Source organism: Amphiura filiformis, chromosome 14 (genome assembly GCF_039555335.1).
Source record: "Amphiura filiformis chromosome 14, Afil_fr2py, whole genome shotgun sequence".
Taxonomy (NCBI): Eukaryota; Metazoa; Echinodermata; class Ophiuroidea; order Amphilepidida; family Amphiuridae; genus Amphiura; species Amphiura filiformis.
The window spans coordinates 6,202,995-6,347,173 of NC_092641.1; the positions used below are offsets into that span (position 1 = coordinate 6,202,995).

At 36.9% G+C, this 144,179-nt stretch overlaps 5 protein-coding genes and 1 long non-coding RNA gene across 6 annotated transcripts; 3 read left to right on the top strand and 3 right to left on the bottom strand.

The window, feature by feature from the left end:
- Positions 1–16,082: 16,082 nt before the first annotated feature.
- Positions 16,083–30,189, bottom strand: LOC140168905 (carbohydrate sulfotransferase 1-like). Its single transcript, XM_072192230.1, has 2 exons — positions 29,816–30,189; positions 16,083–17,370 (listed from the first exon to the last, which is right to left on the bottom strand). The coding sequence occupies exon 2, from the start codon at positions 17,315–17,317 to the stop codon at positions 16,181–16,183; it is 1,137 nt and encodes a 378-aa protein (XP_072048331.1). The 5' UTR covers positions 17,318–17,370; positions 29,816–30,189; the 3' UTR covers positions 16,083–16,180.
- A 16,779-nt stretch (positions 30,190–46,968) lies between these two features.
- Positions 46,969–56,904, bottom strand: LOC140169633 (uncharacterized). Its single transcript, XR_011861373.1, has 3 exons — positions 56,650–56,904; positions 48,630–48,727; positions 46,969–47,539 (listed from the first exon to the last, which is right to left on the bottom strand). It is a non-coding gene; the product is annotated as an uncharacterized lncRNA (long non-coding RNA).
- Positions 56,905–59,661: 2,757 nt separating this feature from the next.
- On the top strand, positions 59,662–60,731 carry LOC140169144 (uncharacterized). The gene is made up of 2 exons (XM_072192402.1): positions 59,662–60,683; positions 60,719–60,731. Exons 1-2 carry the CDS (start codon positions 59,662–59,664, stop codon positions 60,729–60,731), a joined length of 1,035 nt encoding a protein of 344 aa, XP_072048503.1.
- A 19-nt stretch (positions 60,732–60,750) lies between these two features.
- LOC140169145 (uncharacterized) lies at positions 60,751–62,018 on the top strand. Its single transcript, XM_072192403.1, has 2 exons — positions 60,751–60,900; positions 61,206–62,018. The coding sequence occupies exons 1-2, from the start codon at positions 60,751–60,753 to the stop codon at positions 62,016–62,018; spliced, it is 963 nt and encodes a 320-aa protein (XP_072048504.1).
- Positions 62,019–66,559: 4,541 nt separating this feature from the next.
- Positions 66,560–70,603, top strand: LOC140169147 (uncharacterized). Its single transcript, XM_072192404.1, has one exon. It carries the CDS (start codon positions 66,560–66,562, stop codon positions 70,601–70,603), a length of 4,044 nt encoding a protein of 1,347 aa, XP_072048505.1.
- A 48,869-nt stretch (positions 70,604–119,472) lies between these two features.
- Positions 119,473–139,397, bottom strand: LOC140169635 (ectonucleoside triphosphate diphosphohydrolase 8-like). The gene is made up of 9 exons (XM_072192914.1): positions 139,075–139,397; positions 136,824–136,941; positions 133,074–133,224; positions 130,074–130,245; positions 129,300–129,554; positions 125,217–125,534; positions 122,193–122,303; positions 121,580–121,708; positions 119,473–119,642 (listed from the first exon to the last, which is right to left on the bottom strand). The coding sequence occupies exons 1-9, from the start codon at positions 139,159–139,161 to the stop codon at positions 119,475–119,477; spliced, it is 1,509 nt and encodes a 502-aa protein (XP_072049015.1). The 5' UTR covers positions 139,162–139,397; the 3' UTR covers positions 119,473–119,474.
- Positions 139,398–144,179: the final 4,782 nt, after the last annotated feature.

Sequence of the window (144,179 nt, forward strand, 5' to 3'; positions counted from 1 at the left end):
GGTCATCAGCTTCTATTGTTATGCATAGTCGTGCTAAAAGTCGATTGATACATGTTGAAATCAGCACAATTCAGATATACACCTTTTTGCTATATATGTAATTCATTTTCTCGGTCAAATATAAAGCAATATTTTTTCATTCAGAAATATCAGTTAAAACATAGTCCTTGGATATACATTTTAAAAAGAATCCTAGTGTTAAAATTAGGCATTAAAGCCATAATGTACGATCTTATAATATAAAATTGGTTAATTTTTTTCAAACCGGATTTTTTTGTATATTTGTAATCGGCCAAATTTGTTGTCTTTGTAGGTCAACAGAGCAAAGTTCGACATGTTATCATAATTAAAAAATTATGATAATATGTCCTCCCGTAGAACTGCATGTTAAATGGCCAAAATAACCAGTTGGTTTTCTTTAATTTAGAATAATAATTATGATGTAAGCTGCCTTTTTAAGCTGTTTTGTTTTTAAGTTAACAAGCCACGTTATTTTATACATATTTTGCTTCCTGTTCCGGAATTCCATCTGAAAATTGCAACGTGCCTGCGTACAATGACGTCCTAAACACTCGCTGTATAATGTGCTGTGACTCAGCAGCCATAGGGGTACGCGAGGACAAACTAAATTTGGACCCTTTCACTTAAAACTGCCGCCACATTTGTATTTTAAATTCTTTTTCATTCATTTATCTTCGATTACTCTTTATGGTCGTTAAGAATTTGCAACAACAAGTTGAAACAGACTTTTCAATCTGAAACTTTGCAATTGGGTAAAGTTGTTTTAGACCACCCTGTATTTTATCATAATTTCAGTTCCTCTCATTAAGCTCGCTTTGAGATGTTAGTAATTTTCACCATCTTATTTATTTCCTGTTTCACTTCCCCTTTCTATCACAAACTGTTACTGCGATTTTCATTTCAAGTGATCAGAATTATAGGGTTTTAAATTATATCATAATTCAGTTCCTCCTTCTATAATAGGTTAGTTTTGTAACCTTAACTGCATTTCCTCTTTCCATTATTAAATGTATCTATATGGAATCCATATAAAATTTAGTTATTCTCAGTATAGTGTGAATTATTTTGATTTCTCATTTGTAAGGAATATTGTATTAATATTGGAGATTAGTGAAATCATGTTTCGTTTGTTGCATTTTTTGAAGAGTGTCAACACCTTCAGAGTTTCATCCAACAAACAAGGTTACCATTTGAAGGTTTCATTGGGTCTCGTTTGTTTGTACCGCTCCCTCTGTCGTTGCTATGGGCGGGACAAAAAATATTCATGGTAAGATATAGCTATAGCTAAAATACAGTTTATTTGCCAATGAAAATAATTTGTTGTACTTCATGAACTGCAGTTTATTTATAGGTTGAAATGCGTATCACTTGTTGGGAGTGAAATTGTACAAAATAATGCACGTGTACTGAGATGTTGATGCATCTAATGCACGAGCCCCGAAGGGGGAGTTTTGACCCTGATATACATAGTCCGTGTTACAGACTGGGAGAGTGATAACTATCCGCGAGTTACCTACATGCGTAGGAGAATAGCATGGTAAAAATCGAGGTGGTTTCGCCCTCGCGCGCATTCGGCGCTACTCGGGCTTCGCCTCGGCTCCCTCGCAAGCGTCTTTGACAAAGACTTTATAGATGTGCATATTGCGTCACTGTTCTATGCTATTTATGGCATGAAGGCATTTTGAAGTTGTATCGTGTCAGACCCTTAGACAATGGCTATAATCAGTATAATGCATGTGTACTGGTTTCATGGGCCGAACTTTATCCCTTCATGACATTTGACCCCACATCTGCGAGCCCCCATAAACAATAACTAATGTCAATACAGGTAGTGGCGTCACTATTCTGTGTTATTTATGGAGTATTTTTAAGGAATTTCGCAACACCTCTGTTTTCGACAAAAATTCACAGGGCTAGTTGATTGTCGTGAAATTGTCATGTAATTTTCAAAATAAAACTGTGAACAATTACACCTGAAACACCTGAAACATGTGGCCCAAAATGAGAGTCTGACTTGATACGCGATCGTGAAGATTGACGTTGCAAACTCATCGAAAATCAATGGTCCTGAATATTACTAATGCATTGTGGTGTTTGAAACACAAAAGGGTACAAGGAACTGCATCACATATAAACTTACGTTCACTGCAATCTGACCCGAACCAGCCCGCACAGCATCGGTACGCTACTCTGTTGTAAAAGATTAAAAATAGTGAAAGAATTACCAAGGGGGTGACACTAAATTCACGGTTGTTCTATTAGCAACGCAAAACCTATGAAAAATTCCGCTGGTTTACTAGCTAGAAAGTGAGGCCAGTTATCGATCCGTTATGAATAATTCATGTTCGACCCTTGGATCATGTTAATTGCTATTGGCAAATAACAACGTTGTTAGTTTTGCGAACTTTGCCTGTTCAATGAGAGTATAGCGCGCCCTCAATACATCTGGGCGCAAACCAGGCGAAAACGATCCAGTTTAATGAAATGGCGGACGGATATTCCCATCAGGCACCAGTGATATGTTTGTTTCAAAGAAAGTCTACTAATTTGATATGAAATGACATTTTGCAATAGCAAAGTCAAAATTAGGACTTGAGGTCAATAACATGAAGGAAATACGTGACAGAGGCAAGGTGTGAAACACAAGTAGTATTTGAAGTTAAAATAACCTTTGATACCCGACCTGACCTTCCATAGCTTTCCATCATGGCGCCTTATTCGTCTTTATGTATTTCTATATGCTCTCAAGTAAAATAAAATACCAATATGTACTAAGCAGACAGAATGTTACTTGGCTCCCAGCATGAATTATTGATTTTATACGGAGGTAAAGAAATACACAGTTGCCTGCAAGCCGTGCACCATACTCCAAATACTTCGGTAAATCTGAATAATGGTCACATGTAGACATATCATGTGTTCGGGAAATCACGTGGCAACATTTTAAGATTTCAGACTTGTTTACTAGTTAAATTGTCATTTGTACTGTTGATTATTTATCTTTGTTAATTAATATATCTTTTAAATGCTGATAAATCGTGGTTGGCTGCCCATATTATATGTTAAATTCAATGTTTTATGAATATAATTCTACCACGCAGAGGGGTCGCACAGCATAATTTCACACTACACGATTTAGCTAGATTTGGAGCTCTGCACTTCAAATTCACGTCAATTTCAAAGTTTATACACTTAATATATTTAATATAATACTTATTTTTTTGTTATAACAAACTGGAACACGAAATGTACTAGCTTATTACCTATACAGAAAGGGGATTTATACACATTCACTCAGCAATTTGACATGCCTGGCGCATCAAGACATTCTCTGTCTGGATAACATGACTGTCGCCCTCAATACGTCTGGGCGCAAATTTAAATAACAATACGCTATTTACATATGAATGCGGCTTCATGCTAATGTCTAGTGCCGCTTCCAGGCCTATTCCGTGGAATTACCATTTATAACAATACATTCTGCCCGCACGCCATGTATCGTGTTATGCACATCGTGTACGCGTTCGGCTAATATTTCCATCGTAATAATAAACCGTCTTATTAAGACGGTGTATTCAAAATCTCGTATAAAAACCAGAATTTTGGATAATATTAAGGGCGTCCTCCTCAACAAATGTTATATGCGGCGGTACACTACGAATGAGCCGTAAAGTCGGCAAATTGTATTCTGAATTACAGAGTAAAATGTGTCGTATTCATAGGTACCTCAATTTGGTGCGACAAGTATCTCACCAATCAATAGTCCTATTGCTGAAGAGGATAATAAGATTCTACCTATTTCTATAGAATCCTTAAATAGTTCTAGTCTTTGTTTGCTTTGTCTAAATCCTGGTGGGTAACAAAGCATTGTATTTTGTCTAGGTACGTATAACCAGCAATTAACAATAAGAGGGATGATTTGAAATGACCGCTAATTATGATTGTTTGATATTTAGGCCTATTACCAGAAATGTTGAAAAAAGGACACACGTAGAACCGAAAAAAAAAGTACAATTTTGTTGAAGGAACAGGGTTCAAGAAACCATAACTCCGCTTCTGGATATCATTTGAAGTCAAATGATATTCCATGTTAAAGCTTATGATATATATTTTCTAAACACGAAATAAAACAAAATTGACTGGGCCGACTTTACGGCTCTTCGTGGTGTCCAGTCACATATTATGGTTTTAAGACGGTTACATATTTGGTTTTAAGACGGTTTATTTAAAATCTCGGATTTTGACCAAAGTACAGCGCCTAAAGTCTTGAATTTTGCAGGATATATTAGTTTACCACTGGCGTAACTACGGGGGGTGCGGGGTTGCAGGTGCCCCGGGCGCCACCTTTAATGGGGCGCCAAATTGATCAATTCAGCATCGATTTTGTACCCCTCCAAGCGATTATTGTCAACATTTTCAGCACAAAATCAATTGAAAGATCATTTTATGGCCGATATTCAACTTCTAGTAACTAAAATTAATTAGTGGTAGACCTTATTTGTTCAATATATTATGATTATTGTCAACATTTTCAGCACAAAATCAATTGAAAGATCATTTTATGACCGATATTCAACTTCTAGTAACTAAAATTAATTAGTGGTAGACCTTATTTGTTCAATATTATGCGCGAACCGCGCGCAATTGTTTCAAGAATGTGGGGGGGCATTATGTATTCTTAGCCCTGGGCGCCACAACCCCTACCTACGCCACTGCCCGCGAGTAAGATATTCTCGAGTGGGGGGAGGGGGTAGTGGCACCCATTTTGTGTCCTCCTCAGCTATTGTTACAATATGGCTTCAAATAGAGTCTTAATAAACAGATGCAAATATATATTTACCTGTATCTTGTGCACGTTGACCAACCCCAAAATGCGCAGTTTTTATAATACCTTTGAGAGTAAGAGCAAGACCCCGCTCTAGAAAAGAAGAAGATTGTTATAATAGTGTACCGATAATAACAACACAATATTGCGTCGCTGTATAATGCCAAAACCTCGTATCCCACTTTTCGTTGAATTTGAGATTTAGATGATTTTGTAGCTAGCTAGCCAGACTTTTTAATGGCAACACCGATTTCTAAGCCAGCATGCTAGCCCTACCAACGTGGATCCATAGTATTGATTTATCTTTTATATTTATGATTATGATGTACGATATGAAATTGCAAACACTGGCATAGGTTTAGGCCTGTTTGCTTACCCAGCAAACACAAAACGTTTTCGACATCATTCGCAAAAGGTTATAAAAGGTTGTCAGAAAACGTTTAAATGTCGGGTTATATAAAGGGTATATTAAGAGAATAAAACGTTTTCATAACCTTAAAAACGTGTTTTTTTTGATAATCTACTGCTCAGCAAATTAAAATGTTTTACAGAAAACGTTTAAATGTCGGGTTATATAAAGGGTATAAAACATTCTAAAAACATTCTTGAAAACTTGATACAAAATATTCTAAACATATTGATATTTTGGTGTTGAAGGAATATTTTTCGAAAAAAGTTTGCCCAAAATATGTTCAATAACGTTTTAAGGATACGATACATGATTTAAGGACAAGTGACTCATTTCGGAATGATATCATGAATTTTGAAGAAAAAAAAGTTTCCACAGGCTTCGTTGGGATTCGAACCAGCGATTCGAAACTTCCTTCGATTACTCGTCTAGCGCTTTACCGTTCGGCCACGGTGGCAGTTTACTAAAAAAAGACGCGCTTTGTAAAGATAGATTAGCCGTTTTATGCATAAAGAGCACGAACGTTTGGGAAAGGTTTCAAACAAATAATAAAGACACTGATGTGATGATGAAATTGCGTAAGTCGGGAAATATCTGCGTCGCAATGTTTTGTTTTGGTTTAAGGAATTTGACCTTAAAATTTACGACTTCATGACATTATCATTCGAAATCAACAAAAGATATTTCAACAGTATATAGTATCGTTCTTTCTCTAGAATGTTTTGTACATGTATGTGAAATAGCTTCAACAATGGTTCGCTGCATAATGGTAAAAACAGCCTTGACATAAAAAAGGGCGAGAGGTACCATATTTACGGATTCAGGCTAAATTTAAAATTGATATAAAACGTTTGTTTTTTGATCGATTGCAAAAATTAATTTTTGTCATATAAATAAATTGTGTCTGGCGTGAATTACACTACAATTTTTATTCTTAGGGCTCTTTGACTTCTTCAAATGATTTTTTAATGATATAGTGAATCCTCTGGCCCTCTATAATTACGCACAAAAGATCGAGTCCCCTTAAAAACGTTTTCATGATCTTTATATAACCCGACATTTAAATGTTATTAAAAGGTTTTGAAAAAAAAAAAAAAATTTAAGAACATTTCTGTGTTTGCTGGGTTCAAATATTTAAAAAAAATGTTATTAAAGTATTGACACAATATTTGGCCAAAATGTTTGCAAAAATAGTTTACAATAACATTTTTCGAAAACATTTAAAAATATTGTTGTAGTGTGTGTTCATACAAACGTTTTAAAACGTTATCATGACCTTTATATAACCCGACATTTTAATGTTAATAAAACGTTTTTACCTAAACCAAAAGCCAAAATATAACTTATTTAAAACGTTTTTAAAACGTTTTTTGTGTTTGCTGGGTAGGAAGTCTGACCATTAGCCATGCTTCGAGAAACCGACCCTGTATGTCTATCTGCAACACAGTAATAATACAAAGGATAGGATTTTATATGTAGTTACTACACTACATTGTCACTTCACATTTCAGCTAATAGCGAAAGGAATGTTACTATATTGTTTTGTGAAAAAAACGTGTATCTCCAAAACTCAAAATCATGAAACTCCATTTTTGTGTCTTTATTTGTGTTTGGAGTTATTATAGTCATGACTGTGGCAAAGTGCATGCATACTACACATCGTTTCTTGACAAAGGAAGGCAGTCAATAGAGCTCAAATTTCAAGACAGTAATGTTTTTCCCCTCCTGAACATTTCACTTGTTTGAGATTTTGTCTTTACCTTTACAGCGACGAATTGGTATGATTGTAAAAGCCCAAACATAATTTGTGGCGTGTCATGTCAAAAGGAGACACTTTTGGGCAGGTTATCAATTTTGAGGTTTTTACATATCTTAAATACAGAGATATTTTGCTCCACAACGCCGTTTTCCCCTATGAAATCGGACATTCCCAAGTGAAGATATTGAGTTCGGAAGTAATGGTGTTATAAAATTGGAAATTGAGATATCGGCCTTTAAAATTATTATTGACAATGTTGAGAGTAGGAATTAACTTGAAAAATGTCTCAAAAAATACAAGATGTCAGTTATATTTCGGTCTGAAACTATCAGACCATATTTTTAAAATTAATAACATCACAAATTCGCAACAAACCTAAATTATGAAAAAATCACCCATCGGCAGATTTTTGGCTATATCTCCATTTACGATCCTGCCCAAAAGTGTCTCCTTTTGACATGACACGTCACATTTATTCATCATTGAATTGGTTCTACTTACCTTACACTTTCCGGATTCTGCAGAACAATCACGAAAATAAACATAGATTTCACGTTCATCACAATCACTCTCATAATGTAATCCCGGAGAAAGGAATTGTTAAAAACAAACGCACAAACTATTTACAATAAAATAACGTTCGTAAAGAGGGGTTAGTTATTGGAAGTCGTACACAACAACAAAAAGGTAACTATACAAAAAGACAATGGTTTTGAAAAATAATGTTCTACCACATAAAACGATAGTGATTCTTGTATAAAATACTCCGCAGATTCTAACTATTTAGGTTAAATCAGAGATTTACTATGTCTGACTTCCTCATTTACATCTACGTACACGCAATCCGAGTCTACGCCCCCTCTACGTGAACTTACATACGATGGTTATTGAAGGCAATTGTTTTTCAAATTTATACTGTGCACTTCACTGTTGTACGAGGGTCATTCAAAAAGTTCTACCTCTAACGTCTGTTATCTTACGTGCCAGGATAATGAAATTATTACGCAAGTACACAAGTGAAGGAGATCATTACTGATGCTTAATCGTGCCCCCCAGTACATGTATAATATAAGTAAAGTAGGTAATGGGGATACGCATCCTGTACAAAAACAAATAAACACGATGGGGAACGATTGCACGCTACAAGAGGAAACTGAATATATTTAATAAGAAAGAATGAACAGTTTACCAACCCAAAGTGTTACAATTAAACATGACAACAAATAATATGTTTTAAGGTTGGTCTGAACCCTGGAATTATGGAAACTTTCGGGCCTCATAACTGCTAAATTGTTGGTCTAAAGTATATAAAAGTATACATATTTAGAATAGCAAAGACTTGATAAGTTCATCTGTGAGGTCAAATTTGGGCCAAAATGCTCATTTTTGGTCTAAAAATCCCCCAAAGCGGGTTTTTTTTAATTAATTTTTTTCATTTTTTTGAATTTCGAACAACTTCGAGAAATTTGCACAAAAAATGGTCAAAAAATGCTGAATTTTCAAAAAAATTAAAAAGCCCGATTTTTCGCCCAAATTGCAAATAAGCGGATTCGAACCGACAACGTCGGGTTTGCCATTTCATATAACAATCCCAGAATTCAAAGGTCAAAGTTCGTGAACGGATTAAGGCCTACAGTTAAACGGTGAATGTAAATAACACTAATTTATAAGGAAATACAATTTGGTGCCTTTTTTAATGATGAAATATTAACTGCTGTTAGGGCCTACTCATCGTGTTACAGGGTGTATTTTGGGTAAAAATTAAAGAAATACAAAAATATGCCCAAAAAGAAAATCGTGTTTCAGGCAACCACCGTACTTTGAAAAACCACGGTCTATGCTTTAAAAATAATGTTTTAGTTATCGAAAGAGTGCCTTAATAAAAAATTACAAAAATATGGCCAAATTGCGTTTTAGGGAACCACTGTATTGAAATAACCCAAGGAACAAAACTGAGTTTATATTTGAGTTGAGTGTTTGTTTTAATACAGGGTGTCCCAGAATGATATATACCGGGAAAGTTGAATTTTGTTAGGCATAAACATGATGAAAAACTTTGCTATTGGTCGTATTGTTTTGAATTCTAGATTTTACATATATTTATCTTTTTGGGAATTTTTAATTTTTAAAAATTGGACGTAGACTTCACAGAATATTGTATAGAAATGTTGAATCCCAAGTTATGACAAAACAACCTATTTTAACCGTTCAGAACAAAGTTATTAGGAAAAAGTTATGCAGGTATTTTTGTTGCGTCTTGTTCTTACTTCCACTACATTAAGGTTGGAATTCCGCTAGGTGGTTTAACTTAAACCGGTGCTAACTTAAACCGGTGCTAACTTAAACCTAGGTCTAACTAGTCCAGGCTTAAGCCTAAACCTAGGTTTAAGTTATTTTACGATTCCGAAAGCTCGGACTAGTTAGACCTGGGTTTAAACCTAGGTTTAACTTAGTGACACTGTTTTCGTAGCCGTATAGTACTAACTGTGGTGTATACAATTATGCATATTACACGGAACTTTGTGCATGGGTATGATGTTCCAATTTATTTGAGGCATTTGCGTAGGAAATTGTGAATAAACAGCGGGTAGTAGGGCCTACATGTAGAGTTGTTATCTTTTTCATGTTTCTGAGTTTATTGATGAAAATGATTTTTCCAGTTGCAAATGCCACGAAGTGCAGTGGTCCGCTTCCGTAACAGGCAGGCTTCCGTGGTTGGCATGCAGACAAATGCACTTAAACCTTGACTTAAACCTACCCTCTGCCAGGTTTAAGTTAAACCCGGCTTTTGCAACTTTAGTACTCGGCTTTAGACCCAGGTTTAACTTAAACCAGCTACGGGAAACGCAACTTTGGTTTAAACCTAGGTTTAGCTAAATCTAGGTTTAAACCAGCTTTCGGAATCCCAGCCATAGTTCCTATCTCTCAATTAGTTATGATGGTGATGGGTGATGGGTTTTCTGAATAGTGGGTTTTCTGAGTAACAAGGCTTCTGAGTGACGGCTGTCCCCCGTATGACGGGTAAGACCTCCCTTTTAGCCACCCCCTTTTTTCATTTGCTCTATCATCCCGACCCAGTTGCCTTTATTTTTTTCATTTACAACTTTCATATTTATCACTGAAGATGTTGCCACAGTTTATAGCGAATCGCCCAATTTGAAACAGTACGGTACGACAATATTGGAGGCCTAACAGCTGTTAGATCTCATATAATTGCAATGCTCCTGAATGACATGATAATGAGAATACAAAATAAGAATACAAAATGATTTATTTATTTTTATTTTATTTTACAAATACGGCTAAAATACATCAAAAAGCAAAGTAAAATTAGACAAAACATACAAAAGGAAACAAAAGTAAAATAGACCCAATGGGCTAGTCTGGAAGAGTCAGAAGCATCAAGACACTGTCACCAACACACCAAGAGGTGCGACTCCTCCAACCCACTGGGCCAGTTAAAAGATATGCTATATGCTATTGCACTATTTAAACACAATATTTTCTTCGTTTTACCTCAAGTTTTGTTTGGCTCGAAATTAAAAGGTGACAATGCGATCAGTACATGTAGCTATCATTGAAAACTAACATTTAAATAGGAATCTATTTTTAATACAAATCACACATTATTGCTTTGATGTTTTTCTTGCAGGAACATAAAAGGGTCACTCCATATGAAATCAAGGAGGCGCCCCACCTGACCCCCTCAGATTTGCTTTATATTTTAGTCATATGTTATATCTGTAAAAAATATTAAAAACCTGCAAATTTGAGGTATGTAGCTCTTACGGATTTTCTGTGGCAGCCATTTAAAGTTGGAGTAGGGGGGTCTAAATTTGGACCCAAAAGTTGCCCTTTAAATAAATTTCATCTTTGGGAGTCTGTGCCTTCTTTATAAAATGAGAGAGAAGTCTGAAACTTTGTATACACACTAACTGCATGCCCAATTTGTCAAAAAATCAAAAATCAAAAATTTCTGTAATTGCGCGTTGTGTCACAGGGTCATTAAATATGCAAGAAAAAATGTAATGTTTTGTAAACTGGCAAGTTTAGCCCCCATAAATTCATTTTTTGTCAGATTAATTATTTTTTGTTATAACTGATGCTATAGGATAAATACAATGCATATCCAAAAAATTGAGGTCACAACTCATTTACATTTCGAACAGCGCCCTTAAGATGAAATTTATTGCAAATTCAACATTTTCAGGGGGCCCAAAGTCGATGTGGTCCACCTTCAAAATGTATAAAACATCTTTTTTATATAACTAATAGTATTAAATTACAACTTTGCTAAGTCCCAGTAATTGTATAGGTTGACTTCATATAAAACGACAAGCCCAAAGTTGACCATTTTCTTATGATTGCATGTATTGCAAATGTGCCGAATTTGGAAGGCTTAAAAGTCAAATTAGCCCCAATATTGAAAATAAAATGGAAATAAAAGTAAATAGGGCCAATAACTACGCATCAAGTCATTTATTTTCAATATTGTGGCCATTTTGACTTTTAAACCTTCCGAATTCGGCACATTTGCAGTACATGCAATCATAAGAAAATGGTCAATTTTGGGCTTATCGTTTTATATGAAGTCAACCTATAAAATTACTGGGATTGAGCAAAGTTGTAATTTAAAACTAGTAGTCTTAAAAAAGTGATGTTTTATAAATTTTGAAGGTTGACCACATCGACTTTGGGCCCCCTGAAAATGGTGAATTTGCATTAATTTTCATCTTCGCGAGGGCGCTGTTGGAAATGTAAATAAATGGTCACCTCAATGTTTTGGATATGCATTGTATTTGTCCTATATATCGCATCAGTGACAACAAAAAACAATTAATCCGACAAAAAATGTGAATTTAGGGGGCTAAACTTGCCAGTATACAAAACATTACATTTTTAAGTTGCATATTTAATGACCCCGTGACACAACGCGCAATTACAGACATTTTTTTTTTTACTTGTTGACAAATTGGGCATGCAATTAGTGTGTATACAAGGTTTCAGACCTCTCTCTCTTTTTATTAGGAAGGTACAGGCTCCCAAAGATGAAATTTATTGGGTCCAAATTTAGATTCCCCTACTCCAACTTTAAATAGCTACCATAGAAAATCTGTATATATTGAAAATGAAATGGAAATAAAAGTAAATAGGGCCAATAACTACTCGTCTAATCATTTATTTTTAATATTGTGGCCAATTTGACTTTCAAGCCTTCCGAATTCGGCACATTTGCACTACATGCAATCATAAGAAAATTGTCAACTTTGGGCTTGTCATTTTATATGAAGTCAACCTATACAATTACTGGGACTTAATAAAGTTGTAATTTAAGACTAGTAGTTATATAAAAGTGATGTTTTATCAATTTTGAAGGTGGACCACATAGACTTTGGGCCCCCTGAAAATGTTGAATTTGCAATAAATTTCATCTTCGTGAGGGAAACCTCAATTTTTTGGATATGCCAGACGATGGTGGACTACATTATTCAATGTGGCAACAGCCAAAAGCGTAAACAAAACAGACAATATGACGGCAACACTACCTGCACGATGGACGCAATTATTTTTTCCCGGAGCCAAGATCCGTTTTGAGCTCTATTGGCCGGGTGGCCCCATTACAGAAAAAAAATGCACAAAATATATTTCCCAGTGCAATGTATACATTTTCACATGAAAATAAATAATTTTAAATTCAAAGAAAAAATTAAAATTAAATTTTCTAATCATCTCCGGGGATGGGAATCGATCTCAGGACCCTTTGCGTGGGAGGCGAGATCAGTAACCACTACACCACGTAAACTTATTGATACACACAGTGGAAATTTTCAGTATATATCGTAACATATCGTGCGTTATTCATACAAAAAATCAAAAAAACAGTACTTACAATGAGGTTCACTGGCGAACCTCAACGGATTTAGACTGATAAAATAGTGCTTAATAACATACGTACAGTTTTGGAATAATTTGAGACATTTTTGTGTTTACGTGTAAAACCAATGACGACGTCAAAATTCAGCCAATCTTGGCCGGCCCCCCTGGGATATGCATTGTATTTATCCTATATATAGCATCAGTGACAGCAAAAAATAATTAACCTGACAAAAAATGTGAATTTAGGGGGGTTAAACTTGTCAGTTTACAAAACATTACATTTTTTCTTGCATATTTAATGACCCCGTGACACAATGCGCAATTACAGAATTTTTTAATTTTTAATTTTTTGACAAATTGGGCATGCAGGTAGTCTTTCTTTTTATAAAGAAGGCACCGACTCCCAAAGATGAAATTTATTTAAAGGGCAACTTTTGGGTCCAAATTTAGACCCCCCTACTCCCCGGCTGCTACAGAAAATCCGTAAGAGCTAGACCTCAAATTTGCAGGTTTTTAATATTTTTACAGGTACAACATATGACTAAAATATAAAGCAAATCTGAGGGGGTCAGGTGGGGCTCCTTCTTGATTTCATATGGAGTGACCCAAAAATTGGCATTGAACTTCAAGAACGGCATATTATACATGTATTCTGCGATAGTCCATATTTACATGACTTGAGCCAACACTTTCGGTTCTCGTTTAAAATCTACTGATAACACAGCTATTATAATGTTATCTGCGGCTGCAGTATAGTCTTAAGAAAGAATGTGGATAGTTCTTTGGTTTAAAAAAACAATACTGTTTAAAATATCGGAATTAAAGCAGATGGCGACCTTCTGGTTTATAAAAGACGTTGCAAAAATTATTGTCGATGAAATGTTTTTGGAACCAAAGGGTTTTCTTTGTTTGCTGGGTAATCAGTTATCATGGTTATCCCAAGTAAGGTATAATAGGAAACAAGATAGATAGAACAATGTTTAACAAAACCGCAATATAAACAGTAATAAAAATGCATTTTAACTTTTAAAAATTACACAAGCATCCAATTTTGACTGTTATGTCTGGTGGTCTTTCAGAACATGAGCATGATGAGAATCTGCTTGGGTATCAAATGGCTATTAAGTTAGCCTGTCTCAGAGGCTGATTCAGAGCCGATCGTTAAAAATAAAGACACCCAGGCACTTTATGTCGCTTGCTATTTTTAAATTAGTTTTCTTGGTGGTCAATTACCAAGAGATATTTTCATAGCAGGTTAAAACTGCTTTCAATAGCTCTTTTTCTAATTCACACAATTTCTGCATAAATGTCTTTTGGACATTTTTAAGAAAAACATTAAATTTGATAACAGTTCTTATCTGCTCTTATATTTTCTTTGCTAAAAAGTAATGGTTTTGATCTGAGACAAGAATACCAAAAGAGATCGGAAGCACCGGCGAAATCTATTGTGAACAACTGAACCGTGCTAACTCACGTCTGCTTACCGTGGGCTAGAGACAAAACATCTGTAGTAAAGATTTTACCAAATTTGAGGTCTGATCTGTGTTACCGACACATTCATGTTTCATATCATTCAGTGGCGTACAGTGGCGTAGCTGGGATTTTTTCCAGGGGGGGGGCAAGCCTGTATGGGGCGGGGGCCCAAATCCACCAAACAAAAATTTTGCCGACCCTTCATCAAAAAGGTTGACCCAATTTTTTTTTTCGGTGGTTTGAAAAAGTGAAGAGCAAAAGAAAAAAAAAGGATTATAGATAAAAATACAAAATATTTATGTAAAATTCTGTTTCATTTACAATTTTCATCATTTTTTTAATAATTATTCTCTATAGTTAACCCAATTTTTTTTTTCACCAACGCCTTCCGTCTACCGACAGCCTTACATGAACCGACGGCCATGACGAGCGGGGGAGGGGGGCACCGGCCCCCTGGCCCCCCACTGGCTACGCCACTGATATCATTAAGCTTATGTTTGCCATATTTTGATGTTAAAATGTAGAAAAATGACTGTATTCTCGAAATTTGACAAAAAATGTAACAAACTTGTGCTTCAAACTACATATTATTGGACCTACACCATGATTTTTAACCATTGCAATGCAATGAAGGAAATAATACACCATGTCATGGGCAATTTAAATTTACCTAATTATTTGCATTAATTTGTAGTTCTCTGTTGGTATTCTTGTCTCAGGTTTTGATGGTGTGATCAGATCTTTTTGTGATTTACATAATATTCAATACCTATCCTTTATGTCAGTTTAAATTTAAGCCAACTGAAGTGACCAATGGTATTTTATGGTAATTTCAATTTGGTCTACTTATGTATATTTTGTAGATGTACAGATTTTCTCCATTTCCGCGACACCTAATTCTCATTTCATTCTTACTCCGCCAATACAACCAATGGAAAATGATATTTTAATATCATTTTAAAAATATCATTATAAAAATATCATTTTAAAAATATCATTTTAAAAATATCATTTTAAAAATATCATTTTAAAAGTATCATTTTAAAAATATCATTTTAAAAATACCATTTTAAGAATATCATTTTAAAAATATCGTTTTAAAAAACACAATTTTCTTACAAGATACATAAGACCATACATTGTAGGTTACAATCGTGAAAAAAATGAAAAGGCCACTATATACGTCGTATGCAGAAACGGAGATGAGAGGGTGGAGGTAGAATAAGTGTCCCCATGCCACGAGCTATATAGATGCATGACCATCAAATACTGTCCATTTCTACTAACCTTTCATAATTGAATTGCCTTGCATCAAAACAAGAAGGAATGTAACCCCAAAGTCACATTTTATGTCCTATTTTGAACAGTTTTCACATGCAAAAGCAAAAGTGCGCCATTTTGATGATGATAAAAGTCTAGAATAAAGGGGTCACTGGGTTGCCGAACTTTAAAAAGGGGGCATCAGGTATGTCGACTTCAGAAAAGGGGCCTATTGATAGGCACATACCCACATACCCTTCACTCATTTCAAAAGTTGAGTGCCCCGGGCATAAGCTAATCCAAGCTGTATCAAAATGATTGGTACTCATCAGTTTTCATTGATTATCGACGAGCCTGATACATCAAAATTCAACATAAGATCAAACTAATTTGTAGATTAATTGTAAAATAAGTCATAAACTATACATTCTGGCAATATCAAGAGGATCCAATGTTGCATTTGGAAGTGGCGGGCTTTTTAAAAATGTCAAATTTTATTGGTACTAATCATTTTGATACACCCTGTACTATATCAAATTTGCAAAGCGCCAGCAAGTTATACAAGCTCATATCCCAACATGTCCAAAAGCTTCTTACACCTGTGCTGTACGTCATCTATTACGCTTCTATCTAACTCTGTCTGCCACTGATAGGCTGTAATGTTAGAGTTCCTCGTCGTCACTTTGCCCTTACCAGTAGTGTGTTTAGTGTTTCTATCTATCCATTGCGTAACACTATGCGGTAATGGCGTTTGAATAAAGTTATATAAATCTCTAGTCACAGAAAGAGGGTTTCCCGCCAAATCTTCATAACGAACAAGTTTATATCGTCCCGCTAACCATTCCGGTGTGTCTAACCAATACTTAAGGTTTCTCTCCATATGTGTACAGATTTCCGACACTTCATTGGCCCTCATTGGTTCCGGCCCGGAGTTCCCATTCGTAGTTGAATACAGTCGCTCAGCTCTCACTTCCCCAACTTTCTTTAGAGTTTTGTATCTGGAATTCATGATACCACGTGGATCTCGTACCAGATGAATAACCTTAAAATTGAGTTTAGGATCAGTAACTAGATCATACAAATTTTGTATATCGGACACTCGTATAGTTTTGATAGCTATTCCTTTATGCTTTCTACACATTGCGGCGAGATTATTGTTTTTCTTGGATCTGCAATAAGAAGCCATTGACCGTATTGGGTCAGTTCCAATGTGGAAACAAAGATCTCGTAAACGAGTCCAATTTGGTAACTCTGTAAAGTCACAGCGATATAAAGCGGACAGAAGCTGCTTAGAATACGACCATGGAACTACCTGGTACCGAGGGATCGCTCGTACCGAGGGATCGGTCTTCATTTTCATGATTTCATACGATCGCAAAGGCTCGAAAAAATACATGTAATCATCATTTTGGTTAAAAATTTCACTTGTGAATGTCGATCCAGAACGTCTTAATGTAAATATAATTACATGTTGGTTATCTGGCTGTTCATTTGTTGGTGTATCATTTACTGATGGCCTGTTAATATATGGTTTAATAGCGTTTTCGTTTTTAAAATAGACTTGTGCGGGATGTACTGTTCCTCCTTTACCAAGGTTACCATGGTGACTGTACAACATGAAAGAGATCACGACGAGAGTGGTAAAACTGAAGAAGTACTTCCTGATGTGTGTTCGCCAATTTGATTGAGTCATGACGTCGAATGTTAGCCTTTAATTCAGATAGTCTGCTTAAGGTAGTGCCGTATCTATATATGCATATCAAAGAAGAAAAACGAAACAATAATAATAGTGTTAACAGGGGCGTAGCCAGCTTTCTTGGTCGGGGGGGGGGGGCAAAATAAAATTTCAAGGGCACAGTTGAATTTTGTTTTTGTTTTTTGAGAGACTGTACATGTCTTCGAGCTTCCAAAAATGTCTCATTCGGACGATGTTCGCGCGTAGCGTGCAAAAAATTTGAATTCGATACTATTCTTGCCCATAATCGAGATGAAAATGGCTTTATTGTGACAATGTGCGCGCGCAGCGCTCAAAAATGTTGTTTTTTACACTATTTTGGCCAATGATCGGGGTGAATTTTGATGGAAAAGGGGCTCCTTGCCCTTTTTCTTTTCCTTTGCCCTTTGGTCAGAGGGGCACTTTTTTCTTTCATTTTTTGTCAGCGGGGCAGTTAACTGATTTGAGTAAAATTGGCGTATACGATGCGGAATAAGATGGGCTTCACGCTAATGTTTTGATTTTTGGATTCTGATATTTATTTCTCGACTTGCGTTCAAATTCATTCGCCCGGTAATTTTTTTCTGGGACACCCTGTATACATACTGGGTCGGTCAGTAAAGTTTACCTTTGGTTATATTGAATATTTAGATGGAATTTCTTTATGATCACATAAATCATGCAAATAATGTACCTTTGTCTTTCAAATTATATCATATACTTGATTACGTAACAGTATTAGCATAAAATCAATAGACTAGTGACACTGCCAAATCATGCAAAAAGGAGGGCACGTGTTTATAACATGTGAAAACAGCAAAAGTACGTGGTACATGAAAGAGATTCATTTGGTAGGATTGTTGAGATCATAAACTGGTTAATTATGCTAGCCGAATCCAATAAATATTACTCACGGAACTGAGCTTTCGCCAACTTGACTGATGACTTGATCACATATGAACTGGTCCACTGCTTTTCCCCCGAAACTTGGTTGCTATTGACGCATCCTCGTTACCCGGAAGTGATGTTGACTTAAGCAGTGGGTCATATATATGATCTAGAAAGTATGCACCGTCGTCGCGGTTGAGTGAGTTCTTGTCCTTTTTTCTTGCCCTTTTTTCTTGCTCTTTTTTCGGTGAGCGAATTAGTGTGGTGGTTAAAAACAAAATCAAATCGCTAAAAAAAGCAAAGTTCAGAATCTAGAAACACTTAACATGGACGATAAGTCATGCCGCCATGTTGATTCGTTCCTCGAAAGGAAACGTAAAAAAGAGGAACTTAAGACCAAAGAAAGACAGAATCAGAATTAAAATGCCTGGTATTAAAGCAAGAAACCAAAACTCGTAGTAAGGAAAATACCGAATTGGACCTCGACGGAACTCAACTCAAGAAATGGAGAGAGAAATGGGTGAAAAACATCTCCGACAAGGAATTCAGACCCACAACAAAAACTGCTCGCTCGTAGGTTGAATTGTGCGGTGAGTGTGGACAAGATCCCCCAGACGGAGTATATCGTGGCATGTGAAACAGCGTGTCCTAAGATCCCGTGGCAAGAGGCCCAAAGTCTTCGTGCAGAAGTAACAGGTATGCTAAAAACAGCTAGTTCCAAAATCAAATATCACCAAAGAAGAAAGATTGGCATTGAATGAGTTGAAAAATTCAAAAGATCTGCTTATAATGGGAGCAGATAGAGGTAGATGCACCGTTGTCCAGACAACAACCGAGTATGCAAACAAAGTGCATGCCATGTTAAACGATGAGCGTACATATGAAAAGTTTTAAAAAAAAGATCCGACCCAAATGTACAAGCACAAATTTGAAGCGATTGAAGGAAGAAAAAAAGATCGTCGAGGGGCAATATAGGTTGCTGTATCCCACAGCAGAAAGCGTTCCAGTTCCAAGACTATATATTGTACCACTAAAATCCATAAAGAAGGAAATCCCATCAGACCTATTGTGGATTATGCTGGGTCGTTAGGCTACCAAACTTCCAAAGCTCTCGCGGAAATTCTGGGTCCCTTAATTGGCAACACAGATCATCATGTTGTCAATCTAAGCAACTGGCTGAAGAGATGACAGGTGTGCTGATAGAGGAAAATGACATCTTTAATTCCCATGACGTGGTGTCATTATTTACTAACACGCCCATTGACAAGTCACTTGACATTATCAAAGACATGCTGGAAAAAGACGAGACGCTCAATACAAGAACAAATCTCACTCCAGATGACATCATTCAACTCCTCCAATTTGTATTAACCATGTTAACTACCACATACTTTAGCTTCCGTGGGTCAATATACCGCCAGGTGTTTGGAGCCGCGATGGGTAGTCCCGTCAGTCCAATCGAAGCAAACCTCTTCATGGAGTGGCTGGAGCAGGAAGCAATAACAACTGCGCCGCTGGATTGTAAGCCCAAGCTATGGAGGAGATATGTCGATGACATTTTGGAAATTATCAACAAAGACAGTACACAAAAGTTTTCTGACCACCTCAACACCACTGATCAATCTGGGAACATTATGTTTACGTATGAAGAAGAGAGAGAGAGAGCCAAATACCATTCTTGGACACATTACTCATCCGTAAACAAGATGGTACAGTCAAACTACTTGTTTATTGCCAAAAAAAACCCACATATTTAAGCTTCAAATCTCAACACCCCCTTCACCAGAAATTAGGGGTGATCCAGACAATAATGGACAGAAAAAACAAGATTGTTACGGAGGAAGACGACAAGAAATACGAGGAACAAATAATACACCAAGTGGGCCGTGGACAAAGTGAAACAACAAATGAAGAACAAAACAACAGCAAAACCTCAGAAGAAGACAACTGAGACTCAAATTAAAGGCATGGTGTTTATATCATATGTGGAGGGTACTTCTGAAAAATTGCAAAGAGTTTTCCGCAAAAATGGGTTTACAACAGCCATGAAACCAACCAACACTCTAAAAAGTGTTCTTGTCCATCCAAAAGACATCGAGCACCCCAGCGAAGTCGTATATAACATCCCGTGCAAAGGATGTAATAAATCATACATAGGTGAGACTGGTAGACCATTTGGGGTAAGGAAGAAGGAGCATCAGAAAGACACAGAAAAGTTCGCTACCAAAATTTTCACTAGAACCGGCAGAAAGCTCTCTACCACCGAACAGCACAAGTTTGCAATAACCGACCACGTAGCACAAGAAAATCACATCATCGACTGGGAGGGGGCCAAATTACTGGATAGAGACTCAAACGCCTTCTCAAGAAGAGTCAGGGAGGCCATCCAAATCAGAAAAAAAGGGTAAGAACTCACTCAACCTCGACGAGGGTGCATACTTTCTCGATCATGTATGACCCACTGCTTAAATCAACATCACTTCCGGGTAGCGAGGATGCGTCAATAGCATCCAAGTTTCGCGGGAAAAGCAGTGGACCAGTTCATCTGCGATCAAGCCATCGGCCAAGATGGCGAAAGCTCAGTTCCGTGAGTAATATTTATTGGATTCGGCTGGCCTAATTAACCAGTTTATACATGGTACATAATCATATCTAGTTTTGGGAAGAAGTAAACACTACAATCAAAGAAAAAACGAGTTGGCACACTTTGACAATATGAGAACTCTTCATTGCTGCTCTGGGGAGCCCAAAGTCAAAATTGCTTCATCAACATTACATTGGGGAGAGGGGCAGCGATTTACAGTTATTATGCCAGAGTGTGCCAACATTAATTTCTTTGATCTGAGGGATATCCTAAATATTGCATCTCTATTTCGTTTTTGGCTTATAACTCCAGGACGGATTATCATAAAAACTTCTTGTTTCACACAATGATAGAGTATAGTGTGGGCTTTATGATTAAGACAATATTTTGTAAAAATATGCTTGTTTAGTTAGGGAGCAGTCATAAAAACTCTGCTCATGCTATTTCGGGCACAATTAGACATGTCTGAGGGAAATCCTAAATATGTTTCGCATATTTATTTCGTTTTGGGCTTATAACTCCAAAACGGATTATTATGAAAACTTCTTGTTTCCCACAATAACAGAGTACAATATGGGCCTTATGATTAACGTTATATTTTGTAAAAATATGCTTGTTTATATAGGGAGCAGCCACAGAAAACACTGTTCATGCTATTTCGCGCACAATTAACATATAGGAATAATCATCTAAAACACATCTGGTAGCGCGCGATCCCAAGTAATGGCAATATTTAGCTAAATGTTGTCTAAAGTCTGCACAAAAAGTAACTCAGCTGTTATATATACGACTATAGATTCAGAACTAATAATTGTTTTTACAATATTTCAACATAAAAAGAAGGATGATTTATTTACTCGCATTTTGATACCCCATTTGTCCAATTTTGTTCAACATTGACAATACAGCAGTGTTTTGAAAGAAAAATACACCAATTTAAAAGTTGCAGTTATTTGTATTGATTTGAAGTAAGCGCGAAGATAATGGCGGGCTTTACGTGTTTACAGTGCTTGCATTATAACCATTGATCGATGTAAACTGCAACTTTTAAATTCGGGTAGGCCTATTTTTTCTGTAAAAGCACTACTGTGTTGTTAATATTGAACGACATTTGACAAATGGGGTATCAAAATGCGTGTAAATAAATCATCCTTCTCTCTATGTTGAAATATTGTGAAAACAATTTTGTTCTGAATCTATAGGCGTATTTATAACAGCTGAGTTACTTTTTGTGCAGACTTTATATAACAAATAACATGAGTTAATGGTTCATTTAGAACGATTCTGTTTAATTAAGGGGTACTACACCCTGCCCAATTTTGTGCCTATTTTTGCATTTTTCTCAAAAATTATAGCGCATTGGTGACAAGTAAGATATGTATATTATAGGGCAAGGACGACAACTAAAACCAGTTCGCTTTTTCAAGTGAAAACCCGAGTTAAGCTTACTATAAGCTTACAATGATATAATATAGTTTACTGTGGTAATAGCGTCAATGTCAATTAAACATGCCAGTGATAAAAGAAATAGTAATTCTGGTGTCTGTAATAACTGAGACTGATCAAATCCGCAAAACAAAAATAGCGGAGGATCATGTAATGTAAAAAAGTGGGAAAACTTATGTTAGTCAAGTGACTCACTTAAGTTAGTCATATGATAATACACAATACTCAAAAACTGAACTTAGTATGTCATTGTGACCTATAGTATGTCATTGTGACCTATAGTAGGCCTATGTCATTGTGACCTATAGTATGTCATTGTGACCTATAGTATGTCATTGTGACCTATAGTATGTCATTGTGACCTATAGTATGTCATTGTGACCTATAGTATGTCATTGTGACCTATAGTATGTCATTGTGACATATAGGTAGGTGTGTCATTAGACCTTACTTTTCAATCGATGACTTGTAGAAATTGTGTACGGTGAAATCAGATCTGCATTTTGTAGCTGATATTTCATTAGTTTTGCTGTAAATTGCAAGTATTACATCGGTCATGCCATTAAATCATTTAAATTCAATCAGGCCCAGAATCATCTTGTTTGTGTGAAGGCATACATGTAGGCCTATACAATTGTTAAGACGATTTTGTCGAAACGGATAGCCTAGTCATGCAGTGGGGGGGGGTGCAAAATAAAATTTCGGGGCACAATTGACAAAAAAAATTGCAGTTGCAAATACACCGGTTTTGTTGTTTAGAGAGAGCATTTCATGTATTTGAGCTTCCAAAAAAGGCTTTATTGGGACGATGTGTGCACGTAGCGTGCAATATTTTTGTATTTTACACTATTTTCTTCGCCCATGATGGAGATGAAAATGCCTTTATTGTGAAAATGTGCGCACACATCGCGCAAACGTTTTGTATTTTACAATATTTTGGCCCATGATCGGGGGGAATTTGGGTGGAAAAGGGTCTCCTTGCCTCTTTTCTTTTCCTTTGGCCTCCAGATTTTATCTTTCATTTTTTGACGGGGGAACTTTTTCTTTCATCTTTGTCATGGGGCACTTTCCCCCTTGCCCACCTGGCTACGCTACTGCCGAAATGGTGTGTTTTGCTATTATGGGCCAGTTCGCGTGATCGCAAAGCTCAAAATTGTGCAATTTTACCCTATTTGGCCCCAAACAGGGTGCTTGTCGATGTGTTAAAAAAGTTGCATTGGGCAATTATGTTTTTTTTCTTCTACTAGGATTACTATAAAATTTTTAACACTTCATACTTATATATCTTTGACTATTGAATGACTTGTCAAAATACATAAAGGACCTGATCAAATACCCTTATCTGGAATGAACTTTTGTTCTGGTTTTACTAGCACATTTGCGCGCGCGAAAAAATTTCAGGCTATTTTATATGTTTTGCTTCAGGACTAATGTAGCTAAAGTTTTTACACCCCCTATGTGCCCCGAAACTTTTTAACCCCCCCCCCCTGTTCATACACCCAAAACTTTTTTACCCCCCCTATTCAGGACTCCTAAAATTTTTTGTCCCCCCTACTTATCCCCCCCACCAAAGTATTTATGAACCTCCCTTATAGTATAGACAAAAACCTCAATTCCGTGACCATTCTCTGGCTAGTAATGTTTGACTATTTTGAACAAAAATAGCCCTCGCAAAAATCCCGGCATTTTTTGCTAGAGGGCAAAATCCAAAATGGCCCCCGCCGCCATTTTGACAAATTTAGTTGAACCAGAGCCCCTAAAACCGTGTACAAAGACACTTTTTCGGATAAGTCGACCACAGTGTTTTCAAATCTGACATCACTTTGACATTTACCACATCAATTTTAGCCAGAAATCAAAGATGGCGGCCACCGGCGCCATTTTGAAAAAAATTAGTTTGGGGCCATAGCATAACAGAATCGTGTACAAAGACACTTTTTTTGGTAAATCCCCCATGGATTCTGAATCTGACATTAATTTAACGTGCCCAGAAATCCAAGATGGGCCCCATTGGGTAGAGCAAAAACGTAACCTTTGAATGGGAGCCTTATCTGTGGTTTAGACTGCCTTATCTGGTGTGCTTATCATGCTTGCTGTAGTTTGATGTCATTGTGATATGTAATTTTGTATTTAGGGCCTATACTTTGTAAATCGCTATATCGTGTTTGATGCTTGCTGTATAGTTTATGTTGTTTTGATATGTAATTGTGTATTTAGGCCGATATGCTTTTAAATCGCTATATCATGTTTGATGTAGGCCTACTAATTTGTTGTATAATTTTGTAATTAGAGTATGCTTTGTAAAGCGCTTAGCGACTTCTGTTTTAAGGGCTTCATAAATGTTTCTTTCTTAATTATTATTATTATTATAGTTGAAATACGTTTTTCAAGTGCCAAAACGAGATCCAAATGTAGGCCTTTTATACCGTGTATTTCAATGGGCGCGTTTAATGGTGGTGCGCTCCCTTATAAGAGGCTTTCAAGGTGTGTTACTATATGTACGCGCTTCTGTACAAAAAAGACATCGAATAGGCCTATAAAGAGCGAAAGTCTTACAAAATCATTGTATTTCATTCGCAAATGCTTTATATAACTTTTGTGATTAATTTTAGGAACATTTGTTTTAAAATTTACCCCAAAATACAAGGGTCTGACGTTAAGAAAAGCATAAAAAATCACTATCGTGAGTGCTTTGGCTGTAAATTTATACCAGATCAGAATAACGTATAAAACTTGTATTTTTGCTTAAATTGCCAATATCAGTAGGCCTTGTTTTGAAGACAGAGAAAGAGAGAGAGGGAGGGGGGGGGGGTACTTTGACTTAATTATGTAAAAATTATATATTGAAGATATTCAAAACATGAATACACACATTTTGTACTTTTCTCAACTAAAACAATTAAAATTGGAAAGTATATATATTTTATATTAACTCTTATTACATACACAAGCCGTTTTCGGCAATTTTCACAAGGATTTTATAAATTTTAAAATTGATTGGGGGCACTTCGTCAAGCTACGCCCTGGAAAATTTGTTGAATTTGAATTTATAGCCTTGATATCTTTGATGAAATCAATGCTGCTATTCCCCTGATTACAATGTAAAGGTAGGCAACAACAACAATATCAAAAAGCAATTATTTGTAAATCGAATTTTATAGGATGAAAATCAACAAGACAGACTTAGCAGGCCTACAAATTTCTGAATTATATAAAGTGAAAAACAATCAATCACGATTCACTGCACTCAGCGAATCAATCAAATAAAACTAAAAAGAAAGGAGCAAGAAAGAATAAAGAAATAGTGAAAGAGAAAGAAAGAGAGAGAAAGAAAATTAACGAAAAGAAAGAAAGAAAGAAAGAAATGAAAAAAAAAAAATGAAAAAAAAAAAAAAAAAAAGGGAGAAAGAAAAGAGGAAAGAAAGGAAGTAAAATGAGAAAAGAGAAAAAGAAAAGAAAATTCAGCCACACGGAGACTCGAACCCACAAAAATAGTTCATATTAGATTCCCAGTCCAACGCTCTATCCACTAGGCCATAGATCAACTTACGAATTTGTCTGTTCTCAAAGCGGATGATATAACTATAATTGGATGCAATTACATATGATTACAATCGCGTCCGCATTATGGCTCTTAGAATAAACACGCATGTCGGCGCTGAAATTTTGAACGAACTGATGGAGGAAAACCTCGTTTTTTGCAAAACTAGCTTCAATTTGGAGTGAAAATCAAATGGAATAGCAATTGGCAGAATGTTGAGAAATAATGTAGGTATTCAGATGTCTAAATTAACGTCTCGTAATCAAGATATCGATAATTTCACAAACCAGCTTTTTCTCAAGCAAATTCTCCAAAATTTTCCCCAAAACGGGCTTTTAAAATTTAATCGGTACTGTATTTGGTTCTTCCCCATGGCAACATTATTTCTTTGATCGATTTGTAATACAATACGAAAAGAAGAAAACAATCGCTCGGTGTGGATTTATACGGAGCGCACATTTGAAAAAAACCTCATGGAACGTGTTTTTGATCTTGTGAACATGGTGGGTAAAAATGCTTTAAACGAAGGATTTTCAAATTTATTCTAATAATTTGTATATAACACACACAAAAATGTTAAGCTACATCCAATGCACCAACATTTCACTCGCTGCGATATTTGATTACTGAGAAAACTCTGTTTTAGAGAACAACTTTATACGTCTTTTATACGTTTTTATACGTCTCTTTGGGTAACCTTAAGTGCATAGGTGGGATGAAAAGCCGACGATCAATTGAAAATTTTGACCTTTCGTATTGAAGATATGGATTTTTTTCCCAAAACACCCAAAAAAAATTAGGTATTTTTGGGAAAAAATCCATATCTTCAATATGAAAGGTCAAAATGTTCAATTGATCGTCGGCTTTTCCTCCCATATCATTAGATTTATAAAATTTACTTCGACGACTGTTATATATCAAAAATGTGAAAAATATCAAATGTTAATAATTTGTCATAAAATTTGTATTATATCGTGATTTTCAAAATTATTTGATTTCAGAAAGACATTCTTCGTATTCAGAATGCAATTCGATATGTCTGATGTGCTCTCATGTCCCACAAAAAATACTGTCGAAACGCTCATTCGCTGTTGTGATTTGGTAGTTCACAGTATCTTGCAAATGGTAGTGAGCTTTGGAAGGGGTTATATGCATGCATAATTAATAGATAGACATATTAATGTTTTGTTAATGGGTAGTGTGTATAGTCCAAAAATAATGTGTTAGAGCAAATTGAAATATATAATAAAAGGGAAGAAAAGCATGTAGGCCTATAAATCATGAAAATGAAAATACATAAATTAAATAATAAGTGAATTTAAATGCCAAAGAGTGGAAAAGAGTGATATTGGTCACAAAAAGGATATGTAATTACCAAAAAAGACAAATTCAAAAAACGCACAAAATTGGTTGTTTCTTGCCAATCAAACAATTCAAAACCCACCCAAGTCCATGGAAAGTGATTTTGAGAAAAAAAACCTGTGTATCATTTTAATTCCTTCCGTTAGATTTACCTGGTCAATATGGTAAGTTTTACGTGCAAATGAGTAGGTTAAACTGTATTAGGTATGACAATTAGCATTTCAGGGACTTCGTGGGGTTCATTTTAAATGCTGGACTTGGGTGGTTTTGTGAATCATATACAAAGACAATAATGTTGGAATGAGATTACCACTAGTAAAATAATACAAAATAAAGCACACAGGTATGTATAATGTTGATAAGCATTCTGCCATGTAATATAAACCACACACTTTCCTTGATTAAAACCTTTTTTTTTTCAAAAGTCACTCTCCAGTAATGAATGTGTTACAAGTGGACAGTCATGTCTACACTAGAATTCACTTCGACCTTTGCAGGACTTAAACCCCATTTAAAGCTATTAAACCAAGATAACACTCATTGAAAACTGCTCAACTGATGAAATCAGATCTTCTCTGGTTGTGCACATGTGTATGTTTTACCTGTGCGGTATCGCAATGAGCTGGTATTATAGTTTCAGTTGGTTGGGTAACCGATTATAAAGGAAACGCAGGGTAACAATGGTATGTGGGCCTTTGTTCACGAAATGAGACAATGGTCTGCTTATTGTTAACCAGCATTTTTGAAAATGAGCAACATAATGATTGTTGACTAAAGGGATCTAGAATGAGCGTTTATGGCGTTTCGACAGTATTTTTGTGGGACATGAGAGCACCTCAGACGTATCGAATTGCATTCTGAATACGAAGCATGTCTTTCTGATATCAAATAATTTTCATTTTTGAAATTCATGATATAATACAAATTTTATGACAAATTATTAAAATTTGATATTTTTCAAATTTTTGATATATAACAGTCCTCGAAATAAATTTTATCAATCTAATGATATATTCTTAAAGTGTATGTAGCTGGGAGGAAAAGCCGACGATCAATTGAAAATTTTGACCTTTTATATTGAAGATATGAATTTTTTTCCCAAAAGAGCTATTTTTTTTTTTTTTGGTGTTTTGGGGAAAAAATCCATATCTTCAATACGAAAGGTCAAAATGTTCAATTGATCGTCGGCTTTTCATCCCACCTACATACACTTTAAGTATAAATCATCAGATTTATAAAGTTTACTTCAAGTACTGTTAAATATCAAAAATATCAATTTTTCATGATTTGCCATAAAATGTGTATTACATTGCGAATTTAAAAAATCAAAATTATTTGATATCAGAAGGACATTCTTCGTATTCAGAATGCAATTCGATATGTCTGATGTGCTCTAATGTCCCACAATAAATACTGTCCAAACGTTCATACCCCTTCCCTTAACACGGTTTGGAAATAATGTCTTCATATTTTTTGGTGTTATCTATCGTTTACATATCCTTCCTAAACACAAAAGTGCGAATACTTTCAAACACCTAAATTAGCTAAAAATTTAGGACATGTTACAAAACTATATTTTCTAGAATTTCATAGAATACTTAAAATGTAGCTTGTACCGTTTTTTTGTGGCATCCTTCAGAAGAGAGAGGTCCGTTACCAATATTTTTGGTCAAATCTCCATTCAATTAATACGGGGAGTTGGCTAGCTATGCCTTGCCCTCACTCATATTTTACCAAAGTGCGACTATTTTTGAACATCTAACCTATCTGTAATTTTAGGTCATGTTAGAGACATATATTTGCTAGAAGTTTGGAGAATACTTCAAATATTGGCCGGTTATTTTTCACACAGTGATGTTAACTAGGCAAATGCCTATACTTCTAAACATACACTATTTGTAAAGGTCGCGCGTCAATGGTGAGAGCACTGGACAGGGTCTAATTCTGCATACAACCGGGCAACGTTATTTCTATAGATTTGCTGCGCATTCAAATTGCATTGTATTGCATCGTAATTTCATTTATGTCTATGCTAATTATGTTTACACAACATGAACTCACGTGTTTTCAAGCAAATTCGCCGATAATAGGTGATCAAAAGCGATCGGAATGTTACAAAAGTACAGATCGCATTCAGCTTACTTCATATGAGATGATCTTGGGAAAAATATGGCATAATTTGTCTTGGTGCTTGCGGAATGCCATGCAGTAAAATATTAAAACGTTGCGGCAATTCATGATTGACAACTAGCAATCGGCGTGTCCTTCGTATCCTCCGCTGTCAATTTCTTATCCACTCACTAATCCTCACAAATGCTTTGTGTTGATTACGTAATGTGTGGAGGCAAAATGCAATAAGTACAATGAAATAATGAGTAGGGCGGGCTCCGAGGCGGGTTTCTTCTTCATCTTACGTAACAGTATTGTTCTCCAAAAAAACCCGGAAGCTTGTCGTTTGGAGCTCTAGCTGAAATACAGCAAGATAATGTAAGATAGTAAATGTAAACCTGTATTTTAGCTAGAGTATCTCGAGCTAGAGAGCACTGTGTATTGTGTATAGGAAAACGGACAGTAACTGCAGTATGATAAATAAATAAAAGTAAACACTGTATACGGATTACACTATAAATGAAATCAATGATAAGGATAAACTTACCTCATGTAATTTTGTCAATTTAATTGGCAGCTCCTATCTTTCGGTCCAGTTACAAGCTGACGCTACAACAGGTGGTGCGATGTACTACTAGTTGTAAAGTGAAGTTTGTTTGTGTTTCAAGATGATGATAAGAGGAGAGTGATCTGAAGATTTCACTATGCATCTCCCGGAACTCATATGTATACTGAAGTGAAACTATTTGCAACACTATAGCATTAGATAAAGCTGATCTCTCAGAATCCAGATGACTCGTGAAGACACCACAACTTAATTTGCATGAAAAATAACCCCATCAACATGAAGTTGGTATGATCTTTCTAATCCCATCAACATTTCTGGGGCTTTTCAAATTTAAGTGCGCTGTTAAACAATAATACATCCTGCATTTTCCATGTAGGCCTATAGAAATCTTCTCTGGTGTCACAAAATAATGCTTTGCATAATCAATAATCAAAAGAGTGAAAAGACGGGATAGGAAACACACTTGAAACCAACGCCCAGAAGGGTCTATTGTTCTATTGTGTCCGATTTGAGCGCTGACATAATTATTGGAAAATGTTGCCAATCAATATTCATGTGAGTGTACATTCAACGTCCAGTTATCGAAATTGGGTGACATGTGTTTGGCAGGTGTGAAATATATCTGACTGGGTGTTTTAATTACGTAACGTATTAAGGTTTTGGCATCATTAAATGGCTGCCTAGTGCTGTTATATGCTTAGCTTCTATAATAATGATAATTTTTTTTATTCATTCCTTTATTTTTCCTTTCTCTGCACTTATTCTTTCTTATGCGCACACTTAAGCAGTGGCGTAGATTTCTTTTTGACATGGAGGGGGGGGTACCCAGTACAGTGAACCTTATGGTACAAATGCGCGGGAAATTTTAGCATAGGCCTATTGAAACTAAACTGGTGAAATATGGGACAAAGGTGGAATTAATTCGCGCGAAGCGCAAAAAATTGCATTTTGTGGCTAAAATGACCAAATATGAGGTTATTTTGACAGAAACCAATACACAGGCGTCACTATGGGGGGGAGGGGGGTGATTGTATCGACCATCCCCCTGGCAAAATATTGGGGTTTATACCCCCCCCTCCCCATCCCTCCCCGATCTACGCCTATGTAACTGCATTGCTTTCCTTCTACCTCTCTCTCCTTCTCCCCGTCTTCCTTTCTTTTTGGTCTTCCGCCCCTCCCCTACCATGCCCCACAATCTCGATCACCATCCGCTTCTCCTCTTTTCACCTCTCGACCCTCCTTCACTACCTCAATTGGACCTGGTTTTTAAAATGGATATTCGTGATATTAAGGGATCTAAAATGAGCGTTTATTGCGTTTCGACAGTATTTTTGTGGGACATGAGAGCACCTCGGACCTATCGAATTGCATTCTGAATACGAAGCATGTCTTTCTGATATCAAATAATTTTCATTTTTGAAAATCACAATATAATACAAATTTTATGACAAATTATAAAAATTTGATATTTTTCAAATTTTGATATATAACAGTCCTAGAAGTAAATTATATAAATCTAATGATATATTCTTAAAGTGTATGTAGCAGGGAGGAAAAGCCGACGGTCAATTGAAAATTTTGACCTTTCATATTGAAGATATGGATTTTTTCCCAAAAGACCTAATTTTTTTGGTGTTTTGGGAAAAAATCCATATCTTCAATACGAAAGGTCAAAATTTTCAATTGATCGTCGGCTTTTCATCCCACCTACATACACTTTAAGTATAAATCATCAGATTTATAAAGTTTACTTCAAGTACTGTTAAATATCAAAAATATCAATTTTTAATGATTTGCCATAAAATGTGTATTAAATTGCGAATTTCAAAAATCAAAATTATTTGATATCAGAATGACATTCTTCGTATTCAGAATGCAATTCGATATGTCTGATGTGCTCTGATGTCCCAAAATAAATACTGTCCAAACGTTTATACCCCAGCCCTTAAGAAATCCATTTGCTTTTATTGAACAGGCCTATATAACCATGATAACAACATAATAGCTGCGAAGTAGTTATTTATAGAAAGTGACACAGATAGACCTATATACCAGCAATGACACGTTGTTACGGGTAATGGATCAACAACTCGCCTAAATTAAGACGGGCGGTCAATAATTCTATGTCGACGGTAAAGTGTGTTTTTGTGTGAATGCGACAACTCTAGCACACCCCTGTGTGGTATTATAACAAAAGGTACCTCTCGTCCGAGTAGGCGCTTTCACATGACTTTCATTTGATCACTTAATGACAGTGGCCTGCCTATATAGCGTTAATACGCTGTCAGGTCAGTTACCGATTTAATGGCGGAAGCCCTTTGTCCAAGAATTAAAACTAATTATCAAAAGCAAAGAAAACTAAGTATGTGGTATTTTAAGATGGAAATGATTTCAACTATAATATTTAGTTTCAAGAAGTAGTGTATGACAAGGGCATGCCAAGCATATGGAAAAGCAGAGGCCTATCCATTGGCCTCAAGGTACACCTGCTTCGTGCAACATTGTTTTCCATTGGCACTTATGGATGTGAGTCTTGGGCTATGACCAAGAATGATAGGAAAAGAGTAGATGCTTTTGAGATGTGGTGTTACAGGAGGCTTCTACGAGTGACATGGAAAGACAGGAGAACAAATTCCTGGATCCTCGACAAGATTGGTACAAGTCTAACCATCAGAAGCGGCATAATGGAGAGAAAGCTGAAGTACTTTGGCCATATTGTCAGGAAAACAGAATTTGCAAGGGGCTATGGAAGGCAAACGAGGAAGAGGACGTCCACCAACATCTTGGACTAATGACATGAATCTGGTTTCTAACCAAGGAATGCAAGGTGCAACGCACTTGGCATCAGATCGAGTGAGATGGCGTACTCTTGTGAAGACCAATCAACTTCCATAAATCTTCTTTGCTTTCGGGCTACATGCAGCTCCACATCCCAATTTTACTTGAGGAATTCTAACTAATCATTTAGCCAACGTTATGCTACTTAAACAAAAATATAATCCTGTTTTGCCAAATGCACTGCAGCTAAATCCCAATCCTTTAATTAGTTTTAATTGGCAATGAAAGTTAAATTTAAATACAGGGTTCAAAATAAATAACTCCCCCCTAAAATTACAAAACATTTCTTTGCATAACTTGACATATATTTTGTTGATTTGAAATATCCAAAAAGCTGTGAATAGAGAAATCGTTTTTCAACCCTCCCAAAGTTGTTTCATTTGCAAAAACAAAATTTTTGGTCAAAATTATCACATTTTCCAAAAATGATGCTTTCAGAAAAAGTTGCACTTTACCACATAATGTAAAACATTCTCGATAATAATGTTATGGTTGATTTAGTTCTTGGTGTTTTCCTTTACCTTTCTGTCTCCGATCCTTCAGGCGCACATGAAACCATCATTCAGTGCAAAATAAAGATTCGCAGAACTTAATTTCGGCGTAAAATGAGATTTTCTTTGAAGTTTTTAATCAGCGTTGTTTCAAAATGATAAAATCTCTAGGAAGGAGAAATGAGCTCTCCAGCTGTATTGGGTCAGTTGAAGCATCTTGCATTCTGATTTAAAATAATGGCTTTCTTGGATAAAGGTGTATAAACACTAATGATGTGGCCACAAGAAATATGCTGCATGCAGTTAATTGGCTGAATGCTGACTTCCAACCTCCAATCTTTGTTGGCCATTTCTTCTTGTCATGTATGCCTTTATTCAAGAGAGCCGTTGCTATAGATCTTTGCAACTGTTTCAGTCTACAATTTGTAAGTAAATTTGTCATCTCTTCTAGCCAACAAAGTGATTTTATCATTTCTGAAACACCGACTGAAAACCCCATTCTTGTCAAAATTCATGTCAATGAATCATTGTTTTATACTGAACTAACAAAGTGGCATGTCTATATGATCATCAACATTGATTTTTCATCATCATTAAGCTTTCTATATGTATACGCAGGCAAGCGAAGGTTGTTGAATTTAGAAGCCCTGAAATCACAGAAACCAGCCGTAACCCCCCCCCAACCCGTTACTACCTGAACGGGTTCTAAAAACATACCTTAGTAGTCGAAGAAGATGCACGTTTTCTTGCCAGGGCAAATACAGTTAAATATTGAGAAATGTAAGCAAACAATACCTAGAAAAGTCTCCATGACGAATATCAGATCCACAGAATTCAGTGTTTCTATATATATAAGCACAAAAGTACTCCAATCTCGGGTAAAATGCCATGAATGTAAACATTGACATTTGCAATACATGTTTTAACAAGAACATTTCTGGAAAACTGCATGACGAGTAAAAGATTCATGATTTTCGGACACCCTGTATGATGACTGTTTCGCTGCTTTTGCTTCAACCTAGGACTATATAATATCAGGAGATTCGTATCTGTAGCCTGTCCTAGCACGATCAGATCAGATTAAGATTGATTTAGGGTTAGTGTTCCGATTTAGGCTTGCTGAATAGTGTTGATTAGGGTCAGGTTTGCATTAGGAATAGGATTTTTATAGGGCTAGGCTCGTGGATAGGGATAGAGATACGGCTAGGTCCGAGGATTAGATATGGGTTTAAAATAGAGTTATAGATCAAGTTAGGGTTCCGACTTGAGTTAGGATAGAGTGAGGCCATACAGGTTTCTGTAGAGGCCCATAGAAAACGTGTACACAAAGACTAGGTTTTATTTTACACGTGACTATAGGCCTTACATGCGCCTTAAAGCTTAAGCAAAATGCCTAGCCTAGGCCTATACTGTATTTACACGTATAGGCCTATGTACGATATTTAGGGCAAGGAAATCACCAACAAAATGTGAATGTGGGTCTAATGGCATGTCTATATGATCATCAACATTGATTTTTCATCATCATTAAGCTTTCTATATGTATACGCAGGCAAGCGAAGGTTGTTGAATTTAGAAGCCCTGAAATCACAGAAACCAGCCGTAACCACCCCCTCCCCCCCCTCCTCAACCCGTTATTACCTTAACGGGTTCTAAAACCATACCTTAATAGTCGAAGAAGATGCACGTTTTCTTGCCAGGGCAAATACAGTTAAATATTGAGAAATGTAAGCAAAAAAATAGCTAGAAAAGTCTCCATGACGAATATCAGATCCATAGAATTCAGTGTTTCTATAGGTTAAATACCACTAATTATGTATTACGCGGGTTTCAATGGGAAAATTACTAATTTCGGGTGGAAGTTTCTCATATTCAGAACTCTCACAGTTCAATGCCAATAATATCAGGTGAAACTATATGATTTAGATGCCAAATGATCAAAAATTCAACATAGGTTGACCTGAGACTTTTCTTGTTTTAACCCCCTGAACCGTAAACACCTTAAAATGACAGTGCGCCCTCGAATCTGAAAGTTGCAATATGGTAGGGCGAATATTTATTAAAAACCGAAGCCGTGCGTATGAATTTTGGTACTATTAAAACAAAATTGTCATATAATGAGAGAAAATTTACCATTTTGAAGTATCAAACCCTAAAATGTATTTTTTTGGCTAATAACTTGATCAATTTCAGCGATTTTAATGCAGTCTTTTCAGATGCCATGAAAACAAATAGTTACTCGTCGTATTTCAATGTATCGTCCAGGCCTATTAGTGGTATTTAACCCAGAACCTACAAAAGTATATCTGTGATATTTGAATTCTTCTACATACTCGCTATGAAATGATCAATGCAATTTTTGCCAAAGCTCACTACCATTCGCAAGATGCTGTGAACTACCAAATTGCTACAATTTGAAATAGATGCTAACCATGAAGTGTGTTCTTTGTTTGTTTTTTCTTGTTGTTGTTGTTTGACTTTAGTAATTGTGTTAATTTACACATTGCATTGCATTCGATTGAATTTCATTACACTACATTAAGGTTATTCATTATTTTAAACTGTTGTGATTTGGTAGTTCACAGTATCTTACGAATGGTTGTAAATTTTGGCAAAAACTGCATTGCTCAATTCATAGCGAGCGTACAGGAGAGTTAAAATATCACAGTATACTTTTATAGGTGCTGCGGTTCTTGAGTTACGTTGTGAAGAGGGCTGAAACAACAACACTTTTGTAAAACGTACATAACTCATTAACAACAATAAATTAAGCAAGTTTGCAAAGTATACGATTTGTACACTGAACTTTTGCAAAACATCAAGGTGTTAATTTTCAATAATATATTGATCTATATAATAAAAATCAATTTTTAGATTGCTTCGACCAACAATACCTCGTCAACCCTTAAATTGTACTACACTAAATTACATTAGATTATAATTTAAATCATATTTCACCGCATTACATTACATTACATTACATTACATTACATTACATTACATTACATTATTACAATACGTTGCATTATATTACACTACATTACATTTTATTACCTACCTACCCTATTCATAATAAGCCCAATCGGCATTGGAAGTTTGCAATGCATTGTAGGACAGTTTTTGCAGTTTTAGGACACTTTGTCCTTTGACCTTTCAGAAAATTTAGAAATATTGGGTTTTTGTACGTACAAAATATAATCTAAAAATGTTTTACAATATTTAAAACAAATATAAAAAATATTAGTGTTTTATAAATTAATTATTTGGTATTTTTAATGATCACAATTTGTGACAATAATAAGAAAATTAATAATAATTACGTAAATTTTCCCGATATGTCAGAGGTCAAAGTGTCCTAAAACTGCTCTCAAAAACCGGAAGTTAGAATGGCGATTGGGCTTATTACGCACTGTGATTTGTTGAAATGCGTCATGTGAAAGACCTCAACATGTTTACACGGTTTATCTGAGAAAACGTACGTGACAGACAGAGGAAAACGAGGGTAATTCCTTTTCATTCGTTTTCACGAGGGTAAGCAGATTCCTTTTATGTTTTGAAGGTTGAGCAAGTGTCCCAAGTTGTGCATTGCATGCAGGTGTTAAATTAACACCCTTAACGAATATAGAAGAAGTTTAAAAAAATGATTGGTTAAAAATTAAAAATGTGCTTCTACCCACTTTTTGACACCTCCCACCACCACCCACCCCACACCCCATACTACACCCTACACACCACACAAACAAATAAAACCTTCAGAGCTTTAAAACATATTTTTACAGGTAAACTAGTTTGATTCAAGGCTAATTAAATGAAAAAATAATATTATGGAGAGTATTTTAGTTTACTAGATACAAGCCCCAAAAGTGGACTACTTTTTCGAAATGCTAGAATTCAGATTTTGTACATATATTGAATTGAATGGGGTTTTTGAAGTCTTGATTGTGTATTTTTAATATGACATCATTTGTTTCGCCTTTATAATGCCTAATACGACAATTAAAGGTATTTTAACAGCTGGGTTATCCCATTATAATACCAAGCGTGACCTCTTGCATTTCGCTTATAATGGGTCAATAATGTATTCTGAGTTAGAGTGTGTGCATGAAGGTCGGTTTCATAGGTACCTCAAATTGGTGCTACATGTATCTCATTTTGATATTACCAGTCAAACACTTTTTAAACCAATCAATAATCCTATTGTTGAAGCGGATAATAAGCTTCTATGTCTATAGAATTCTTAAATAGCTCTAGTCTTTGCTTGCTTTGGCTAAATCCTATTCAAGTGGTGGGTTACAAAGCATTTTATTTTGTCTAGGTATGTATAACCAGCATTAACAATGAGAGGACATTCCTGAAACTCGTTGACTTGGAAATGATTGCCAATTATGACTGTTTGATATTTATTACCAGCAATGTGGAAAAACAGACACATGTAAAACCGAAACAAGGTACCATTTTGTTGAAGGAGCAAAGTTCAACACACCATTCTGGATATCGTTTGAAGTCAAATGATATACCATTATAAAGCTTATGATATATATTTTATAAATACGAAATAAAAACAAAATTGACCGGGGCTGACTTTACGGCTGGTTTGTGGTGGATGGTCAACTTGCGATTTTGGGAGCATAGACGAAAAAAATGCAGTTACATCATACAATACATATAACGGTTTTGTTTGTAGATAGACTGATGTCTTCGGGCGTCTAAAAAGGCTTTATTGGGACAATAGCGCGCAAAGTTTTTGTATTTTACACAATTTTCGCCCATGATCGAGATGAAAAGAGCTTTATTGTAGGAATGCGCGCGAGCAGCGCGCAAGCAATTGCATATTTGGCCCATGATCGGGGTGAATTTTGGTTGAAAAGGGGCTCTTTGTCCCTTTTCTTTTACTTTGACCTCCAGATGTTCTCTTTCATTTTTGTCAGAGGGGCACTTTTTTTTGTCAGGGGGCACTTTCCTCCCCCCTCCCAAACCCGCTGGCTACGCTACTGCACGTGTACCAAGTGTTGCAAGTACTTTTTTCCAAAATTGTAGACCCATACAGAGAGAAAGGATTCCAAGTTGTTATTCGGGCTAACCAACTTTCTTATGAATAGGAACGGTGCGCTACAACTTACCAAGAATCTAGGATCCAGTTCTGAGGTCACAAGTCAAGAGTCGTCCAGTTGATCAACAAATCTGTCGACAAACTGGATTATTCTGTTGAAGAAGGTTGTATTCTTAATATGGGTGAACTTTATGTCTTGTGAACAAAAGTGTTATCGTTCATTTTTAGTATATTTTTAGTCCTATAGGAAAGAATTTATTGAAATTTTGCATAATGCACGCTTACTGAGATGTTGTTGCGTCTCATTAGACGCATCCCGGTGTCTAAGTGCATTATTTTGACAATTACTCGAGCAAAATGCTGGCAAATACAAGCAAAACTATATGCATCAACCAGCAAGAAAATTGAACGCGTCCGAAACACTGCACGTAGTTCTAGTACATGGAGTGCATGGTCCAACTTTTACCAACTTTAAATCTGATTGGTTCTCGCTATAAAAGAGTGTATGAAACAAAACCAATGCACTAGTATTTTGTGTTATTGAGTAAGTAGCTCCTTGCTGTTGCTTGCAACTCAAGGCAATTTAAATAATAATAACTGCGCACCATCTATTTTGAGGTCATTGTGTGAAATTGGAGGGTTTTGTTTTGGGCCGAGGTATTTTCCGAGGGCGCGTTCTTCCACTTATTGTCATTCATTACCGTTTTTTTGTACAAAATGCTATTTTTCCTCCGTATTATTTGCTGGAAATTTTCGAATATTTCAATTTATTTAGTCGTCATCCCTCAATAATAATGGGCGAATCCCGACTACATGACGTCATTGGCGTGGATACAGTGCATTTTTGTTATCCATATTCCGGGGCCCCTTGATTAATTGATTAATTTGACCGTTGACTGCGGCTGCGGTACTGTTGATTTTTGCTACAGAATGTATTTTTACATGAAACTTTATTTTTATATCGTGACATTATCTGGAGAACAATAGCATATATATTCATGTTGAATACTTGGCTATCGTAATTATGCATGCGTGAGACGTGCAGGCCCTACGTGTGTACGTTCACTCTTGCCCAACAAGATGCAGATTTTCTGAATGCGTGAATGAGTTGCATCAATCATGTCATGATTATTGCACGCCGAGTTTATATTCTCATGTTTACAAGTGGACCTGGATATATTGTATACTTGGATTTAAATGGATGAATAGTTCTACCATTATGGTTTACACCTGGTAAGTAGGTTTTATAGGTTTTATAAATGTGATTACAATTTTATTGGCTTAAAATCAGAATTTTCTCTTGACCCACCAAAGACTTTACCGTACGTACCGGTGGCTGACAGCAAAAATAGAGCTCAAGTTTTCCTTGCACTGTATCTTCAAATCTGTAGGCCCTATTTTTCCATATTGGCCAGCATGCTTATAATTTATATCATCATGATTACTACGCTTTTTAGCCTGGCTTGAGCATTTTTGTTTAAGCCTGGCACTGCTGGCCCAACCAAGCATCATGCCTGCCCGGTGCTGCGCGATGATCCCGTTGCCATGAAAAACCAGTGGTTCATCACGTTTTGACCGTGACAGAGTCGTAGTATACTATGATATCATGGTGATAGTACTTATATACACTCGGTGTGCATTGAGGTTAATTTGCATGTTGGTATTTTCGTATTTGCATAATGTTAGGAGAAAATAACCCGTTCATTTGATGAAGGTATCCAAGGCTGTATTTAACAGATTGGTACTGGCGTCTGCTCCGGATTGATACTTGCATGGGATCTGTGTTTAGGGCTTAGGGGGCTCTCATTTTCTTCGGAAAGGGGGTGGGTCCCAATTATACGGAGGGGGGGCAGGGGAGGTTTTAAAGAAAAACAAATTGATGACCAAAATATAGAGAGTCACAAATGACCACAGATAGTGTGTTTAATTTATTCAAAAAGACTGATTTCAATAAAATTTTAGCGTAGGGGTAAGTAGGTGTATCGGTGAGGGGGGGGGGGGGGGGTCGCAATTTCATTGACGCTCACTTTTTGTAAATTTGGATCCCCCACATCCAAAGAAAATTCTAGCCATAGGTGGTATAATATTTAGGCCTACTTTCGTTTGTTTGTTTAAATGGTCGTTCCGTGCGAGACACGCTTGGGTCTTGATATGACCAAGCTCAAACAAAATGTTGAAGCCAGGCTAAAGAGCATTGGCCTACAGAAAAATAGGAGGCACGTGTGTTTTGGGCATCTTGCAATATTATACTTCATAAAAGGCACAGAAAAACAATAGGAAAACGGTGGCAAATAGTATGCACAATTTCCTGCTCGCTGTTGTCACGTTTTTAGACAATATTTCAGTGTTTTTAAACTATGCCACAGAATTAAGCCTATGCGGTTTCCAAATTCCAAAATGATCTGGCCTGTCATTGTGTGTCAGGTAATGGATGGGGGCATTTTAAAGGTACGCGGCCCTACATGGGTTTCAGGGGGTTGGTTTGGAGTTTAAAGGGTACATGTTGGAGTTTCGTAGATGTCATGGGGTTTAAGGGCATGTGTTGTGGTTTACAGCTACAGGTACAGGTTGGGGATTTAGGGCAGGGCCTTCATATTGGGGTTTAAGGGTAGGCCTACAGGTTGGGTTTGGGTTTTAAAGGCAAGCCTGACTTTAGGTTAGAGTTTTAAAGGTACATATGTTGGGGTTAGGCCTACGTATAGGTCTACAGTTTGGGGACAAGGGCCTACATGTTGGGGTTTAGGGAAGGGTATAGGCCTACAGGTTGGGTTTGGGTTTAAAGGGCAGGTCTGACTTGTGGGAGTTTTTAAGGTACACGTACATGTTGGGGTTTAAGGGTAAATGTTGGGCTCTAAGGGTATGCCTACGTTTGGGGGTTAAGGGTACATGTCGGGGTTTAAGGGTACATGCGGTTGGGCTTTAAGGGTACATGTTTGTATGTTGGGTTTCAGGGACTGGTTGGGGTTCAAGGCAGTTCAGGTTGGGTTTAAGGATAGGCCTTGGCCTACGTGTTGGGGTTTAAAGGTGCAGTTTGGGGAATAATGGTACCTACGTGTTGGGGTTTAAGGGTAGGCCTACAGGTTGGGTTTGGGTTTAAAGGGTAGGTCTGACTTGTTGGACATATAGGTACATATAGTTTGGGGACCAGGGCCTACATGTTGGGGGTTAAGGAAGGATACAGGTAGGTTGGGTTTGGGTTTAAAGGTTAGGGCTAACTTGTTGGGAATTTTAAAGGTACATGTTTGGGTTTAAGGGTAAGTGTTGGGGTTTAAGGTTAGTCCTGCGTTTTGGAGGTTAAGGGTACGTGTTAGGGTTTAAGGGTACAAGTAGTTAGGCTTTAAGGGTACGTGTTTGTTGGGTTTAAGGGTACTGTTTGGGGTTTAAGGTAATTCAGGTTGGGTTTTTAGGGTACGGATTCTAGGTTTAATGGCATGTTGGGGATGGGCTGGGTTTTCATTTGTATCCATCAATTTTGTTTGTGGTAGTCATAGTACTTCCATTGGCCTCCAAACACCCATTATTGATCTGATATATTGCTTCCTTCTTGAATGCCTGTCTTTAACAAGTTTGGATGGTCACTTTCTCTTTGAATTTCAATTAACAATACATTCCACATTTATTTATGAAATGTTTGTAATTTAAACCAAAATTCATGACTTTTCAAGGCAGTACAGGACACGCATTATGAAAGCACAAGCCTTACGAAACTACAATGCTGAAAGTGGTTTTGGAATAACATAATTATTTTTGATTTAGCAAACACATAACACATTTTATGATTTAGAATTAATTATTTGTGAAGATTTCATGATAGTGACCCAATAGTGATGTCAAAAATAGACATATCACATCCAGTCTCCTCCCTGAACTTTTCCGTGATTTTTGTGCCTTTTTCAAAAAAAAAAAAAAAAATTTGTCATGAATTTTGCCGACATATTGCAACACTGGTGAATATATTTATAACCCTGATGATAGTCATGATACCTGGTAAGAGACAGTAAAACATGCAATAATTACACTGGCTAATGTTTAATTTCTCTCTTGAACTGTTTATTATTATAGCATCATAATAGAACACTTAAAATTGAAATACTAAAAGTTACATAATTTCTCGTTTACATACAATAATAGCAATCATGTACTTGTGCAATTATTAGAACCACTCAACCATCTGTTTTTATGCATGTCACAATATACATACACATGCAATTTACTAACAATATTTTTCTTTGTTCCCATCAATCAAATTTGGTTTGGTACACAAACTCAGTCAAGTAATAGATAACTTTATTTTTCAATGATATTTAATGTAACTGGTATGTTTTCAATTGATTTATATTTTCATTTAATTTATTATATTTAAAGGGTACTACACCCCTGCCCAATTTTAATGCCTATTTTTGCATTTTTCTCAAAATTATAGAGCATCGGTGACAAGTAAGATATGTATATTATAGGGGGAAGGGCTACAACTGCTACACTGGAAATTTTATTTCAGCACAGACAACAGTTGTGGAGTTACAGTCACAAATGAGGGAAAACCAATATTTTATCAATAAATCAATAACTACTTGCCTTGAGTTGCTGAATTTTCAGTGCAGTAGTTGTAGTCCTTGCCCCTATAATATACATATCTTACTTATCACCAATGCGCTATAATTTTCGAGAAAAACACAAAATAGGCAAAAAAAAATTGGCTAGGGGTGTAGTACCGCCTGAAAGGGACTGTGCATTCTCAGAAATGCATAATGGGCTAGTATTCCAGTTGAAATCTACAGGGGAGTATATTTTTCAAATGTAACTGCCTAACTGGTCAGGGTTTATCATTTTGAAACCCATACTCCCCTCTGTATTATGGCTTTACCTATATCTTCCACAGCTGGAGTGAGTATTTCAAATGAAGTTACCCAATGGTTTATTCTATTCAAAACTCATACTCCCTCTTTGAAAGACTTTAGCTAAATCTTCCACAGGGGTGGTGTGGATTTTAAATGGAATGGCCCAAAAGTTACTAATCCAAGATAAAAGTATACATTTTTGGAAAGGAAATTATCTAAATATAAATACAAATTTGGGGTGAAAAGAACAATTTTGAAGAAAATAAGAAAAAACCTCATGATTTTGCCTAAAATTGTTTGGAACACATGCACTATAGGAAGGAAAAATCCAAAATTTGGATTTTGTGTTTTTTTTTGTAACCTAGACTCGCGCTTAGGCCTTATTTTGAATTATTGACCAAATAAGACGAAAATTCAAAAATTCAAAAATAAGACTAATATCCAAATCATGAAAAACCGTTCCATGAATGGAGTGTCTAATTACAAAAAAAAAACCATGAAATCCAAATTTGGGTACAGTGTGTTCCAAATAATTTAAGGCAAAACAATGTGCTTTTTGAAGTTTCTTCAAAAAATACTTTTTGCATAACAAAAATATATACTTGCATTAAATTTTGTTTAATTTAAAGTTACAGCACTTTTAATTAATGCATTTCTGAGAATACACAGTCCCCTTAATATGACACTTTGAATAAAACTTACTTTTAATCATATATGGCAGATTTATCCAAGATTCTCACTCTGACTTGATGCTCATTCATTTGAAACAAAAAATGTTGGGGGGAGGGGGGCTCAAATTTAATTTTAACAGGGGTGTGCTGATGGCAATCTGAAACCCCTACCCATCTTAAGGGATTTTTTTTACCTAAAAACTGCTGATTTGACAATTTTTTTTTTTTTAAATCAGGTCATATTGTAACATTTGCTGAGGAGAACAACCTCATGTTTTTCAAAACTTAACACACAATGTTCACAATACTCTCCATACAAGGCGTGCAGGACCGACACCAGTCACATTTGAAGGAGTGGCTCACATTGGCGGCTTATGTGCTGGTATTATACAGTGATTTTCTTTTTATTGCATCATTTGCTCAGGCCAAATTTAAAGAGGACATATCTGACAGTGAAAACTAACATTTTGTGGAAAAGAAGTTAAATTCTATCTCTAATGGAAATGTTATAATGTTGCAATGTGGGTAGCTGTAAGGGCTATCTAGAAACACATTACATTTAACTTTTTGCTAATTTCAATCTGCATAATTTTCAATTATGACTAATTTTTTGGACAAGTCAAAATTAGCTCTAATTAATTATGCAGATTGAAATTTGCAAAACTTTTAAAGAAGTTCCTTACTGTTACCTAGCAAATTAAATTAATATACAGGGTGTTCCAGAAAAAAGATTACAAGGTGAATGAATTTTGACATAAGCTGACAAATAAGCATCCAAATCCAAAACATAAAAACAGCATGTAGCCCCTCTTATTCTGCATCTTACACACTTGAATCGGTTGACTGATTGCAAAGATATGAGCGATTACATAACATACATCTCAATTCATTTCATTAAGTTTGAAAGAAAGATCATTCAACACAATGCACACTAATGCTTATCAATTGACTTTGTGTTTTGTTTGGTGAAATTCTTTTTATTCTTCTTACACAATCTGTGTTTTGCTAAACATGTAATAAACTTTTGTTAAAATGTGAAAATACTATGTGATATTAAAGCTTGAATCTAAAATGGTGCTTGGTACTTGTAAATATATTTTTCGTTAATATTAATATAATTATTGCATAAAGAATTATTGTATAAAGAATTCCAGCTGACAAAAAAGTTTTCTCACACAATAATTAATGTTTTGGAATTTTCCAAGAAATGGCTATGTAAAATGTAAATCTTTTAAAATTTGAACATAATGTTGCATGGTATCAAAAATTACACGTAAAGATGTACAAGCACTTGATCATTGTCATTCTTGGCTCACATGTTCTTTGGAAAGTTGCAATATAACATATTGCACAACACAAAGAATTAAAGCTGGAAAGCTTACAAAACCAAAGTTTTCTTGGACAAAATGTTGCTTCAAATATTGCCATGAATGCAAAGTTTTAACTTAAAAATTAAAACATTAAACATAATATAGCACAGTATAAAAATTAGAAGCTCTAAGCTTAATCATGTATTTCTTGGGTTTTGAAAGTTTAACATATTGCGTAAAGAATTAAATCTGTTAATTGTATAGCTATCCAATTTCTGCAATCCATGTTAAGTTTCTTACAATTCAGGCACTGTGTATCAAAGTAAAGGCAGATCAAATGTTATATTCACTCACGTTTTTCACCTTCAGTGCAAGCATGAGTAACATAATACCATCGTATAAAATAGATCAGAGGACTGAATTGAATGAGATACACAAACTTTACGAAGGGGTGAGCAAGTGTGACAAAAGTGCCTGTTAATCAAACTTGGAATGAGTTGTTGATGTGTGCATTGTGTGATCAATCACTCATTTCTTTGCATCCAGCCAACCGAATTAAAATAAAATTTGTGTATAATGTGCACAATGAGCTACCCACTGCTTTTAAAATATTTTGATGATATTGTCTATTTCTGGAGATGTTTTCTGGGACACCCTGTACTGTGAGAATATAATTATAATAATTTGCATCCCTTTCAGTGTTTGACTTTGCTAATTCCAGCCTAATTGGAGTTAGCTGAAAGTTATGAAAGTTCCATGTCTGAATTTCATTGCTGTGTTAATGAAAATTGATCAAGAAACCTTTACATTCAAACCAATTTTTTTACCCAAATTATTTTTGGCAACAACAAAAACATTCTTCAGTAAAAAATTTTATTTTTAAAAAACTAGATATACGCTGGCGAAGTTACGTAATTAATCGGATTAACTACCATAGCAATAGGTGCAAACAATTTTGAATATACCGCGCTGCACTACAAGCAGGTTGCACTCATCACCTGTCGTCAATCATATAGTAGATTGAATACAATACCGCTCTTTTCAAAGAGACTAATCTTACAGGTGCAAGTGATTAGCATTTCTTTGACATCTATGGTTCAATGCAGAGGTACCGCATGAACGTAGTAGTGCAGCGCGATATAATCAAAAATTGTTTGTACCTATTGCTATGGTAGTTAATCCGATTATTACGTAACTTCGCCAGCGTATAGATATCTAGGACCATTTACTTTTTTAAATTTTGATCAACTTCACCAAAAAAAAATGAAAATTGAGCGAAAAATCAGGCTTTTTTTTCATGTTTTTTTTTCCGGCAAAATTGAGCATTTTTCAACCAGTTTTGGTAAAAATTTCTCAAAGTTGGTCAAAATTTAAAAAAATGAATAAAAAATAGGTTTAAAAAAATTAATTTTGTAAAGAATTTTTTTGGTACAATGCCCATGAAAATTTGGGTAAAATTGTTTTTTAATTTTCTCCATAACTGAGCATTTTTGCCCAAATTTGACCTCGCATATGAATTCATCAAGTCTTTGTCATTTTAAAAGACCAAAAATTTAGCAGTTATGAGGCCCATAATTCCCTGAGGGTTAAGACCAACCTTAAGAATTATTTTTTTTACTGTTATGTGACTATATGGTAATACCAGTTATATTCACCAGATAGCCAGCTCACATAAACATCCTCACTTCAAATCACAGATGTTCCAATATCTGTGTTCAAATACAATGTTAACAGCTCTCCTAGCAATCATGCTAGAGAATGATTTGACCACTCGCCTAGCATCATACTAGAGAGTGAGTAACCACTCCCTTTAAAATCTAGACGACAAAGCCTGTCACAAGGATCCATGATTGGCCCTGTTACATGTATGTCATTCACCATAATATTATACACTTGTCAATCAAGAAACCTCTCTATATGTTACGGTGATGACATTCAGTTATACAGATATTTTAATGTATCTTATCCAAACTCCATGAAAACAGCCTCATCTAGCATCACTGAATAAAACACTGGATGACCATAAAATCTCTGGAAGCTAAATGATGAGGAGATAGAGTTTTCTATTGGCGCATCAAATTATCATACACATAGCTTATCTCCTGCTATGCTAACAGTTGGCGATGATTCCATCAATCCAGCTCTGCAATCCAGTATGCAACCTCTGTGTTATATTTGATACACAGATGACAGTGGCTGCACATATCATATACATTGTATCCCTGTAATCTATTATAAATTAGCAACTACATAAAATATCAATTGGTTTCAAGGACCATGGCATCTACTATCTGGTGGTTTGTGCCTTGATCTTGTCCCAAATGGACTATGGCAATGGATTGTTATTAAGTTCCAATAATGACATCCAAAGACTTCAGGGCAGTTCTTATTTGCTGCATTCTTGATTCTCTATACTCTCTTGTTCTTTGTGTTGTTGCCTGTTAAAAGGCTGCTTCAATCTGCAAACTATTGAAGGAATCCTTACTCCTTAGACAGTGCTAGTGCCTGCAGAAAAGTTATTAATGAGAATAACATGAATATTAATAATAATTAACACAACATTTTCAGACCTTCCTTTTATTTAAGAAATAAAGGGTAATGCATTATCCTTTACACCCAAATAATGTGTCCTCACCCATTATTTAGACGTTTTTACTGCCAAGGACACATTATTTGCGTGTAAAGGATAATGCTGCACCCTTTATTTCTATTCTATTACCAGAAAATAGTGCGATTTAAAGAGAAAATATCATTTTTTGGCACAAATATTTTCAGTTGTTTACTTCAAGGTGGAGCGTGTATCGCGGAAATATTGCACAGCGTAATGCTGTGCGTAGAGTGTGTTACGGCGCTTGACCCATTATTGCAGAATAATGGGCTCTCATGTGACGTGTTTTAACAAATCACAGTGCGCGATTTTGAATAATGGGTCGTAAGAGTAATAGAATTATAAATAAGTCACAGAATTTTTAAAAATTATATACGGTAGATATTTAAGGTGGCAAACTTAACTATGGTGTTGTGCACAGAATTGCTTTAAAATTATCGTACAGGATGTGATTTTTCAAAACAGCTTCTTGACTTATGCAAATTCACAAAATCCCATTTAAACACTTTTCTTTGCTGATTTAAGTTAAATGAACATAATGGATTTGACATAGCTAGCTATTGTATCTGTAAGGTGTAGTATTTGAGTTAGCTATCTGAAAATACAAATAGACAAAATGCCACCTAAAATGGTCAATATGTTCTATGTACGTCTTTCATAAGGCGAGTTAGATGGTAGCATGAACTAGCAGCATTTGCATTCGAATATTGAGACAAGTAAAGCTGACACACATGAGGAATGGTATTGGTTTTATTAAGGAAATCCCAATGATTGATATAAGTAGTGTCATTTCCACCCCATTTGCATGATGGTTTTTGGGAGGGTTAAAATGGCAAAACTATTGCTTAGATATATTAAAAAATAAATCAAGAAATATCAAGAAATAATTGCAAATTTTCATTTATGAAACTTGCAAATCTAAGCTAAACTTATTTAACATTCGGCCGAAAATTCTGCCCAAAACATATAGTGTAAACCTTAACTCACCTCTAGGAAGATCAATTGCAAAACATCAGATGCCCTGACACCCGAACTCGCAGCCAATGGCTTCACATGTTCATTTACTTCATGAAGTTTGCACCATTCTTTAAAATATAAAACACAAAAAACATAAATGTTACATGTGGGTAAAATATAGAAGATTAAAATTGTGCTTTACAAGATACCCATGAACACCGCAACTTTGTCACAGGTGGGATAGGATAGTAAAGATGATTTGATTTAAACAATACAACATTCCCTTGTATACCACAACTTTGTCACGGGTGGGAAGGGACACCTAAATCATAATTTTAATTGTGCTATACAACATTCCCTTGTATACCACAACTTTGTCACAGGAGGGACAGGATACTACAAATAATTTACATTATATAGCACAATAGATAGTGTCCTGTTCCACCCATGATAAAGTTGTAGTATACATGGGAGTGTTGTATAGCTCAATGGAAATCATCTATAGTACTCTGTTCCACCCATGATAAAGTTGTAGTATACATGGGAGTGTTGTATAGCTCAATGGAAATCATCTACAGTACTCTGTTCCACCCATGATAAAGTTGTAGTATACATGGGAGTGTTGTATAGCTCAATGGAAATCATCTATAGTACTCTGTTCCACCCATGATAAAGTTGTAGTATACATGGGAGTGTTGAATAGCTCAATGGAAATCATCTTTGTGCTCTGTTCCACCCATGATAAAGTGGTAGTATACATGGGAGTGTTGTATAGCTCAATGGAAATCATCTACAGTACTCTGTTCCACCCATGATAAAGTTGTAGTATACATGGGAGTGTTGTATAGCTCAATGGAAATCATCTTTGTACTCTGTTCCACCCATGATAAAGTTGTAGTATACATGGGAGTGTTTTATAGCTCAATGGAAATCATCTTTGTGCTCTGTTCCACCCATGATAAAGTTGTATTATACATGGGTGTGTTGTATAGCTCAATGGAAATCATCTATAGTACTCTGTTCCACCCATGATAAAGTTGTAGTATACATGGGAGTGTTGTATAGCTCAATGGAAATCATCTTTGTACTCTGTTCCACCCATGATAAAGTTGTAGTATACATGGGAGTGTTGTATAGCTCAATGGAAATCATCTTTGTACTCTGTTCCACCCATGATAAAGTTGTAGTATACATGGGAGTGTTGTATAGCTCAATGGAAATCATCTACAGTACTCTGTTCCACCCATGATAAAGTTGTAGTATACATGGGAGTGTTGTATAGCTCAATGGAAATCATCTACAGTACTCTGTTCCACCCATGATAAAGTTGTAGTATACATGGGAGTGTTGTATAGCTCAATGGAAATCATCTTTGTGCTCTGTTCCACCCATGATAAAGTTGTAGTATACATGGGAGTGTTGTATAGCTCAATGGAAATCATCTTTGTGCTCTGTTCCACCCATGATAAAGTTGTAGTATACATGGGAGTGTTGTATAGCTCAATGGAAATCATCTATAGTACTCTGTTCCACCCATGATAAAGTTGTAGTATACATGGGAGTGTTGAATAGCTCAATGGAAATCATCTTTGTGCTCTGTTCCACCCATGATAAAGTTGTAGTATACATGGGAGTGTTGTATAGCTCAATGGAAATCATCTACAGTACTCTGTTCCACCCATGATAAAGTTGTAGTATACATGGGAGTGTTGTATAGCTCAATGGAAATCATCTTTGTGCTCTGTTCCACCCATGATAAAGTTGTAGTATACATGGGAGTGTTGTATAGCTCAATGGAAATCATCTACAGTACTCTGTTCCACCCATGATAAAGTTGTAGTATACATGGGAGTGTTGTATAGCTCAATGGAAATCATCTACAGTACTCTGTTCCACCCATGATAAAGTTGTAGTATACATGGGAGTGTTGTATAGCTCAATGGAAATCATCTTTGTGCTCTGTTCCACCCATGATAAAGTTGTAGTATACATGGGAGTGTTGTATAGCTCAATGGAAATCATCTACAGTACTCTGTTCCACCCATGATAAAGTTGTAGTATACTATACATGGGAGTGTTGTATAGCTCAATGGAAATCATCTTTGTACTCTGTTCCACCCATGATAAAGTTGTAGTATACATGGGAGTGTTGTATTGCACAATGGAAATCATCTATAGTACTCTGTTCCACCTGTGATAAAAGTTGTAGTATACATGGGAATGTTGTATAGCACAATGGAAATCATCTATAGTGATAATATTGTTGTACACATGAGAGTGTGGTATACACATGTAGCACAATGGGAATCATGAACTTCAATGTCCTGTTTCACTTGTGAGCATGATAAAGTTGTGGCATACACTAGAGTGTTTATTCTAGTCTTTTGTTGCCTACTGAAAAGTTGAACGAAGATAATTTCTGTTTTCGGTTTCGGGAGTTATGTTAATTTCTGACATGAAAACGTGACATGAGAGAGTTGATGCTAATACAGACAAGAGAAGTGTCTAAATTTTATGGTCGTAAATTAGCGATAAATTGTACGGCTTCAATTGACTTGCGTAGGGTGTATAGGTACTTCCGCCTAGGCGGGAGTGGCTCATGAAAAAAGCCCAGCATAGAAATATACACTAATCAGTGTTGCCACGAATTACGTATACTTGTTCGTGCAATCGCGAAAAAATAGGTCATATGATTATGTAGAGATGAAACGGGGAATTCTTTTCGTCCAAAATACACCTTAAAACTTGTGTGTCCGAGATAGTAACTCAGGGCCCGACTGTAACTCGGGCCCGACTTAGTAACTCGGGTCCGAGATAGTAACTCAGGGCCCGACTTAGTAACCCGGGGCCTCAATTCGGGACCCGAGATAGTAACTCAGGGTCCAAGATAGTAACTCGGGCCCCGACTTAGTAACTCGATATCTGAGTTAGTAACTCGGGCCCGGATTTAGTATCTTGGGTCCAAGATAGGCCAGATAGTATCTCAGACTTAGTAACTCTGGGTCCAAGATAGTACTCGGGGTCCGAGATAGTAACTTGGGGCCTCGACTTAGTAACTCAGGGTCTAAGACAGTAACTCGGGGCCTCGACTTAGTAACTCGGTGCCTCGACTTAGTAACTCGGGGTCCGAGATAGTAACTCAGGGCCCCGACTTATTAACTCAGGTCAGAGATAGTAACTTGGGGCCTCGACTTAATAACTTGGGGTCTGAAACAGTAACACGGACCGCGAGATAGTAACTCGGGGTCTGAGATAGTAATTCAGGGCCCCGACCTAGTAACTCAGGGTCCGAGATAGTAAGTCGGGCCTTGACTTAGTAACTCGGGGTCCGAGATAGTAACTTGGGGCCTCAACTTAGTAACTTGGTATCCGAGATAGTAACACGGACCCTATATAGTAACTCGGGGTCCGAGATAGTAATTCGGGCCCCGGACTTTATAACTCAGGGTCCGGGATAGTAACTCGGGGTTAGAGATAGTAAGTCGGGGCCTCGACTTAGTAACTCGGGGTCTGAGATAGTAACACTGACCCCGAGATAGTAACTCGGGGTCCGAGATAGTAACTTGGGGCCTCGACTTAATAACCCGGGGTCTGAAACAGTAACACGGACCCCGAGATAGTAACTCGGGTCTGAGATAGTAATTCAGGGCCCCGACTTAGTAACTCGGGGTACGAGGTAGTAACTCGGGGTCCGAGATAGTAATTCAGGGCCTCGACTTAGTAACTTGGGTCTGAGATAGTAACTCGACCCCGACTTAGTAACTCAGGGTCTGAGATAGTAACTCAGGGCCTCGACTTAGTAACTCAGGGTCCGTGATAGTAACTCAGGGCCTCGACTTATTAACTCAGGTCTGAAATAGTAACACGCACCCAGAGATTGTAACTCAGGGTCTGAGATAGTGACTTGGGGCACCTGTGGCCCCGCGATAGTAACTTGGGGTCTGAGATAGTAACACAGACCCCAAGATAGTAACCAGGGTCCGAGATAGTAACTCAGGCCTCGACTTAGTAACTCGGGTCTGAAATAATAACACGGACCCTGATATTGTAACTTGGGGTCCAAGATAGTAACTCAGGGCCCCGACGTAGTAACTGGGGGTCAGAGATAGTAACTCAGGGCCTCGACTTAGTACCTCAGGGTCCAAGATAGTAACTTGGGGCCTCAACTTAGTAACTTGGTATCTGAGATAGTAACACAGACCCAAGATATGAACTTGGGGTCCGAGGTAGTAATTCGGGCCCCGACTTAGTAACTCGGAGTCCGAGATAGTAACTTGGGGCCCGAGATACTAATTGGGGGTCCTGAATTACTATCTCAGACCCCGAGTTACTATCTCGGGTCTGTGTTACTGTTTCAGACCCCGAGTTATTAAGTCGAGGCCCCAAGTTACTATCTCGGACCCCGAGTTAATAAGTCGGGCCCCGAGTTACTATCTCGGACCCCGAGTTACTAAGTCGAGGCCCTGAGTTACTATCTCTGACCGCCAGTTACTACGTCGGGGCCCTGAGTTACTATCTTGGACCCCGAGTTACAATCTCCGGGTCCGTGTTATTATCTCAGACCCGAGTTACTAAGTCGACGCCCGAGTTACTATCTGGGACCCCGGGTTACTATCTCGGGGTCCGTGTTACTATCTCAGACCCCAAGTTACTAAGTTGAGGCCCCGAGTTACTATCTCTAACCACCAATTACTATGTCGGGGCCCCGAGTTACTATCTCGGACCCCGAGTTACAATCTCGGGGTGCGTGTTACTATCTCAGACCCGAGTTAATAAGTCGAGGCCCTGAGTTACTATCTCGGACCCCGAGTTACTAAGTCGAGGCCCCGGTTTACTATCTCAGACCCCGAGTTACTAAGTCGGGGCCCGAGTTACTATTTCGGACCCCGAGTTACTAAGTTGGGGCCCTAAGTTACTAAGTTGGGGCCCCCAAGTTAGTAACTCAGACCCGAGTTACTATCTCGTTGTCCGTGTTACTATCTCAGACCCCGAGTTACTAAGTTGAAGCCCTGAGTTACTATCTCGGTACCTGAGTTACTAAGTTGGGGCCCCAAGTTACTAAGTTGGGGCCCCAAGTTACTAACTCAGACCCCGAGTTACTATCTCGTTGTCCGTGTTACTATCTCAGACCCCGAGTTACTAAGTTGAGGCCCCGAGTTACTATCTCGGACCCCGAGTTATTATATCTCTGACCCCAAGATATTAAGTTGGAACCCTGAGTTACTATCTAAGGGCCCCGTGTTATTAAGTTGGGGCCCGAGTTACTATATCAGACCCTGAATTAGTATCTCGGGACCTTGAGCTACTATCTCGGATCCCAAAGTAGTATCTTGGGGCCCCGATTACTATCTCGGACTCCGAGTTACTAAGTCGGGCCCCCGACTTACTATCTCGGACCCTGAGTTACTATCCCGGACCCCGAGTTATAAAGTCGGGGGCCTGGATTACTATCTCGGACCCCGAGTTACTATCTTGGGGTCCGTGTTACTATTTCAGATACCAAGTTACTAAGTTGAGGCCCCAAGTTACTATCTCAGACCCGAGTTACTAAGTCGAGGTCCGTGTTACTATCTCAGACCCGAGTTACTAAGTCGAGGCCCGAGTTACAATCTTGGACCCCGAGTTAATAAGACGAGGCCCCGAGTTACTATCTCGGACCCCGAGTTACTAAGTCGAGGCCCCAAGTTACTATCTCAGACCCAGAGTTACTAAGTCGGGGCCCGAGTTACTTAAAGTCGAGTTACTATCTCGGGGTCCAAGTTACTGTTTCAGACCCCGAGTTACTAAGTAATTAAGGGCCCAGGGTGTAGACATCACCCTGGGTGTAGACATAATTATTGCACAGTCCCTATAGCATTGTGTTGTCGTGGATACATGGTAGTTGATAAATTACTCGATCAAATCATTTGGATAACGGGGTACTACACCCCTGCCCAATTTTGTGCCTATTTTTACATTTTTCTCAAAAATTATAGAGCATTAATGACAAGTAAGATATGTATATTATAGGGGCAAGGACTACAACTGCTACACTGGAAATTTTATTTCAGCACAGACAGCAGTTGTGGAGTTACAGTCAAAAATTAGGGAAAACCAATATTTGATCAATAAATCAATAACTACTTGCCTTGAGTTGCTGAATTTTCAGTGCAGTAGTTATAGTCCTTGTCTCTATAATATACATATCTAGGCCCTATATCTTACTTGTCACCAATGCACTATGATTTTTGAGAAAAACACAAAAATAAGCAAAAAATTGGCTAGGGGTGTGGTACCCCCTTAAACATAATAGATCCCACACAATTTAAAACCAACATAACCCAACATCTACAAGAAATCTATAGACTAAAATTTGCATGCATGCGCATATCAACCTAACCGTTTTACTCCTCTAGGACTGTTGGGCAGTATCAAGATCAAGATGATGTGCAAATTCCAAGTTAGACTTCATCATGTTCTTGCTGTCATTGACATATTTGTAGAGACGACTAGAGTACACTGGAAATTTTATTTCAGCACAGACAGCAGTTGTGGAGTTACAGTCAAAAATTAGGAAAACCAATATTTGATCAATAAATCAATAACTACTTGCCTTGAGTTGCTGAATTTTCAGTGCAGTAGTTATAGTCCTTGTCTCTATAATATACATATCTAGGCCCTATATCTTACTTGTCACCAATGCACTATGATTTTTGAGAAAAACACAAAAATAAGCAAAAAATTGGCTAGGGTGTAGTACCCCTTAAACATAATAGATCCCACACAATTTAAAACCAACATAACCCAACATCTACAAGAAATCTATAGACTAAAATTTGCATGCATGCGCATATCAACCTAACCGTTTTACTCCTCTAGGACTGTTGGGCAGTATCAAGATCAAGATGATGTGCAAATTCCAAGTTAGACTTCATCATGTTCTTGCTGTCATTGACATATTTGTAGAGACGACTAGAGTCCCCGCTATATGTCGAATGTATGGACTAGGGTAGCCCGAAACAACATGGCCCTGTTCCTTCCTCACTAGGGCCATGAATGCCCTACGTACGTAAAAACGGGGCACCGTGAACTCACGTCGCGGTGATGACGTCACACTGACGGCATCTATTTATAGAAAGAATTCAAAACATTTTCCATCCTCAAATGTGCTCAAAATTTACGAACATGCACCAAATATGTTTTGTTTAAGTCTCATCTTCACGTGAGGAATGGTAGGAAGTGGTATTTATGAGAAAACGTGGTATTTTATGTGTACCTGGACCAGATATGCTCAGGAGTCTCAGACCTTCGTACGGAGAAGGACAGTGGAAATCAGGGGTAGGCCTACAGCATTAAGGCCCAAAAGTCGGGGGTTGTTTTCCTGTGTTTTTCACTCCAGAGCTTGCAGAAAATCCAAATACATGGGGTGAAAATTAAATCTTGGGGTGAAAAATATTTTGCAGTGTAGTCAGGGGTAGGAGTACGGTCCAAAAGTAGCTAGAGGGTCAGTTTTCACCCCGAGCTTGCACATATTCCCAATAGAGGGTGAAAAATTAATATTTTTTAAATTTAGGGGTCATTCACCCCGCTACCCCTGGTGGAAATCGTAGTGACGGACGTGTGAGTACCTCGGCTAGGACTAGGGAGCCAATTGTCAAAAGCCGTAACTCACACATATTATACGATACACCTATCGAATGTGTGTCATCGGTCCAGTCATCGGCCTTGACTAGAACCCATGGATTAGGTCCATGTACACATACGATGGGTGTACCCCGCTAGAGTCCCGGACTAGAGTTTTAAATTATACTATGTAGTATGTACAGTACTCGGAGAACGTGGTTGTGTATATTTTTTCTGTATACGTCGCTATTTATAGAAAGGATAAATCAACTTGAGAAAATATTGTGACTTGCTCAAGTTGTTATACTCGCGTACATACTCACACTGTACAGAGTTGTACAGTATGTACAGTGCAGAAACTATCACAGCTTTTGGTATTAATATTGGTAAGCTTACACTACCATAATTCATTGCAACTGGTAAGAAACTGGACGAAATGTACACTTACTGTTGTTTAAAATGCTTGAATTCCGAAATTACTGGTTAGAAACTGGAACAAAAGTACACTTTTCTATAATACTGTGGTTTAAAATTCAACCGCCGTGTGTGTGTTAATTAATTTCACTGTGGTGACGAGCTAGATCTATTAATAACATCATTCACGATCTGTACGAGTCGATTATTAAAAAAATGTATGACGCGGATGACGTAGAGTTCATTAATATTCATATATACTACTACGATTTCATCATGAGAGGGGTCTGGCACACGACACCGGCATCATGAGCGCGAGCATGCAAGTGTCTCTGCACGGCGCGACCGTTTACCGAGCATGCGAGGACCGTTTAAACAAACTTGCAGAATGATCCGATAAAAATAGAATGGAATGATGCTCTAAAAATGAATTTAAAAAACAGTTCCAGGTTTAAATTACCTAGTCCGAGGTAGCCTACTCACATCGTCACACCTCCGTCACTACGATGACTGACTTTCCGGGCTGACTTTATATGGTGAGGAACAACAAATGCTAGGCCTAGCTAGCATGCTAGGCCCCCTGTGCCATGATGTTTCGGCTACATGATCATGATGATATTTGTTAGGCCTACCATTTACAAAATGATTGTGAATAAATAACTGAAGAAATTAATTGTTTATATTGTGAGGAACATGGGAAAGAACAACCAGCATGCCCGGCAGGCATAACTATTTATAGGGCCATGATATTTTGAGCTTCAAATTACCATACAAAATAATAAATAGGCATATTCAGTAATTTTCTCATCTGGATGATAATAAAAATCAAGATTCAGATTTTGTTAGTGGTTTTAAAGCCGAAAGCCGGACGTGTAATTTATTTTACAATCAAACTATAAGATTTATTTTCCAGTTTTGTCAATAGTCCACCATGCACCATACTGCTGTTTTCCTGGGTTTTTTTTTTTGGGGGGGGTGGGCAAGCCGTGTTCCCGCTCATCCACATTTGTACGACAGTACGACGATACTCTCGAAGACAGGAATGTACTCACCGGTAGAAGAAGAAATGTTTCATTTCAAAAATATCTAATTGGCAATTTTAATGACTAAATATCCTTCAAGTACGCAATAACAAATTTGTATTTTTACACCTTCACTGGGATGTTTTTGGGCCTTAAAATAATTTAATTGCAATATCGTTTGGTTCCTGTTGTTGTTGCTATTTCTTGTTGTGATTCGTCTATTCTTTTGTTTTTTTCCTGTTTGGGATTCCCCAATTGTATTTGTTTTGAGTCACGTCATACGATGCAATCATAATTATTGAGAGCAATAGATGCCGGGATCGGGAGCAACTGAGACCTAGACGCAGGTCGTAAAGCTCACTCCGGGAGCTCACTCGATCAACGTAACACAGGGACAAACATATTAGGAAGAATTGTTTATATTTATTCAATAATTCATTCAAAACAGGGTCCTGTGTGCATATTTATTGGTTTACCTGCTGTGATCGGGGCTGCTTTTATTTATTTTTTTGAAGGTAGTCGCCATTTGAATTGGACGCTGCAATTCGCAATGATGCCAATTCTTTATCCATGTTCGGGGCCCCGATCACCCCATGTTTTGATTGCTACGTCAGACGCGGAAGTCATTGTTGCACGTCCGGAGTCAATTGTGAGATATTAATGACCTCGAATTGCATTCGCGTTTTCACTAATAATAAAATATGATTGGATCACACGTATCATGCATATTCATGAATTAGAGGTTAATAACTGCGCATCGGTTATTTGGAGGGCATTGTGAAAAATCTAAACATTTTGCCTTTGGAACCGAGGAATATCCCGAGGGCGCAGCCCCGAGGATATTCCGAGGTCCAAAGCAAAATGTTTAGATTTTTCACAATGCCCGACATATAACTCGATGCAAAGTTATTAACCTCATTCATAACTTTCGTCACTTTGATCTTTTAACTTTACAAAATAACACAAAATTTTCCTTAAAAGTTTGTAAAATAAACATTTTTACATCTTCCCTTTCCCAAAATCGATCAGGCTAAAACAAAACGACCAATAACAAAAGTGCGTATCAGAATCTGTGCAAATATGGTAGCGCGCAATCCAAATACGGCAGCCAGCGCGCGCGCAGTTCGTTGGACGCACAATACGGTCTATTATGAAAAATAGTCCATTATATCACAAACGAAATAAAGGAAGATTTCCACATACAATAATGATTCAATAATATTTGTATCTGATGCATTGTTCTTGTTTTCAAGGTTCAAATATGACTTGCACGAATAAGCTACATTATGCTGAAATATGCACTTATCAATTAGTAGGTTTTTAGCGGGTTCGCCGTCGGACAAGTTTAGAACTGTCAAGCTTTCGTCAGGAGTAGCTCTGACTTCTTCCGCCCCTTGTCTACTGATGACTCTGAAAAGAGCCGTTTGCTGAAGACTGCCCCTTGTCAACAGAAACTAGCAGATCTCGCCTATCTGCTGATTTTGTAAGTTTTGGTGGCTCTGAAAAGAGCCGTTCAATGAAGACTGCCCCTTGTCTACAGAGAACTAGCAGATCTCGCCTATCTGCTAATATAAAGGTTTTGGTGGCTCTGAAAAGAGCCGTTTGCTGAAGACTGCCCCTTGTCTACAGAAACAAGCAGATCTCGCCTATCTGCTGAATTTGTAAGTTTTGGTGGCTCTGAAAAGAGCCGTTTGCTGAAGACTGCCCCTTGTCAGCAGAAACAAGCAGATCTCGCCTATCTGCTGATTTTGTAAGTTTTGGTGGCTCTGAAAAGAGCCGTTCACTGAAGACTGCCCTTGTCAACAGAAAACAAGCAGACCTCGCCTATCTGCTAAATTAAAGGTTTGTTCGCTCTAAGGAAGACCTGTTCAATGAAGACTGCCCCTTGTCAACAGAGAACATGTAGACTGCATATACTGTAATAGAAGTATACGGCTTACCAGGAGTAGATTAATGAAAATCGACAGCAAATGCAACGTATATCCTATGAAATAAATCAAACGTACAATTGGCTTAAAGATAATATGAATGAAATGGATTTTAAAACTGTATCACGTGTGGCCAAGATAGCAGCCGACAAAACATACTCACGTGTTAAGCAAGAACATCATCAGAAATTTGCCCGTCTAAAACAAGAAAACCTGCCGGTCAACATCCTAAGGCGGGATTGGCGAAATAAGAGTGACTTTCCTCAAAATACAGTCCGCAATGAAAGTAGTAGGGAACTTAGTGAATCTGAAAATGCTATCTTAAGCAAAGGCATGAATTTCTCACCAACTCCAACGAGCATTCCGGTCAAAGAGTTAATAGCGGCGACCAAACACGGCTTAAAAGACTTATGTGAAGGTGAAGCCAACCTAGTGCGAAGTGATGTTCTCAGGGTTCTCAAGAAAGCCAAAGTTCCTCAACCAAATATATCTCGAGAAGAGAGAGAAGCGTTGAATTTACTCAAGAATGATGATTCCATAATTGTCCTTCCAGCAGACAAGGGGCGGTCTACCGTTGTTATGGACAAAGATAAGTACCAAGCGAAAATGAACAACGTATTGTCTGAAGGCGATACTTATCAGGTCATGAAGAAAGATCCCACCCTATCTCTTGAACGCAAGATAGGTAAGGCCATCTCTGAGTTGAAGGAACAGAACAAGGTTGATAAGAAAAAGGCATCACATTTAACACCTAAGCACACTGTGTCTCCACGTATATATGGTCTACCGAAGATTCACAAAGAAAACATGCCACTTAGACCTATTGTCAGCTCAATCAATTCACCATGCTACAATTTAGCGAAACACCTAGCGGATATATTGACACCCTTATCAGGGAAAGGCACTTCCTACATCAAGAACTCGCAACATTTTGTTGAAAAGGCAGGGCAAATACCCATAGAACCAGGTGACGTATTGGTCAGTTTTGATGTGGTATCATTATTCACTAATGTACCAATTGATGATGCTAGTAAGATTATAGGAGATATCTTGCGTGATGATGATACACTTAAAAACAGAACACGCATGACAAGCGATGAGATCGTAGAACTTATGAAGTTATGCCTCACATCTACGTACTTCAAATGGCAAGGGAAATTCTATGAACAAAAAGAGGGTCAGGCAATGGGTTCATACCTCTCCCCAATAACATCTAATATCTTCATGGAACACTTTGAAACCAAAGCACTAGATACGTATCCTTTGAAACCCGTTGCTTGGTTCAGATTTGTTGATGACACATTCGTCGTCTGGCGACATGGCAAAGACGAACTGGTCAAATTCCTAAGGCACCAGAAACAAATTTGTTCGATCTTTGGATCGACCGTCGATGCTGCTTCGATGCTTGTGATTAATGAACTAACCTCTAGTAATTAAAATTGATGCTAAATTTATAGTGGTCAATATCAATACACGCAAATATTCATTAGTTATAACAATTAACATTGGTTCATTAACTAATTTCATAAATAATAGGGATCGACCAAGCATCGAAGTTCGATCGAAAGATCGAGCTAATTTGTTTCCATTGCCTAAGTCATCTCAACAATCAACACAAGTGTATCCAGTTCACAATGTAGATTGAGGAGGCGGGTGGCATACCTTTCCTTGATGTCAAAGTGCAGAGATCAGACACTAGCTTGAGTTTCGCCATATACCGAAAACCCACTCATACTGATCAATATCTTCATTTTAACTCTAGTCACCATATGTCTGCCAAGAACAGTGTTGTCAATACACTGGTTCACAGAGCACTGACTCTGTGTGATGAAGAACATCGAAAAGATGAACTCAAACACATTGAAAAAGCGTTGAACAAGAATGGCTATCCCTCAAACCTCATTCACAAGGCAATCAAGAAACAGACAGGAGAACGATCAGAAGAATTGGTGGACGATGAACACAAAGGCGTTACCTTCATGCCATATATCAAAGGTGTATCAGACAAAATCTGTCGGTTTCTAAACCGATCAGGGGTCAAAACATTCTACTTTAGGTCGGCCAAATTAAGAGACATCCTAAGCCACCCAAAAGATCCTCTGCCCAAGGATCGTGCACCATGTGTGTACTCTATACCTTGCAGTTGTGGTGAGCAATACATAGGCCAAACCAAACGACCACTAAAGGTCAGAATATCTGAACACCGAAGAGCCACAAGACAAAAGAAAGAAGAAGGCTCGGCATTAGCTGAACATGCTTGCAAAGAAGGCCATGAACCTCTGTGGGACGAAACAACAAAACTGGCACAAGTTTCTCACTTGGGGATGAGGTTGACCCGTGAAGCGTTGGAAATCAGAGTTAATGAAACTTCTACTATCAATAGAAATGACGGCAAAGACATCAGTCGTATGTGGCGCTCTTTATTTTCAAACAACCAATCACAGAGCCGCTAATCTTATCACATCGTATGTGGCGCTCTCTATTTTCAAACAACCAATCACAGAGCCGCTAATCTGTACCACGTCCGCAATTAAGTGATATAAACGCTCATCGTGCATACAATCAATCAATTGGTCCATGAGTGGCCAAACGGTTCCTGGTAAGCCGTATACTTCTATTACAGTATATGCAGTCTACATGTTCTCTGTTGACAAGGGGCAGTCTTCATTGAACAGCTCTTCCTTAGAGCGAACAAACCTTTAATTTAGCAGATAGGCGAGGTCTGCTTGTTTCTGTTGACAAGGGGCAGTCTTCAGCAAACGGCTCTTTTCAGAGCCACCAAAACTTACAAATTCAGCAGATAGGCGAGATCTGCTTGTTTCTGTTGACAAGGGGCAGTCTTCAGCAAACGGCTCTTTTCAGAGCCACCAAAACTTACAAATTCAGCAGATAGGCGAGATCTGCTTGTTTCTGTAGACAAGGGGCAGTCTTCAGCAAACGGCTCTTTTCAGAGCCACCAAAACCTTTATATTAGCAGATAGGCGAGATCTGCTAGTTCTCTGTAGACAAGGGGCAGTCTTCATTGAACGGCTCTTTTCAGAGCCACCAAAACTTACAAAATCAGCAGATAGGCGAGATCTGCTAGTTTCTGTTGACAAGGGGCAGTCTTCAGCAAACGGCTCTTTTCAGAGTCATCAGTAGACAAGGGGCGGTCTACATGTCTCATTCTTAGGTACTTTGTCCTGAAGAAGTCAGAGCTACTCCTGACGAAAGCTTGACAGTTCTAAACTTGTCCGACGGCGAACCCGCTAAAACCTACTAATTGTTATGAATTCCCGTCGTAAAAGCCTATCCCACAATATGCACTTATTTCCTATACATCCTGTACATCGGAGATATGTCAAACTTTACTTTTTCTGAATCCTAATAATGAGAGGAATATAATTAGATGGTGATTATCCATATTCGCCCATTTTTGAAATTTGAGACCTGCATTAGCGACCTTTTTGGAAATAAGCAAATTACCGTCTTTTTGTCCTTTTTGGATATATTGTTCAGGAGGGTGTTTAGAGTCACTAGCAAGCAAAAGTATTGGTATACGAGTGGATATCCATACGTAGTGGTAGATAAAATGATTAAAGAGTTTAAGGTTAGCAACTATTTTAAACTGTTGCGATTTGATATTTCACAGCATCTTGCGAATGGTAGTGAGCTTTGGTAAACATTTGCATTGATCATATAGTGAGTATGCAGGCGAATCCAAATATCACAGATATACTTTTGTAGGTCATGTGGTTCTTGAGTTATGTTGTAAAGAGTGCTGAAACAGCAACACTTTTGAAAAACGTACATAAGTCATTAACAACAATAAATGACGTTTTCAAAGTATATGATTTGTAAAATGAACTTTTGCAAAACATCAAGGTGTTATTATTCAGTAATACATTGATTTAAATAATGAAAATAACTTCAACACTATGTACACTATTTTTCGCTCACATGGAAGCTTTTCACTAGTTCGACTAGCGTCTTCAGCAGATGGTGATGCTGTGATGATATCTTGTCTACACTATATCTCTCACTGATGACTTCATATCAGGGGGTTGCGCTACATCGTGACATCCTTAAGCATAACAAGAATATTGGTGTTCTAATTTTTTTCTTGGTGCGCCCATTATTCTACTTAAATTGACCCGTCTATACCTGCGCCCAATCAGTTGCATGTAACCTCATTTGTAGAGATCGTGGCGGATCCAAAGAGGTGTCAAAATGCTCAAAATGAGATATTGCATCATATATGGCTAAATATTGATAAGATTTAAAATCAAGTTATGGATTTCTTACAAGTGTCCAGTCACGCAGTATTCATGTACATTTCACAGATGCTTATTGCCACAACTAAGACCATGTCTCCATAACGACGTGCAGATAGCTAAACATATAGAGTGATTTCGAACTGAAAATTTTAGTCGGCAGAGATTGAATTCTGAACCTTAATTTTTATTGTTATTTTTATTTTTGAATTCCTGACATGTGTATTTAATGATCTTCCTTTGTATTTCAGTGCGCCTATTTACATGTATTTATCACGATGTAAAATCAATACTAAAGCTGTTTACCCATAGGAAATAATAAACAAACAAACACACAACCATGAAATTGCAAAATGATGGAAACTCGACACACAAAGGCGTGTCCATTAATATATCCGTGGTTCAAATAATTGCTATAAGCATGATAAGAGATAAAAGCTTTTGGTCTAATAGCTAATGCTTTTATTAAAATAAATTAAAGTAGGTGATAATGAATACACATAATTAGATCTTCTCTTTCTCTCTCCCTCTCGCTCCCTCCTATAAGAAGGCAATTATTAAATCCAAATTATAGTGTATGTCATAATTGGAGTTGATCCCTTAAAATAAAAGTGGATTGTTTTCTGGGTAATTCACCTTAATGTCATGATCCCTTAAATCTAGTTGCAGGTATGTGCACTGAAGCTTGCAATCTAGATGTGGTGTGTGTATTGTATGTAGTGGTCAGACCTGGATTCTAGGTCAGCCCATTTCTTTTGTGGACAATTCTTTAGGTATTGTCAATATTCAGATTTTTGTGTGTCATGTAAATTAGTTTTAGGCTTGGTGGATGCATGTTCACAGGAAATCTGGGCATTCAATTTTAACATCTGATTGAGATAAGATCTGCTGCCCATTTCACTGAGGAAAGTGAAATGTTGTTTTATTCAGCATGATGGATATTTCTCTATACTAACATCGTATGGCTAAAAGGCTTTACCAGTTTGCGATGCTTCATACAGAAAGATATACCAGGTCTTATGGAAGCTAGAATCAGCAATAGAAGCTAATTTGTGCCTTGTGTTTGAGTCAGGTTTGGCGAAGTTTAAAATGGTCGTCGTGGTTGAAGCTGACACTTTAACTTTTCCAACTTTGTGAGAAACATGCTGGTTTAAGACATTGTTCGTGTAAGTAAAATAATATTGTTTGTAAATTATAAAGTGGATTTAATAATGAATTAGTTATTTAAAGAAAGCTTTGCTTGTGATAGTTAAATTATTGTTTTGGCGGGAAAATCAAATTTAGATTTTCATAGTGTGATAAATTTTGTATTCAGTATAAAGTTCCAAATTAAACATAGTTGAATTGGTGTTCAACATATCATGTATTTTGTGTCGAGATTGACCATTTAAATCATCTTGCTGTAGAGATATAAACTTCAGGAATTTAAAATATATCTTGTGGAACTAGCCGTGTGTGAATGTTGTAAAGAAGTTCCATATCTTTCATTAATCAAAGAAAGAAGTCAGTAGTAAATTCTGTGGCTCATTTGGAAATATGAAAGTCTTCCAGATAGAATATTGTGTGAAGTTTATCATATGAACTTGAAAACAAATCCTAGTCACGGATTCATTAATTGTATTTATACAGCCGTACATGGGTGTGTATACTCTACTCTTGGACTTGGACGTTGGGAACTGTTGTTTTCGTCGACATTCTGCCTTCCATGTAATTAACCGTTGGTTGAACTAGGCGTGGCTACGTGTTGTGGCATCATTGAGAATGGATTCAACGCACTGTATAACTGCCAACGTTGTGATGGAACTCTAGTCATTAACGACGTTTAAACGTATCCTTTCCAAGTGCACTTGGTATATTTTTTTTATCGCGAGGAATTAAGTAAATTGAGTATACTCATTATTTAGTTTCATCTGACTAGTCATAATATATTTAACCGTTATTGCCATTGTGATATTTATTTATTTATATTATTATTCCGTCTCTTTGTTGTTCACATTATTGCTGCGTGGCTTTGCTTAGCGTCGGTTGGGAATTTCAGTCCAATCCTGACATTTGTGGGGCTCGTCCGGGAAATCAAAACAAAGCTAATAGCAAAAGTTACCAGTTATTTTGTGAACAAGATTGATGACTATTTTGTCTGTATTTCTGCGCATTGTTGGAAGAGTGTTTGGTTGTGTCAAAATAGTGTCAGTAAGGTATTCAAGTTCAATAGGCTCATTTGCAATTCTGCTTCTATATACGATTTGTGCATTGAATTTCTGGTTGCGCTCTATTGCAGTCATTTTTTACCAATCATGGATACTGATAAATTAACTTTGTCAGGAGAAAAGATGGGTTAAAAAGGGGAGGACCTAAAACAATTTGTCAAGACGCAGCGTGACCTTGCGCGAGATGAACGTGCAGCACAGCGCGAATATGAGAAAGAGGCACTTGTATTGCAATTAAGAATTGAGGAACTAAGGAAAGAAAATGCAGCTAAGGGCATTAAAACAGAACATGCATCTGCAGGCCAGGGTAAAGCAAAAATTCCCAAATTGCCAGAATTCCGTGAGGATAAGGATGACATTGATGCTTACTTACAAAGATTTGAAAGGTACGCGGAATCAAATAAATGGAACAGGGATGACTGGGCTTTAAATCTTAGTGCATTGTTGCATGGGAAGGGTTTAGATACTTATGCTAGGCTTGCACCAACTGATACTTATGATGTTCTAAAATCTGAATTACTCAAAGCGTATCAAATGACCGAAGATGGATTTAGAAGTAAGTTCCGTTCAGCTAAACCCGAACAAACAGAAAGTGCTCCACAGTTCGCGACAAGATTGGAGAACTATCTGATTAGGTGGGTAGAACTGGCTGCTGTAACCAAGAATTTTGCTGGGTTATCAGACTTGTTAATACGTGAGCAATTTGTCGCTGGCTGTAACAAAGACATGGCGTTGTTCTTAAAAGAAAGGAAACCTAAAAATGTTGCCGAAATGACTAAATTGGCTGAACAGTACATAGAGGCGAGAGGTGGATGGAATGCTTCCTTTGGAGGTAAGTTACCACATCAAAGAGGTCAACAATCCTCGGGTAAGAAGACTAACACTACCCCTCCCACTCATGGTACTAATCCAAAGCAGAGTACGAATACTGGAGGTAACCAACGAAGGTGTTTTATTTGTGACAAAGTAGGACACATAGCTAAAGACTGTTATCGCCGCACTAGACCTACTTTGAAAGCTGCTAGTTTACAGGGAAGTGCATCACATGGACACAAATCAGGTAAACAAGGTAAGAAGTTAAATCAGACTGATACTTCATCTTCTCTTTGCACTGCATGTAGTTGCGAGTCTTGTGGACAGAACCGAGTGCAGACTGCATCTGCTTGTTTGCTGGTCTCAAATGAAATGTATGGTGAAGGTGTGAAATCAGACGATGCGTATGTAACGATGTCTTGTGGTCATAAACTTCCTCTTGCGAGTGCTGCGTGTAGTGATAATTTAGTAGAGGATATGCCGGTCGTTCAAGGTTTTCTTGGTAGTAAGGAGGTTCAGGTGATGAGAGATTCAGGGTGTGATGCGGTAGCTGTAAGGGAGAGACTTGTGCCAGAAGAGAAATTTACTGGAGTATATGACAAATGTCGTCTTATTGATGGTACGGTGAGAACTTTTCCTGTTGCATGTCTGGATGTTGATACACCATATTTCACTGGTCATGTTCATGCTCTGGTGATGAATGATCCTGTGTATGATTTGATTTTGGGTAATAATCTCCGTGGGGTACGTGAACCTAAGGATCCTGATCCTGATTGGAAACAACGTTGTCAGTCAAGTGTAAACACAGATGACGAGGACCATGGTGATCAAGTTAGTAATGTGATGAACGCTGTACAAACTCGTAGTCAAAAGGTGGCAAGTGAGAAACTCAAGAAAGCTCTTAAGGTACCAAAGGTAGTTACTGAGATTATTTCTGCTGGTGAGTTGCAAAAGGCTCAGGCTGATGATCCAAGTTTGAATAAGATTCGCGAGTTAGCAGAATCGGGTGAAGTAAAGGTGAGTCGTTGTGGTGGTACATCAAAGTTTGTGTGTAAGGATGGTATTTTGTTCCGTGAATTTCAGTCTCCATCTGTCAACTTTGGTGAAAGTCTCAACCAAGTTGTTGTTCCTCAACCATTTCGTATGCAAGTTATGAAGTTGGCTCATGAAACGCTCTTAGGAGGACATGCTGGTGTGAATAAAACCACTCTCAAGGTCTTGAAACATTTCTTTTGGCCTGGTGCACAAGCAGACATTGGTAGATTGTGTAGATCATGTGATATCTGTCAGCGAACATTTCCCAAAGGTAGAGTAACAAAGGTTCCTCTTGGTCGTATGCCGATCATCGATGTTCCCTTCAGTCGGATAGCAATGGATCTTGTTGGTCCTATTTTTCCGTCTACAGAACGAGGTCACCGTTTTATCCTTACAGTAGTGGATTACGCTACTCGGTTTCCTGAGGCAGTTCCGCTTCGTAACATTGATTCGATATCAGTAGCAGAGGCACTGCTGGATATTTATTCCAGAGTTGGGTTTCCCCGCGAAGTACTTAGTGATCAAGGTAGGCAATTCACATCTGAAGTGATGGCTGAAGTCAATAGATTGTTATCTATCCGTCAGTTAACCACAACTGCTTGGCATCCGATGACAAATGGGATGTGTGAAAGGTTCAATGGTGTGTTGAAAGCTTCTCTGAGAAAGATGTGTGAAGAACGTCCACGTGATTGGGATAGGTATATCAATGCATTACTTTTTGCGTACAGAGAAACCCCTCATGCTAGTACTGGGTTTTCTCCGTTTGATCTTTTGTATGGTCGATCTGTGAGAGGTCCTCTTGGTATGTTAAAGGAGTTCTGGACAGGTCAGATAGAAGAACCAGAAACCAAGACCACATTTGAGTATGTTCTGGATCTGCAGGATAGGTTGCAGAAAACATGTGATCTTGCTAGGGAAGAGATGAAGAAGTCTCAAGGTAAGTACAAGATGTACTATGACAGAAAGGCTAAGGCTCGGAAATTTGATGTCGGAGATGAGGTATTGTTGTTGCTCCCTACAGACCATAACAAACTTCTATTACATTGGAAGGGTCCATTTCCTGTGGTAGGTAAAGTAGGTAGTATGGATTACAAGGTGGATTTCGGTACCAAGGTGAAGACATTTCATGCAAATTTACTGAAGAAGTATTTTCGTAGAGATACTGATCAACCATCCAAGGTAGTGGCTGGTCTTTTACAGATTGCGTGTAGTGCCATCATTGAAAGTGAAGTACAAGAAGAGTCAGAAATGTCAGAGGAAGATGATGTGTCTTTGACAAATGAAGATCTTCTACAGATTCCATCTTTTCAGGCTGAAGAAACCATAGCTGATGTACATATCAACCAAGACTTGACAGAAGAGCAGAGTTTGGAAGTGAAGAGATTGCTAGGTAACTATAGTAGTGGACTAACCGACAAACCAGGGTTTACTCATCTAGGTTCGCATGATATCAAACTTACGGATAGTACACCGGTTCGTACCAAGCCATATCCAATTCCATATGCCTTACGAGACTCGGTGAAGGAGGAAATCAAAACAATGTTGGAGTTGGATGTGATCAAACCATCAACTAGTCCATATGCATCACCGCTGGTTGTCGTCAAGAAAGCAGATGGTAAGAATCGAATATGTTGTGACACTCGCAGAATTAATGCGATTACTGAATTTGACGCAGAGGGGATTCCTTCTCCTCAAGAAATCTTTGACCAATTGGGAGATGCACAGTATTTCTCAAAGTTAGACCTCAGTAAGGGTTATTGGCAAGTTCCACTGACTGAGAATGCCAAACCGCTTACTGCGTTCCTTGCTTTTGATCAGTTGTATCAATACCGGAGAATGCCGTTCGGGCTCGTCAACGCTCCTGCGACATTTTCTAGGATTATGAGGAAACTGTTGAACAATCTTGACAAAGTAGTAAACTACATAGATGACATATTAGTGTATACAGTCACTTGGGAAGAACACTTGGAGAAATTGAATGAACTTATGAAGAGGCTTAGAGATGCGAACTTGACTGCTAAACCTTCAAAGTGCTATATCGGCTTTGAACGTGTCGAATTCCTAGGTCATACTGTTGAGAAGGGATGTCGTCATCCAAATCTAGATAAGTTGGAGGTCATACAGAAGGCTCCACGTCCTGTAACCAAAACACAGCTGAAGTCGTTTTTGGGTCTTGCCGGTTTCTACAGGCAGTACATTCCGGACTTTGGAGCCATAGCGGTACCATTGACAGACAAGACGAAAGCTGGTGAACCAACGAAAATCAGCTGGGAGAGAAGCCAAGAAGTAGCATTTCAGACCCTCAAGAATATGCTTGGAAAAGCACCCATTCTACATCTACCAGACTTCCATCGTCAATTCATTCTACGCACAGATGCAAGTGATGTAGCGATCGGAGCTGTCCTGTTCCAGGAGTTTGAAGGTGTCAAATTTCCACTTGCATATTTAAGTAAGAAGTTGAACAAAGCACAGAGAGGATATGCGATAATGGAGAAAGAGTGTCTTGCCGTTGTATGGGCAATTCGCAAGTTAGAACTTTATTTGTACGGACGAGACTTTGTCTTAGAAACAGATCATCAACCACTGCTATGTGTGAAGCGTTCCAAAGTTGCAAATGGTCGGATAATGCGCTGGGCATTGTCATTGCAACCATATCACTACAGGATTGAGGCAATCGAGGGAAGTGACAACATTGGCGCAGACTACATGAGCAGGATTTCACATGAATAAGGAGATGTGTATTTTGTGTAACATTGGAAATTCAAAGTTAGAATTTGTGCAATGTACATTGGAGAAGGTAAGAGTCATGTGAAAAGTAATTTTGAGTCTATTTCTTCTTGGTGAAGACAGGTCACAGTTACAACTGTAAATCCGCTTAAGGTTAAGTGGTAGATGGTAAGTTGTGGAAAATGTAAATCCACTTATTTTTAAGTGGTGATTGTGTGTTATATGAAAATTGTGTTGCCACAATTTGTTTAAGGGGGGACGTAAATGTCATAATTGGAGTTGATCCCTTAAAATAAAAGTGGATTGTTTTCTGGGTAATTCACCTTAATGTCATGATCCCTTAAATCTAGTTGCAGGTATGTGCACTGAAGCTTGCAATCTAGATGTGGTGTGTGTATTGTATGTAGTGGTCAGACCTGGATTCTAGGTCAGCCCATTTCTTTTGTGGACAATTCTTTAGGTATTGTCAATATTCAGATTTTTTGTGTGTCATGTAAATTAGTTTTAGGCTTGGTGGATGCATGTTCACAGGAAATCTGGGCATTCAATTTTAACATCTGATTGAGATAAGATCTGCTGCCCATTTCACTGAGGAAAGTGAAATGTTGTTTTATTCAGCATGATGGATATTTCTCTATACTAACATCGTATGGCTAAAAAGGCTTTACCAGTTTGCGATGCTTCATACAGAAAGATATACCAGGTCTTATGGAAGCTAGAATCAGCAATAGAAGCTAATTTGTGCCTTGTGTTTGAGTCAGGTTTGGCGAAGTTTAAAATGGTCGTCGTGGTTGAAGCTGACACTTTAACTTTTCCAACTTTGTGAGAAACATGCTGGTTTAAGACATTGTTCGTGTAAGTAAAATAATATTGTTTGTAAATTATAAAGTGGATTTAATGATGAATTAGTTATTTAAAGAAAGCTTTGCTTGTGATATAGTTAAATTATTGTTTTGGCGGGAAAATCAAATTTAGATTTTCATAGTGTGATAAATTTTGTATTCAGTATAAAGTTCCAAATTAAACATAGTTGAATTGGTGTTCAACATATCATGTATTTTGTGTCGAGATTGACAATTTAAATCATCTTGCTGTAGAGATATAAACTTCAGGAATTTAAAATATATCTTGTGGAACTAGCCGTGTGTGAATGTTGTAAAGAAGTTCCATATCTTTCATTAATCAAAGAAAGAAGTCAGTAGTAAATTCTGTGGCTCATTTGGAAATATGAAAGTCTTCCAGATAGAATATTGTGTGAAGTTTATCATATGAACTTGAAAACAAATCCTAGTCACGGATTCATTGTATTTATACAGCCGTACATGGGTGTGTATACTCTACTCTTGGACTTGGACGTTGGGAACTGTTGTTTTCGTTGACATTCTGCATTCCATGTAATTAACCGTTGGTTGAACTAGGCGTGGCTACGTGTTGTGGCATCATTGAGAATGGATTCAACGCACTGTATAACTGCCAACGTTGTGATGGAACTCTAGTCATTAACGACGTTTAAACGTATCCTTTCCAAGTGCACTTGGTATATTTTTTTATCGCGAGGAATTAAGTAAATTGAGTATACTCATTATTTAGTTTCATCTGACTAGTCATAATATATTTAACCGTTATTGCCATTGTGATATTTATTTATTTTTCATGCGTATAAGAGAACTTTTTTTGAAGTATTTATTATAATCCTTTTGTTGCGTGACATTATTCCGTCTCTTTGTTGTTCACATTATTGCTGCGTGGCTTTGCTTAGCGTCGGTTGGGAATTTCAGTCCAATCCTGACAGTGTAGTAGGCCACCGCTTACAACAAAGCTTTATAACAGCTTTCTATGCATTGCGTGTGCCACTCTCAACAATTCATCATATCTTGATCCTACTTTCAGATCAGTTGCATCATTTCATCTTATCACTATGGATGCTGCCAATATTACAGAAGCGTTTCAGGGAATGGTGATGACTAACATAGCCAATGATTCATCTACTGATGAAATGAATCCTGGCTGGACTGATGGGAGTCTTATGACTAGTACCCCATCCCAAGTCCCAAGCCCTGCCACGCCAAGTGTTCCAACGTATGTAACAATTTTGGCTCATACTTTAATGTTCATCATTGGCGGACTGGGTAATATCAGTACCATTTCTGCTTTTCTATTGGATCCCAAATTACGTGAAAAACCGAGCGATTTCATCATCCTTGCACTCGCTATTGCCGACTCCTACATATGTTTGGTTGAAACCACAACGACTGTTGTTACAGAAGTGATGGGTACATGGATTTTTGGCGACGTTTGTTGCAGAATGCGATATGTAATGCTGGCTTGTTGTATCAACGCTGGAATTAACTTGATTGTTGCTTTAAGCTGGGATCGTTATCTCTTGCTTGCAAAAGAGTATGGCGACTATGTGAAAATTCAGACAAGGAAGATGATCATTGGACATATAATCATATCCTGGTTATGCGCAGCAATCCCCGTAATGATAATAAATTTCAAACTAGTGTTTGTCGATACTACACCAAAAAATGGTTCGCAAATACATTGTTTTGCGGTTTTATTTATCAGTCCAAATTATCTGTTGATGGACCTCCTCCTGTTCCGGTGTATCCCGATTACATTTGTTATTATATTTGGAGTTCTGTTTCTTGCCCATTTACGACAGCGTCTTTTGCAATGGAAACGTGTTGGGGGTATGGCTTTGGTAGCGACGTCAGTAAGTGCGGGGGTCTCAGACACAGCTTATTTAAATAATGAAATTACTGGAGAGGGTGGATCAACTCCAATGTACAATCAAAACACTGATGTTACATGCAAAGCACACCAAAATACTATTGGGAAGGCAAACAAAATACCCAGTGAAAATTCAAATCAAGATGATGGCCAGTCAACTGGTGATCTGGATGAGAGTCACCGTGTCAATTGTGATTCAAAACCTGTTGAAACCAAAGATGACAGGAACCGAGGGGAACTAGGCAGAGAGGCAACAGTGAATGCATCACCAATCGCTACAACTTCAAGCTGTATCCCACCTGCTCCCAAACACGAGACAATTGATAACGCAAACCAGAACATATCAAAACGAAAGGCGGCTGTTCTGCGTAAACGTTACATCAAACCGACCATCATGTATGCTGCGTTAGCCTCTGCTCTTATCCTGTGCACTACTCCTCTATCTTTTTACAGTGTAAGCACATTTCTGTTTTGCCGCAGCTGTTTAAACTCGGTAATATTTAACAGTTTTGGCCTCTTGCTATTTTTCAATTCCTGTGCTAATCCAATTCTATATGCACTGACTAACAAGAAATTGAGACAATTTTATGCCAGGAATGTTCAAAAGGTGTTCCGAAGATTGAGAGACAGATAATGGATTAAATACAAGATGAGTAGACCTTTCCTTCTACACTTGAAAACCCTTTTTAAGGCGGGTCGCAGGGGAGCATGACCTAGAGGTGTTTGCACACAAACATTGAGACAAATAGGTTGATATGGGTTCAATAAAGCACATCAGCACATGCACAATAATACGGTTTTTCATGCTGTGGTTTATATTCTGATTTATCAAAATTGATCTTATATCACTTTCCAGGTTAAAGCCATATTATAACATTTTCTGAGAAAGACGCCCTCAATACTTTTCAAAATTCTGTTTTTACATAATTATAATGTACTTTATTAAACTAACATACCTGGCAAAAATCAAGACTCTATGTTCTGCAGTTTAGTCACAATCCGAGATTTTGAATAAAACGCATGAATCGTCGTTTTATTATCACGATGGAAATATTAGTCGAATGCGTACTCGATGTTCATTACACAGTACGTCATAAAGGATCGTGTTGTAGCACAACCGAATGGAGTGACACGCATTGACGACATTGGCGCCGGTAGTAAATTCCAATTTTCTTTGCTTTACCTCAGTTGTTCAGCTGAAAATTTAAAGGGGACATATCTGACAGTAAAAGCTAATATTTTATGGAAATGAAATACTAATCTATTTTTTATAGAAATGTTAGAAAAGTAAATATATAATAATTGTTTCACTGAAGAATAAGTGAAGTTTTCTTTGTTTTCCCAAAACGGAAATTGAGATTTTAAAGGACGCAGACTCCAAACGAGCTTCAAATACAATGGTATAATTAACAATCCATCTTTTACTAAGGCAATAGAAACAAACTAGTTCGACCATTGATGCTTGTTCGATCCTTATTATTTATGAAATCAATTAATTTACTATTGTTAATTGTGATAACATACGAATCTTTGCATTGATATTGATCAATATAAATTTAGCATTAATTCTGATTAATTAGTTCGAAGCAGCATCGAAGGTCGATCCAAAGATCGAACAAATTTGTTTCCGGTGCCTGAAAAAATCACTTGTTTTCACACAGTTCATATTTGACGTCGGTTGATAGTTGAAATATCGAAATTTAATCAGCCAATGAACGGAATAACTCTGGTTGTTTTTGCTATCTAAGAGTGGTTTTGCTATCTAAGAGTGTATGACTTTTATTATAAATTATAGAAAAAATAGAAAAATAGAAAAGAAAAGCGCACTGATTTATAGTGCGCTACGCAGAGGCTCAACGCCTAGACGTTGATTCACAGGCCTCAGCACACTTTACAGGTTGTCGCTGACCTCTACGGCCCCACATCATTCCATAAACCATTCAATAGCAATTCATGGACTTGGCTGCTACAAGAGCGCACACCATAGACATTTCACAAATAACCAGCGCAACCAGGATGAGCTCCCCGAGCTTCGTACGGGTTACAACGAGACAATTAGCAGTAAGTTCCTTGTCCAGGATAACTCAATTTTTCCACGAGAGCGTACTAGGCACCGACAGGGTTCGAACCCGCAACCTCTCGCACCATAGTCGAACGCCTTATCGATTGAGCTAACTTGACTGCTATTAATTGTAGTTTGGGGTTTAGTATTACTTTGCGTTATTGTGTAAACACCACAATTGCTGTTACTAGAAACATAAGGCACATTTAAACTGTATAAAATATATATATAACATATTGTTGCATCTGTCAAACTAAAAATAGTCTATTATGAAAATAGTCCATTATGTCGCTAATAAAATAAAGGAAGATTTCCACGTACATTAAGGATTCAATAATTGTATCTGATCCATTGTTCTGGTTTTCAAGGTTCAAATATGACTTGCACGAATACGCTACATTATGCTGAAACATGCACTTATTTCCTATTTTATCAATCGAATCAACAATTGAAACAAATCTAAACACGTCATTACTCTTTATTTCAATTGCCTCACTATTGTTGCCATGGCATCCTTTGATGACGGAGATAAAAAATTAAGATTCAACACCACATTGATAATATGGCACTTCGGCAACAAAGGAAAAACTTAAAGGATGTCTCCGGTAATCACAACATTATGCCTAAAACAGTCGGCTCTCAACACGCGATATTCAAAATTCCCGCGCCAAAATTGTCGTCATGGTTATTTGTGTTCAATTGTTGTCAGCCTTCATTGTATTACTACAACGTCATTGCACCGGCCAATTTCGTCGAACGGGAATTTTGAATAGCGCGTGTTGAGAGACGGCTGCATTAATTCATTTTACGGTCAATATCAGTTTGTTTCAAATAAAGCCATGTGATTTGTGCTTGATAATCAATTTTCTAACATATAAGGCATAATCTTGTGATCGCCGGAGACACCCGTTATAGGTGGGTCTTTCATATGGTGTTTTCTGTTTTATTTTTGTACATTCAAGCAATTGAATATCTGAATACAAACCACATCCAAGTCCATGGAAAGTTATTTTGAGAACACCAAAAATAAATGTGTATTATTTTAATTCCTTCAATTAGATTTACCTGGGCAATAGGGCAAGTTTGGCGTGCAAATGAGTGGGTTAAATTGTATTAGGTATGACGATTAGCATTTCAGGGACTTCGTGGGGGGGGTCATTTTACAAAGACAACAATATTTAAATGGGAGTACCTCTACTGTCTGTTCTATTAGCTTAGAATTCGGGTTTGTTTTTTAAAGATATTTTAAAAAATAAAAATTGTAGTCAAAGTCATCAAAGAAAAGTGTTAGCACAACCTTAGAACCAACGTGATTTATACTTTTGAAATTCCAAAGTTCAATTTGAAACCCCATTTCTTTTCAATTTTGCCTCATTTTGGCAGTTACTTCGGTCCACTAAATCGAGTGGGCGGTCCATAGTCAACATAGACCCTATCGAATTTAACAACAATTATGTCCACCAAGAGGCCTTCAAGGGGTAATTCGAATGATAATACATGTATAATAAAAGTTAAAAGCAGGTTGTGGAATCAATCAATCAATCAATCAATCAATCAATCTTTATTTCATTCAAAATACAACAATACAATAACAGCAAAACAACACATTTGAATGAGTAGATGCTTAGAAGGCCAAAAAGGCCTGAACAAGCACCCCCTTAACCTTAGCCTAAGTTTCTTAATTTGTCTATATAATAAAATACAATTACATACATACAAACACCCCCCACCCTCTTTCATACATTCATGTAGAACGAACTAAGCAGGAAAAATGATGAATAAAGAACATGCAGAATATAAGTGTAAGACAAATTAGGATTTCATAACATTTGCTCACGTATATCGCACAAGAAAGCTGACATTTTGTGAATATAGTATAAATGCTAAGAGATCAGTTAATTTTAATCGATTTTTGTTTTAAAAGGAGAAAAATAAAAATAAGTAAATCCAAACTAAGAGGTATTAAGTGTACATTTCTATAAGGTTTGTTTTAATTTGGGATCTAAAGAGTTTTACTGATGTAGCCGTTTTGGCGCATCTGTCAATCGAATGCCATTTCCTTGACCCGGCGGTTCTTATTGTTTTGTTAGCAAACTCTGTTTTTGTAAGACAGATCTTGTAATCTTCAGCGTTTCTAGTGTGATACCTGAGGTGATTCCTCTGCTCAACAAAATAACTATTGAAGGCCTTTGGTAACTGATTGGTATTATACTTGTACATAAAAGTGCTTAGTTCGAGATCATAACTATCATAAACATTAAGCAAATTGTAATTCTTGAAAATAGGGGCTGAGTGACTTAAAAAGTGACTATTCGATATCATTCTAAGGGCTTTTTTTTAAGTTTGAAAATCTTTTCCAAAAATTTTTGACAAGTATTTCCCCATGCTAAGATACCATAGTTTATGTAAGGAAGTATTAAAGTACAATATAGTGAATCGAACTAGAGACCTGCCCCTCTGACACTTAGAATTGTCATGGCTGCTATGTCAATCGTTATACCCGGTATATTCCGGTTACTGGATAGACAGAATAACGACTACCTATTCTGGAAGGTCTGTTCTTGGAATTTTTATACGCTCTCTCTTTTGGGATTGAGCACATTATTCAAAAGATAGTCTAACTATGAGTAAAAAGTTGTTATTACGCTCCTGTTTTGCAGTTGAGCACTTTTTTTTTTACTATCTCCGATAGACAGATAGATAGACAGACAGACCCTAAAGTACATGCCTAATTTAATATACTACGAGGGTTGGCCAATAATATCCCGCAAGTATTATTTATCTCCGTTCATGCATGACTTAGATGACTGTTACTTACGATCAATAAAGTTTGTACCTTTGTCTTTCAAAACACATAACAATTAGTATTAGAGTACCTTTAATTATGTAATCTCATTTGCATAAAGTCATTGCTATATGTACACTGAAAATTGTCAACATTGGCGTGAAATTTGAATTGTAGTTTAGGAACGTGTAATAAAAAGAAGCAGAAATAAGGACCAAAACAGTTTATAAACCTTATTTTTGGTATGAGGTAATCTGAGTATATTCAATCGATAATTGTGAAAGACGAAATGTATCCGTCAACAGATGAATAAAGGGATCGTCTTTGAACTTCATCAAAAAAATGGGCCTTAACGACAAACAAAAATGACGTGAAATCGTGGAAAAAGAGCCCATAAGGTAGAAGGGAGAATCCAAATTATCTCCAAAATGAAACAAAAACAAATATGATTATTGGTATAGCGACTATACGAAAATTCAGACAATGAAGACAATCATTGGACTTATAATCGTTACCTGGTTATGAGCAGCAATTCCTTGTAATTATAATAAACTAGATTTCGCGGTTCTCGGGTTGGGCGGTTCTCGTGATAGGCCTATCTCTAATTACCCAAAACCCATTACCCATATACCTACAAACCCCGTAGCCGTGAACCGTCCATGTTCTTTTTATCCTTTCTTTTTCCTTTCCGTATTATCATGTCCACTGGTCTCTGGGACATAAGTACGTGGCTCTGCATCGTTTACGCGCGCGATGGTGTAGTGCGAATTACACACGCGGCGCGTACGCGAGCGATGGCGTAGTGCGAATTACACACGCGGCGCCGACGCGCGAGTCCGCGCGGACAGACGGACAAACTCTCTATGATTAGTATTAAGCAGCTGTGTACTCTCAGACATGCATGTAGTAAAAGTGCCATAACTTTGTAATTATGCACGCAAGACATATAAAAGTATACATTTTTATAAAGGCAATACATCAATGAATCTTAATATAAATACAGATTTGGTGTAAAAACAACAATTATGAAGAAAATCACAAAAAAGTGAGTTTTTGGCAATTTTTGTTCGGTACATCATAACAAAAAAACACTTTTTCCAAACATTTTCGTTTTATTTTTTTCTTAATCTTGAGACACCATTCCAAAACCGGTGTTTTTAGTTTTTTGATATTGGCCTTATTTTTTGAGATATTGACCATATAAGGCATCAAAATGAACTTTTTAAAATTCACAAACGCCTATTTGCACAAAATGATACCTAAAATCGGAAATAGACCAAAATATAAAAAAAATGAGAAAACCGTTTCTTAAGTCGATCATGCTTTTTATGATGAGCATAATTGCTTACCTATAGATGCTGTATTTATTGAGTTATCGTGTACCTAAATCGTCATTTTACCTAGAAAATGAACATTGAAATAAAGGCCGTTGAAGTTTAAAGTGGTCACATTTTGCACTTTGATCGAAGCTAACTGCAGAATGCGGCAGTTCTCGTTTTTCTACCTTACATTACGTGAACATCGGGTAAATCCACAGCCCCTTGAGAAGTTTGGGCGAAATCTATTCATATCTTGATGTATAAATCCGGGGAAAGAACTTGAAAAAATTCACATTTTATCAGCTATAAAAACGGAGCCATTTGACCGCTAGGTTTTTATGAAATCAGTGCTTCTGTGGTGCTTCCATAAGATGCGCCGCGCATGCAGATAAGCGTTGCGTATGTGTAGCGTATCTGTGCGTTAACAAATTGCGCGTCTACAAAACGCGATGCGTTGTTGCGCGCGTATACCCCGATGGTACAACAAAGATTTTCTTTCCTTTTAAATTGCGGAAACAGTGAAATAGTGAAATAAAATCCATAAAATAGAGCAGTTGGAGTTAACAAATCTGGATTTTCTTTCCTTGTATTTATAAAAAACATAACAAAGTAAATGCATTTCAAAAAAGCTCAATTTCGCGAAAGAAACAATGTCTAGAGTACACAGCCGCGTTAAGATGTGAAGTTTGAATGGAAGAGTTCCACAAAAACTTTGGTTCGCAAGTGAAATGTCGGACTGTGTATACCGATTGGACTTGTTCTTATATTTGGAGTACTGTGTCTTGTACATTTACGAAAGCGTCTTATGCAATGGAAATGTGTTGGTGATGGCTTTGGCAGGGACGTCGATAAGCGCGGGATCTCAGACACCGCTAATTTTAATAGTAGCATTACTGTTACTGGGCAAGGTGGATCAATTCCAATTAATGTACAATCAAAACATTCAGCTAACTACTGATAATGCATGTAAATCACATCAAAATACTATTGGAAAGCCAAAGACAGCTAGTGAAAATTCAAATCAAGATGATAGCCAATCAATTGATGATATGGATGAGCGTAACCATGACAACTGTGATTCAAAACCCGTTGAAACGAAAGATGACAGCAATCGAAGGGATACAACGCTCATAGCATCACCAATTGCTACAACCTCAAATAGTGTTATGCTGAAAGCATTACCACTTGCTACAACCTCAAACAGTATTCCATCATCTGCACACAAGACAAATGACAATTATTCCGTCTTCATTTTATCCAAACGAAAGGCTGCTGTTGTGCGTAAACGTTACATCAAACCAACCATCACGTACGTTGCATTTGGTTTTGACTCTTCTCTTGTGCACTACTCCTCTCTCTTTATACGCTGTAAGCATAACTCTATGTTGCCGTAGTTGTTTTAACTCGGTGATAAAGACGAGTTTTTATCTGTTGCTATACCTCAATTCTTGCGCGAATCCGATTCTGTATGCACTGACTAACAAGAAACTGAGACAATTTTATGCCAGGAACTTACAAAAGGTTTGCCGAAGACTGAGAGACAGAGCATGAAATATTAAAGTATAAGTTGAGAGAATTTGTTTTCTTTAAACTTAAGGGATCTAAAATGAGCGTTTATTGCGTTTCGACAGTATTTTTTTGTGGAACATGAGAGCACCTCAGACCTATCGAATTGCATTCTGAATACGAAGCATGTCTTTCTGATATCAAATAATTTTCATTTTTGAAAATCACAATATATATACAAATTTTATGACAAATTATAAAAATTTGATATTTTTCAAATTTTGATATATATAGTCCTCGAAGTAAATTATATAAATCTAATGATATATTCTTAAAGTGTATGTAGCTGGGAGGAAAAGCCGCCGGTCAATTGAAAATTTGGACCTTTCAGATTGAAGATATGGATTTTTTTCCCAAAAAGACCTAATTTTTTTTGTTGTTTTGGAAAAAAAAATCCATATATTCAATACGAAAGGTCAAAATTTTCAATTGATCGTCGGCTTTTCATCCCACCTACATACACTTTAAGTATAAATCATCAGATTTATAAAGTTTACTTCGAGTACTGTTAAATATCAAAAATATCAATTTTGAATGATTTGCCATAAAATGTGTATTACATTGCGAATTTCAAAAAATCAAAATTATTTGATATCAGAAGGACATTTTTCGTATTCAGAATGCAATTCGATATGTCTGATGTGCTCTAATGTCCCACAATAAATACTGTCCAAACGTTCATACCCCAGCCCTTAAGGTTGACTTGATTAACTTTCCTTTAAAGCGGGTCGGATGGGAGCACACAAGTGTTTGCACACATGTATTGAGACAGATAACGATGACACACAAGAGGAATGGTATGGGTTCAACGATGTTGTAGCCCTTCGTCAGTGCAGGTGATTATTTGTACAATTACTCGAGCAACATGTTATACGCATTTATATAAATGCGTATCGCGTACTGGGAGTGATATTCTACAAAATCATGCTCAGATATTGCTGCGTCTAATGCACGTCCGCCCAATCAGGTCCAGTGCCCCCAATCACAATCGGTGCACCCCTCCCCCGTAGATGCATCTCAGTACAAGTGCATTATTTTGTACAATTTCTAGAGCAACAAGTGATACACATCTATTAACCTAATGTCATACACGAGAACAAATCCAGTGAGTTTTGCAACAAAATTGTTCCAAAAAATTTTGGAAATACGAAAAATATATAATATATATTTTTCATATTATGCGTTAACCAGCAAGAATAATTAACGCGTCTGAAATCACTACGCGTAGTACGGGGAGTGTGAGCCCGTACATTGTACAACATTCATAACCTCATTAATAAACGCGGTGCGTGCGATTCAATTACATTTAGTTATTTGTTAAAACGCGAACGCAAATCGAGGTTATTAATTATAGGTTAATAACTGCACATTAGTTATTTGGAGGGCATTGTGAAAAATCTGAACATTTGGCCTTTGGAACCGAGGAATATTCCGAGGTCCAAAGCAAAATGTTTAGATTTTTCACAATGCCCGACATATAACTGATGCAAAGCTATTAACCGAATTCATAGCCGTCACTTTTAACTCATCATTCAAACAAATCTCAAGATTTTATTCTCCGAAATTTGTTGAAATAAACAAATTTTATCAAAACTTATATTTCGCCCTTCAAAAAGTCGAACAGGCTAAAGCGGACTTACCAATTACAGCACTGCGCAATCACGCAATGTACAAATATGGTAGTTGCGTGCGCGTGTAGAGTTCCGGCGCAACAGATGCGCACTACACGGAGTTCATTGTACCGCGTAAGCATACGCGGAGGTCATTGATGGATATCAATAACCTCCGCGCCGGTGTGCGTATATTATCTAACGAGCAATTTAATTGGGACGCACACATGGCGTGATACGCGGAGGTTATATCCCTCGGAATATCCCTCGGGACTACGCCCCTCGGGATATTCCTCGGTTCCAAAGGCAAAATGTTTAGATTTTTCACAATGCCCTCCAAATAACCGATGCGCAGTTATTAACCTCTAATCAATGTACTCCTGCATTTTTCTAACGTTGCCTTTTAATTGTTTCTTGCTATATAAAAATGTGTGAGTCTTACTATAAATTATAATTGTGGTTTAGGGTGTGTTTAATTTAGTATTACTTTGTGAAATTGTGTAAACAGCACCGTGCTGCAGTTGTTAGTAACATAAGGCACTTTTTAATTGTATATAAAATATAAATATTGTTGCACTTTTGTAGTACTTAAAATAGGCTATCATGAAAAATAGTCCATATGTCTCTAATGAAATAAAGGAATATTTCCACATGCGTTAAGGATTCAGTTACTTTTATCTGATCCATTATTCTTGTTTTCAATGTTCAAATGTGCCTTGCATGAATAAGCTACATTATGCTGAAGCATGCACTTACAGGCATAAATTGCCCAATTGAATATTAAATCAAAAATATTGAAATTTTTGATCTTTTACCGTCCCGAATTAGGTAAAAATCATTTTCGGTTGTATTTCAGTCGAATTTTCAATTTTTTCAAAATTAATCTATCAATCAATAGGAGTGATTCTCAATCTTTTAGCGATTTAAGTTAGGGACAAATCTTTTTCGATTGATTTTTATTAGAAATTATTGATTTTCATTGCTTTTCAAATGTTTGAAGACTCAAAGTAGGGACAAATCCTTTCAAATTGAAAAAAAATATATATATTGAAAATATTCACTCCAAAAAAGTGTGAAATCTCATTGAAAACATATGCAAAACATGTCATTAGGAGTTCAAAAAGAGTAAGAGTCAATCCAAAGATCCATTTCAATCTACTTTTCAATCTATTTAGACTGATTCCTATCATCAATCGATAAAAGGTTGAACTATTTCAATCGGTCAATTTAAGAGAGATATATCTATCTCTCTTAAATTTAAATAAATCTAAACACGTCACAGAACGTCACTTATTTTTATTTCAATTGCCTCAATAGTGTTAGAATCAAAAACATTTCACAATTTACCGCAATCGAACACACTATGGGAGAAAAGATTAATTTCTCAGTCCTAACGTTTTGGTGGGAGTGGAAAAATGAAGAAGCTTTTTCATTTATAATAAATCCTCAATTTGGATGGGATGAAGCTACTGCCAATCACCTTTAAGTGTAAATTTGGAATCTGCATCTTTATTCATTTAATTGGTCACCAATGACAGCAGATGTGTTTTTTTCTCTATTACTTCGTCTTTGTGTAATTGTTTTTTTTTCTATTTTCTACTGTATATACACCACCATGTGGGGACACTAATTGTTGTCAATTTAAAGGAAACATTATCTGAATCAACTTCTACCGATGCTAATATATCCAATTTGACGGGGTAAAGTTAGGGATGATGCTGTTAATCAGGTCACCTATACATTTATATGCAACCTTTATGATATTGCAATGTTTATGATAGTATATTTAAAATGTGCAGAGAAAAACTGTTTCTTTTTTCTCTCTCTTAAATCATTTGTGTGTACTTTTCTTTTTCTTATTGTCCAGATCAATTTTGATTATTAATTTCAGATGAAGTTGGCGTAGTGGTAAATACGCTCGTATTGAAACGCATTGATCATTGGGCAATTTTACAGTTAAAAAGAAAACACTGAGAGTTTTTTTCAATAAGAAATAAACTCGTTTGTGAAAACCCTCATCGCGCGGTGGAATTTGCAAAAGCGATGAGAGTTGAATAATTCTCTTGCAATATTGTGCTTGGCTACTGGAAAATAAAGCCCAATGCAGACTCCACATCGCGGCCTCGATATCTCGATATAGGCCAATAGTATTAGTTTTAACCTGGACATTTTTTGTAACAAGCTGAATTTTTCTGGAATAGGTCCAGAAATATGTGTAGAATCACTGATAAAAAAGTCCCCCAAAATCCCCCGTGGGCGTTCTTTAAAATCCAAGATGGCGTCCAAAATGGCCGCCATTTTCATATTTTTTCATTATTTCTCAACTATACTAGCTAGAAACACAAATAAGGTATCCAAATATATGTTTTGAGGTATGAGGAATATTTATAAATCCATATTAAGATGACTCAACGCTTGCAAGTGTCCAAAATCCAAGATGGCATCCAAAATGGCCGCCATTTTCATGTTTTTATCATAATTTCCAAACCATACCAGCTAGAAACACAAGTAAGGTATCTAAACATATGTTTTGAGGTATGAGGAATCTTTATAAATTCATATTAAGATGATTCAACCCTTGCAAACATCAGAAATCCAAAATGGCGCCCCATATTTGCCACCTTTCCAAGTCCCTGATCTGGATTTTCAAAATCAAAAAGTCAATTGAGACCAAACTAGGGCATCTGGAGCCATACGATTTGGATGAAACCTCCAACTGTACAAACCAAACTCAATTTGCTTTGCTAAAAATGGCAACAGATTGAAAATTTGTGGTTGAAGAGGTGCGTTGCTCCATTATGATATAACTTTAATTCTAAAGTTTATCAGCCGGCTCTGTGCCTTCAGCAGCTGTGATCACTGTTTCATTTTTATTATCCTCTATGATGATTAGTCCTGTGTTGCAACAAGCATGGCCACTGCATTTTCTGCACATTGTTGTACAGTTAAGACCTAGTATCTTGCAACTACATGCCATAGTGTCGCATCCATCAGGCTTACATCCACAAGACACCATGTTGAGCAAAGTGTCAGGTGCAGCAGGGCTGTCTGTTTCTACTGGGGTCATGATGCCTTCTTGTGCTCTCCAACCCCAGTCTGTCGGATCCAGTTTATTTCCCAGCTACTCTTGCACTGTCAGATAGGTACGGTAGGAATGCTGCCTCGCTGCTGCACTAGTTGGGGGCAAGCTCGCTAACTCAAATGACGAAATAAGAGAACTGCGACAAATTGCACGCTTATATGCGATATGGCGGTACTCATTAAGTGAATCATATTTGCTGGCTCCATAAAGTTGAGGGATGAAGCTTTCACCTTATTTCTGTACCTCATCATGCGTACTCGTATTGTTCGCAAAGGTCCCAAGGAAGTCATCTTTGCCTTTCTTGTGTACCATGTTCCCCGGCGATAGATGGCTGAGACTGTGTCACACCCTGTGATGGCATGGAGTGACAACAAGTAGTTTCTGGTATCTCTCAATGCTTGCTGGATATCGCTTACTCGGAACACTATCTCAGGATTACTACAGCATTCCATGTAGGTATCTGTTGCTGAACTTGCCCTGGTCCCCAACGTCACAACAAGTAGGTCAGTGTCTGCACCCACAACCACAACTGGTAGCTCCTCTGTCTCTGCTACTGTAAGGCCTGTGGACACATTTCTATATATAAGTCGCTGTTTGTTCAACAAATGTTGTTGAAGATCATCAAAACCGCATGGGCTGAAGGAAAAATCCCCGAAGACTTGAGTAAATGTCTAAAAACCCCTAGTGTACAAAAAGGGCGACAAACTGGACCCAGCCAACTACAGAGCTATTACCCTCCTGTCAATCCCAGGAAAAGTATTCTGTAGGATGGTTCTTAACCGAATACAACAGACTGTAGACAACCATCTGAGAGAGGAAAAGTGTGGGTTCAGGATTTCCAGAGGCACCTCAGATGCGGTATTTACAGTACGTCAAATCTTTGAAAAGGCTAAAGAAAGACGCATTCCAATATGCTGGAACTTTGTAGACTTCAAAGCAACATTTGACACCATTTGGAGGGAGGCCCTTTGGAAATGTCTGCGATCAGTAGGAGTAGACACCAAACTGGTGAACCTCTTGCAAAAATGTATGAGCAAACCAAATGCTTAGTCGTGGTAAATGGAAAGATTGGTTTGAAGTTCGAGTTGGTGTTAGACAGGGATGTCTTCTCTCACCATGCCTCTTCAATCTACATCATGAGTGTGTCATGAAGGACATCAAAAATCTAGGCTCAGAGGTGCAAATGGGTGACATGTGCATTAACAACATCCGATATGCAGATGACACCACACTCATGGATATGGACTTTGAGAACCTGCAGATCTCCACTAATGAATTGCAAAAAGCATGCAGCAGCTGGGGAATGACAAATAACCCAACAAAATGCAAGACCATGTCTGACGATCCAAAAGATATATCATGCTGAACCAAATGCCCATTGACAATTTAGTAAATAACTTTTTGGGTAGCAGTGTGCCTTCAGTAGAAGAGGATATTAAACGTCACACAAAGTTGGCAGCCTGGGCATTTGGTAGATTGAAAAATACCATCTGGTCTAATCATGACATCACCAGATCGCTGAAAGTAAGGATCTACCAGTCACTCATCCTCCCTATTGCCACCTATGGGTCAGAATCCTGGACGTTACGTGAATCCGATCGACACAGACTGGATGTTTTTGAAATGCGATGCCTTAGGGCAATGCTTGGAGTTTCCCTACTTGACAAAATCCGTAACGATTCCATCAGACTTCAGCAAGAAAAGACCACCATGTCGCCAACCAACCAGATGGAAGGACCAAATTCAGAGGGACTCGGGATTGACCCCACATGAAGCAAAGACACAAGCAACAGACAGAACTGAATGGAGGAGGTTTACTCGGCAGTGGGCAAAGGGACACAACGTCCTGTGCAGTTATCAAGTCTGTTCTTGCTATTTGCTAGAAATGCAGCTTGGGTTGTCGTGGTAGGTATGCATGCTCTCATCAAATATAATATCACTCGATGTGCACTTCTCAGTTCTTCTACGTTGCTCTGCCTGCTTTGTGGATGTATTGCTTCCATAGCCATCAAATACAACAGTGGACTGGACTCCATAATGATTCAGGATGTGTGAAGTGTAAGTTAGACAAACACCAGCATAAGTGGATGGCTTGGACCAAATTGCATGTCGAAGTAGTTGACCACCGTCTACTACGAAGAGGCAATTCTGTGGTAAGTCGTGGTGTTCTGTGAACGATTTCAGGGGTTTGCGCATCAGTCCATCTTCAAACAGTGCTTCTCAGTGCTGCTGTTTAGCCTGTTGTCCTCTGACGGTCACCGGTTTGTCCTTTGATCCCATTGTTGTAACCTTGTCATTTCGGCGTAGTGAAACATTTGTGAACTTCTTGCCAGTCATATCTGATGCTGACTTACTACCAATTTCAACAGCTCTGTCACAGTTTACAGATTCACCTGCTACGATCCCAGTTGACACAGACACAAGCTTATTAGCGTCATAACCAGCAAATGGTAGATGAGCATTTAACCATCCTTCAAAAATGCTGCGATACTTGATGTCTCTTGCCTGTGCCAGTGTGAACTCCAGTGAACTGCTTCATGCATCACATATAGTAGCACAACGAGGAAGCGCATGAACCCACTTGGTCAACATGTTGTCTGTAATGCCCCGTCCATGTGTCATTCCTCCTGATGTTTTCAGTGTCCGCATCAAGAACTGCTCTATGGTCTGGTCTGAAAAGTTGCCACTCCAGAATGCCGGATCCGGGATTTGGAAAGGCGGCACATTTTGGATTTCGGATACTTGCAAGGGTTGAATAATCTTAATATGGATTTATAAAGACTCCTCATACCTCAAAACATATGTTTAGATACCTTACTTGTGTTTCTAGCTAGTATGGTTTGGAAATTATGATAATAACATGAAAATGGCAGCCATTTTGGACGCCATCTTGGATTTTGGACACTTGCAAGGGTTGAATCATCTTAATATTGATTTATAAATATTCCTCATACCTTAAAACATATGTTTGGATAACTTATTTGTGTTTCTAGCTAGTATGGTTGGGAAATTATGAAAAAAAACAGCTTGTTACAAAAAATGTCCACCTATTTAGCCATTATGAGCTAATACTATTGGCCTAATATATCGTTGCCTTACATTTAAATTTTATCACGCGATGATGCGGTGTAGTAAAAAAGCATCCCAGCATTACGCGATGTTGCGATGTGGAGTCTGCATTGGACTTAATTAAGCTAGTAAAACCAATGCCAATCGCCATGATTACTATCACCCCCGTTTACTAATAGTCTCTGTTTACTAACCTCTCTCATTTACTCAGCTAGCGTGGACCAGCTAGTTCATATTCAACAGACTTTCTCTCGCTGTTGCTCAATATTATGACGACTGATTATTTATAAATCTTATTTTGAATAAACATCATGAAAATGATGAAACCCTAAAGTACACATCTAATTTAATATACTACTATAAGTATTTTGTTCAATTTATCGAATGATTAGTATTATGAATGAAAGTGAACATTATCATGATCTTGAAATGCCGTGTCAACAGAGAAAATGGATCTCATCTATTCTCCATAATGAAAACTCAATTCATGATTTCTATATCTTAAATATTCATTTTAAAAGACTATCAGCTTAAATGAAAAACCATGATCAAAATGTTGTTCATAACAAATACGTATTGTAATACAAAATGGAAGCATGACCTTGCAAATTTGAGATAAAATGTTCGGCGTCGGGAATTTGAATTTCGCGTGGATTCTAATTTATCCATACTGTTTTTCAAATACGAGAATTTTTGTTTCCTCTTTCAGCAAATTGGACGACTGTGGATTTGAAATTAATTTGTATTCAATACATGCATATCATAGGTCTGGAATAGATAATAAAAAAGTATGATCAGTAATAGTAAATTCCATAATGGTTCATGATTGTACGATCTCCTATTTAATCAAAGTTGATTTCAGATCTCCTCTATCTCTCTCACCCTCCCTCACTCGCTCTGTTTAAGGTTGGTCTGAACCCTGGAATTATGAAAACTTTCGGGCCTCATAACTGCTAAATTATTAGTCTAAAGAATATAAAAGTATACATTTTAGAATGGAAATGACTTGATGAATTCATCTGTGAGGCCCAATTTGGGCCAAAATGCTCATTTTTGGAGAAAATCCTAAAAAACGGGTTTTTTGGCCCAAATTTTTTCGTGCAACGTAACAAACAAATTGTTTGGCCAAAAATTTTTTTATTGATTTTAAAAACTAGATAAAAATATCTAGGGAGCGTTTTTTCATTTTTTTTTTCATTTTGACCAACTTCACCAAAAATATTTGAAATTTGGGCGAAAATCAGGCTTTTTTATGATTTTTTTGAAAATTTTGCATTTTTTGACCATTTTTGGTGCAAATTTCTCAAAGTTGGTCAAAATTCAAAAAAAATAAAAAAACATCCCTAGATATTTTTATCTAGTTTTTAAAAATTAATTAAAAAAAATTTTTGGCCAAACAATTTTTTTGTTACGTTGCACGAAAAAATTTGGGCCAAAAAACCCGTTTTTTGAGATTTTCTCCAAAAATGAGAATTTTGGCCCAAATTGGACCTCACAGATGAATTCAGCAAGTCATTTCCAGTCTAAAAATGTATACTTTTATATTCTTTAGACTAATAATTTAGCAGTTATGAAGCCCGAAAGTTTCCATAATTCCAGGGTTAAGACCACCCTTAAGTAAACGTATAAGAGAAAGATTTGATGCAAAGCTCTATGCATTGTGCCACATCTACTGTCAACAACTCATCATAGCTTGATTCTACTTCAGATCAGTTGCATCATTTCAACTTATCGCAATGGATGCTGCTAATATATCAGAAACGCTTCATGGAATGGTGACAAACATAGCCAATGAGTTATCTACTGATGAAATGAATCCTGGCTGGACTGATGGGAGTCTATTGGACATGTTGGATGGTACCCCATCCCAAATCCCCAGCCCTGCCATACCAAGTGTTCCAACATATGTAATAATTTTGGCTCATACTTTTATGTTCATCATTGGCGGTATAGGTAATATCGGCACCATTTCTGCTTTTGCATTTGATCCCAAACTACGTGAAAAACCGAGCGATTTCATCATCCTTGCACTCGCTATTGCTGACTCCTACATATGTTTGGTTGAGACCACATTTAATGTTGTTACAGAGTTGATGGGTACCTGGATTTTTGGCGAAGTTTGTTGCAGAATGCGATATATAATGCTGACCTGTTGTATCAACGCTGGAATAAACTTGATTGTTGCTTTAAGCTGGGATCGTTATCTCCTGCTTGCAAAAGAGTATGGCGACTATATGAAAACTCAGACAAGGAAGATGATTATTGGACATATAGTTATATCTTGGTTATTCGCAGCAATCCCTGTAATTGCTGTAAATGTGAAATTTGCATGGAACAGCACAGCGATAAATTTTGGGACGCAAGTACATTGTTGGTCTGTTTTCATTTTCAGTCCAAATTATCTGTTGGTAGACCTCCTTCTGTTCCGGTGTATACCGATTGGACTTGTTCTTATATTTGGAGTACTGTTTCTTGCCCATTTACGAAAGCGTCTTATGCAATGGAAACGTGTTGGTGGTATGGCTTTGGCTGGGACGTCAGTGACTGTAAGTGCGAGTGTCTCAAATACAGCTTATTCGAAAGGTGGCATTACTGGGGAGGGTGGATCAAATCCAATGTACAATCAAAACATTCGACTAACTGATGATGCATTTAAATCACATCTAAATACTATTGGTAAGGCAACGAAAGCACCTAGTGAAAATTCAAATCAAGATGGTGTCCAGTCAACTGGTGATCTGGATGTCAACTGTGATTCAAAACATGTGGAAACAAAAGATGACAGCAACCGAGAGGAACTAGACAGGGAGGCAACAGTGAATGCATCACCAATCGCTACAACTTCAAGCAGTGTTCCACCTGCTCCCAACCACGAGACAAATGACAACGACCACCAGAACATATCAAAACGTAAGGCTGCTGTTCTGCGTAAACGTTACATCAAACCGACCATCATGTACACTGCTTTAGTTTCTGCTCTTATCCTATGTACTACTCCTGTTTCTTTTTACGTTGTATGCATATCTATGTTTCGCATTAGTAGCTTTACTTTGGTAATAAGTGAAAGTTTGACCATTTTGATATTCTTTAATTCTTGTGCTAATCCAATTCTGTATGCACTCACGAACAAAAAATTGAGACAATTTTATGCCAGGAACCTGCAAAAGGTGTCCAGAAGACTAAGAGACAGAGAATGAAATAAGTTTAGAGTAGCTGGAAGCCCATTACACCAGAACAATTTCTTTCCTTGAAACATATAGAGACGTATGTTACGAATTGCAGCAAATCCGATACAATTAAAATGCTCTATCTCTTAACACAAAGGTAACATTTCTAAACTTGATCTGTTGGTAGTGATCTGCTCTTAATCAATTGCTATCTTTAAATCTGTTTCTCTCTCTTACATAATGGACAAGTATGCTTATCCTTTTAGCCTGACTTAAGCATGTTGTTGAGCCTGGTCCCATCATGACTCAAGCGCGTCTCTGTATGGGGTGACAGTTTCAATCAAAACAGGCAAACAGACAAACAAACCTATTTATAGTGTGTCCATAACTTCAAAATATTTTTGTTACGTTCTCTCAAGTGAATTGTATAAGTATAATGGTATAGTAATGTATTAGCAAATATGGTAAAAATATATAATCGATACAATTATTCTAGCTTAACTTGTTCATGATATCAATAATATAAATAGTGTTTTAGATATACCTGTCAGAATTTGTTTGACTTCCTTAAAAATATTGTGTGATATGATATAAGTACCTTTTATAGAATTTGTATCGTCAAAAATCACAAGTTATACAATGTTATGTGCACTTTTGCATCGGAGGATGGCAATTAATTTCTCACACTATACGGCCTTAGCTTCTATGGGATATTTACGGGGAGGAGATAAGTTTAAGTGACCGCTTATATGTTCGAATTTCAAAAGCAGCCTAATCACGAAGACCCCGTGGTCAAATGGTTAAGCCACGTGTCTTGTAGATTTCAGGTCCTGGGTTTAATTCGCTGACGGGATCACTGTTTCTACTGGTCTCCTTTATTGTTTGCGACGGCAGATTATACACTGTTCTTATTTTAGTTATACATGTGCTTACCACGCTCCACCGAACTGGTCACTCAATTGCTTCAGCTGATTACGAACTGTAATTCGTTATGGATCCCGAGATGATAGCCCTGTTAGACACTATGAGACTAGAGAATAAGCAGAACTTTGCTTCCATTTCCCACCAAATTCAGAATATCAAATCAAAGATTGCCGAAATTAAATCTGATGTAACTGACCTGAAATTGAGCCTGGATTTTGTTGACAACGAAGAAGAAACAGTACCTGAGGTTCGCAACATGCTAATGAAAGAAATTAAGGAGTTGAGTAATCATCGTCTGGAGGCAGAAATATACAGTAAAAAGCGAATCTATTCTTTTACGGGATTGAGAAGAGGTTAGAAAATGAAGAATGTGAAGCAGTTATTACGTTATTTCCTGAAAGGTGAGCTAAATACGCAAATGCCGTCTCCATAAAATTAATTTCCAATTAAAGCCATAAGCATCATTTGTTTCACTATTATTGCTTTAAACAGAAAAGTGTACAAGTTTCCAAACCAAAAGCCAAAACGGGCGCTTTGGTACATCCATACAGTAAAAAAGGCAATGTATGTAGATTGTAGCCGACTAACGTAATCCTAGACCAACCACCTTCAACCGGCGTTGAAGCTTTTGTATATAAATAGACGCGGATCCAGGGAAGCTCGGATGTTGGGGCCCGCCTCCTCCTTTAAACAATTGAAGATTTTTAGGCGAAGTTGACTAAGTTTGTGCAACCAGTCTCTACTCACAAACGCTGCACCCCTCGGGCTCCCCCAAAATGGCAAATAGAGTCATATTTGCCATAAAATTTGGGCGGACAAATTGTTCATGATTGGGCTTACGGATCAATCCACTTTTAAACCCTGGATCCGCTCCTAATTATAACCGTGGGTATTGTCTAGTTTATGAAAAGGTTGTGTCTAGGTTGTGAAAAGCAAAGAATAAAGGGGAAAAGGGGAAAAAGAGAAGATAAAAAAGAGGAAAAGGGAAATAGACGAAGAATAAAAAGACGCACAAATAAAAGGGGGAAATATAAGTGGAGGAGGCAAAAATTATACCTACAAAAAGAAATCTCACCGGCACCCCATGGGTGGGCAGTTTAATTTTTTCTTGCCCAAAAATTAGGGAATTAGGGAAACAAAATTAATGGGCGGGCAGTAGTAATTAATGGCCTTCAGGCCCGTAGCTAGGATGGATTATATAAAGGGTAAAAAGTGGATATTGACCACGCCCTAAATGATCTTTTGGTGATTCTTTTCACTTTGAATATACTACTTCTAAGAAGAAGAAAAAGTTTCACTTTTATAACTTTGCCACGATTCTACATATTTTTAATATTCCGAGTTATTTGAATGCGTATATCACGTTTCTCTTAACTTCTATCGATATAGTTAAAAGTGACTTTAGCATAACAACATGTAACCTTGATCAATAAAGACTGAAAATGCATTTTGAGAACGAACTGCAACAGAGTAATTGCAAGAGCAAGGAAAATAACTAAAAACCTTCTTGACGACAGATCTGATATTTTGTTCTCATCATACTTTGTTGACTCTGATATTTGTTATCTATCACGTGTAGGATGAAGTTGTAGCTTTAGTTCGAACTGCAAGATTGTAGTGTATTTTGCTTGTTAAGTGACTAGATCTTTTAGGTTAGGCGCTATGATAGATCGTTATTGTGATATGTTAACTTATATATTGGCGTAAAGCGCAGAACGTTGGTGTTTCTAACAGCTTCTTGTTCTATGAAAATAATGTTATCTGAAACTATCACAATAAGTATAATACTGTGTGAATTAGTAACTATAGAAACGTCTCATCAACAGAGTTATATCTACGTCGATGCTTATAATAGTATCTTATATAGTCTCCTGCATGGATTATTTGACTAAAATTAAGAAATATTAACAGATTAGATAACGCATATACAACGTGTCAAGTAAGAACTGTGTGTAAATTATATTGACCCATTTCCCAACTATATGCCGTAATAATTATTTGCCCATTCTTTATTTCATTATTAAAGTAAATACATAAGGTTATACAAAACAATACACAGGTCGAATCATATTCGAAATGTGTAAAAAGTACAAAAAAAACAAACAAAAAAACGTATTCTTTCACCATTGAATGTAGGCCGATACTATTCAGGCGTTTCTGGATGTTCAAAGACTTGGAATGAGCAAATGTATATCTGGAATTATTTCAAACCATATTTCAAATCTATTAAATGGTCTCAGTGAATTCTTTTAAGGTTTGTATGGAAATTAAAATTGATAATTTTACCTTTCTATATCATTGTGTACTTTGTAAAAGTTATTCCAGCTTCGAAGTTATTTTGGGCAATGTACAGGTGATATACTGAGTTGAGCAAGATAATTTACTCGGTGTGCAGTTGCCCACCCAGTTGACCAATTTTCAGAAAACTTTACCACTAAATATTTATTTAAAAAGATGGTGCAACAAAAGGACAATGTCATATTACACTGAAAACATCATGAACTGTCACTATTTTAACCCCTACTGATATTAATAGTACCTGTTATTTACCTCCCTGGCAGGAGCAAATTATGAGACTAGCTACGCCCCTGTTTGGGAAGTTAAAAACAATCCTGGCGCCAACCCATCGAACCTTAGATATATAAAAAAGCAAAAACAAAACAAAAAAACAAAAAATAAATAAAACACGCCGATTTGAAGAGATATTTGGAACATTTTACAGCAATCTATACAACATTCATATGCGCATATCTTTTAAGTATCAAGATATGTTATGGCTAAAATGCATCAATCAGAAAATACGGATCGCTTGATTAAAATTTCTGTACAATATCATATATTTTGAGAGATAATCTTGTACGTTTTAGGTATAACAGATGAATCATGAACATATCGTGAAATAATTTATTGTTGCGATATAAAATAAAAACATTATTGCGTACATAATGTGTAATTTTTATGCACATATAACTTGATCGATTAATGTTCTTAATTTAAGCTTATAGTATTTTAAAATGAATATTTAAGAACATGATTTATAGGAGTATCGGGTTTTCATTGTGTGACCATCCACCACAAACCAGCCGTAAAGTCGGCCCTGGTCAATTTTGTTTTATTTCGTGTTTAGAAAATATATATCATTAGCTTTAAAATGGTATATCATTTGACTTCAAACGATATCCAGAAGCGGGGTTATGTTTTGTTGAACTTTGCTCCTTCAAAAAATAGTACCTTTTTCGGGACTAAATGTGTCTCTTTTTCCACATTGCTGGTAATAAATATCAAACAGTCATAATTGGCGGTCATTTCAAATCATCCCCACATGAACGAAGCTCAGGAATGTCCTTTCATTGTTAATTGTTGGTTATACATACCTAGACAAAATACAATTAGAGAATAATGATAGATTTTGTCTTTTGCCTATACAATATCGTGTCATAATGGATGGGCTGGCCATTATTTTGAGTAGTGGATGCCGGCGCAGCCGGTATCCACTACGATAAAAATATTGGCCAGCCCATCCATTATGACACGATATTGATAGGCAAAAGACAAAATCCTATCTTTATTCTCATTCTTATTCAGTTTTAATGTAATTTTTGCTAGAAAAACTGCCTTTTTCAGACAAAAATAAATTTACTTTTGTGAGGACATCCCCGTTGTTTTAAATGAACGAAACCATCACAAACATCTAAGCCGCCGAATCGCGTTCTTAGTTCTCGCACGTGTATTACGCGAACGCATTATCGCGTGATCATTGAGGAGCAACAAGCGTGCCGCCGTTGCGTGGCGGCGCGCGCCCGCCCTGACTATTATCACTATCAACTATTGTGAGATATTATACACCAGAAAACCAATCAAATTACGTGAATTCTTTACAAGACGCACCCATTGAATAAGAATGTTTTGTAACCCACCACTTTCGAGGGTTAAAACCGATAAATCGACAGTACTTGGAATTGAAAAATAAAGTATCTCTAAACTACTCCTTCTTATTCATAAATCAAAGTCCTTCAAGTTTTATTCTGGAAAATATGACGATCAAATCTTGTGAACTTTTTTACATCAATTTCAATAATGCCCATGTGGTTTTATGGGTAACTTACGTTACTAAATGAAATATACGTTACCATTAGGAGTACTGCAAAATCCTTTTTTGACAATGCAAAATCTATTATGCAATACCGCCTTTTAGTTAAAAAAGAAATGTTTTGTTAAAGGGGAATTGATTGCCTCAAAATTGAATTGAAAAAGAATTGAAAATTAGGATAGGGCCTACTTTTCATTGAGCCTATTTTCTGTAATGCCCCTTTCCTAAGTACTTATAATGCATGGTGGCGTTATAAAGAAAACAATACACGGGTAATCGGGCGCAGTTTTGGTAAATTTTAATGGTAACGTATGTTTCTGTCACGTAGGTTACATTTTAACTTCAAAATGCCCGACAAGTATGTTGGAAATGCGTTAATGAACAGTTTATTGTCACTTTTTTTGTTTTAATGCTGCTCTTTATGGTAACGTATGTAACATTCCTTAACCATACGGTCTGAATTTTCGAATTTCCTGGGATTTCTTTCTCAAATACATAAATTATGTGGACCTATCATATAACTTGCATGATAAACCGTATATTTAAGGACATTTTGGTTCTTTTTAGTGTTTGCAACCACTATGGTACGTGTTAACATATCGGGGGTAACGTAGGTTTCACTAAACCTTGCAACATATTTCGATGGCATTTTTAAAAACTCAAAGTAAGCCATGGCATTTAAGTTGTTGCTGCTTTGTATCATTATAGATTGTTACTTCAAAAACGAGCCATGTTCCAACTGAATGCACGTCTGGTTAAGAATGAGCAACATTAAATATCAAAAATATTTCACCTGCGACACAGTGTTTTGACCATAAATCCCTTAAACAACCTGCCGTGGTTTATAAAAGGAATTAATGCAGTATTAAAAAACATTACCATTTTTGTGAGCGTAGTCTGGTTGCTTGATTATACAAAAGAAATTAACAATGGAAGTTAAAGCATTCGTGAAAATTATAATTCAATGTGTGCGACACGATTTTTCCAAGTACTGCCGATTTATCGGTTTTGACCCTTGAACAGTATTTAGCCAAAGCAACCAAAGACTAGAGCTATTTAAGAATTCTATAGACGTAGGTAGAAGCTTATTATCCTCTTCAACATTTGAATTATTGGTTGGTTTAAAAGGTTTTTGATTGCCACTACCAAAATGAGATACATGTAGCACCAACTTGAGGTACCTATGAATACGACGTTCATGCACATTTTACACTGTAACTCGGAATACAATTTGCCGACTGTACAGCTCATTCGTGGTGTAAGGTCACTATTAAACCATCCAAAATAATTAGGCTTGTACTTTAGGGTCTCATCACTTTCATAATGTTCATTCCAAAAAAGATTGAATCAGGCGTTCAAAGTTTATTGTTTGTTTACACGGTCAAGCGGATCCGTGGGACCGGTTCCCCTCCTCTAAAAAAGGACGTGTTTTTACAATTTTTACCCTCATATTTGCACAATTTTCTGACTCTGAAAGGGTACCCCCACTGGCTCCCCTAGAAAGGCCACTGGAGTTGCATTTGCCGTACAATGGGCGAGCTAGCAAATGCGAGCTTGTATTAGAGTCACGCGGTAGCCGTGACCAGCAAGTTTTTAAAAAAAAAAGACTGATAAAGAAGACTAATAACAGATGCTCCCGCGAGACTATATTTACACCTAACATTAAAACACTTGACTTCTATTGTTCGATGTTATTTTTCGCTGGGTACAAAATGTATCTAAAACCATGCTAAATGTTATTTACAGTCCCAGGTGAAATATCGTGACAACTCATTAATTCCAAAAGGGCCACCAATCCTACAGTCAATCATTGTTCGTAATAAACAAATATTTTTGCTTCCATTTCACGCGGTATTTCATAGCGAAAATTAGTTGCAAATCATACTGATCCAGAATTTTTGGACACTGCTACAGGTCTACCTGGTTATCACCTTCACACTACTTTTTCAGATTCACTTCCAAATATACCCTAGCAGTTTCCTGGATACCCTACATACAAATTCTGAGCCACATTCGCCAAAAAATCAAGTTTTTCACCATTCTTTTGTTCATATCGGACGACGCATCCATTTATATAATAAATGCTGTATTTCGACACAGTAATTTATAGCAGAGGCCCGTGGTCTAATGGTTAGGCCGCTTGACTCCAGATACGCTATCCCGAGTTCGAAACCCGGTGACCAACTGATTTTTTTCTTCAATGTTTTATTAAACAATTTATTGTCATTAATCAAGGATAACATAATTTTAAACATCCAGTGCTATTGTGATATTATTTTTTATTAAAGCAAGTTGTTTGATTCTCATGGAAATTGTTTATTGTGTTAAGGGCCTATTTAAAAACACAGCATAATGAGATACAACACCATCAAGGATCAAAAGAAATCTGAATAACCAAGAAACTAGATCAGGTATTATATAGTCCTTCAAGGAGGACCACGCTCCATTTAGTACGATAGTCCACGCCGTCAGGCGTGGGTCCTTCTAGATTAGACATATCCTGACCTGGAAAGTCGAGGGAAATCTCAACTGATTAACCACGCCTACTGATTAGCTACTAATGATATTCAGCCAATCCGATTGACTAAATATCATCAATAGCTGTCAGTAGGTGTGGCTTGCCTACCTGCTACCAGAACACTAGCTTCCAGCTTGGAATTGACACCAGTATTGCGTAACAAAATTGATTATTAACCCTCTTCAGTTGCATGTGTTAATCCTGTTATAATACTCGGTTTTCTTCTTACCCTCAGTTCACTGACCTGTAGGTTGCACACAATCAATTCCTTTTGTCATCACTGCATTTAATATTGTCCTGGTTAACCTCGATTCCTTACTATTTTTGTATAGAGGTTGTGCTTGAAATTGTTGATTGCAGTGCAGTCCATTCAATCAAATGTTGTCTTAAACCTATTTGATCGTAGTGCATTTGTTATGTGTGTGAGACGAACTGTCTCGGTAGATTGCAATCATGCTTTTGTTGAATGGATTTGAGTATACCGCCATATTTACGGTATGATACGTCATATGCGCAACCTCTATTAATTGGGATAGTTGGCCTATTCGTTTAACATGTTTAAGAAAAATATAGAATTGGAGGACACACGCTTCATAAAAACTTTGGGTTTCACTCATTTATTTACTTTAAAATTCCTTTTCTTGAAAAAAAAAGAAGTTCAGCAAGTTCTTTCTTTCTTTCCTTCTTTCTTTCTTTCCTTCTCTCTTTCTTTCTTTCATTATTTAATACGGGCCTATAATTACATTTATTTCATGTATCATTATTTATGTTTTATTATTAATGTGTGTTCATTAATTATTCATTTATTTATTTTATTTTCGTTGATTGATTTATATATTGCCATTGATCGGGCTTCTATAGCTTATATCGTGAAATTATGATTTCTTTCATTTTTGCTTGCTTACTTTTTTGTTTAGTTTTTTTAGATCAAAGACTAATCATATCAGAACCAGAGTATTAATGATTATTGATGCTTAATCAGTCACTAATGAATGAATATCATGCATATGAATTATAAAGGAATGTAATTTGTAATTGAATTATAGAATGAATGATTGGTAGATTGGTTGATTGAGAGACTGATTAATTTGAGATTGATGAAGTTATGAGCGGTCAATAGCTATTTGGCTGACTGATTGAGATTGCCAGATCTAACACTATGGACCACAATGGCCTCATCCTAATGACATAGTTCAATAACCTCAATTAAATACTCAATAGTGCAAATTTGACCTCAAGTTTCAGAGTATGAGTTTTGTATCCAAATTTTCAAAGGTCATTCAATGACTATACAAATGCATTGGGGTTAAAGAATTGTGCCCTTATTAATTATAGATGAGCATGTTGTGGATCCTAGTGTAAGACCATGAAGAGACAATTGAGAGACTGATTATAAATTGAGTGGTTGCTTGACTACTCGATTACTTAATTGATTGATATTTTAACACCAAGATACGGTACATTAATTGCGAGACTACAATGTAATTTGTTAATAATTGATCGATTGATCGATTGATCGAACGAATGATTATTGATTGATACTTGATGAGTAGTTCAATAATTGACTGACTATTAATTCATCGATATATCAATCTAATAAGTTATTGTGATTCTATTATATTATATTATTATATTGATTGATTGGATGACCATATCAATTAATTGATTAATCAATCAATTCAATAATGATTCTGATTGTTTTCTTGATTGTTTGTTGAATACTTATTGGACGGATCGTTGGTTGAATGAACCAACGATTGAGTGATTAATCAAAGAATCCCTTGAACTTGAAGAACAGTTTGCATCCATTTTTCGAAAATCGGAGCAACTTTTAATTTTTCACCCCTAGCGTGCAAATTGACCTTGGACCTGTCGAACCTCAAAACTCAATATGTCCTACGTGCGCAATAATGTTACACTTTTGTGATCCTTAGACCCAGACAAATAATTTGACATGTTTTTAGTGAATTTTGAGCATTTTTGCTCCCCTATATGACATGAGCATGTAGGGTGTTTGAGGGTCTTTTTTGAGGGTCACGGAGTTCCAATATATATATAGCTTGGTAGACAAAAGTTTTGAATTCAGCATACCCGAATTAAACAAAACAATTTGGTTGCCAGCTTTTACGCGAACTTGCCGCTTGATGCTTAAATAAGCACATTTCCAAAATAGAGCCAGACTAATATAACAACACTGATTTTACAAAATAAATCAATATGATATCACGATTTAGGCCTACACTGGTCGAAACCCAGCTACTTCAAAAGTGTGAAGTGTTTTGATCCATGCAATCTCATAATCAATCGATTGAGATGACTAGCGTACTCGTCCCAGTTACATAACAGATGCGGTTAAATAATGGGCGGGGTTACCAACCATATTTGGAGTTATTACGTTGTCATTAACTGGGTTGGTTCTGGTCACTGCTTATGGTAATTCGATTGCGCTGCTGGGGGTATAGCACCAATCTATAAGGACCAACGCCTGACGGCGTTGATAATAGTGCTACATATTGCGTTGGTCCTGTATGGACTAGTATTATAGGGTATGCAATACGACGTTACTCATTGTTATTCTAATTTAAATATATTTTGTCCTACCACGGGCAAATTCGCATGATAATAGGACAATAAAACATGATTGTGATATGTATGAATGGTTGTTGAATCGATTCAGAGACCTGACTCTCTGTCATCTTCAGCTATCGTAGAACATGACAATTGTCATGATACCGTACCGGTAGGTTGATTACAAACACTCTGTAGGTGTGGAAAATTGTTCCGCTAGTATGGAAGGCCAGCAGGAAAAAAAAATCCAAATAACATTTATCAAGCATATATAGTACGGAAGCGTCTATGTGACACAACTTGACAAGATAATTATCTTGCCATGTCGACTTATTATCAGCATTATGTCAACATGACGATATAAAATATCTCGCCAAGACAACTGAACAAACAAATCAACATGGCAAGATAAATTGTCATGCCAAGTCGACATACCAAAAATGGATATCGTCTTCGCGAAATAAATTATTATGCCAAGTCAATTTAGCAACAAATTAATGTCTACATAGCAGGATATTTTGTCACGTCCAGTTGACTTAACAAACAATATAAGTCAACATGGTAAGATTAAATTACCATACCAAGGAATAGTAATTTTTGACACCGTAGAATTTAAATTATTGAAAAGCATCCTCGGGATGGAGAGGAGGGGCGGCCCGAAATTAAAGGGAAAATTAAATCTCAAAAGACCGCCGACAACCGCCGCTCAATAGGGATATCCAACTAGATTACCCCGCAGGGCTACAAAGAACCACAAACCGCGAAATTTGGATATCCAGCTAGATTGCCCCGCAGGACTCAGGAACCACAAATCTTGAAATATGGATATCCTACAAATTAAAACCACAAACCGCGAAAAACCGCCAACAACTGCCGCTTAATAGAAATATTCAACTATATTGCCCGCAGGGCTACAAAAACCACAAACCGTGAAATTTGGATATCCAACTAGATTGCCCCGCAGGGCTACAAAAGAACCACAAACCGCGAAATAGGGATGTCCAACAAGTTTTAACTATAAATTAGCCCTCGATAGAGGGCAAAGCTTGAAGGATTAGGGAAATTATAACCACGAACCGCGAAAGTTGCCTTAACAAACAATATAAGTCAACATAGTAAGATAAATTACAATACCAAGTAATAGTAATTTTTGACACCGTATAATTACAATTTTTTTAAAGCATCTTCGGATGTAGAGGAGGGCGGCCCGAAATTAAAGGGAAAATTAAATCTCAAAAGACCGCCGACAACCACCGCTCAATAGGGATATCCAACTAGATTGTCCCGCAGGGCTACAAAGAACCACAAACCGCGAAATTTGGATATCCAGCTAGATTGCCCCGCAGGAATCAGGAACCACAAATCTTGAAATATGGATATCCTACCAATTAAAACCACAAACCGCGAAAAACTGCCAACAACTGCCGCTCAATAGAAATATCCAACTAGATTGCCCCGCAGGGCTATAAAAGAACCCCACACCGCGAAATATGGATGTAAAACAAGTTTTAACTATAAATTAGCCCTCGATAAAGGGCAAGGCTTGAAGGATAAGGAACATTATAACCACGAACCGCGAAAGACCTCCAACAACCACCTCAATAGAGATATTCAACTAGATTGCCTGCAGGGCTACAAAGAACCACAAACGGCGAAATTTGGAAATCCAACTAGATTGCCCCGCAGGGCTACAAAGAACCACACACCGCGAAATATGGATATCCAACAAGCTTAAACAAAAAATCAGCCACCGATAGAGGACATGGTTTGAAGAATAAAGGAATACCACGAACCGCGAAAGACCGCCAACAACCGCCGCTCAATAGAGATATCCAACTAGATTGCCTGCAGGGCTACAAAGAACCACAAACGGCGACATTTGGATATCCAACTAGATTGCCCCAGGGCTACAAAGAACCGCTTACATTTTACTTATAGGTATAGCTACATATACTCGTATTTTTTATTATCATAAATCAAGGATAATATTATTCAAACTTCTATTTTTCGCTTTATTCGTCTTATGGAGTACTTCGTAACCGGATGACTTTTCAAGCTTGGAGCTACTCGGCTTCATTCATAAAAAGAAAGCAAATCTACCAAAAACGTTGACAACGTAAAGAAAGCAGCAAGTTTAAAAAGCCCCACCTCGGCTCACTTTTTGAAACTTGGTCCCATTTGTAAAAGATACTGATTTAATCTTGGTCATAATTATCAACTTAAAACATTTGTTATGTATCTTTAATGTGCTGATGCGATATGTTATTATGTTGTTCTTGGCCAATATCCTACATGTTTTGTTTTATAATAATTATTAAGTTCATGACCAATGATTGAATTAAACGAATAACAAGTAGGCATGTTAATGGCAATGATGCTATTGTTTAAACGTTAAAAACACCGATTTGCTGTTGATATTCAAAATGGGACCAAGTTTCAAAAAGTGAGCCGAGGTGGGGGCTTTTTAAACTTTGCTGCTTTCTTTACGTTGTCAACGTTTTTTGGTAGATAATTGATTTAAAGAGTGGTTCCCCTTTTCAAAAACCAGGATCCGCTCCTGTTTATATGCAGCCTACTCAATTAGACCTACGTCCAATTCAGCGTTTTTATTCTCTTTTTCTCTCTTTTCTGTTTATTTTATTTCTTTTGTTTTTATATATATATATGGTCAATTCCAGCCAAAGCGGGCCAAAATTCTCTCTGGGAGCCATTTTGAAAATGTTTTCCTTTTCAATTCTAGACTTATCAAATGAGACGATCATGTCTAGCGAATCATCAGGTGGAAGTGCCATCGGATTGAAAAATAACTTTTCTTGCTACACCAAATAAAGTGTCAAATGCGCATATGCATGTTACCCACGAATTCAAGCCTTTTTCACCTGTTGTACGCCATAAAATGTCACTTTCTTTAATATCTTTCAATATTTTATGTGTGACTCATATACACTAGAAATCGGTGAAGACTTTGAACGTAAAATAAAATTTTATTACATATATCTACAAAGAAATATTTTGGTTATTACAAATTTTAAGAAAGAACCAGGTGTACAGTTAAGGTTGTGTCAATTCGTTGAACTCTTTCCAAAGTGGCTGTCATTTAACATTACTGTATTATTTCGAAAGATTAGAATAAATGCTTCATATAAATATAAAGTTAGATTTTGTATCTCGTCGCAGGATGAGGATCTCGGATGGATTCGTGGGTAACATCGTCTGGAAAATAGCAATTCCTATTAATTCTTTTTAATAAAAATAAAAAATACTTTTCCGTATGTCAATAATTCAGGCTGCAATGGCACTAAAATGAATTTTAATCAAAATACAGACTACATGGAATATTTAGAAGGGATCATTATGGCCTTTTGGGTATAAACATTTTAAGAATAATGAAGTTGCCAAATTCAAATAGACAGAGCAAACAGTTTTATATTATTATTTTAGTAAAATCATTCCATATTTTCATGCAGCAATATTCTATTAACTCGTGTTTGACAGTTCCTATGAACTAAAACACTATCAATACATTGTTAACTATAATTTAAGTAGGGATTCGTGGGTAACCAAAATGTTCGTGGGTAACACATATTTGAAGGTATGTATTGGTAAGCGGCAAAATAGAAAATATTACAGAAGGTTGGAAACCACCATGCGGTTATTCCTCCATTGTGTTTCAATGATTCCCGTTTCTCCAACCAATTGCATTTACCCAAAATATGGTAATTTTGGATAATCAATCAAAACTTCATGATACAGCTTCAGTATACCTTCAAGAGGACGCTATTAAACAGGCCTGTTTTGGAACCTATTTCGCATGTTTTCAAAATGTTAAGATGCATAAGAAACATATAATTTACGAGTAAATCCTTGGATTCGTGGGTAACGCCGAATTCGTGGGTAAAGCTATAAGTACTATAGTACCGTTTGGGGTTTGCGTTTCTTAGGTGTATAAACTGTAAGTACTGTCAAAATTATAGCATACCCATGGCTTGAATATGTGCTGATTTAAACTTAAAATAAACAATCTCCTTATTTTTCAAGGTTAGCATCTATTCGGGATTCGTGGGTAACAAAAGTTTAAACCGTCGTAGATTCTTTTTTAAAGAGGTGAACGTATTTTTACGATTTACAATTTTAAGCGCTTGTCAAACTAAATTCAGTGTCCAAAGTCATTAAATGTTAATTTAAGTTATGGCAATTATATTTGCTGGACTCGTGGGTAACAGTTGATACGTGGGTAACGTCAAATTTGATTTTATGGAATTTTATGGGTAAAACGTATTTGCATAAAATAATCACTTGGACCTCAGAATTATAGAACGAAACTTCGTTTCATGATATAGTCATTTATGGCATATTCACTTAACATTTTTCAGAACGATCATTTTATTTTTGATACGCGGGTAACAAAATTATTAGCCAAATTGACTTAATGGCCTCTAGAGTCCACAAACTTTGGTGGAATTCAATCGTTTTACATATGATGAGAGATCATGCAAACGTCTTTCTAACGGTAATGATTTAATTTGATTGAAGGACATTCAATGACATATATGGTGCTTTATCTTTGAATTCGTGGGTAACGCCAATTCATTTAAGCTATCATAACTTGTCCCCTGGTATGACTTGCTAGTAAAGGCCTATATGCACAAAGAGAGCACATTGGACGTGACATGATATGCTCCATCAATAACGTGATTTCCTTTATTAATGACATTTTAAAATGGAAAGTTAACATAGAGAGAATTTTGTCCCGCTTTCGCTGGAATTGACCATATATGTGCAGGGGGTCGCGCTTGCTAAAAGGTAGCGGTCCCCAAACGATGAAAATGCATCGGTCACTATAAGATTAGAGGATGCTTAAAGAAAAGGGGATGCTCAAAAGTACGCAAGACATTTGACTTTTTTAAAACTGAAAGTGACCGTAAGAATGGTCCTACTAAGCACTTCTACCATGTCACTGCATAATATAAGCACGAGTTTTTAATTGTCACTATAGTGTGTGCATATCTTCAACATATTTTTGTCACGTTCTTTCCTGTGAATTGTATAAGTATAATGGTATAGTGATGTATTTTATCTATAGCAAATGTGGTGAAAAATATAATCAATACAATTGTTCTAGCTTAACTTGTTCATGATATCAATAATATAAATAGTGTTTTAGATATACCTGTCAGAATTTGTTTCAATTACCCAAAATATTGTGTGATGTGATATAAGTACCATTTATAAAATTTGTATCATCTAAAATCACAAGCTATTGGATGTAATGGGTACCTTTACATCGTAAAAGTGCACGATGTAATGTGGCTATTAATTTCTCGCACTAATGGCCCTAGCTTCAATGGGACATTTGCGGGGAGGAGACAAGTTTAAGTGACCGCTTATATGTTCGAATTTTAACCAGCCTAATAACGAAGCTCCCGTGGCCAAGTGGTTGAGGCATCGGCCTTGTAAATTTGAGCTCCTGGATTCGACTCCCCGGCGGGATAACTTTTTCTGCTTGTCTCCTTTATTGTTTGCGACGGCGAAACTGGTGAAAAAATTTATGTCGATCATGCCACTGTTTTTCCATGTAATGTGCACTGCAAACAATTAAGACATGTGCATTTGTCAAAATATTTCTGAGATTACAGCAATGGTATATATTTACGAAGATAGCATAGAGACGGTAATGCTATCTACTGAAGATAACATTCTGATAATAATACTATCTACTAAAGATAGCATACTGACGGTAATAATATCTACTGAATATAGCATACTAACAGTAATGCTATCTACTGAAGATAACATTGTGATAATAATACTATCTACTAAATATAGCACACTGACGGTAATAATATCTACTGAAGATAGCATACTGACAGTAATACTATCTACTGAAGATAACATACTGACAATAATGCTATCTACTGAAGATAGCATACTGACGGTAATAATATCTACTGAAGATAGCATACTGACAGTAATGCTATCTACTGAAGATAACATACTGACAATAATGCTATCTACTGAAGATATATTACTAACGGTAATGCTATCTACTGAAGATAACATTCTGATAATAATACTATCTACTAAAGATAGCATACTGACGGTAATAATATCTACTGAAGATAGCATACTGACAGTAATGTTGTCTGCTGAAGATAGCATACTGACAATAATGCTATCTACTGAAGATATATTACTAACGGTAATGCTATTTACTGTGGAATACATACTGACAATAATGCTATCTACTGAAGATATATTACTAACGGTAATGCTATTTACTGTGGAATACATACTGACAATAATGCTATCTACTGAAGATATATTACTAACGGTAATGCTATTTACTGAGGAATACATACTGACAATAATGATATCTACTGAAGATAACAAACTGACAATAATGCTATCTACCGAAGATAGCATACTGACATAGCCTAATGACAGTAATACCATCTACTGAAGATAACATACTGACATTAATGCTATCTACTGAAGATAGCATACTGACAGCAATGCCATCTACTGAAGATAACATACTGACAGTAATACTATCTACTAAAAATAACATACTGCTGTCTACGCGGATTACATCCAACTTTTTACTGAATTCAACCCTAAGATCATAGGGGACTGTGAATGTGTTCTTGCTAAATCAACATCTTGTGTTGCTAGATTAAATGAATGGATGGTGGACAATATGCTCCAACTTAATCAAGACAAACAGAATTCATTGTTTTCGCAAATAACCGTGTTTTGCATACACTTCAGAATGTTCAACTCAAACTTGGTAATCTGTGTATTCATCCAAAATCATCTGTTAAAAATCTTGGTGTATTGATTGATTTTTCACTAAACATGTTTGCTCACATAAACTCAATAATGTAGTTCCGTTAATTTTTACATACACAATATATGGCGTATAAGCTGTTTCATATCACAGGAGGCTTGTCACAATGCTGTCAGAGGGTTGGTACTCTCTCGTCTTGATTACGCCAATTCGCTTTTACTTGGTGCATAATACGAACTCTTTTATGCGCTTGCAGCGCCTGCAGAATAAAACTGCGCGGCTTGTTTTTAGTTGTGGACGGGACCAGCCCTCTGCCAACTTGCTTGACGAGCTTCACTGGCTACCAGTTAAACGAAGAGATCGTTTTAAATTACTCATATACATTTTCAAATGCATTTATGCCAAAGCTCTAGGTTACTTGATTGATTTAATTCATCTCCTGAATAGTAGTGTTGTTCTTGATCTCGTATCTTGGCTCCGCTCCTCATCTGCTCTTTTAGAAAGGCTGCGGATGCTTCATTTGCCAAACTATGGAATGAGCTCCCTACTTAGGTCAGAGCGATTTTGAAAACATAAAAGTGTACCAAAGTCCGGCGCTTTACCAACTGAGCTAATGGAGTTCAGACACATATTTGCAGCTTTACTTGTTCGTATATAATTATGTATATCGATGATTTGAAAAGCGCTCGATAGTAAGCGCATATGCTAACTATCGAGTTTTGACGGTAGTCCATTATGTCGCAAATGAAATAAAGGGAGATTTCAACATGTATTAAGGATTCAATAATGGTATCTGATCCATTGTTCTGGTTTTCAAGGTTCAAATATCATGCACTTGTTTCTTATTATAGCAATCGATTCAACAATTGAAATAAATCTAAACAGGTCACTTCTCTTTATTTTAATTTCCTCAATATTGTTGCCATGGTATCCTTTGAATGACGGAGATAGATATTCAGAAGTTACACCCAGGCTGATTCAACAACACATTGATGATTATTAAGACACTAAGGCAAGAAAAGCAAAAACTTAATGGTGGGTCCTTTTTATATGGCGTTTTCTAGTTTTATACTACATGCAAGCAGTTTTTAATACTTGGATTTTAGAATCAAAAACATATATCACAATATAATCGCAGAGTACATACTGTTGGTGTGGTACACCACCGTTATCCATCTATAGGAAACATATCTCAGTCCTAACACTATACTGGGATTGGAATACTAAAAGCTTTTTCAGATGCTAAAACCTCAATTTTGATGGGACAATGTTACGGATGAGCCTACTGCCAATCACTTACCTTTAAGTACAACTTTTATCAATTCAATTTTATTTTTTCCAGACCAATGGCCAATCGAATAGCATATACATGGGGGTAAAGATTTCACACCACCAAACAAATCCCCATAGAGATAGGTACTGAATTTGCCTCAAGAAAACGTCATTTTTTCTTCGCAGGAGCGACTCAGTTCTTAGCGACAGCTATGATAGTTAAAACTAGCCCAGCCTGAAACTTCTGACTGCGGAAAAATATAGGTTGACCGTCATGATTTTTACGACTGACCCTCGAAGTCTATGATGTCTGGGAATTACCTAATTTACATGCAAAATAATGTCAGTGTTTCTGTGTAGAAAAAGCTGCTTAAAATCATTTTAAAATACTCGATCTCTTCCATCTGTGGTACACTTGCAGGATTTGATATTACTAATTATGACCAATCCAAATTTAGCCAAAATTATGCAAATTTCTGTTCATTTTAATGCTTACTTCAGGCGTCTATGAGTTTTTCTGAGAAATGCAATATAATACTATTTGGTGGTGTGAAATCTTAAGGTCACCTGCCAATAATTGATGTCCATCTAAATGAAACATTATCTCAATGTTAAAGTTTAACTGGTATTATGAAAATAACAGTAGTCTCTACTAAAATCTCAAATTTGATTTTGTAAAGTGAGGGATTAAGCTGTCAATAAGGTCAACTACTTTTAAGTGTAACTTTGGTATCTGCAGGTATGGAGTACCTATAATAATCAATTCATGATATCAATATTGCCAATGTTGTTTAGATAGAGAGTAAGAATTTGTTTGTTAGCTTGCCTAAAATATTGTGTGTTATAACCTTGGAAAAATATATATTCTAAAATGACATATGCTTGTGTTTTGTCAGTGTGTAAAATCAACTAGTCCAGGCTGATCCTAAAGTAACCTGTCCTGCCTGAACGTAACCTGTCCATATATTTTATGTCGAACTTAGTTTTGATGTATCGGTACTCAATTTCAAAGCTGGGCAAAATTACAAAATCGTCCAGCTTTCCCACTACCAAAATGACTTTATAGTGACGTATACCTGCCAGGCGCGCGTACAACGTGAAATCTAATGCTTGAAATAGGCCAACATTGTGGCCTAAAATTAACACCACAAACTGTGTATTTTGGCGGTCAGTACACCACTACTTGCAAACGAATTTGCAAAATGGAAAAATTGTGACAACTCAATAGACAAATTAAGATATTTCGAGTGTTTTATTACAAGATAAAAAGTAGCAGATATACTTTAAAAGCTGATGTAAAAATATGACTACATCGCAACAATAGAGCACTCTCCACATGCAGTAAATATATATTTCTGATCTGCATTGTGGAATGGCGGTGGGTGCACATAAACAGCAGTAGTGCGAAAGTGCAGGTCATTTTACGCTTAACATAATACTTACGGGAAGTGCGCTTTGGAAGTGCGTTGCTTTTACGTTCTTACCAGGCAGTACAGTCCCGCTGTACGCTTGTTTGTACGTAACAAAGGCCAAATCCACATCTAAGAAGTGCACATTGCTGCGGATTTAGTGCCCGTGTTGAGCAGTGGCATAGCTGGAATTTTTTCCAGAGGAGGCACGCCTGTATGGGGCGGGGCCCAAAACCACCAAACAAAATGGGGACAGATATTGCAGGTGGTGCGATGCACCCCTTCCCCATCGAAAAAAGTGTACTTTCAGAGTAAAAATATCAAAGAAAAACTAAAAGGAAAGAAATTTATATTTTGCAATCCAAGAGGGAAATTGACAAACTGAGTTATTACTAATTTCATGGCTAAAGTGCGCGCAAAGGGCGCTAAATAATTCAATTTTTTTACAATTTTAGCCCAAAATAAAAGTGAATTTTGCTTTGTAAAGGCCAGTGCAAAATTTTGCAATGTTAACATATTTTGGTACAAAACATAGTGTTTTGGGGCTAAAAGGGAAGATTACATTAGGCAATTTTGGGGGCCCTGGGTCCGGACCTATCTGGCCAAAACCAGCCCTGCGTTTGAAATATATAGCTCAATGGTAAATGGCTAAATCGGTCAATTTTGTGTCGCACACAGCCTTCTCGATCACCTTTTTCGACTTTTCTTTTTGGGTTGGCGATTTTATTGTTTTATTTTTACTAGTCAAGTTACTGCTCCTATAGGTACTTTTTGAGGCATCAGCATTTCAGCAGCTCTCTATTTCTTTGCCTTCGAGAAGTCTAAAACGATCCTGGGATCATCATCGTATGAAACTACATATCGTATGGATTCCCTCTTTCTCTCTCAGGCTCTTTTTCCTCTCTCTGCCTCCTTTCTCTTTTTCCATGCAGTGCACTAGGGGGCGGGGCCAAATAGACTATCCCCCACTCCCTGCAGTTACACCACTGTTTCAGTGCCATTCTATTGCTTTGCCTACGAGTGTTCCAACATTTGTAACAATTATGGCTCATACTTTGATGTTTATCATTGGCGGTCTGGGTAATATCGGCACCGTTTCTGCCTTTCTATTGGATCCCAAACTACGTGAAAACCCGAGTGATTTCATCATTCTTGCACTCGCTGTAGCCGACTCCTACATATGTTTGGTGGAGACAATATTGACTGTTTCACAAAGTGATGGGTAGCTGGATCTTTAGAGACGTGTGTTGCAGAATCCGATATATAATGCTTACGAGTTGTCTCAATGCTGGAATAAACCTGATCATTGCTTTAAGCTGGGATTGTTATCTCTTGCTGGCAAAAGAGTGTGGCGGCTATATGAACATGCAGACAAAGAAGATGATTATTGCAATTGTAATCATAGCCTGGTTATTCGCAGCAATCCCAGTAATTGCAATAAACGTGACGTTTGCACGGAAGAGGTCCACAAGAAACTTTGGTTCGAACGTTCATTGTTGGCCAGTTTCATATTTCAGTCCAGCGTACCTGCTGACAGAGCTCCTCTTTTTGCGGTGTTTCCCAATCGGACTGGTTTTCACATTTGGAATGTTGTTTCTATTTCGCTTACGACAGCGTCTTTTACAATGGAATCGTATTGAAATTGATAATGATGGGACGAGTTCATAAAGTACAGCTATATCAAATAGGCCTATATCTCGAGAAGGTGGATCAATCCCAATGTACAAGCTTAACATTACATGTAAATCACACTATGTGAATAAAACTGGAGTATCTCATGATGAGACATGACAAGATGGTAGCGAATCAATCACTGATATGAATTATTATGGCAATTGCGATTCAAAACCAGCTGAATTGAGCGATGACAACAACCGAAGTGAACAAAACAGAGCTGTTCCATCGGGTGTATCTGAACCAATCTCATCAACTTCAAGGAGCGTTCCACCTTCACGCCAACACAAGACGAATGACAACTCCGAACAGAACATATCAAAACGAAAGGCTATTGTTCATGCGTAAACGTTACATCAAACCGACCATCGTGTATGCTGCTTTAGTCTCCGCTCTTATCCTGTGCACTACTCCTCTATCTTTTTACAGTGTAAGCACATTTCTGTTTTGCCGCAGCTGTTTTAACTCGGTAGTAATTGACAGTTTTGGCCTCTTGTTGTTTTTTAATTCCTGTGCAAATTCTGTATGCACTGACGAACAAGAAACTGAGACAATTTTATGCCGGATACCTCTAAAAGGTGTTCAGAAGACTGAGAGACAGATGATGAAATAAGTTGAGAGTAACTTGATTTAAGCTTATATTGTAACATTTCCATGAAAATCGATTAGAACCCCGATTTGAGCCACAGGTAAAGAAACGAAATTAGTTGATGTTGCTAAAGCGTGTCACTCCGTCGATTTCAATCGTGTTAATTGAAGACGGGACGAGTCGTTCTATTACAAATCTCGGACTTTGTTACAAATACACCACCTGAAGGCATGATTATTGCAGGATATGTTAGTACATTTATATACATTACTATCATGTAAAAATCTGAATTTTGACAAAACTTGAGGCCGTCCTACTCAGCAAATGTTACAGTATGACTGATTTGCTTTCCTTTAAAAAGACTGTAAGGCCACTAAGACCAGAACAGTGGCTGAACAATAAGGGGCTGCAAAATAATTATATGGCCTGCATGGAGAGGGTACAATATCCGAATGGCATATCAAGAGTATGATATTGCCCCCCCCCCCCACCACACCCTGTCTTCTTAGTGTGCCGAGATTTTTGTCACCATTGCTAAATGCAAAATCACGCCCCCATAAAATAAGGCTTGTTACTTATCATTTTCACGAGGTGTTCACAATAGTGTGTCGAAAATTGTTTGCTGCTTCCTTTTGGACACTTAATCATTACACAGCGCCTAAATCGAGATATATGTTTCCAACTATTCATACATACTCACGATATAACGACGTTTCTGATTGGATTTGCGCCCTTTTTTGCTGGTCATAAATACCGTTTATGACCAGTACGCAGGGCATAAACAAGCTGCGTCACGCAGCGTTGGAACCCAATTAACACGATCCACGATTTGCTAGTGTTGCGTACACGCGCATGTCACCGCGCCCATCTCACGCAGAGCGCAAAAGATGACGCGTATCACGCGTTTACTCCCGGCCGTTGACCTCATGAGCCGAGCTGCTTCCTGCAAGTAGGCCTACTCATTTTCTTTCAATTTATGAAGGAAAACGGTAAGAAAATGTTATTTAAACTTGTAAACTTATTATTTTCATCTGTATTGAATTGCTAAGAATGTTGGGTATGTATGAACGGGGTTCATTCATAGGATTGAGGGCATGATCGCTGTTTATGCCGTCGGCTCACGCCTCGGGCATAAACAGCGATCATGCCCTCAATCCTATGAATGAACCCCTAATTCATACACTCTAGCGAGAACCAATCAGAGCAAACGTTAGCAACATGATAACCATGCATTTGAGAAATCCTCTTACTACTGTACGCAAAGGGCAAGGGGCTTGATATCGATGTTCACCTCATCAGCGGCAGGTTGTGTACTTTTATTTTATATAGGTTGTGTACTTTCATTTTCATTTTTCATTTTTTTAAATATATTATTTAATCAGTGCTAGTGCCATTTAAATTAATTTTTTCAGTGGCTTGACAGTAACAGAACTTAGAATAACTAAGTATAATATTATCCATAAATAAGAAGAAAACAGATTTTTTGATTGGCGTAACATTTGTTTTTAGTATTTTTCGCTCTTATTGTATTGTTTATAAGGAATCAATGTTTCCGTTGTGCTCTATAATTTGTGAAGGATATGCCAAAAATAATTTGGAATTCCCCTCAAAAAAGTACATATAATATAAAAATACACGCACAAAATAATGCTACAATATAAACATTTTATTCCTGTTAATATTTTTTCTGGAAAAGTTATAAAAAGGTGTAGATCGGTTTGTTTTAAGGGTTGGTCGAGTTATGCCAATCAAACAATTTTATACGCCTTAGTAGGCTATATGTGATTCTGTTGGAGTCATTCATTATACTATGATTTTAGCATGATATAAAGTAGCTACGACGTTTATATATTGATATGCATGGAATAGCGTAATTAGATGTTGGACATGCTCAAACATACCAGTTATGTATAAGATGAAACGGCTAACAAGTTTGAAGAAAGTGAGACACGTGTCGTCTAAAACCATTTCCTTTAATAGTTTTGCCTTACTGTAGATGCTGAAAGCCCCATCAAGCTCAGCACTGGTCTGATATTTATTTTCATTGTGGTTGCTGAGAACAATAACACTTGAACATTTCACTTGGTTTTTTTATATCGCAAAATCAATTGAGACATAAAACTTATTTTACTTAACGCAATGGATTCTGCTAATATGACAGAAGTGTTTGATGGAATGATTGTGACAAACGTAGCCAATGAGTCGTCTACTGATGAAATGAATCCTGGTTGGACTGATGGAGGTCTCATGAGTATCTCCCCATCTCAAATCCCAAGCCCTACAGCCACACCAAGTGTTCCAACGTATTTTACAATTTTGGTTCATACTTTGATGTTTATCATTGGCGGTCTGGGTAATATTGGCACCATTTCTGCCTTTGCGTTGGATCCCAAACTACGTGAAAACCCGAGCGATTTGATCATCCTTACACTCGCTGTTGCTGACTCCTACATATGTTTGTTTGAGACCACATTTAATGTTGTTACAGAAGTGATTGGTACCTGGATTTTGGCGAAGTTTGTTGCAGAATGCGATATGTAATGCTGACTTGTTGTATCAATGCTGGAATAAACTTGATTGTTGCTTTAAGTTGGGATCGTTATCTTCTGCTTGCAAAAGAGTATGGCGACTACGTGAAAATTCAGACAAGGAAGATGATCATTGGACATATAATCGTAACTTGGTTATGCGCAGCAATACCTGTAATTGCAGTAAATGTGAAGTTTGCATTGAACAGAACCACAATAACATCTGGTTTGCAAGTAATATGTCATACGGTTTTCGTTTTCAGTCCAAATTATCTGTTGATGGACCTATTTCTATTCCGGTGTATCCCGATTGGACTTGTTCTTATATTTGGAGTACTGTTTCTTGCTCATTTACGAAAGCGTCTTTTGCAATGGAAACGTGTTGGTGGGATGGCTTTAGCTGGGACGTCGGTAAGTGCGGGTGTCTCAGACACAGCTTATTTGAATAGTGGCATTACTGGGGAGGGTGGATCAACTCCATTATACAATCAAAACATTCGGTTATCTGACGATGCATGCAAATTACATCTAAATACTATTGGGAAGGCAACGACAGCACATAGTGAACATTCAAACCAAGATGATGGCCAGTCTACTGGTGATCTAGATTCAAAATCTGTTGAAACAAAAGATGACAGCAACGGAGGGGATCCCCGGGAACTAAACAGCGATATAACAGTGAATGCATCACCAATCGCTACAACTGCAAGCCGTGTTCCACCTGCTCTCAAACACGAGACAAATGACAACAAAATATCGAAACGAAAGGCTGCTGCTCTGCGTAAACGTTACATCAACCCAACCATCATGTACGCTGCTTTGGTCTTGACTCTTCTCCTGTGCACTACCCCTAATTCTTTTTACGCTGTACACATATTTCTGTTTTGCCCTAGCTGTTTAAACGTGATAATATTTGAGAGTTTTACCCTTTTACTATACTTTAATTCCTGTGCTAATCCAATTCTGTATGCACTGACTAACAAGAAATTGAGACAATTTTATGACAGGAACCTACAAAAGGTGTTCCGAAGACTGAGAGACAGAGGATGAAAAAGTAGCTGGAAGCCCATTACACCAGAACATTTTCATTAAAACAATTTACAGCCCCTAAATATAGATTATGTTATCAATTCGATAAAAGTACAATTGTTTTCGTTTTCAGTCCAAATTGTTTGTTGATGGACCTCCTCCTGTTGCGGTATATCCCGATTGGATATGTGGAGTAGTGTTACGAAAGCGTCATTTGCAATGGAAACGTATTGGAGGTATGGCTTTGGCAGTGTCAGTGCGAGTGTCTTAAACACAGCTTATTTGAATATTGACATTACTAGGGACAAGGAAGGGCGGATGAATTCCAATGTACAATCAAAATATTGGTCTATCTGACGATCCATGTATATAATCACATCTATCACTATCTATCACTATTTATCACTATCATCTATCACTATCGAGTGACTATTTATGTTACATCACATCTAAATACTATTGGGAAGGCAACGACAGTACGAAAGGGAATTAGACAGCGATGCAACAGCACATTGTATAGTAATGTATTTTATGTGTAGCAAATAAGGTAACATGTGGTAATCAATGTAATTGTTCTAGCTTAGCTTGTTCATGATATCAATAATAATATCGTTATAGATATACCAGGGTAACCTGCTAAATACGATTTTCAGCAGCGCCCTGCTTAATGTATAAAATACAGTTTTACATGTTAAAAGAATATAAATATTTACATAAGCATATAATCGATCCATAAAAAAACCCAAGATTAAGAGACACGTTGACGTAAAATACATAAAAGATATGTATACATAAATTGAATATCTGATTAAAAAACACTAGATACTTAATATGAATTACATAAGAATATAAATATTGACATAAATATATAATCGAACCATAAAACCATAATATTAAGAGACATGCTGATGTAAAAGACATAAAAGATATAAATTGAATAAGTGATTAAAAAACATTAGAAAATACATAATAATTACAGATTGAGATGCAAAACAATCTATTGAAATTTTAACTCATAAATGGCAAGCTATATTAACATAATTTCAGATATTTTTTTTAAGTTGTTTTAAAAGACGAAAATGATTTTGCATCTCGGATATTCTTTGAAATAAGAATCCATTGTCTGATACTATTCAGATCAGAATATAACTGGCATCTTGTACTTTTGAGACATTTTGCAAGATAATTCCTACTCTCAACATTGTCAATAGTATGTTTAAAAACTGAAATCTCAAGTTCCAATTTTATAATACCATAACTTATGAACTCAATATCTTCGCTTAGGAAAAATATCTCTATATTTAAGATATGTTAAAAACCTCAAAATTGATAACCTGTTCACAAAATGTCTGCTTTTGATATGACACGTCACATACAGCCTGACTCAAAAAAAATTGTGCAAGTGAAAAGCGCCCTCTTTAACAATTATAAAATACTGTTTTCCCCCACATGATGCTTACATCAACGTCAAGGGCACAGTCTTAGCTCTCAAATACCTTTTTTCTGTTCAATTTGTTTTTTTAATCTCGAGATATGTTTAGTTAACAACGAAAGGGTAAACTCACAATTGTGCCACATGTAAATCAATGATACCTGATGTTGACACAGTGGGCGCTTTTGAGAGCTAAGACTATGTCCTTGACGTTAATGTACGCATTATGTCACAACGGTATTTTCTAATTGACACAGAGGGCGCTTTTCACTTGCACAATTTTTTTGAGACAGGCTGTATGTACTTCATCTATTTGCAACAAAAAAAAAGAAGAGGGGCATTGATGAAAATCATGATATTTCGTAACTTTAAATCAACTTATTGTCAGGCGGTGGTGGAAGCGATATCGCCAATTTTGAGGTCGCCATTGGATTAACACATAATCATGAAATCTTCACAAACAAATTTAAATGTGTTATGTGGTGTCAAAGCAAAATTATCTTACTCTAAAACCGTCGGGGTTCTGCAAAGTACCCCACTGCAAGTATGTTAATTTTCCATTTGTAATTGCTAACCGTGTATTTTGAATGGGGTTGTCAGCCCTGTATCTTCGCCAGCCTCGTACGTCACGGTCGCGCTTCCTATGCCGCCTGCTTATTGTTTAAGATATAAGTACATGCATGCATGCATATATTGATAAGAAGATTACTGCTTGATATTGAAAAAGTGAATTTGTGACTGCGCTATTTCCACATTCAACTTCAGATGGAATGCGCGATGTGGCGTCAATCATGTAGCCCATTGTCCAACCTACGCTGACCCCGTTTACCTACATGTATACATAGAAAAAAAGAGAAACAAGGTGGAAGGTGAATTAAAAATGACGAACATTCTGTTTCTATTGTGCAGTTTAATGTGATTATACTGCTGTGTGTCTTCAAGGGTACTTGTGAGCCATTCAGTTTTCATAGCCAATGAGCTATTAATCTAGCAAAAATAAAACAGGTTTAGAGTACGCTAAAGTGCGCATTTTTCCCCAAAAGGGAATATATTCTTCTGTCGACTTACTGAAATCTGGTTTCACACCTGTCAATGTAAATGGAACCAGTACACGAGTGCCTTTTTTCTGAAGAAAGTGAGTGAATGGTGAAAGCTACACCGTCGCATGTTACAGCACATTTTAATAATTATGGTAGCCACACAAAGAACTAAAAGAAATAGAACAACTGAAACTGTGCATGCAAGCATAACAGTGAATTGAAAAGGGCGCGCTTCAAATTTGGCCAATTTTAGAAAACATCCATGTCATTAAATGAATTTCTTCATATGCTTCATTTATCCAAATTGTTTAAATTTTTAATATATGGTGTGTGAAGCCTTTCCGAGGCTAACTTCGGGTCCTCAAAAAATTAAAAATTGTTTTGTTTAAGAGCTACTGACTGTTTTTATGGATTTTTGAAGATCGCTCATAAATCAGTAAATATAGGCCTATTGAAGTAAAGGAACTACCACCATTTAGCTGAAATACTAATCTTTCTTAGCATGTAAATTAATTCCGTCGACAACGAATGAAACACTTCCCTAAAACTAGTTGAAGCAAAACATTAATCAATGATATTTTTAGGGAGTAATTTTCCAAACCACAATAGCACTAAGCCATTGTGTGTGTCCAAGGCCATACTATTTTTGTATACGCGGTACAGTATAATGGCTATTGCTTTTACTGATTGTCCTCCCATGTTAATCCAGATGACAAAATGTTAATTTAAAGTCTCATTGCAACTGAATTATAATTTGTACTTTTCTGACTTGGCTTTGAGTAATGGTGACACATACCATGTTTACAGTAAAATTAAAATTATATTCCAGACACCGTCAAAATGCCAAACTTTTTTTTTTTGTATTGCTTTTAAATAATTAACTGCAGTTCATTTATTCAACCTCATAACAGGATCATACTTAAAAAATTTATGATGAATGAACAGACGTTCATTAAATATTGAAAAAAACCTAAAATTACTCATGCCTAATTTGCATAATAAAATCATAAATACATAATTAGCTGTAATTACCTAATTTGCATAATTAATTACTCTTTGTGTATTTTTTGTTATCAATTGAAAGCACTTTGCATACATATGTGTGCAAAAAACCCCGCACCTTTATATCATGTACGGTTTTCTATTGGCATCAATTTTGCATATTAATTAGCTGAACTTAGTCATTTTTGAGATTTAATTTGTCTGCAGATTGGCCGAAATTGCTAAAATAGTATATTTGGTTAATTTATTATAATTATTCAATGATAGATTTTTGATTTTGTTTTCTGTAACGAAGTCAGGAAAGGTAGGCATTTAACATGTGATATTTATATTAACGCTGCTTTTTCAAGCAAGCGTCCAAATATACCTTCAAAATCTCGAAACGTGCCAATTTTGTCATTACAACCATTTGTGGCAGGATTTCATTCCATCTACGAGTATCTTTAAATTGACACTACGTCACAATGCATTGACCGATTTCAATTCTGTTTTTTTGATTTTTGATGCTTTAATAAAGCTCAATAATGTAGGAACATTAAATAACGTGTTTCTGCTGCGATTATTTTTGAGGTGATATGCCTACTATTAGAAGGCGACGTGTAATTCGTATTATGTAATGCCATTTGTGAATATGTTTCTGCCATTTTATATGTTTTAATTTTTTTTATCTGCTTTAAAGTGTTTAAAAATACACCAGCAATAAAAGTAAAGCAATAGTATATACCTTTCTAACAAATTCAATGTTCCAATTACTTTCATCAAACCCATATCTTTCAATAAGTAGGCTCCAGATGTAGTGGATATTAAAACAATAGCCCAGGTAGTATTCATCATAGCCAGGCATTATCTGCACCTAAAAGCAAAAACAATTCGATTAATTTTAAACTTCACAAACCTAATACAGTAAAAATTTGCTTAATGGCGCACTTGGGCTCTTTGACTTTGGGTAAATTTCATATGCAAATAGAGAGCTCCCTCCTCTGGAATCCCAACAAGATTCAAGGTTCCGTGCCCTTATTTGCTGGTGGGACCACTTTTAGGTTGTGCCTAAAATTCCACTTACACCAAGTGTGTCCATAGCGCCATTAGGCGAATCTTTACGGTATTACAAATAGAGTTACATTTTTTATGAGTAAATATGAGTTTGTTTCAAATAAAACCACGTGATTCGTGCCTGATAATAGTTTTTCTAACATATATGGCATAATGTTGTGATTGCTGGAGTCATCCTTTAAATGCGCCGATTCGGATATAATGCACTTGATGAACACAAGTGCGAAAATAAAATAAGTTGACATTTCACCGCGTAATTATTAAGGTATAACATGTTTACTTACCTCTTGCAAGGTCTTTCTACAAAACTCATTTTTCGCCGTTTCTAAGTCCCCGATGCTTGGTGTTGAGGTTCCCAAAAGGGCATCTACAACCCAGTAAAGGGCACTGAATGCCTTTGTTTACATAGGAATAAGACAACAGAATAGACGTTAATATACAGGGTTCAAAAGAAATAACTCCCCCCTAAAATTACAAAACATTTATTTGCATAACTTGACATTTTATTTTGTTAATTTGAACAATTCAAAAAGCTGTGAATAGAGGAATCGTTTTTCAACCCTCTCAAAGTTGTTTCATTTGCAAAAACAATATTTTTGGGTAAAAATAATCACATTTTCCAAAAATGATGCTTTCAGAAAAAGTTGCACTTTACCCTTTATGTACAAAACATTCACGATATTAATGTTAAGGTTGATTTAATTCTTGTTTTTTTCCTTCACCTTTCTGTCTCTGATCCTTCAGGCACCCATGCAACCATCATTCAGTGCAAAACAAAGATTTGTTGAACTTAATTTCGGCGTAAATTAGATTTTCTTTGACGTTTTTAATCAGCAGTTGTTTCAAAATGATAAAATCACTATGAAGGAGAAATGAGCTCTCTACGCATAAATTTGACCAAAAGGGTGAACATTTACCTGTATTGGGTCTGTTGAAGCATCTTGCATTTTGATTTAAAATGATGGCTTTCATGGATAAAGATGTAACACCCATGATGTGGCCACAAGAGATTGACTGCATGCAGGTAATTGGTTGAATGCTGACTTCCAACCTCCAATCTTTGTTGGCCATTTCTTCTTTGTCATATACGCCTTTATTCAAGGGAGCCGTTGCTCTAGATTTGTGCAACTGTTTCTGTCTACAATTTGCAAGTAAATTTTTCATCTCTTTTAGCCAACGAAAGAAATAAGCATTACACTGCAAACCTTATTTCTACTCCTATAGTGATTTTACCATTTTCGAAATACCGACTGAAAACTCCATTCATGTCAAAATCCATGTCAATGAATCATTGTTTTCTACTGAAAGATGATTGCATGGGTGACTGAGTAATCGGATACATACAAATTAAGACAAATTAACTAAAAATTTACATTGAACACATTGATATCGAGAACGTTTTTGTACATTACATGTATAGGATGTTGAAAATTGCAACTTTTTCTGAAAGCATTATTTTTGGAAAAAGTGACAATTTTTGACCAATAAAAATGATTTTCAAAACCAAGGAAATTGGGAGGGTAGCAAAAAGATTCCTCTATTCATAAGTTTTTAAATTTTTCAAATCAACCAAATGTATCTCAAGTTATGCAAAGAAATGTTTTGTAATTTTAGGGGGGAGTTATTTCTTTTGAACCCTTTATTTATATGATCCTTCCCAGCAAACACAAAATGTTTTTGACATCATTCTCAAAACGTTAGAAAAGGTTGCCAGAAAACGTGTACATGCCGGGTTATATAAAGGGTATAAAACGTAATCATAACATTCAAAAACATTCTTGATTTACTGCAAACATTCTAATATATCGTTGTTTAAGTGTTTTTAAATCTTTATGATACGGAATAGAGGGCTAGGTTCAGGACAGACATTCAAGACATGGAAATGACTTTAGAGAATCGTATGCAAACATTCGGGACTGGTCAGGATGGAGGTTATTGTTCGTGGTACACACACTACCTGGCTTGATGACACGCTCTACCTATGCACAATACGCTTCATTATAAATATATAACTATAACTCATTCCACCTCTGAATAGCTGCCTAGCTACAAGATCAATTCACCAGTGAGAGATTAGCAAATTCAAAATGGAATTGTAAACTAGCAAGAGCAGCTAGTATATTTACTAACAGATGCGGATATCTCTCTCTGTGTCAGGTATCGCTTTGTAGCACTGCTGTGGTATTCACAAGAGTACGCCATCTCACTCGATCTGATGCCAAGTGCATTGCACCTTGCATTCCTTGGTTAGAATCCAGCTTCACGTCATTTGTTCAAGATGTTGGTGGACGACCTCTTCCTCGTCGGCCTTCCATAACCCCTTGCAAAATTTGTTTTTCTATACCTCCATGTTTCCTGACAATATGACCAAAGTACTTCAGCTCTCTCTCCATTATGCCGTTTCTGATGGTTAGACTTGTACCAATCTTGTCGAGGATCCAGGAATTTGTACTCCTGTCTTTCCATGTCACTTGTAGAAGCCTCAAGTAACACTACATCTCAAAAGCATCTACTCTTTTCCTATCATTCTTAGTCATAGCCCAAGACTGGCATCCGTAAGTAGCAATAGAAAACACAGTTGCACGAAGTAGGCGTACCTTGAGGTCAATGGATAGGCCTCTGCTTTTCCATATCCTTGACATGCCCTGCACAGTCTTCTCTTAATTTCAGTTGTGCTGTCACCGCTGTTGTTAATCATTGAACCCAGATATTCAAATTGCTTCACCTCCTCAATCTGCTGCCCATCTATCACAAATTCATCACTTTTCCGCTCTCTGTCTACAACCATTATTTTTGTCTTCTTTGTGTACAGGAGAAGGTGTTTTTGCTCCGCTGGCCTCTTTGATGCGCTTCAAAAGATCAATCAGCTCTACTCTGCTGCTACAAATAAGAGTGGTATCATCGGCGTACCTCAGGTTAGTAATTCTTGTACCGCCAAATTTCACTCCACCTTCAAACCCCTCCAAAGCTGTTCTCATTATGTCTTCAGAGTAGATGTTAAATAGGTTTGGTGATAGCACACAGCCCTGCCGTAAGCCTCTTCCAATCTTGAACCAATCTGTGTCCCCACTACTTGTTCCGACTGCCGAGTCTTGGTCTGCATATGAGCAGCTGATTAGATCCACAAGATGACTTGGGAAACCCATCTTTTTCATAGTTTCCCACATCTGCGGGTGGCTAACACAGTCAAAAGCTTTACTGTAATCTATGAAGCACATGTGAGGATATAAACCACAGAAATTAGCAACTATTTTTAATATTCAATATGAGCTACAGTTAAATAAACATTTTCAAGGTTTTATACATACTAGAAAATTTCCATGGGGCTTCGGTTGGTGAATTCCATTGAATGAACATGGTGGATATTTACACGGCACACTGGTATTAAACAGCAATTCAACAGTCGCAGCACATTCCACAGGGTTGCTGGTTCCGTTGAAAACAAACTCTGTGTCATATGAAATGTCGGTCATGGTGTCTGGAGGCTTAACCTCTGACCCCCAACCTGCCATTGCATGTGGACCTTGGCTGCATGGGGCTTTCCAGAGGTAGTTGCCGTCAAAGACTTCTTCTTGACCCGGATGTAAACATGGGTTGTTTACACCCTGTGTTGAGTACCCGGCATTCTGAGTAAAAATAAAAATATCCATATTAATCATGTCAAACTTAGTAAATAAGAAAAGTCTAGAAAACATTAAACTGATTTTGATATGTGACCCGCATTGGCCCAAATTCAGGAACATGCTAAATGTTGCTTGTTGGGCTTTTGATATCGCTGTAAAGAGTAAAGATTTAAAATGACACTTTTTGTATCATGTACACATATGTCTTTATCAAACAGTAGACATAAATAATGACATTTCATTGGTTAAAAGCCAAATAATATAATTTCGTATCGTTCAGTTTTCATAAATTACCGTACAATATATAGACGAATCCAAAATCACGCATTCCTACACCTCAGTGGCAGCCATGGCTGGGTCCCCGCTGAGTACCCAGCAAACACAAAAACGTTTTTAAAACGTTTTAAATAAGTTATATTTTGGGTTTTGGTTTAGGTAAAAACGTTTTAATAACATTAAAATGTCGGGTTATAAAGGTCATGAAATCGTTTTAAAACGTTTTGTATGAAAACACACTACAACAATATTTTAAAATGTTTTCGAAATGTCATAATTTTGCAAACATTTTTGGCCAAATATTTTGTCAACACTTAAATAACATTATGTTAAAATATTTGCACCCAGCAAATACAGAAATGTTTTTAAAATGTTTTTTACGAAATGTTTTAATAACATTTAAATGTCGGGTTATATAAAGGTCGTGAAAACATTTTAAAAACGTTATTGTAAATATTTTGGGCAAACATTTTTTGCAAAATATTTTTCAACCCCAAAATAATATTCTGTTTAGAATGATTTGTACCATGTTTCAAAAATGTTTTTGGAATGTTATTAAAATGTTTTTATACCCTTTATATAACCCGACATTTAAAAGTTTTCTGTAAAACATTTATGTTTGCTGTGCAGTAAATGATCAACAAATGTTATTTAATGTTATGAAAACGTTTTATACCATTAATGTACCCTTTATATAACGCGACATTTAAACGTTTTCTGACAACCTTTTGTAACCTTTTGCGAATGATGTCGAAAACGTTTTGTGTTTGCTGGGTATATCTCACCTTAATGTGAAATGATGCGTCCTTGACGGGAATTTTAAACTGCATTCCATCACCCGTGTTACACGTACGTAGACAAAAGAATGATGAAAGTTTGCAACACAATACAATATAACAACGATTTTAAAGCGGATTTAATTCACCCAATTGGGCATTCACAACACCAGCTTGTTGCGCCGGGGACCTAATAATGGCCGACCAAATCCTGACCATGACTTGGCTCGTTGGATTCGTCTAGAGGGCGCACCACCAAATCACTCCACGATTTATGTACCAGTGAAATTCGGTTAAAATAGTCCACCGCTTATTTGAGCTTGCTGCAGCTTTATTTTCAAAACGTTTAGTCCAAATTTGCCCATTTTCAGCTCATTTGCTTCCGACAAGTGTCTACATGACGAAATATGAGAAAAAGTCCCGATGTTTTATTTCAGAGATGGAGTTTTGGCGCGAATTTGGACAATGTCCGGTTTCGAAAATTGAGTGATTTTTTAAGGTTAAATTTGCCCACTTTTTCTTTGCGGCAAAATAGCAAAAAAGTAGATGGTCACCAATATATTCTGTTAAAAGAATAATATTCTATACATGATTAGCTTTAATTTGATACCAAACTTGATAGCTGAGTTACGTTTTTGAACTGCTGAGCGCGATCCAAAAGTGCGTCTTTCCCTGTGTATTTCAATGGCGCGTCTAATGGTGGTGCGCTCTCTCTATAGCCGTATTAACCAGCTCTTAATCAGCACCGGCAACTAACGGGTCTGCACACTCGCGGAGTATTGTAACCGTGCTGATCGCGTATGCGGTAGAGACGGCAATTACGCGCTGGCTCGCGTCACGCGCTTACTGTGCATCGCACGTTGGCAATGACTCGCCGTATTGCATGGTCAGGCGGTAATCGTATGTCAGGAAACTGTACAAGCATGAGTAAAACTTGATTATTTTAGAATATTGTGGTGTTATTTATTTATTTTTATTTTTTTTTTTTATTTATTTATTTTTTATTTATTTATTTATTTATTTATTTATTTTTTATTTTTTTATTTATTTATTTATTTATTTATTTATTTATTTATTTATTTATTTATTTATTTATTTATTTATTTATTTATTTATTTATTTATTTATTTATAGTAAGAAATTATAATGAAACCATCACTAGATACAGTGCTCAACTATAAAATATAGGAGCGAAATATATTATTATTATACTAGTGAAATTAGCACATAGCAATACAAATTTGTTTCGTATGGATGGTTTGACCCATCCACACTCGTCAGTTGCAATGTGTAAAATGACAAAGAATATGTCTTGATTTTGATGCGCGCGCAAGAGGAATTAACGCAACCGCGTATCTTAAAGTTGCGCAATACGCGTCTTAAGTGCGTATCAATGTCTGGGCCTACTTATTGCTAAACATGCTAAAAGAGCGACTTATTTATAGTTACACAGTAAATGTTTTTTTCTATGCCTGCAGCCACTTGCTAGTTCGTTTCTGTGGTTCATTCCATCAAATGGAGAATTATTGCTCGAAGTAAATCGTACTCTACCAGCAGCAAAAAATGCAATCTATGCATTACTGAGAAATACTTTATTATAACTAAACCACAAATGTCAACCTTGAACCACAAAAACGAACTAGCAAGTGGCTGCAGGCATAGAAAAAAATTAATCCCCCGAGCAACATGCAAAAAAGGTAGAGACATGCTCTACAAAAGTAGAGACATGCTCTACAAGTTTGTTGCATGCAATCTAACCTACGCCAGCCAATCAGCTGAGAGAACACCAGCTAGTCACTGCATTCATTTGGGAAATGTAGGGACCTACTTGATTCATCATTCACACCATTATAATGTAAGCACATGCTACATTGTATAATACTCTTGCAGGCCTACGTTATTGTTGTTGCTGTTTGGCCTAGTCAAAAAAAACCTTTTAAAAACATGGCCAACAAAGGCGTATATATATAGCATAGAAATTTCTAGATATGTATGAAGACAACGAAGTTCTGTGGAACACAGGAGCGATTTTGATATGATTATGAAAATCATTAAATTTTGAGTATATCCCCAAACCTATGACCCTGCTCAAGGAATTGCAAGGCCCCACATTGTTTCGTGTATTTTGACCAATTGCTGAGCTTCATGGTCAGTGAGCACATAACTAAATAATGGGCATGGTATTGAAATTGCCTCTTGTATGTCAGTCTTCAGATCCCAAAAAGGGATATGCACTTTAAATTTGTGGTCTTTGCACTTCAGTGGTTTAAAACAAGGAAAAGTCTCACTTTATTCATATCTTCAAAATTTGGTAATTTAGTAATTCACCTTCTAATCTTAATTGATATATGTATTTTGGCAGTGAGATGTCTAGGCCTATGTATGATAAAATCGTACTTGAAATTTCCATTGAAAACTGTGTTATAGAGAATTTATAGTGGTATTTAACCTAGTTAGTTTAACCTATATGTTGACATAAAATACAACTTATCAGCTGGCTATTATTTCCCTAGCCTGGCCATGTTTTGTACACACCCAGTCTCTAGCTAGCTGTATAATTGAAGATAGAATTAAAAAGACTAGTTTGCGTATGACATCCTGTCAACCAGACCAAAAATGCCGTACTGCGCAGATCAGCAACCAATCATGCCGCGCCTTTGCCCTGACGTCAGACGCAATCTAGTCTTTTTAATTCGGTCTTCAATTATAGGCTTACCTTTAATAACAAAGCCCTAAATCTTCTGCGAGCTTCATTGACACCATAACACAAGAAACTATTAGAATATAGGTAGTAGTCTGTACCATACAGTCGTTTATGTAATTTGTATTCTTCCGGAAGTGCATCTTTGTCTTCTGGTACAAAGGTCAACTGAGTTGAGGCGCCTCCTAGATCTATCGCACCATAGGTTGGTTTAGGGGTTGGTTCCATTCCTGTTACCATAGATACCATCTGTTCCCACATCGACGGACCCTATAATAAATGAATGTAAAAAGTATAAAGGGAGCAAAAAGGTATTCAAAATTTGATGATCCCCATTCATGAAACAGGGGATAAATTTGACCCGGTATTATCGTTTTTGTTAGATAGAATGTACAGGTGAAGTCTTTGAACAACCAAAAAAGGCTTTATTGGGACAACGTGCGAGCGTAGCGCGGAAGAGAGTTGTATTTTACACTATTTTGGCCCATGATCGGGATGAATTTGGTCGAAAATGGGCTCATTGCCCCTTTTCTTTTCATTTTCCTTCCCAATTTTCTTTTTTTTTTTTCGCCGGAGGGGAACTTTTCTCTTTCATTTTTGTCGGGCGGAGGTAGGTGTCCCCCCCCGCTATGCTACTGCCATGATGATACAGTACTCGCCATTAGCGCTAATCCGGCATAAAACGTGAATTGTCCAAATTTGGCGGAAAAGAACAAAAATGGGTCATTTTGCCGAAAGGTGGGACACGTCCCCTGTACCCCACCCTGGCTTGACCCCCATGATACTCACCACATTGAATCTGTTGGAAATATAATTGGCAGTAATCCATCCAAATATGCCTTCGTTTTCACCACTAATAATACGGGCTTGCCTATCTGGATTGCTGAAATTAAAGGGAGTAGCCGCTAGTGTTTCCTTCACAGAATCAAAGATGGACGCACTTTCAACGGGATTGGTCTCTCTGCGAAAAGTTTGAAGTTGTCAAGAAAGTGAAAGACATGTGTATTTTCCGGAGGTGGAAAATAATTGTCCGCAGTTTTTTTCATGCTATATTTCCTTTACACACTCTAAAAATTACTTTACTCAGTGTGGGGAGAAAATCGTGTTGAGTAATAAGTTTAGTAAAGATTTAGTCAACAAAGTGTAAGACACGAATTTCCGTATAACTTCTCACCCGAGTTAAGATGGCATTTATGCCCTCGATGGTATACGAACAATATGCGGGGAGGATATAAGATTAAGTTACCACTCATTTACCGTATAATAGATTATGTAGCAGGATTAACTACCATAGCAATTCGCTGTCGAAGTTATGTATTAGTCGGATTAACTACCATAGCAATGAATAAAATTTTTGAATAGATCGCCCTGCACTATCTATTTTGATATATTCAAAAATTGTATTCACGTATTGCCAATGTAATTAATCCTGTTACATCATCACTTCGACGGCGAATAGGTTAAAACCAGTGGTAGATTTAAGCTGTCAGCAATTCAACAAGACAGGGCCCCCTTGCCAGCTTGGCCTTCGGGCCCCTACGTTTGTTTTATAACACCAACAACAAAATAGTTGCATAACGTTGCATATAGCGGGTTGGGGAACCGAACCTGATGAGGAGCACTGGACGTTTTTCGGCAATGACTAGTCAATGGGTTTGTCAAAATCAGGGGCGTCGCTAGACCAATATGATTCGGGGGTGTACAGCATGTTTTGCCGACGGGAATATTTTGTGAATTGTAGACCCAAATTTTGTTTAGCCAGGACGACGCTCAAGAATAATATTTTACATGACTCTGCCGACAATCATATAGCTTTAAATACATTTGCAGACAATCACATATGGTTTTGACGACAACAATAACTTTTTGCCGACAAAAATTGTGTAGGGGGGTCACACACCCATACCCCCCCCCCCCACCCTCTAGCGACGCCCCTGGTCAAACGTTTCACTTCGATTCGGGGCACGTGCTTTGCTAATGCCTTTACCTTTACCTCATTTTGATGCATGCTTAATTTAAATGTATAATTTACCCGAAATAAGCTTTTCCTAGGTGACCATGATGATACTCTGTCCTCATTGTCATCACCTTGTTTATGCCTTTATAATTGCTAACAATGTTCTCTTTACAAGATATGAATGAAGCTGCATATTTGTCGGGTTTTTTCGAGTTACGAATATACGACACCCTTGTTTCACCATCATCATCATAACATGCACAAAACTGAGATTTGCGGAATAATTATGTCTGCAACACCAGAGGTGTGTATAATATAATTGCTCGTTTGTTTTGTATAATGGCTCATAATTATGTTTTATTATAATTATCAAAATAACATGAATCCAAAAAACTGCATACTTCCCCAAATATAATGCTCGGCATTCTGGGAACCTTTGAAGCGTTATACAAGACAAAAGCTGCAGAGCATTATAACCATAAAAATATAAAACGTAATTTATATTTTTTAAATTTTTAATGATAATCATGGTAATAATTGCAATCGTTAATTTTGAAGTTCTATCTTTATACATCATAAAATAATATTTTATGATGTGATAAACGAAACGTTCAACAAATTCATTAAACGTTTATGATAAAAAATCAATAAAGTTATTGAAAGTTTGATATAAAAAAAAATCATAAAAATGTAAACGATTAGGAAGTTTTATTTCATTGTAATGCGTTGCACGTGCAATCGAAAATTATCATAACAAATTGACAACGAAACATTTAACTTTCTAGTATAATTGACGACGATCAACCAATCATTGGCTTAAAGGTTTTTGAGTGATCGAATAATTCCTGACTGCGACCTACCAGGGGATGATGGTTACGAAGTTTTGAATGTGTTTTTCAAATGATGGATATGAAATTGACAATACATTACCATGATTATTATTTTCACTGAAATTTTACTTGCTGACGTACTATATGTTTATGTAGGAAAAAAGGCTGGAAATGTAATCAAATACCCACGTACACTTTCATGAAGAAAATTATAAATAAATAGCGCTACTCATCTCTAAAAAGTATGGTCTGCAGACGGGCTGTTCTTACCTCTCGCGCGTAAGTCGGTAAGTTTTTACAATAAATTATTAATCTTTTTCCCTAAAATTTCCATACATGTTAACTCAAAATGAATTTCGACCTATTCCCATCCATTTCGCCAAATTGTAATTCCCATTGTTTATATGGCCGGACCACATGCTTCCGACGCCTTTGTACTACTACCCTCAGCCAAAATAGAAACTTATAAATATTAATTTTACAACATTTCACACAGGATTACAATACTCTATTCTAAACTCATGTCAGTAACCAAGCAGTTGTCCAAAAGCAAAATGCACGGACATGGAAGAGCTTCCTGAGCCACATTCACAGTCCAATAATTGGCACCCAGCACAAAGAATCTGTGAGAATGTGAATACTGTCCTTGCACAAATGATAATTCCCAAAGAGTAAGTGGAATAGTGAGGAACAAGACCCGTTTCTTAAAGAAAGTGCGTGAAAGTAGCACCGTTTTGTAAATTATCATCTGTTCAACGATTCTCACAGATTATTTGTGCTAAGCGCCAATTATCGGGCTGCGAATATGGTCCAGGAAGCTGTTCTATATCAGTGCAATTTGCTGTTGTGTCAGTTGGATAACTGCTTAGTTACTGACATGTGTTTCGAGTATTGAGGCAATCCTGTGTGTAATTTTGGGTAATTTTGATGGACAGGATTTTGCGATATAACCTTGTGAAAAATCCAACTTTTTTTTGGCTTAGTCTATCGTATATTACTCACTCAACAAGTCTCATTCCCGCTGTAGAACCCAGGTAGAGAGGTGTGTACTTGTGGTCTTCTTCTTCGATAAGATCTATGGCTTCTTGAAGGCATTCCTGCAATGAATCACCGGCAAGTTGTGGTGTTCCTAAGTAGTCTGAAATACCACCGCCTATTGGAATAAATTACCAAAGAATATCAGTGAATTTTTGGGTATTAATTTGTTTGACCCACCCTTTTTTCTAAAGGAGTGTGCTCATCCGTAGGATCGTAAAATTCATCAAAAGCCATATTTTGGCACCATTGTTTGTGTCACAGATTTACTAACATTATATTAAGGAAAAAGTAAGACATTTTACATGAATTTGTAATTTCTCTTCATAAGGTTAGTCTGAACCCTGGAATTATGGAAACTTTCGGGCCTCATAACTGCTAAATTGTTCGTCTAAAGTATATAAAAGTATACATATTTAGAATGGAAAAGACTTGATAAAATTTGGGCCAAAATGCCATTTTTGGCCCAAAATCCCCCAAAAAACGGTTTTGGCCCACTTCTTTTTCGTGCAACGTAACAAAAAAATTCTTGGGCCAAAAATGTTTTTTTATTATTTTTTAAAAACTAGATAAAAATATCTAGTAGCCGTTTTTTCATTTTTTTAAAAATTGCTACCAACTTCGAGAAATTTGCACCAAAAATGGTCAAAAAATGCTGAATTTTCAAAAAAATCATAAAAAGCCCGATTTTCGCCCAAATTTCAAATATTTGTGGGGAAGTTGGTCAAAATTCAAAAAAATTAAAAAACGGCTCGTAGATATTTTTATCTAGTTTTTAAAATTAATAAAAAAGAAATTTTGGCCCAAGAATTTTCTTGTTACGTTGCACGAAAAAGAAGTGGGCCAAAAACCGTTATTTTGGGGATTTTGGGCCAAAAATGGCATTTCGGCCCAAATTTGACCTCACAGACTTATCAAGTCTTTGCCATTCTAAATATGTATACTTGTATACTTGTATACACTTTACACCAACAATTTAGCAGTTATGAGGCCCGAAAGTTTCCATAATTCCAGGGTTCAGACCAACCTTAAGTAGAGAAATTAGCTACATGTACAGCCTGTCTCAACAAAAATTGTGCAAGTGAAAAGCGTCCTCTGTGGCAATTAGAAAATACCGTTGTGACATGATGCTTATATCAACGTCAAAAGCACAATCTTAGCTCTCAAACACCGTTTGTTCTGTTCAATTTGCCTTTTATAAGCTCGAGATATGTTTAGTTAATAACGAAAGGGTAAAATCACAATTGTGCCAGGGAATAGGGCTGTAAATGTAAATCAATGATGTTGATGCGTCTAATGCACTCCCCCCTTCGGGGCTCGTGCATTAGACACATCAACATCAGCGCGCGTGCATTATTTTGTCTAATTTCATTAATTTAACACATTTCATGAACTTGTATAAGTTCATTAACCTAAAAGTGTGCAATATTTGTTTGTCTTTTAATATGTCTTGAGTGACAAAGAGAACAGTATTTACCATGATAGAATCATTGACATGCACATGTATTTAATTTTACAGCAGAATGTGAAATATTTATCTTTTAATTTGTCGTAAGTGGAAAAAGAGAATCATTATACCTGTATCATGATAAAACAGTAAAAACTGTAAAAACAATAATTGTGTATTGTTGTGTAGTTGATGCATTCTTTTCATTTCACGAAGGAACTCTTGATAAACTTGATGCTATCATTGATTTACATGTACGTCGTACAGCCTTCTTCCCTAGTAAAAGTGGCACAATTGCGATTTCACCCTTTCGTTGTTAAGTAAGCATATCTCGAGATTAAAACAAGCAAATTGAACAGAACAAACGGCATTTGAGAGCTCAGATTACGCCCTTGACGTTGCTGTAAGCAATATACCACAACGGTATTTTCTAATTGCCAAAGAGGGCGCTTTTCACTTGCACAATGTTTTTTGAGACAGGCTGTATACTGTTCGCCTCGTTTTTGCAAAATTTCTCATCAATAATGCCTAATGACAATTGTATGTCTTCTTCACTTTAAGGCAATTATACAAAAACATTTAGACTGTCACCTGAGGGCTCTCAACAAACCTTTTCTTAAATCTTTATTTCCTTCCTTCTTTCTTTCTTTCTTTCTTTCTTTCTTTCTTTCTTTCTTTCTTTTCCTTTTTTCTTTCTTTCTTTCTTTCTTTCTTTCTTTCTTTCTTTCTTTCTTTCTTTCTTTCTTTCTTTCTTTCTTTCTTTTCTTTCATTCTTTCTTTCTTTCTTTCTTTCTTTCTTTCTTTCTTTTTTTGTTTCTTTCTTTCTTTCTTTCTTTCTTTCTTTCTTTGTTTCTTTTTTTCTTTGTTTCTTTCTTTCTTTCTTTTCAGGACAAATGGGGTGGGGTGTGTGTGTGGGGGGGGTTGGTGGTGAACTTGGATGTGTGATATTATACATTCCATATTTGTTTGAAAAAACTTTTATTTATATACCTTGTATTATTATCAATTGATGTGGTCACTGACTCCACACTATACAGTTAGCAATCCAAGAGATCAGTAAAGCTTAATTCCATTACCTATTTCGAAAAATGCCCTTTAACCTTTCCCATCACTCCAATGTGTTACGGAATGTACTATAAGTCCTCGGGGTATGAGTGTGGAATACCAGGAAGGGGCAACAACATAATTAACATATACAATTTCGCGGACCATCAACAATTTGCCAAAGGCATAATGACGATCTCTGTGTAAGGATTGTGTCTGTTGTGTCATGAACTTTGGTTGGCCATATGCTTTTAAGTATTTGAAACGCACTGTTCAATTTCTTCTCTTATATATTAACAAAAATCCTCTAAGCAATCCACTTGGCTAACAACCACTGAACAAAATAATGAAAGTCATTGTTGATTTCAATTTAACTAAAAGTATGGGAAAACCATCATAACAAGAAGTCCCGTAATTCTCTGGAACACCTTTGGTAAACACAAATTGGCGAATCACTTTCAACAAAATTATAATGCGATTAACCTGTCCAAACAACTGTCCATAGTCTTGTGTACTTGTTTTATATATTTAATTTCTAAAAACTGTCTGTTATATTATGTTTCCTTCCCCCAACAATGTCCCTGGTCTTGTGTCTTAGTATAGTATTGTGCTTCCCTTTCCCACATACTAGAACTGTATCTTAAAGACCCATTCAGTGATCCCAGCGCAAGTGTGAAAAAATTAAAATTGTTTATAAATTGCTTAAAAGTGAAGGATAAGTCATTCAAATTGGCAATTTGGTATTTTTGAAATGACAAATTTGGCAAAATACAAAGAAAACAGCAGTATTGAAGAAGTTTAAGCCCCATTCAAATACATGTAGCTAATTTAGATACTGTCAGTATCTAAATTACAGATTCGTGTAAAATGTCTTATTTTGTCTTAAATACATCATGATGGCTTTCGGCTGAACCACTAAAATTTGAATTTTGATGATTTTTACGATCGTCCGGATGAGCAAATCACTGAATGGGCCTTTAATTATTGTGTTTTTATTATGTCTTTACCTGCACTATTTTTGATGCTGACGTTACTATATTGTTGTTTCCTAGGAAAATACTTTAGGCTTTTTTTTCTTCCATATTTACTTTTGTTCACGTAACATTAAAAAAATAAGATGAGTTCTATGATGACCGAGAAGCGTGATTCGTGTTATCGTATATAGTGTAGTATTACAATATATAATTCTTCAAGCTATTGTCATTTCTTGAACTTAATTGCCTGACCTTTTGCGTCACAATCACCTATCTCTTCCACACGACCCATTCTTTCTGTCTTGTTATCTGGCCAATGGTAGATAAACATACTTGTATGCGACGACCCTGCGTCGAAGACTATTCCCCGCTAGAGATTTAAACAAGAAAGTGTAAGGTATGAGCGCATGGAAACCATTTGTTTTTAAATCTCACCATCTATTCAGCAACGGGTTATCAGGATGTAAGTAACAATGCTTGAAAGCTTCGACAAATCTACCGTGGTGGAAATGCTCTGAATATAAACAACACCTGTCCATTACATAATACTTTGAGAACGAATCAGGTAGGAAGTGAAGATGTGCTATCAATCCTGTTTTACAGAGGACGCCTGGCCAAATCAGTACCGATATTACACGTCGATGAGTTGATGAGTCGATGTGTTACAGTCTACATTCTACGGAATAGGTAGATAAACATACTCATGATATTTCCAAGGCATTTCGGGTGTATGCTTCTAATTGTCAAATTGTCTTTCAGGTTACTTATTTCATGTGTAAGCAAGTTTTTATAACTATCCATAAAAGATATCTAATTTGTTTTTTCACTCTAACCTAAGCTATAGGCCTATACATATCCCTAGTAGCTGTACGACTCGTACAGTGTATACGGTGAACCGTTTGGGGTGTTTATTATGTTAATAAGTTATACGGTACGTGTTGATGTCTTGTCCTATCGGTATTTTCTAATTGCCAAAGAGGGCGCTTTTCACTTGCACAATTTTTTTTTTGAGACAGGCTGTATACTGTTCGCCTCGTTTTTGCAAAACTTCTCATCAATAATACCTAATGACAATTTTATGTCTTCTTCACTTTAAGGCAATTATACAAACAATTATAGACTGTCCCCTGAGGGCTCTCAACAAACCTTTTCTTAAATCTTTCTTTCCTTTCTTCTTTATTTCTTATTCTCACCCATTTCCTTCTTTCTTTCTTTCTTTCTTTCTTTCTTTCTTTCTTTTTCTTTCTTTCTTTCTTTCTTTCTTTCTTTCTTTCTTTCTTTCTTTCTTTTTCTTTCTTTCTTTCTTTCTTTCTTTCTTTCTTTTTCTTTCTTTCTTTCTGTCTTTCTTTCTTTCTTTCTTTCTGTCTTTCTTTCTTTCTTTCTGTCTTTCTTTCTTTCTTTCTTTCTTTCTTTCTTTCTTTATTTCTTTGTTTCTTTGTTTCTTTCTTTTCCTTTTTATTCTCTCCCATTTCCTTCTTTCTTTCTTTCTTTCTTTCTTTCTTTCTTTCTTTCTTTCTTTCTTTCTTTCTTTCTTTCTTTCTTTCTTTCTTTATTTCTTTGTTTCTTTGTTTCTTTCTGTCTTTTTTTTTTTCTTTCTTTTCAGGACAAATGGGGTGTGTGGGTGGGTGTGTGTGTGGAGGGGGGGTTGGTGGTGAACTTGGATGTGTGATATTATACATTCCTGAATGAGAACGAATCAGGTAGGAAGTGAAGATGTGCTATCAGTCCTGTTTTACAGAGGACGCCTGGCCAAATCAGTACCGATATTACACGTCGATGAGTTGATGAGTCGATGTGTTACAGTCTACATTCTACGGAATAGGTAGATAAACATACTCATGATATTTCCAAGGCATTTCGGGTGTATGCTTCAAATTGTCAAATTGTCTTTCAGGTTACTTATTTCATGTGTAAGCAAGTTTTTATAACTATCCATAAAAGATATCTAATTTGTTTTTTCACTCTAACCTAAGCTATAGGCCTATACATATCCCTAGTAGCTGTACGACTCGTACAGTGTATACGGTGAACCGTTTAGGGTGTTTATTATGTTAATAAGTTATACGGTACGTGTTGATGTCTTGTCCTATCGGAATATATTGTGTGATTGTAAAAACATGCATTCATTAGACGTGAAACACGGTGTAGTGTTGTAGTTTATTTAATATTGCCTTACCCCATCTGATGTCCAAAACGTCGGTTTTACAAAGCGTCACAGTGGATTAAAAAAAATAACAAAAAGAAAGAAAGAACACTATTCCATGGCCCAGTATACTGTATTAATTTAAACCAAAATGGATTAAACCGTTAAGCTTTTAACTTGTGCTACTGAATGTTAAACGTGTTGTGGTTTAAAGCTTATAATCAGATTTGAGTTAAACGTTTAAACAACGCAGAGTTAAGAAAGTTTAAGATTAAAGTTTAAAGATTCTTTAATCGGCGAAATATAGTGTACAAAAGTGAAAAAAAGAAGAAAATAAATTAACAATAATCACAAACCTACCCCAGTTTCGCCACATTCCGTTGCCAAGATTGATGATGGTCCTAGCACCATATATGATGCAAGAGCAAAATACAGCCACAGCATCATATCTTAACAGGCTCTTCGTATTATTCCGCTAATCCAATTTCAATACCAACAGTTACCGACAAAACCCTACGACAAAAAGTAAGATTAACACGACGTTTGTTCCCGGGTTTGTCCGACCACTTTAAAGTTTGTGCTTTTGACGTGCTGTTCATTCCGGACCAAAAGCAAATCGCGAGCGAATTAAGCAGAGAAACTCTTAAATGTGTACATCAACGAGCCCCGGGCGCTAGCAAATGAAACGGATACCGGTGCTGCATGAGGATCTAGTTCCTGTGAAAAAGGCGTAGTTCTTCACGTGGTATACTATGATTATTTTATCATAGTTGTGGTGATTATATACACTGGATTCTCATTTGCATTTGCTGTTTTTGTGTTTGCATAATGTCACTAACAAACTTTGGTGAACCAAAAAATAGTTTGCTCTATTAGCTTAATGAGTACAACTTCACTGTCAATATATAATAGTTCTCATAGTATCGGCTTGTGCCTGCAGAGTATTTCACATTTCCGTTAAGGTGGTACTACACCCCTTGATAAATTTGTGACTATTTTTGAATTTTTCTCAACAAATAATAACACACTGGTAACAAAAGTTATGTAAAAAAGGGGCAAGGAATTCAGTTATTACACTGGAATTTCCTTGCAGTATGTCCTACTAATAAATGGTTTCCCAGGTAGGGGCCATTAACCCTCACACAAAGAGGAAACCTTTTCAAAGGAAACAGTGCAGAGGAAACAGATAGTAGTTCAGACCAGCGAGTGATAAATGTATTCCTGTTCACACTAAGAAGCGGAAACATCTTCAAGGGAAAACAGATAATGAGAACAGAAATAAAGGTGCATCCAGATAATAGGCAAAATGCACAGTATGGAATTGTCCTTCATAAGTAATAGCAAGGGGGTGACACTAAATTCATGGTTGTTCTATTAGCAACGCAAAACCTATGAAAAATTCCGCTGGTTTACTAGCTAGAAAGTGAGGCCAGTTATCGACCCGTTATGAATAATTCATGTTCGACCCCTTGGATCATGTTAATTGATATTGGCAAATAACAACGTTGTTAGTTCTGCGAACTTTACCTGTGCAATGAGAGTATAGCGCGCCCCTAATACATCTGGGCACAAACCAGGCGAAAACGATCCAGTTTAATGAAATGGCGGACGGGTATTCCCATCAGGCACCACTGATATGTTTTTTCAAAGAAAGTCTACTAATTTGATATGAAATGTCATTTTGCAATAGCAAAGTCAAAATTAGGACTTGCTGTCAATAATATGAAGGAAATATGTGACAGAGGCAAGGTGTGAAATACAAGTAGTATTTGAGTTACAATAACCTTTGATGCCCGACCTGACCTTCCATCATGGCGCCTTATTCGTCTTATTCGTCTTATGTAAACTAAAATACCAATCTGCACTAAGCAGACAGAATGTTACTTGGCACCCAGCATGAATTATTGATTTTATACGGAGGTAAAGAAATGCACAGTGTATGTGCAAGCCGTTCAACAATACTCCAAATATTTACAGTAAATCTGAATAGTGGTCACATGTTGACATACCATGTGTTCGGGAAATCACGTGGCAACATTTTAAGATTTCAGGCTTGTTTACTAGTTAATTGCCATTATTTTGTACTCTTTATTATTTATCTTTGTTAATTAACATATATTTTAAATGCTGATAAATCGTGGTTGGCTGCCCATGATATCTGTTAAAGTCAATGTTTTATGAATATAATTCTACCACGCAGAGGGGTCATGCAGCAGAATTTCACACCACCAAGTTTATACACTTAATATATTTAATATGATACTAATTTTTTGTTATAACCAACTGGTACACGAAATATACTAGCTTATTACCTATACAGAAGGTGATTATCAGCCTTCACGCAGCAATTTGACATGCCCGGCATATCCAGGCCCCGGGATCCAGACATTCTCCGTCTGGCCAACATGACTGTCGCCCTCAATACGTCTGGGCACAAATTTAAATAACAATACGCTATTTACATATCAATGCGGCCTCATGCTAATTAAAGCTGCCGCTTCCAGGTATTGTTCTATGGTAATAGGGCGGAAGCATTAAAGGCGCTATCAGCATGATCAGTGATCGTCGCAAGTCTCGAGTATTTATGATTTAGGAATATAGCTGAATATCTTAACTAGGATAGGGAGACTAAGTATAATAACCTCATTAATAAACGCGATGCGTGCGATCCAATCATATTTTATTATTTGTGAAAACGCGAACGCAAATCGAGGTCATTAATATCTCACAATTGACCGCAAAATGCGTAATTGTTCCAATGTCGCACACAATTGACTTCTGCGTGCGCCGTATTGTGCGTCCAACGAACTGCGCGCGCGCTGGCTGCCGTATTTGGATTGCGCGCTACCATATTTGTACAGATACTGATACGCACTTTTGTTATTGGTCGTTTTGTTTTAGCTTGATCGATTTTGGGAAAGGGAAGATGTAAGAATTGTTTATTTTTACAAACTTTTGAGGACAATTTTGTGTTATTTTGTTAATTTTAAAGATCAAAGTGACGGTTATGAATGAGGTTAATAACTTTGCATCGGTTATATGTCGGGCATTGTGAAAAATCTAAACATTTTGCTTTGTAGACAGGTCAAAATTTGAGAATTTGTGCTTTATTAAAAGGTTGGAGGCATTTCGTGTTAAAAGTGGTTAAACAAGCTTTTTAAGATAATTCGAGGGTGCTGAATACGAAAATTCTGTTTAACCGGTTCAGTTTTGGTGTCTTAGCCCTCAAAATTCAAAAAACAAAATGGCCGCCATTTTCAACATATTTTTGATAATAACTTGAATTTTAAACAACATAGGAGGTTAAAAATGGTGGCAATATCCATGTTTATGATACAGAGGAACCCAAATTGATTGTTACTGAAGTTTTAACTGGTATGGTTTTGCTGCCATGTTGAATTCCAAAATGGCCGCCATTTTCATCAAGTTTCTGCATTTTCTGCTATAACTTGGATAGTAGGCAACGTAGAAGTTTATAAATGACGGCAGTACCCATGTTTTTAATACTAAGGATTCCAAATTATCTGTTACCTACTATCTGTTGTAACTAGCTAGGGTTGCCACCATCTAGAATTCCAAGATGGCCGCCATTCATTAGGTAATTTCTGGGGTGTGTTTCAGAAAAACAAAATTGTCATTGTTTTCATAAGGGTAGACTGTTACTGTTACAAAAACAGTGATATTGAATTAGTTTTCCAAGTGCATTTTAAAAGGTTAAAGATTTCAAAATGGCCGCTTTTTAGCTACTAGGCCTATACTTTACACCGTACAACTCATAAAACTGGTAACATTGGCACTTGATTTTACTTACGGCTAATTGTTCCCGTTAGGATCTTGCCACTATTTGATTCTTTCTATTTGACCTTTCACTTCGTAGTACAGTGACTCCAAACTCTGATTAATGGCTTTAGTCTCTTCTGTTTTTGCACTCTTGTTGGTTGTTAAATGTGCTTAGCCTTTTTGCAACTGCAATTGCCATTTATACATGCATATGAAACTATCTCGCGACATGCTTTGGGAATTGGAGGTAGTGTCATCAGTTGTGGAGCCAGGTTCTATCTAGGTCCATCCCATGTCAGTTACTTTGGGGAGAATTGGAGAAATGGTGACTGCTTGTTTCCAAATACAAGCCTGGTAATGTGCATACTTTGTATGAAGCCTTACTGCATCAGATGTTGGTGGTAGATTCTCCTGTGGACAACCCTTGAAAATAGTATCACCCGTGCCTTATCGCATCTGTCCACATCATCTGGCAATATATGGACATGGTGAGCATTATCTTGCTTTCATCAGAGCACACCGTGATGGTGTCTGGGATCTCCACTTGTCGATGCCTTCAGTAGGATGCTAACTTTCTTTTTTAGGTATGATCATACCACTATGCCAAATGGGGTACCACTTATATGGCAGAAATGAGCTACCTTCCACCATGTCCACCAAAAGTCCTCCTTGAATTCCAGGCAGGAAATTTCGTTGCAAAGGAGTCCGGGTGGAAATTCAACCAAGTATCCCCTGATTATAGCCAAGAATGATTGAATGGTACTGGGAAGAGGAGCGGTGGGATTGTAGGTATCACAAGAAGTATCACTGCATTAGGCAGCTGGGTACTCTCTTATATAACATGAGAACTTGCATATCAAGGAAATTAGGCAAGTGCTGATGATGGAACACTCCCAATTGGAAAGTTAGTATGTGTACAACGAGATTACACCATCCAGCGTGACAACCTCGATGAGGAGAAGTCGTCTCAGCTTTCGGATGATTCAATGTTTTCAGCAAGGGGTACCATCTCCTGTACTGTAGAATATTGCAACCAAAGATTTGGCCAGTGCTAGTGGCATAGTGGCATGGGGGGTCGAAAAATTTCTTGAAGTATAGTGAATCCAGCACCTTTTGGCAACAGAATAAGATGATGGTACAAATGCACGCAAAAATTTGCACTTTTTACAGTTTTAGGCTAAAATGGCCAAATATCATGTTAATTTGGCTGGAAACACACATATACAAGCGTCAACATTGGGAGGGGGATGATTGTATGGACCACCCCCCTGGCAAAATATTGGGGGAATTTATCCCCCCCCCCCCATCCCCCCATGGATGATTTAGGGTCATCCCAGGTCAATCGATGAGGAAGTTGCTTGATGACCTGATCCCAACCATGTGACAGATTCACTCTAAAGCCCCCGCTCCTGTTGAGGGAAGGTTGTTCGGCTTGTACCCACACTTCTTTGACTCCCTGCTCGAACCAACATAGTTCACAGTCGAAAATGACAACTTTGTCAATGTCAAAGCTGTGAACACTGCCCTCAAGATGTTTGTAGACTGCTGAATCGTTGCCACTTGAACTAGCGCGTCTAAGTTGGGATATATGCGACTCTGCAGGGATTGGTCGGTTTTACCAATGTAAAGTGCTTGGCACTCCTGATCTTCAGCGCACTTGACACCATAAACAACACCACTAATAC

What these genes read in the sequence shown, in the direction of transcription:
- LOC140169147 (XM_072192404.1), top strand. Translation starts at nt 66,560, where the DNA reads ATGACCGAAGATGGATTTAGAAGTAAGTTCCGTTCAGCTAAACCCGAA.
- LOC140169145 (XM_072192403.1), top strand. Translation starts at nt 60,751, where the DNA reads ATGGGTTCATACCTCTCCCCAATAACATCTAATATCTTCATGGAACAC. An exon ending in GACATGGCAAAGACGAACTG is followed by an intron (nt 60,901 to 61,205) that starts GTCAAATTCCTA and finishes TTCACAATGTAG; the next exon opens with ATTGAGGAGGCGGGTGGCAT.
- LOC140168905 (XM_072192230.1), bottom strand. Translation starts at nt 17,317, where the DNA reads ATGACTCAATCAAATTGGCGAACACACATCAGGAAGTACTTCTTCAGT.
- LOC140169144 (XM_072192402.1), top strand. Translation starts at nt 59,662, where the DNA reads ATGAATGAAATGGATTTTAAAACTGTATCACGTGTGGCCAAGATAGCA.
- LOC140169635 (XM_072192914.1), bottom strand. Translation starts at nt 139,161, where the DNA reads ATGATGCTGTGGCTGTATTTTGCTCTTGCATCATATATGGTGCTAGGA. An exon ending in TTAGGGCTTTGTTATTAAAG is followed by an intron (nt 125,535 to 129,299) that starts GTAAGCCTATAA and finishes ATTTTTACTCAG; the next exon opens with AATGCCGGGTACTCAACACA. An exon ending in ACATTGAATTTGTTAGAAAG is followed by an intron (nt 119,643 to 121,579) that starts GTATATACTATT and finishes GTATACATGTAG; the next exon opens with GTAAACGGGGTCAGCGTAGG.